Source organism: Solea senegalensis, linkage group LG17 (genome assembly GCF_019176455.1).
Source record: "Solea senegalensis isolate Sse05_10M linkage group LG17, IFAPA_SoseM_1, whole genome shotgun sequence".
Lineage (NCBI taxonomy): Eukaryota > Metazoa > Chordata > Actinopteri > Pleuronectiformes > Soleidae > Solea > Solea senegalensis.
Genome location: NC_058037.1, coordinates 11,916,819 through 12,060,997, shown reverse-complemented (window position 1 = coordinate 12,060,997; position 144,179 = coordinate 11,916,819). Strand labels below are relative to the sequence as shown.

The following is a 144,179-nucleotide window of genomic DNA, read 5'->3' as shown; positions in this document are numbered from 1 at the left end:
TAACCAGCGAGCCTGATTGTACTTGAGGTCATGATCTGGCATTCATCAGTGCTGTAGACTCCGCTGAAACGTCCTTGGTTTAAAAGCCTGTGTATTTCCACAGCAGTTTCACCGTCTTTCTCAAACAGACAGATTGAGGCTTCCTTCCATTTAGTTGCCTCACGTTGAGCTTGCGTCTTTGTTCCCCTCCTGCAGTCTCACGCTCCTCTGTGGCATCGGCTGGGTAATTACTCCACTGTTCACGCAGCTCATTCTATTCCTGTGTTTTATGCTGATTGGATAAGCATCAATTGAAGCACCTACTTCAAGTATGATTCGATTTATAGCTCTCTTTAGTAGTGACAGCTTTTGAATTTAAGCACGTATGGAACAAGACAAAAAAATCTGCTAATCATTAAACTGACGGACATGCAGAAAGAATATAAAAGACTTAAAAGTTGCTAAACTCCCAAAGATGTTCTAAAATGTGCATTGTAAATTAAATAAACGATGCCACTATTCAAATAATGAATAACCCATCGTCAAAGTTGGATGTACAGTTTTTCTTGTTCCGTTTTCTGTGAAACTACAGCACATTATCGATACCCCAAGTAACACATTACCCCCTGCAGCACGTGAGTGAGTGTGTGTGTGAGTGCTGCTGCAGTCACCGCGGTGATATTGATTGATATAATCACTCTATATGAGTCTTTTCCATCCATCCAGCTACAGCTCTTTCCCTGGAGGAGTGAGGTCAACACTTTAAAGGTTGTGAAAATCAGTACTTTATTCATTGTACACCTGTCTATGTTGCTCAAGGTTATATGACTTTAAAAACATGGTGAAAAGTATTCTTTAACAGCTCCTTTTCCTCTTTTCTCCTGCGCCTTAACATCTGAAAATATTTGGTCAGTATTGTCACATGATTATTCTGATTGAATTCAGTTTTTATGTAAAAGAGGAGACATATTTGGAGAGTTATCGAGCCAGTTATTTAGTTTCCACCTTTGCTGCCACACTATGGGCCGTATGAATACTAAATGGAGTGGAAATGAAACTCTTATTTCAGTCTACCAGCTCTTTATCCCAGTGTGCCGTGTCTCTAGTGAATTTACCTGGGGTTATAGCCACTAAAATTAGACTAGCAATTACTGTCAGGCCTGTGGGCCCCACAGTGTATTCACTCTCCTGCTCACACCCGCACTGCGCCACGCCACTCTTGCGTGGTTAAGTAAGCACCCACAGTAAAGTGAAAGTATGTAAGGAGAAGCTGTGCTCACAGTTCCTCAAACCTTTTTCCCCAGTTCATTTTTGCATTTTGCACGTTAACTTGAGTGGAGTCAGTTAAGTGTGTAATAGGAGGCCCAGTTACACTTGCCCCCGACATTTTTTGTAAATGTCTTAAATTGGAAAGCGTAGCAGATGCATGTGCTGAATCTGTCAAACGCTTCCTCACGTCACCGCAAACCTGACTTGTTATATCACAGATGGAAACTAAAAATAAAATACAGGTGTGGAGAACACACGCTGTATATAGCAAATGTTTTCCTGTGGTTGCGTCGCGAAACTGAGAGAGATTTGATACGAGAGTGTATGTCACTACTAACTGAAAAGGACATATGAAACTGAGGAACAGGAACTACGTTTGGAAGCTTACGCAACACTGTGTGTGTGAAACATGTGAAGAAAAAAACCACACTGTCATTAAAACACAGTGTGTGTAGTAAAGACGGACCATAGCAGCTTTTTGTGTTCAGATTACATTGTGCAAGTCAGAGACCACCCCTGCTATCCTTCTTTTGAGTGAACTGAAGAGGACATCTTTTGTTTCTCCCTGATCTGCACAAATATCACACAGTAATCATTTTAAATATGCTTTTCAAATGAAAATGAGAATAATGATGTGGAAAATGACCATTCCCTCTGATATCGCGAGTCGTATCTTAATCGCAATTCCTGACCTCCCAAACGAGGCCGTCGAGAAAATAATGATGCCATTCTTTTCTCGCAGCGGCCCTGGGAGAGAGAACACAGTTATCTGGTCTTGCGGTGTATGTACAAGGTTACTTTACATGAAACCAAATTGAATTAGCCTGACTAGAACCTGACTTTAACTATATTAGAATTCCTAAACTAACTCCTTAAGTAAATTGAATTCCTCAAAGTCGGACTGACACCCAGATGATGCGACTGAGAGTCAAATTACTACTGCATACCTTCAAATAGACCCTGTAAAAGGACAAGGAAAAGACAACATTGAGGAAAAACATTGATAAATCCACACCGGTGCATTTGTGGACTGACAAGAACAATATATTGGCTAGATTTTTTAAGTTAATAGGTGGTAGAAAGACACGAAATGGTACCAATATCTGCCAGCTGAGGTTGTTTTGGTCCATGATGTAATAGTTCAACTGGAAAATGCCTATTACAACAAAGTGAAAGGTTTCATATTACTGCCTGGTGTAGCGGAGTCAGACACTTCATTCTAGAAATCGATTCCCCCACCACTTCTTGTACACTGGCACAATTGTAGCTCGACTTACCTGTGAAAATATACCGTCTGTCTTGAGTCTTGATCCTCTCCTAACCATTTTTAGTGAAAATCCAAGTCGTCGTCGTCTTAGGTTGCAGTTCACAAAACTGCTGCTGTGAATTATTAAACATCTCAAATAGATGCTCTGCTGTTTTTAGTTGTTCAGTTATTTTTAATATTGAGAGTTTATATATTCACAATCTGTCATTTTACTGTATATACTGTACATCCTGTACAAGTGTTATTACCTGAAGTGACTTTCACGTGAGGTTCACTCTCCTGCTGAGCCACTGTTGGCAAAGGTGATGTGTTCAGGCTGTTCCTCGTTTTATTATCGCACTTTAAGGCTCTATTTGACTTTTAAATGTGATAATTAAAGTATCACAACTTTAACATAAGGTTGTTGTCTGTGATGTGTTGGAATCTTCAAGCATAAAACAACACCGTCCATGTGTAAGTTGGTCCCCTACAAGTCTGGCTTGACTTGACCACCAGGGCAGGGTTCTTGCAGAAATTGAAGACTGTATTGATGTCACAAAGGAGCTGCGTTATTCTGTGTCCAAAACAATGAATAGAAAATAATGCAGTAATGGTTTTCACACGGATGTACCTTCCTGATGCAGCACAACAGTAGCTCTAAGGAATGGTAACTGCGTCCTTGCATCCTCACGGGCATCATGAACGTTGTCTGTTGCCTCTTTAAAAATGCACCTCTGATTATACAATTTTAAAAAAGTACAACAGTTTCAAAAGAAAAACTAATTGTCACTTGACTTTGTGGATGAAACCATGGGAATGGCTTTGAGGAGAAGATCTAAAAGAGCCACATGAAACAAGACAAAAGTAAAAGTGTGTTTCAGACAAAGGCCTTCTTTAGATTGATAGTGACACACTGCATCTTAATTCCCCACAGATTTTCTATCAGAGAATGGATGCAAATTATTCCTGCTATTCTCTGTGTGGATTACACTCATGGCAAATAAGGAGAAACGGGTGGAACAGAAACCATTTCTTTCCTCACCATCATTTACCGGCCACATACAGAGGAGGGAATTAGAGTGAAATATAGAATGTAACACAGTCTACTGCAAACAAGCTGGAGGATAGACACTTGGTTTTGTCTCCAAGAGACCATTATTGGTTCAGATCTGTTTTGATGGATTCATCACATCCACATTTTTTTGTAAATCATTCACAAAGTGTCTGTCATTCTCTGGCGACTGCTTTATAAAACTGAATTCTCCTCCCATCGTCCAGGTCAGGAGCGATTTGGGAACATGACGCGGGTGTACTACAAGGAGGCTGTGGGGGCGTTTGTGGTGTTCGACATGACGCGAGGCTCCACATTTGAGGCCGTATCTAAGTGGAAGCATGACCTGGACAGCAAGGTGAAGCTGGCTAATGGCAGCCCCATCCCATCAGTGCTGCTCGCCAACAAGTGTGACCAGAAGAAAGATGGCTCCAACAACACAGCCCCAATGGACAATTTCTGCAAAGAGACTGGTTTTCTGGGCTGGTTTGAAACCTCAGCTAAGGTGAGAGACCAATTCATTAGACTGTGAAGCTATAAGTAGCACAAATGTATTAAAATGGACCAGCGTGACTTCTTTTTAAAACATAACAATCAGAGCATTTACATGCATGTTAAAAGTCTGATTTTAGTCAGACTAAGACGTAAACACGTTAGTCTGACTAACATCGAGCTAGTCTTAGTCGGACTAACATACCTGGATAACGGATTCATAGTCTGATTACTCCTGCATGTATACGCTTAGTCGGACTGGAGTCGGACTCTTGGCGTTCTGCACATGCACCAAAATTCCTTCCCCGGTTTCAGACCAGAAAGCAGAAGAAGGAGACGACGTTCAAATTGCAGTACTGCTGCCGGAAAACTGATGACTGAATCCCTGTTTTAAATTGTGTGACTGATAGATATGTGTAATTCATGTTTGTTTTTGTATCACCCTGCTTCCAACCCAGTGAAAATATCAGTTGGACATCTGGTGAGATATGGTATCACCTGACATTGATTGATGTTGCAGCCTTGAGCTGTGAGAGCAGTGAGGGTTAGAGGGGCAGGCCTCTATAAGATAATGCTGTGTAGTGTTTCTACTCAACTTAGTTTGGTGTGACAGTGGCTGTGTCTTTGCACTCTCACACTTCTGGGTGCGGTGTGGACGTTGATGAAGTGCGACTGTTTTGGAGGCTTCTCATTTTGACAGAGGTTTAAGTGTATTAAGCTGCGGCGTTGAAAAGAAGAAGAACCCACATTCATTTGCTATCCAGGATAACATTTGTCAGTGTATGATGGCCTCATGTTTTATTTATATGTGCATTAATATTGGAGTTGGTCATTGTGGTGCAATTGCGGTCTAGTTGCGTGGTTTATAAAATCCTGTGTACATAATAAGTAGTACTATAGCAGTTGAACAAACGCTTTGTGGAAAAGAATATTTCCCTCTGAGATCGAGACGTAGTGGAGTGGAAAGGATGCCAAGGCTGTTCAAAAACAAAATTGTACAAATCCACTTATACCTAATTTCCACAGTGGTTAGTGTAGTGCTGCCTTGTGTTTGCTTTGATGAGTGAGTGAAATACAAACTCTCTGTTCCATCATAATCAGCTGGTACCTGTGGGAGGACACAAGTTTGGCTCAAACAAAAGGCTCCTCATAGTCGGTGATAAATTACTACTCTTGAATTTTGCAGTTGATCTGGTGAGTGGTTGAAAAGTGGGGGAATCAAATATTCACCAGGCTCCAGGAAATGGTCTCTCGTGTGTTTTCCCTGTGTTTCTCCTTCCCATCATGGTTATGTCTTTTCTCTGACTGTCTAACTCCTCAGGAAACCTTTACAGACTGTCTTTAAAAAAGACACATTTCAACCATAACCACTCTAACAAGAGCTTATCCTTCCAAGCACAAGAATGTTCTTGCAGCCACAGTTAACTTCATTAACTCATTCCAAACAACCTCAGGCTCTGCAGCTGTATCACGTGCTGTCATGTGAAGTGTGTGTGTGTGTGTGCGCGAAAATATGTCTGGCAATTTCCTTCCACAACATGTGATCGGAATTCTTTCCAGGAGTTGGACACTTTCTTTTTGTTTGAAGTAACACAAATATGCAGTTTCCATAAAGTGACACAATCACGTCATTGTTTTGGTCAAGACTCATCACTGCGATGTCAACAATTCAGCCTGGCTAATGATGAGGTTGGATGGACAAATAGATGGTGAACTTGTGATTAAAATGGGGGCTTGTTACCGTTCCAAATGAACTGTGCAGTGTGGTATGGGAGTGCAGTGGTTGCCTAAAGATTAGAGAAGAGAGCTTGTGACCAGAATAGTTTAGTTAGGATTAATCTGGTTGGGGAAAAGTGGAAGAAGCAGCTTGTTTCCCTCCCTCATTAACACCACTGTGGTTCCCTTTAGAGAGGTTCCTAGCCATCACGTCAGACTGCGTTTAAAAAAAAAAAGCATCATCTCACAGTGCAGTGATTTTTTTTTGTACTCTACACGTAAATCTCAGGGAAAAGACCTTAAAGAGACATTTCAAACCCACAGGAAGGATAAAAGCAAATGGAATTTTATGTAAGCTTGACCCTGTAGTTCGAGGCATTTCATGCATCATGGGTGATCTGATCACGAGTGTGCACAGCTTTACATTTTGTCAGGTCACGCCTTTAGAGTTTAGAGTTTAGAGTTTATTTATTTAAAATAGGGACAATACATATTAATGGTCATATACATGTAAATATGCAAGATTATAGCCAACGGCTAATTTCCGTTTTTAGTCTCTTCGGCAGGTTGATGTTTACATAGGATTAATAAAACAGCATTGACAAGTAGAACAATTAGTCATAAAAGGTAAAAGTAGGAAAAGGTACCCCAACAGTTAGCTAATATAAAACAAATATACACGTTTAGGCCTGATTGTGGCAGCAGTGTTGTTCTTCCAATAGCCAAGCTTTGAGATGTTTGGTGAAAGATGTCACGTATTGTGTTTGGTAGTGAATTCCAGGTGTGAGATGCACGGACAGAAAAAGTGGCTTGACCAAAGGCACAAACCTAAAATTAGACAAATTAAACTTAATTCTGTTCACAGTTTTTTTTTATCTGTCTTTTAAAAAGAAGTTGTGAGTCAAGAGTGATTCCTAAGTATTTAAACTCTTGTACCACCTTTCATATGTGTGTTTTTTTTAGTGATAACTTACTTGCTTTATAAAGGCATGGTACACGATTGACTCGTCTGTTGTGTTAAATAAAACATAGATACAAGGTTAAAGAAAAGAAATGACCTGTGACAGATATTTAACATAACATAGCCTCTGTCTATCAGCTGTTGCTTTAACAAGCTGGTTCATATAAAGGAGTTCTGTGGACTTTAGATGTCTATAAAGGCCTGGGATGTCACCTTGTAAATGCACTGTCGATCACCTCCCAGCATAGCGAGGACAAGGACTCATGTCTGCACTGTCTGTATGTATTTCACCGCTTCTCTGACAAACTATTTTGACCGTTTTTTTTTCATAGGACAACATCAACGTGGACGAAGCGGCGCGCTTCCTGGTGGAGAACATCTTGGCGAACGACAAAGGCTTGCCGTACGAGGAGAGCAACGGAGACCGGGTCAAACTGGATCAGGAGACTGTGGCTGCTGAGAGCAAGTCAGGCTGTTGCTGACACTCAATCTATTCACATTAGCCTCCCTCTGGCAGGGTCCACTTCCTGTGCCTGTCCTCTTGCTCTCGGCCCGCGACTGCAGCGTCTCAGAGGATTTTGCACTTTCAGGTGTTCAAAGCTCTCGGAACTGTACCTCCCTGCTCCACTGCCCATTCAACCTTTGTGTCCCAATTTCCTCACTGTAGCTTTTCACTAGGCCCAAGCAGGAGCCCATTTTTATTGTATTGTCACACTTTACTGTTACTATGCTTACCCCTTCTTTGACCTACATCTCCAAACAATGGAGTTTGTGTCATCACACGTTCCCCGTGACACTGTCTGTATTACACCACCAACTATTAACTCCACCCAGTCTTCTACACCTGGACACCACAGCCTCTGAATGCCTGGATTATACTGCACCTGAGAAGAAGTGTGAAAAATATGCACTGAGAGACCTGCAGAAAACAACCTGCAGCTTTCTTAATTTCTTTCACTTTGAGTCGATTTTGTCTCCGTGCTCTTCTCGTTCAAGTGAAACAAATCTATCTCACATAACATGGATTTTAAATCATTACAGTACGCTCATGTTTGTGTGGAAAGCTGTTCTCATATATAACATGAAAATGAAGCAGCACAGTATCAAAGTACCCAGACGATGGCCACACTTGTCACTGACACAAACGGACGGTATTTAACTCTAATGATGATGGAATATATGAGACGTGTTTGTTTGTCCTCCAGTATTAAAGTGTAAAACTGTTGGGTCATGCATTATATATATATAAAAAAAAACATCAGAGGACGACACTCTGTTGTACATATGGGTGATCATCTGTTGATAATCTGTGCTGAGATGAAATATGAAGGATTTTTTTTTTAACACTGAGATGAGATTAAGTTTACATGTTAGAATACTTAAAAATGTGCACAAAAACAGAATAAACATTTTAACAGATTTGTGTTGTATACTAGTATTAAACGGACTGATCTCTGATGTGTATTTATGTATAAAGTAGCAAAACACTGCAGCATGCTCTAGATCATATAGTTTTTTTCCTAGCCGTATAACTTGCTAATAAACAATGGAATAAGTAAATCAAGCTTTACTTTTAAAGCTCAATATTTGGCTCAAAAATGGTAAAACATTTTGTTTTCCTGTTTGGATTATTTTCCCAAGCAGATGCTGTAGGTTATACAATTCATTCATTTCATTTTTATTTAATTTAGTTAGGTTAATTTAGCTGTCTTTATTTTTATATTAACACAGTTCATACTTGGGACTTCAATTTAAAAATGGCCCTAAGTTGAGTTTGCCATGTGACGGCAGAACATGAAAAGGGGGAAAACCAATTTATCCAGTTTGAAATGGCTGTAACTGTAAGCCAAAACGAGGTAAAGCAGAGGTTAATGGTCATAATGAAAGTACATTTCACACTCTAACTCTATGTTAGTTTCTGTTCCACTCGAGCAAGAGCCTTTTTTTCCCCACATATAAAATGAATCGGAAAACACGGAGCCTATGGGGATGAGTGCCACTCGAAGACATTCTGCACAATGGAGAAAGCTGTGTAAGGCAGGACTCACACTGAGGAGAGAGAAAGGGAAAGACCATCTGACTCCACTCTAAGAAACAGTGTGTGATCGTCATCAGACATTATGCTTTCAACACTGCAGCTCGTGCTCTTCCACACACCTAATTGTTATCAGAGCAAAAAAAAAAAATGCAAGCGCACTGTGCCAGTTGTTTTGTGTGTGGGCCTTTACAGCAGCTCTGGAGTCAGTGCCAACATGGGCATACATTTCACTATGCATTTCACGCTGGGTTTAAACCTTGAAAGCGCATAGATATGCTTTTTCTTGGCGCGTTTCTCAGTACAATGCTGCCTTTCTGTGAGCCCCATGTGCATCACATGGTGACAGACTTGAGGCAGTACAATGATGACATTCAGGAAGTGGCATTTTTTGGGATGATCTTATCCAATATAGTTCAAGAAAAGGTGTTGATTTCAGCTGTGCAATGCTGTAGTGGTGTTGTACTGGCTTTAAATGTGCACTCACCAGCCACAGGACCAACTAAAAAAGAGGGTGTATGTAGTGGCCTTTTGCTACTGTGTCCCATCAGATTTAAAGTTCAATATGCTGTGCATTCAGCAATGGTCTATTACCTTAAGAAAGTTAAATAACCACTTTTATTTGAAGTCTTTGTTACCTTTCCATCATTTTAAACCAGTATGGCAATTATCCTCTGACCTGTGGCACTGATGAGGCATTTTCACAAAGAACTGCTGCTCACTGGATATTTTCTCTTTTTGCACCATTCCCTGTAAAACCTAGAGGATGCTGTTAGAGAAAGTCTCACTAAATCCACATTTGCTGAAATGCTGAAATCAACCTTCCCTAGCTAGAAAAAGGCCATTGTAGCAAATAAACTAGACGCTGAGACAAAGATATGGAGAGACACCGTGCGAGGCATGAGTTAATAAATAGCATTGAAGCCATTTTTGAATGACAGATAGAAATTGTGTTCCCAACCCTCACTATAGTAACAAGTGATGCCACAGCCCCAGAGCCCAGCAAGACCTCAGAGCTCCGTTGCTTAGCAACGCGCAAACTTTGAGAGGCAGAGACCTTGACAAACAGACGCGAGGGTGTCGTGCCTGACTTGTTCGCTTCCTTTATCTACATTTGTCACACCACTTACTATGTCCAAGACACAGTCAAAGAAAAAGGAGTCCTCCTCCAGCAGAGTGTCTTTGTCCGGCAAACACGCAGCGTGAGTTTGGGTTTAATTCAACGTTGTTAATTAGCGTTAATTAAGGGCAGCTGTGGTTAGCACTAGCGTTAGCTTACCTTCAAAATAAAGTAGCTTGTCGACATGCTTGATAACCGAGTAAGAAATGATTTAGGTAACAACAACAACAACAACAACAACAACAGAAGACAGGCTACATGACAAATATAACGCTGACTTTGAGAGAGAGTAACCAAGGGGTTTGTTTGGCGAGTGTTTGCTGTATCTAGACAGAAAAGGGAAGCCAAGGACAACAGTACTGAATGTCTTTGTGTCATTATTTCAGAACAGCGTCCCTTGTTGCTACTTCCTCTGAGAGTCTGGGAGGAAGAGGAGGAGGAGGAGGAGGAGGAAGTGGTGTTTGGAGGAGCAAATTCCTCATTTGGCCTGAGTGGAATGATGCAGAAGTCAACAAGGAGAAATGGGACTCCAGTAAAGGAGCTGAAGATGCAAAGTCAAGCAAGAGTCCCAATTCTGTAAATCTTGAGTAGAAAGCATTTGAAATTCAATTAGAGCATTTGATTGCAATGGAATTCATTTTGTTCATATGTTTTCTGTGCCTTTCTTTTAAAAAACAAACAAACCCCATTCACTGTATATGGTTATTTGTGTCTTTAGCCTTTTGAAGATCCTGAGGGAAAAATTTCTCTGCCTCCATCTTTAAACGTCCACTCCTGGAAACGTCCTTCAGAGTTCATTGTCGATAAGGTAATTTTACCACTAATGTATTCTATTATTATATTATTATTATTATATATATGCAGTGCTTAACAAATGTATTGGAACTCCAAACAAGCTGCCCTAAATCAATAGTGTTGCTAATCATCAAAAATCTTTTTTTTTATGTTTTTGTATGTTTAATGCTAAAATATAATAATTATTGTTATCCAAATGTACTGTTTTGCAAAAAAAAAGGCAAAAATATTAAAGAGCGTTATAATTTCTTGAGTAAGATGTCAAATTATAGTTATTTACTTCCATTCCTGAACAGAAATCTATGTTTTAGTTGTTGAATGTTAAGCCTAGTGAGCTGACTCTAATTTGGGTATAAAAAGGTAAATTCAGTTTATTTGCCAAATGAATAGTGAAATGAAAATGAAATACCATTTACAAGTTTTTGAAAGATTTTCAAAATATTGGTGGTCTCATTAATGTGTATATGTGTTGTTTTATCTGGCAGCTCAAATACATGTGAAAGAAACAATAATAAATAGAGCAGCATACTGTACTGTATGTCTCATGCATGTAAACACTAATATTATGATTTAGTTTCAGTTCATATGAAACTGATTTATTGTACTTTTATTTTTCATTTATTTTAAAACATAGCTGCTATCTTTCAGTGTTTGTTGAATAAAAGTGGGATTCTAGTATTGTTCAAACAAAAAATAATCAGGTTTAGGAGAGTCTATGCCTCCTCTACCTGTTTGTGCTCATTTGCTTTTCAACTGTTTTGTAGACTAAGTCTTACAAGTCTGCCTTGTCTTTTAATAACTAAAAGATGAGGCAAAAACTACTAATTAGCTTAACCGACTGGTTAATTAAAAAAAATCTATCTGATTGTTGCAGCTATGATAATAAAGTGTTCTCATATAAGCCACAGTCTGAAATGTAGTTAAGTAAATCTGCTCTCCAGTTACCTCCAGGGAAATTTTAATTGCATCACTCCACTTTTCTGTTACCCCTCTCACACTGTGCACTGTTTAGCAATTACCGGAAGCTTCCTGCTCTATGAGTTAGTCCTTGCCAGGTCATGCGCTGACTTTCACTCAATATGTCAAAAGCCTTTTATTAATTTTGTACAAGATGAACACGGGCTAATCATAAAAGCAATCAGCTGTGCAAATGTAGGCAACAGCTCCTCTGTGGCACTTCCTCTGAACCGGTCTTTTCCGGTGTGCATTTCCAAACCTGGTGGAGTTTGGCTCATGCTTATTTAACGATGGAAGGAAAACACGGCCTCTTATGACCCATAGCTGATCTCTCACCATCACCTGACCCATTAATTCATATTCAAATTAATAACATGATACAGCCTATTAACTTGGTGGTGAAAATGTAATCACAGTCTGGGCAGGGTTGGACCATTTGGTGGAGTAGGACAGCATGAAATAGGTCACACGTTCATGTCTGATTTAGAATGTATTTGTATTTCAATTCTGATATGTACACATTTTATTTTGTTCTGAAGTAAATGCATCAGTCTGTGCTTTTTTTTTTTTTAGCAACCCGTCATCGTTGAAAATCAAACGACATTCAACCTTCTCTCCCCAAACCATCATCTCATTTGCAGTGAGGTTAGTTCTCTACTTCTCTAATGAATGATTACTGATTTGACTGGACAGAACAGAATAGGCCAATACGTTGACAGTGTAATTCAGATGTCAGACAGTGTGACATTTGAGTGGCAGAAATGAACTAGACTGCAGTATTGTATTGCCCTATTGATTTTGGGAATGACAGATCAGAGAATTGACGCGTGATTTACTTCCTCCCCTTCTTTTCCTCCGTCGTTGATCAAGCTGATGAGGTGGATCATCAGTGAAATCTGTATTGTGTGGACGTTGCATAGCAGTACATCGACAGAACAAGACGGTTTGAAACCTTGGGAGCACATCTACGCGCTGTGTAAGGTGGCGAAAGGTCACGTACCACTCTACAACAACTATGGGAAATACTTAGTCAAGCTCTACTGGATGGTAATTCTGACGCATGCAAACACACATTCACACACGATCACCTGAGCCTAATAAGGAAATCTTGCATCTTACGGAGGAAATGGTTGTGTCACAATACCTCTTTGTTCATCACACTTCTCTTCTAGTGGCTCACTTGAGGCAATGAATGACATATACAGTACTTGCGTTGCATTGTGCAGCAGACTTCATGGAATCCAGTAGATCAAAGTGTAATGGGGATGGACTGAGAGTTGCAGGGGTAAGGAATGAGAAAGCCTGATTCACTCGGAGCTCAAATCAATCAGTCTCACTGCTGTGCCAAAAGTGGCCTGGCTTCATCCAGTGCCTGATAAATAGATATGGCTTAGCAAGAGTGAGCCGCTTCCCAGAGAGCGGGGCTCAAGTTAGATATTGATGCCCACTAAATCCATGACAGCAGGCACAACCCTTGAAGGGCTAAGTTCATTGCAGTGACATCCATATCACTTATTAAGTTCAAGAAATGTTTGGCTCCAAATGAAGGCCCTCACTGCTTTTGGATAAAGCTTACAGTTACTGGCATACGAGTATTAGAGCGAGTATTTGCCACTCTAGGTCGTGGACACTACATCTCCCTGAAAGTGAACTTCCTTTTGCACCACAATTTGGGTCAGCTAAACAATAAAAATAGACACAGCTAAAATTGATGGTGTTCTGTCACACCATGACTCTTGCCTTGACAAACAAGCATGACACAGTTGTAGGCAGCAGTCCCCGTGCCAACCGGAGCACACTAACAGATGGTTGTTGAGATGGCGTTAAGCACCCAGCCCCCAACTTACTTTCTCGTTTCCTCTCCTGTTTCGCTCATAGACTTCTCCATTTCTCCGCATCTTGTTTGATCCTTAATTGTTCTTCATCACTTCTTTTTCTTCACTATTGCCTTCTTCTAGCCACTGTTAATATGCACACATTCTCATTTTGTGCCCCTGTTTGTGTCATCCTACAACTGACCATCTCTGCATTCTTCTTTTTTCTTGGTTTCTCCTCCAACATGCCCTTCTGCACCGTGTTTTACCACCATCTGCGAACACATCGAGCCTTTCCTCGGGCGATGGTTTGACAAGAAAGTGGAAGAGGGAGCAAGAAAGGGAGTGTGCATGCTGCTCTCCTAGAAAATGGAGACGCAGCTGTGAACAGTCAGTCAGATTATCACCTGCTTTCACTGCATCTTCCTCCGTCAGTGTGAAACTCATTTAGACGTCCAGTAACCAGTCTGTGACACCACAGCCAGCATGTAACATTCTCTGACAGTACAGCATTAAAGCATGTGAGGCTAATGCCATGGGAAACATGGACTATAATACATAATACAGCATAATCCATAGATATGAGAGTTTGTTTGTAAAATTCCTTGCTTATTCTGATGATCAGAGGCACACTTTTAGCAGACTTGAAAATGGGACATGTATATTATTTCCTATTACTGTAGCAGTTTATTTTAAATGCAGTTTGTTTCCAAAACTAATGGATCGTTTAGTCAAAGAACTGAAACTTCAGACAAGCTCCTGCTTTCTCACATGTCCTTGGACATGTGGATGAACAGTGCATGAATACATGTGAAAAAGGTGGTGTTAATGGATGTGGTACACTTTTATGAATATTGTAGCCAGCTGCAGCCAGTTGACAGCTATGTACCACATGGCCAAAAGAGTGATCAAACTTTCAGTAGGGGAGTAAATAAACATTTTTACAAAAAACGTCAGATTTGAGTCTGCATAACATTTGATAACTAGTTTGAATAGTTATTGTCTTTCTTCCAACCACCATTCCTTTGATGCATCAGTTATTCTACCCAAATTTCACTTGCTGTTCCTGTCTTTTATTCTTTCAGGGTTGTTGGAGGAAGATAATGGTCGATGACTACATGCCATTTGATGAAGAAAATAACCTCCTCCTCCCTGCCTCCACCTGTCAGACAGAGCTGTGGCCGATGTTATTGGCTAAGGCTCTCATTAAAGTGGCCAACACAAAGTAAGTTACTACACAGTACTTTCTCTAAGCAGAGTTAGGAAATCAGTAAGAGGGTTAAAGAGCCGACTTAACCCTAATCCAACTACACGCCTGTTATGCAGCATGGCTGTAGTACATTTTTGTTCAAATTCATTACACAATATAATAGTACTTTTGTCTGATTTGATATTCTTTGTTTCAGTTTGTGTCAGCACATTTGCAGGGAACAAAAGTATGTCTGTGCCTTCTGATTTTTAACATAACCTAGCTTTAGCTTTATCAAAGATGTTAATGGGGGTTATTTAAATAAATGTAAAATCACTGTGTTTCAAAAGATACAAAATATTTAATGCTGAAATGTTCTATGCGTTGCAACTTTTCCCCTATCGTCTAGTATTTTAGAATATATTTCTAATTCAAAGTAACTACACATTCAAGCTCACATACTGTACACACACGACGGTATGTATTTCGCTGACTTGGCACAACCTTCACCTGACCTTATCGACTTTAGTGACTGACAGACGGTGTGCATTTCTGTGATGGGGCAACACGGCGTGTTTAAAGGTGTCCGAAGCAAGTCAAAGCATTAATGTTTCATCCAGGACAGGAAACTCGGGAGCCTCTCTCTTCATGAATGATTCATAATCCATTGTAAAAGTTCTTTGTAGCAAACTAAGACCTAACTTTTCCAGGTGCTTGCTGGGTCTTTTTTTAGAAAGCTTCACTCTTTTTAATAAAAAGCTTAATATGAGGTGCTACGTCACTTTCTTTAGTGGTTATGCCTTGTGACATTACCAGTCAAGTTGTGTTGAGTTCACTTCCTCAGGTGTCATTACTGTGGACTGCACGGGTTAGCCACAGGTCCCCAAGAGGACCAATAAAAGCAGCTGCAGCCAACTGTTTCCACTAAAAGCCAGCTGCAAATAATAAACTCACACTTCCCTTAATTAGATAAAAAGCTTTAAAAATATTCCACAAACTGTTGCAGTTGTTGTAGTAGTTTTCTGATCTTTTTTTTCAGTGCAGTGTCAGACAGCTGTGGAGAGATGGGTGACTTCACTTTTATCCACACCCTCACCGGCTGGATCCCAGAAATCAGGCCTGTAAAGTAAGATTCTCATCAGTCCACTCTACTCTGGTCTCAGTTTACATTTAATTTCTCCGTCTTAAAGAAGAAAAAAGTGAGCTGGAGTCTATTTGTCTGCAGCAGCATGGGAAGCCACGCTTTGGGAGAAAATGACTAAGGCCTAAAATGGAAACAAGGAGATATAGTGCATGATATATAATAAAAAGGGGGGAGGGGTGGCGCCATGCAGTGGAGAATCCCAGCTTGTCAGTGATGGAACTTTAATGGGGCAACAATACCTTGCAGTGGAAATGCTGAATCTTATTCTCTGTAGCTCAGCAGGTTAGCTGCTGTCAGTGAGTCGCCTGGGGGAACCTATCAACACGTACGTACAGACAGACGTCAAGCGTGACTGTGTTTATGTTCCAGATTAATTTGTGATACATGGGCTTGTAGTTCCATGTGCACATACCCATGAACACATTCATACAGCAGGTTTTATTTACATCATCTACTACTGAAATAACAAAAAGAGCTATTTTACCAGTAGGAAAAAAATATCTACCTATAAAAAACAGTGGATGTTCAGTCTCCTGACTGACGTTTAGAATAAAAAATAAAGCAAGCATGAAGAAAAGAAATAAAGTACTATCTAGATTTTTGCGGTTTTGGAAATCAACACTTCCATTGCACAAACAATTAGAATTTTTTTTTATCACAGATTTACACATCCTCACATGACCCCTCAGGCTTAAATCATGCATGCTTCCTTTTAAATGATAAAGTGATGTCATTAACACAGTGCCATGTGACTCTACCTTTCACTTACTAATCATATGTGATGATGACGCTCACTGTGTCTGGTACACGAACCTCAGACAGCTGCACAGTGTAAGTGAATGTGTCGAGGTGGCAAAGACTGCAAAGAGACAACTGTGAGATACTCTTTGTGCTTCAGCTTCACACTTGGTTTTGAAAACATTTTGTTTGTATCACTGGAAATGTCATCTTAAGGTTGTGATAACATGAAGAGAAGCAAGAGATTGCTCGAGACAAAGCAGGCATTACGAATGCAAGGGTTTTCCATTGTCATGGTGTTGCAAGTGTTTTAAGCTTAACTGTAGGCATGAGCGCTTGACATCGCTGCTTCTCTGCATATACAACGTACCCTTGAATTTCTGCACAAGACAAGTTAATATAAATGAACAATAAAGCTAATTTAAGTTTTAAGTTAACAAACAATAACCCATAACCAATTGTGTCCGCTTTGACTGCCTCGCAGGGCTGCAGATCTAGGAAAAATCTGGGACTTCTTACAAGACACCGTTCCCATATTTACACACCTGGATACGAGTTTGCCTGAGACAATGCCGCAGACTGAAGATCCAGCCCCAGGGAGAGATTCCAGCAAGAGCCAGTATGAGCAAGAGAAAAGTAAAGAGTCCATCTTTGGCACACACAAACACACCTGCAAACATGCATGTCAATTACACACTCTGCCTCTGCATGTAACTGAGTGAGTCAGGTGAATCAATCATCTATTAGATTGTGATCTTCTGTATGCACAGTTTATGTCTATTGCTTTTTAATTTGTTGATTAATACATATACATCTGTGTATATCCTATGTGTGTATATGCATCTATAAGATACTATTTAGTTATATATGAATACAAATATACAGGGTACAATCTCTGTTTTGCTCCCTCTGCATCCATAATTCAACCGGCATGGAGAATGACAATGAATATTTCATTGTTTGACACAAACTCACATTTATCAATGATTTCATTTTTGAAAAATTACAATAACCCTAAAACCACATTTATAGTATTTATTGTAGATGCTGTTTCATTTAGAACAGGAAAGACTCCACAACATCATTTACCGTCAAGTAATGTCCTAAAATACACAATGTCTGAGCTCTGTCATCAGCGAGGCAGAGCCCAGCTGCCTCTTTCCTGTCATCTGAGGCATCACTTCCTGTTCTCCTAAGCTCATGTATTATGAAGTGCAGGAAGGGTTAATGTGTGTATGTGGACTATAAATAAACAAGCAGAAGGAGCAGGGTGAATTATTTGGTGTTCCCTGAGGCCAGAGGGGATTTTCAAGGTCATTGGAATTTTTGCAATTTAAGATGAAGGAAATGATACGGAAAGAAAATTGCTTTTTGTGTGATACTGTACTTTGTGTCAAAACACCCAGAACCACAATATGACATTTTGTTATGAAAATGCTGCAGTATAAATGAAATTTCATTCCATATTCCTCCTTCTGCCTTCTTCATCTTCACTGACAATGTGTTTTGTTGCATTGCTGCCTTCTTCTGAACTCAATCATCTTGTGCTGCTTCATCCATTACGTCAACATCATTTATTGGCATGCATGCACAAAGTGGTAGTACTCCACAAAGCATTCATCTTTTTTTAAGAAATGCATTGCACAATGCTTATGCACACACACGCATACATTCAATCACAGAAAACACTCGCTGTTCCACACTCACTATTATATGCCATTGAAATGGATTTATTGAAATGCACAGATCACTATAACGTGTGAGAACCAATGCTCTTCTTTTTATATTAGTCTGACAGTGTGTCATGCATCTTTCTTCACCAAGGTCTTTTAAATTGATTTTCCTTGTCTCCTGGCCCACGTGTCTCTTACACATTATACCGCAGGATACACGATGGGAAGCAGGGCCATCTATAGATAACCTTCTACCTTTTAAAAAACAGCAGTGCTTTTACGCCTCCATGGATTCAGTTAATGTTGATTTCAACTTCTTTTTTGTGTTTGGTAGATGTCTTTACGTTTCGATATGTGTAATCAGAGTTGGTCTTGCTATATGGTTATGGTGATTTTGCATGTACCTATTGGGTTAACATATGATTTAATAATTAGTTGACTTTATGTGTGTGTTTCTCAGGTACCATGGAGGTTGTGGTGTGTGCCAGCTACTACCCTTTTCAGCCACAGGACAGTTCCTTTGGGTTTGGCTATATGGTGTGTCTTTCCACCAGTCCTCTCGTCTTAAATGACAAAATGTGAACACTTTTTTCCTATAATGTGAAACATTTGCCTCCATGAAAAACATGCATTGCAGTTAGATCTGACAAGAATACGTCATACATCTTATCATTAACTTAAGCAGTTAAAATTGTAATTTCTGTGATGACCTGAATGAAACTGAGGAAGTAATTAACATTAATATTTTTACACATATTTACATACCGCACATTGTACATAGAGTTGAATCACTATATGTCTACTTACATACTTAAAATATCTAGTGCTTTCAGCACATCTGTTATTTAACACAACAATGTGGAAATGTACTGAAGCCATAGCAGTGGGTGGTAAAGTTGAAACACAACAATGCTTGTGATCTGGGGGCATGTTGTGTTCTATTTGGATGCTTTGCCTCAACAGGCTTCACTTTATTTATTATTTACACCAATGCTAAACCTAATTGATGGACAGTTTCCAGGATTTCTCTACTGTTGCTGGTGAGATTAAGACCTCCACACTGAGCATGGTCAACCTTGACTTTACTTACCCTTACTGTATGTGCATTTATTTCTGTGCTTCTGTCTATTTGCTGGATCATAGGCCAATTCCTCAGAGGTTCTGCGACAGTATGGTCTCTCATTGCTCTACAGCCACATTGCCTTGTTGACCAGAACCCGATCATGTCAGTTGGAGGCACCACCCCAACCTCCGCCTGTGCCCCAATGGAAACTCATTCGCCAGCGCAAGGAGACTGTGATCACTGATGAACCACGGAGTGAGTGATAGACACTGAAAGAACATGGACACATTTTTAGAGAAAAAGGCGAGGAAGGGGAAACCAGGAGGTGGATGCAGGGGAGAAAATCAAACACACAGTAGAAATTATGTGATGGCGTGTAGGCGAATGTCATAAATAAATATGACTAGGAAGGAAAGTGAGTGCTAATGCAGGGGATTTTGGAATACACAGTGCAGAAAGCAAACAGTAGCATATGCAGAAATGAAAAAAAGAGGGTGAATAGGTACAATACTGTATTGTAAATAGCTGCTGGTTCAGGCATATCTGACATCAGCTGATCTCTGAGTGCAAAACAGAAAATGCAGTAAAATGAGTGAGAGTGTGAAAAAGCTTTGCTGGCATGATGGATGAGGATTTTTTTTTTTCCTTTTCTCCTTTTGCAGAGCTTCCTTTGTCAAAACCAGAGCAGTTCATTGAGGTTGCCAGCCCTTTTCTCTCCTACTGCATCAGGAGCAGCGTTGGCTTGATCCCAGAGCTGTGTGTACACTGAGATGAAGTAAAACTGAGGAATTAAACAAACCTGCCTTTCTATTCTACTGCTCATTTTGCCATTAAGTAACCCGTACTCTGACCTGCCTGTGGAGGAAACAACCTCTCCCTTTCTGCCTTCCACAGGGCAATGACATACATGGCAGTTCAGAGCAGCGTTTTAGTTGAAATGCTGCTCTGGTGTCATTTGATGTCTGTGATGTGGCACGCATGACTCATCTGTAGGTGATATAGCATTATTGCTTAAAGGATTCTACCATGAGATGAGGTGCATGTGTGGCATGATGATGATGATGCAGTGTGATGCATGTTCTGTATGTGCGCATGGCATGAATATGTGTCTTTGTGTATCAGCGAGGCCAAGCAGAGTGCTCAGAAGCGTTCCAACGGATCCCCTCTGGTGTCCATCACTGAGAAAGAGGAGACTGATTGCCGAGAAGGCCAGGAGCCTGCTGCAGCTGAACCCCTCAACGAGACTACAAACGGGACTGATGAAATAAAGGTACATAGAATTACTCCCGGCTGAACATAAGGTTGAGTTATACATCCAGTGTGAGTGTGGTTAACATATTACAGAGCAATTTTTAACCATAATTAATTGTGGTTAACCCAAACTATTTGTTTAATAGCTTTTAAGATATGTGAATTCACTGTAACATTTGTCTAAGATGCTTTTTTTTCCCACCCTACTCCCATCACTTGTACTGCCCTGCAAGTAAGCAGTTGAAGGCTCTGTGTGTTGCTGAAAACAAGGCTGCCATCCCCCAGTCTCAAAGTCACTTCTGTTGTTTCACAGCCAGGCTGCCACTGACCAGGGGCACATCTGCACTAAAGAGAAAACCAGTGATGGAGGGGGAGATGGGGAGGGGGCTTCAGAGCAGCAGTGGAAAGACAGAGACAAGGATAGAAGCAAAGAGAGTGGACTAAAGGGAGTTTGGGGAGCAACTGTGGCAAATCAGAAAAGAGAGGCACTGAAAAAAAAGAGAAGTACGTGACAGTTGGAGAGGGAGGGATTAAAGCAGAACAAGAGATGGAGATATGGGAAAAGAGAATCTCTGGTGTGTGTTGGTGTTGAACAGGACGTTGGGTTTCGTACAGAGAGAGAGAGGTCGGTTGCTGCTCTGATGAAAAAAGAAGTGCAATTAGATGGTGAGCCATCAGTGTCTGCATCTCCAGGGGGGTTCATTATTACACTTCATCCCTGGCTTACAGTGAAAAAATAGAGTTCATATTAATCGCTCTCTTGTGTAAGTGTGACCAGTTATAGAGTGGTTAGGCTGGGGTGATATGAGCATGCTGATTTGATGTGCGCACATTGACGACTGGTTTGTATTTAAGTGTGTCACATTTTAACTGTACAGGTTTTATCACGATGCACATGGAGTTTATAATGTGTTGAGGGGACAGTTCATCAAGTGAGTGGGAGTCTTTTCTTGGTCTTTAGCCCTCCCTCTGTTTCATTCAGTGCTGGCAAACAGACTTGTCTACTTCATAGAAATGGGAAACAGGTGGTGTCACATGATCTCTCTAATACCAATCAACTTGCTCAACTACAATGTGAGTTAAAGTGTTGGATCCTTGAGCATGTGTGCAGTTTTAACTCTAATATGCTTGGAATGTGGTAATTCACTAAAGCCCCTTCACTTATGCTAGAGAACCACATTTCCCTTAAGTTCAGTTTAGGCTGTGAGATCAATGGCTTGTCTTGTGCCTTTGAATTGAGAAAGGACACAAAAACCTTGTTTTTCCTTGCATGAACGGGGATACACATAAAATATTCAGTAAGGAGAGTCATTTGAAGAGCAAAGACTTAACTCTGTTAAATAAAGCCTCTGTTATGCTTTATTTCTGGACCTGGCTGCAGAGGAACACATGAACAGAAATAGGTGCAGTAAAAATACTTATAATTAAAGAAAGCCAAATTATAGTACTGACAAAATGGCAAAAAAGAGGAAATTAGAACACAGATTTCAGCCATTGTGGTAGCCCCATAAAGTGTGGTTTTCAAAAAACTGTGCTTTTCCACCCATCATCTCAAGATGAAAAGCAGCGGCTTAAAACCTACCGTGTGTCTTCTGAGTGTAGAAAGGCATGTTGTGGATGCTGAAGAGATAACTCAAACTTTTCTGCTCTCTTGTGATCCCATACAGGGCACACACGCACACATGCACGCACACACACATCACATATACATTTCTGTTGCACGAAAGTGATGCTGTCCTGGTGGTGAGGAGGTCAAGTGTGCCTCCTCATCACAATGCCTCTTTCCGTCTGGGTCTCCGAGTACTTATTCAAATAAGTGGTGACTCACAGACACACACACACACAAACACTGACTCATTGGACAGCCTTGGCAGGGTTTGCTTTGAAGTTACACAGCACAAAACCATCATTCTTATTCAGAGCTTAGTTAACTATTTGATATTCATCATAATATTTCCTTAGGGAAGCATTGTTTAAAAAAAAGTGTAGCTTGTGATATAGGTTTACCAAGTTTCTTGTAATCAACGTCCAGCCACACTCAAACAGAAGTATATGTGATAATGACTCGTTATTAGCTATATTTCTTGATTGTGCTGGGCAGACAGGCATGGAATCAGAGCTGAGTGTTTTAAATAATGTGCCAAACAACATAACACCTCCTCATCTCTCACTGTTAGTGGAAGCAATTCAGAGCTGGTATTCCTTGGTCGTAGTTTCAGCAGAGGAGGAGCAGCCCTTGTCACATTAAACCGTACCTCGTGTCCGTTGCTGTTCAGCAAAAATGGCGTAACACCACAGCTGGTGTGGAATCACGGGGGGGAGAGGCATATCTCTGGCAGAGTAACTCAGTACCTCACTTTTCATGCCTTTCTCTTTTCCTCTCTCTCTGTCCCCCTAGGTTACTGCAGAGGACAGGAAGAAGGACGATGATGACATCTCCAGTGGTAAAAAGCTGTTCCTTTGCAATGCTGCTCGCCTCATGCTGAAATGAATGTGTGCCATATCTCCACACAAGATTACTTTTACCTGAGGTCAAATTTTTACCACAAGTGGAAGATGCTAATTAATTTTGCTTTATTGGAAATGATGAATGTAGGGAAGGTCGGTGTTATTGGTTGACTTGAGCAGCATCTGCGCAGCATAGTCCAATTAATGTGTTTAGAGGAATTTGCATGTTTCTCCTCCACTCCCTTGATGTTTTTCTCCATGACTCTATCAGTTGGCCAAGACACTTTGAAGATGGTGGGACTGAAATTATGCCTTATGACAACCGGCCAATTCCCTGCCTTCTCTGTGCTCCCATTTAGTTGCTTAGTAACACCTGCAGTTTGAGTGAGCAGACCACCATTGCTCAGCAGCAGAGACTCTGGCCCTTTCTGCCTCAGCTTTGTAATCAGAGTCTCACTTTGAGTCCAGCTCGGGGGCAGAGCAATTGTGTGTATATATGTATGTGAGCTTGTGTGTGTGTGTGTGTGTGTGTGTGTGTGTGTGTGTGTTGTTTTGGGTGGAGTGAGTGTCTATGTGCATATGTCTATGACTTTGCTCTGCATGCATCGAGCTGGTGGGAGTCGTGAGTGGGAGTTTGGATGTGCATGTGCGCTTACACTATGCCATTACGTGGGAGTGTGGCCAATTCCACTCACTGTGTTTAAGATAATAATTTGAGTCTAGGATAACATGCAGTGAGTCACAAGAGGAAAAGGCATTTTGTTACTCGAAGCATTTTAAAATGGAGGATTTCACAGGCGGATTTCTGTATCCATTTTGTAATGAAAAGAAGCATTTGAATCGGATGCTCCTACTTAATAAGGGCAGGCTTTTCCTTTTATTGACTTGATGCACATTTCTATTACCAATACTGAATGATTGTATATTTATTATTCATCTCTAGATGGGCAGAAATCTGCAACAGTGGAGCCTGTCACTGAGGAAACGTCAGTTCCTGTTGAACCTTTATTACAGAAGACCTGGGTAGAGCTGGACGACTTTGCTAAATGCTTTCAGTGAGACACACACACACGCAGACAGACGTAAACATGTTTTTATTACGCACCGCAAACACACTTTGCCACTAAAAAGAACAACAAAACAGTCAAATAGAATGGTTGAGGTGCCTAAAACATGCACATATATAAGTGGAATTTATTTCTGTTTGCATTGAAGGACTCTGGTGGTGTTCCATAAACCACAAATCTACCCACATCACAGCCATAAATCTCATTTGAAGGTACAGTTTGCATCACAAAATGACCTGCTGATGGATTTCTGACTTTTGCATCTTTTTTATCACAGCATTGTATGAATTGAGTTAATATTGCTATTAACGTAGCTGTTGTCTGCAGAGCACCATGTCCAAAACTGCAGCAAGTAGCAGCAGCACAGGATCCTCTACCCACTCTCTTAGCGTTGGATCGCTCCACGTGATATCTGCTGTCGCAAACCCTGAAGTATACACATTAACACACAAATACACGCACTCCTTGCACACAATTCTTATCTCTTCCTCTCTTTAAATAATACTAAGTTACCTTTTATCCACCACTTCTCCCTATGGCTTTCTGGTTCCTCTCTCTACATACTATATTTTTACTGTTTATTTGTATTTTTGTCCAAGTGTCCAGAGGTGAGAGGCACTTATTACCTGTGTTTGGACAGCATGCAGCCTTCCCAGATCCTCATAAGCTTCTCAGTTCTGCTTGTCTGGGGAGATGCGGCCGAAGAGAGTAAGGGTTTCTGCGCACACAGAAATCAAATTTTTAATTTTAGTATGCACAAACCATATCTTCATCTTATCTTTTGTAAATATTCATAGAACTGTTTTGATATTTGATTATCATGTGTGACCAGTAACACTTTTTTTTTTCTCCACTTCCCGTGACAACACTGCTCAGAAAAGGAAATATCAGCAGCGTGTAGGGCTGCAGTTCTCACAGCACAGCCACACTCCTGGAAGAGTGTGCATTCTCAGCTACCTGTTCTCATCATCAAGACCACGTCCTCCAAGGCAGCCATGCTTAGTTTACCTCCAGGGTAGGAGAGCATTGATTACTACTTATACCCCTCTACCCTCCAAAATCAAGTTTTCATTTTTATACGTCATTATAGTCGTAGTAATAGTGATTAAAGCTAAAAGCTTTAGTCACACTCAGTGTACACACTGAGTCAGAATGAAAAGGAATACCCATGTCATTAAAATGCATGTATTTTTACTTCCACTCTCTGCATGATTTCTTTTTTTAAGAAATACCCTTTATTCATTTCACTGTTATAAATGTATGCAGCTATACTGAGATTCACTTGAGGCCACCATCAAGTTAGCAGAAGGTATCTGTCTACCTCAGATGCTCTAAAAAGCAGTAAAAAAGCAACTGTCCTAGTCTCTATTAATGGGTGCTTCTTGGCCTAGAAGCAGAGGGCCTAGTTTTTGGGGTCAGGTGCAGGTATGCAGCAGTGCAATTACCACTGAGCCATAATCACATACGCACTCGCTGCTTATCGTGCCCATACGCCATATAGTTACACTCTCTGAGAGATAATAGCTGATAATGCTGTTAGGCTGCAATCATTTTTAAACACTCCCACTCGTTCTGTGCTCCTGTGAGCCCAACTGCATGTGGAATACTATGTTCCCACTGTGTTATTCTTTATTTAAACACTTTCTTTCCCATGTTAATATTTTAATGTTATAGAGATTTTTCTTCTCCCTTTTGGTGTAAAAATTGCAGGTTTCTTTTATTCTCTTCTTCTTTTTAACAGCTTAACACCAAGAACTACTGATTTTAGCTGTAAACACTAAATAGTGTGCCTGTTTTCATAATACTACCCCCCCCCCCACAGGCGCCACGTGTTGTCCTTCCACACAAAGGCAGTGCTGGGCTACCATGTCCACCTGTGCAGCAAGACACCTTTTGTTTTTGGGGATGAAGAAACTGTTATGTCACAGCTTACCAAGGTAACCAGGGCCTATATTTATCTGTTGACAGTAATTCATTCAGTGTTCAAGATGACATTTTAGTTTAGTTTATGAAAATAAGGCATAAACTAGGCAAAAATAGGCACTATTCTCACATATTCCAAACTGTTTCTCTGCTTTTGTACTTGTTGTCCTAGTTTCCCTGAATGTATCATTGCATGTGAGAAACTACCAGTCTAATTTGTGTGTGCTTTTACGTTATGTCCATTTACATAAATACATTTGATTTAATCTTTTAACAGGAGAGTGCTCGTTTTACTGAGCAGGCTTTATCCATTTTGCAAGCCCTAACCAGAGTGGTGACTTCCTTTAGCGATGAGCACGGTCAGCCATTGGCCAGAAGAGCCCTAAAAGAAGCTCATTGTGCCCAAAACATCAACACTGCCCTAGGGAAATGGCAACACCAAAAGGTAACTTGCTTATAGTGGTGTGTGGTCATAGTTTGGTAATTGACAGTTGCTACATAATGCAAGCAGATACATGAATGACATGTGTTTAAAGCCTGAAGTCTATGTCCAAATTGATAAATCCCAATTTAAACAAGCTTTTTAATTAATATGCAAAAAACGTTATCGCTCGCTATATATAATATTAAGTTTTATATAATATTAGTGCCATATTGTTATTACAATACCATACTATACTGTGACCATGCAGAATAAATAGTTCTGACAGGTCAGGTTTGCATTATCTTAGATGGCTCTAACAGACTGTTCTAGATGATTATTTCTGTTTGGAAATGCCTTTTTTTTTAGACCACATTTCATAATCTTTTTCAATATGCTTGTGTGTGTGTGTGTCTTTTAGGTATTTAACTCTGCAGTTTATCACATGCTGTGTGAGTCTCTGGGCAGGAAACTTACAGCAGAGGAGCGATTTGCTCTACTGGCCCTCACTGCTGACCCTTCTCTCTTGAACAGTGGCTTCAAGAAAGGTTCTCCTGCATGTAGGTGCCATCTGTCTGTTTTTAAATTTGACATTGACATAAATGTTTGTATGTTCATCGAACACATGTAATTCAACTTCAACTCATGAAAGAATGAGACACATTAGACACCTATTTAAACTTAATTGTCACCCAGTCCAACTGCGAGTGGACAGAAGCTATCTGTTATGTTATCTCATAGTTTGCATTACGCATTGTTGCATTGCTGTGACTTAGATGCAGTGCCAAAGCTTCCTGAAAACTGGAGAGACAGGCAGCCTTCAGATGTGGAGGTCAAGGCAGTCACCATCCTCCAAGCTGGATTTAGAAGGCACTTGGTGCGAGAAATCCTGACAGCTTCAAAACCAGGTAAATATATTCATACTGACATATTGACAAAAAAATGTACTGACACTCTTGTAGCTATTTCTTGTGCACTGCCTTGTTTAAAAGACAGACACATTTGTAGTAATTAGGCAGGTGTAATGAACTAAATTGGAGGGGGAAAAAACAAAAAAATAGAGCAACACAATACCTGTGTTTCATGTGGTGACTATAATTATCCCCACACACACACAGTACAATACAAATTCTGCTTCTTCCATTCACCATTTGATTTAGCCTGATGGCACATATTGAGCCTCAGAGCAGAGGTACAAATATGTATTGATGAGACTGCCATTGTTACTAATGCATCCTGACAGATGAGGGGTGGCCACAGAGGAGACAAACACACACACACATGAATCTCACACAAATAAGGACACATCATTCCCGCATCAATATCTGAATAACGGCAAGTGAAAGATGAAGAAGACAAGACGAGGCAACATATCGGACAGATTGTTGTAAAGAATGAGATTATAAATACAGTGACACATTTTAGTTTTAGTTTCTCTTTAAGATTTATTTGAAAATCTTCCTTTGGAATAATGTATTCAGTGTTTCAGTGCCAGTTACATTCACGAGCAGGTTATAGGCAACTTACACAATTTCCTCAGTTTGAGTTGAATTATTTTCAATCAACCTCTTTTTAAGAGGGGATGGTAATTATTTTTACACTAAAGGTGTTTTTGCTGGTGCCCTGAAGCCAAGTATATCCTCTCCAGACATACATGGACACATGACACACTTACCCTCTGAATAACATGCACATATGGGGGATGCACAGCCTCATTTATAGAGTGTTTGCATAAAAAACGACTGCATTATTGCTTGTGTTTTTGCCTAATTTTTATGGTCTTGAAAATACGGCTCAAGAATACCAAATATCCAGAATATCCACATAATGAGAGAGCCCATCTGCCACTGTTGTCAATTGTGTTGCAATCGGAGGAGCACACACAAACACATGGAGGCTGGATAACTTGACTTCCCTGAAACAGATCTGTTAAGTTCTCTTTGATGAATTTAAAATAAGTACCTTGGTGTTTTGCTTTTTCCTTGAGTGCCACTCTGAAAGCACAATCATATTTTAAAAACACTGCTTGCATTTTGAGAAAGAATTTATTCAAATAAAATTAAGAACCTCCAGGTTCCTCCTTTTGGTGCTTTTTTTATACACAGTATTACAGTAAAAACCCCACATTTCTGTCCATCTCTCCTACACCTCACTCTTTCACGCGTCATGTTCTCCTTCCCCCTATTTTTCTTCCTCCCTCTGCCTCTGTCTGTGCTCGTCTCTTGCCTCGTTTAGTAACCATCTTTATGTCATAAGATGACATAAGATGATGGCCTTGGCCACTCTTATGGCTGTATCAATTTAGGAAAGTGGCCATTTAAAAGGAGAGTTGCAAGAAAGGAGGGTATGGGTTGGGAAGGGATGTGAGGACACCTATGCCACATGTCAGATGTGACAACATCTATCATTCAGCTGTCTCCTGAGAGTGCTTTTCTCCCTTACATGTGCACATACATACCCATAAACACGTCGTACTATATCTATCATGAAGGCTTCATTTCTGTCTCGTTGGTTACCTGTCTGGTGAGATGAGTGTGAAAGTTCCTGCCAAGGTGTGAATAATCTCCTATGGCCTCTCACTGAATGAGGCAAAAATGCATTTTACTTGACACCTTAAGACATTTCTCAACCTGGCTTGAAAAATCTGGATGAAACCAGGTGTAAATAACTACCATGAACTGGGTCAGTGGCAATAATGTTCCCGTGTTTGGCAGCAACATGGATTGTCTTTCATCTTTAATGGTACCTTCTGTTCTGTGTGCATGTGTGATCATGTATGTAGTATGTACACACTCTTTGTGTGCTCCTGTCATCCAGGCACGAAGGAGAACCTCAGGACTTCTAAGGTCCTTTTCGACATGTGGTCAAAGGTTGAAACGGATGCTGACAAACACGCCATCTTTTTGCTAAGGTAAATAAATGATGCATTTTGTAGAAATAATGAATCTGAAGTGATTCATAATACAATAATACATCGCTCCTTATTAATCTGGGAGAATATGAGAGCTCCCCTACCAGTTCTGTACTGGTACATTGTACATTGTACATGGCATCCGTTTAGCCTCTCTGTTGCACTGCATGCCCAAAATCTGCTCTCTCTCCTGGTTGTGGCGGCCCGTGGCGGCCATGCAGGGAGCATTTTCCACATTGTGTTCCATCTTTTCCCAGTGGTACCATCTGCTGTTTATCTTCTCCTCGTTCCAATCAGCTAACAGCGTCTGCTGAATGACCTGCTGTCTGGGGAAGGACTGCATGTGTGTGCATGGGCATTCAGAGCATAGTCAGTGTGTGCATGCAGGGCAGGGGCGGGGGTTTGTTGGGTGTTGTGAGCTTGACAGAAACTGACAGAAACATCCACTTCAGCCAAAGTCCATGCTGGGTTGTAGAGTGCATTTAGTTTCCTTCAGTATATTGTCTTTTTTTTTTCCCTCACTGTATATCATTCATAAGACGTTTGTGTAATTTTTTTTTTTTTCCCCCAGGTATGTTATTGAAAACCACTTGGAGAAGGAAGCAAATCTCTATCCCTGTCAGCAGGATGAATGGACCAAGATCACCTTCGCCGATTACTCCGTCTCTCTTCAAGACACAGCCAACTCCTGGGTCTTGGTGTTTAGGTTAGAATAACACATGTTAAAGCTAATATTGGGAAATGCTGATAGTTTGTAAATGCTGATTCTGTGAATGTCAACAAATAAGTTCTCATCTGGAGTTTGATATTGTGCTCTATCTTTATGTCTGGTTTATATGAAGAGAGGTATTCCTGGTTCCCGAGGAGATGCTAGTGGTACCAAAGGTCTACTCCCCAATCCCCAATTGTCTGCTGCATGTAATAAATAATGACACAGGGGAGGAGCTGGACATGGTCTTCAACAAACTAGTACCCAATGTCTATCAACCCAACAAGGTCTGTGGAGAGGACTAATGTATTTGACAATGTATTAGATTGTTGGTACATTACAATTTATTTAGTTTATTTGTGACCCCTATGATCAATAGCACTACTTCATCTATCAGTAACTGAGTGCAAACACATTCTTAGAGAGAGCAATAAATTGAAATGTCTTCTTGTGCTTGCTTTCACTGTTTTGATCTGCCTTATATACCTCTTCAAAAAGTGTTTGGTTTTTATCATTAAATGTCTTTGTGCTTGTTATTCCAGCTTGGTTATACCTTCATAGCAGAGGCTATCATCCCTGAGTCACTGCCTGTTGGTGCCAAGTGGAGGATGCGCTTGATCAGCTCAAGAGAACCTCTTCCAAAATTGTCCCGTGACGTTCCACTCAACAAATTCTCTGTCAAGGAATTCCAGGATTATTACATTCCCAATGAGAAATACGTCATATGTCGGTAAGACAAAACAAGCGTACATAATAGTGTATTAGTACTTGCACTACAGTAAATGATGTAACGACAATCAAAGGGCAAATGTTTAGCTAAATTCAACAGTTATTCATTTGAAAAGCCACAAGACAAAATACAAAAGAACAGTTGTGCCCACAAACATGTTAAAGCATTTTTTTTATAGTTACTTTGTCCAGGTAACAACAGACGTCCAAGGAACAATTCAGTTTCAGACTTCGACGTCAGATGTACTGATAAGTCTGTCAATACTTGACCAGGAAAAGAAGGTGGTCAGCAACACTGGGAAAGGCCATGTCGTGATTCCTGTGTTCTGTTTTCTGGCCAATAAAGGTGAGCACCCAGTAGTTTCAGCAAATGAATAATTTTAAAAAATTATTAAATTATAATTAAAAATAATTAAAAGCTTTATGGCAGAAGATTCAACAGTCTGATTTCTGTATCTGTGTGTCAGCAAGTCATGATGTAAAGCATGTCATCATGCCATCACAAACACCATTTTAACCCAATGTAACTGTTGTACTATTCTCAAATTATTAGATAGATATCTATCTATATTAGATATAGGGTTAGATATCCATTTTTTGATTAGTGTTATTATTGTTAATATTATTTAAAATGTGCATTGCATTTGTTTGTGCTTTATTTGGCTTTAAGTTCATACTGTAAACAAAGCATGGGTGGAGGACGAGTGGAGTAATGGGGAGACACCTCTTGTGCACACTTTTCCATTAAACATTTCCATAGTATTGGGGTGGAGAATGAAATCTCGGAGACCTCTTGAATAGCTCTTCAAAACCTGTGTAGCCTGCTTTTCTGTTCATGCCTTTAGTTACAAAGGGACATATTGCTGACCACTCCTCTTTTTTTTTCCCAGATATGGTCTTTGTTTAATATCTCTCCTCATGTTACAGCATTTAGTTACACAGATGAGATGAGCCAGAAGCAGAATGGATACACAAACCAGAGCAATGGAGTAAAGGTGGGAGGCACTTCCCTACAAAATTCTGGGAAATCAGACTCCTTGTCTGACCAGCAGCAGCAGTCTCCTCCCACAAAGTCTATGGTATCACTGACAACTGTCTGTGTGCTATCTGTTTTTGTTCAAATGCTAAACTGATCTCACTTGTGTGTATTCACAAAAAAAATGTCTCTTTCTTTCTCAGCCACTTTATTGTCTGCCTGTTTTCATATCAATTTTTCACTACACAATGCACACAACGCCTTAATTGCAGGCATGCACACCCCCACGTGCACATTCTCACACAAACAATATTTGCAAGAGAGCAGCAGCAACCAGAGGGGTGGTTTTGTTGTTACTGTCTGACTTGTCAGGGAACAGTAATGTGTACATGATTTATGAGTCACTCTTTTTGTCTGAAGGCTGTATACCTAACCTGTTGTCATTTATTTATTTAATGCCAAAGTATGTTGCAGACGGACACCATCATCATTTACAGACACACGCACACACACACAAAAACGTGGCTTGATGGCTTTTAATAATACAAGTCATACGTGTGGAGAACAGTTTTAGCTCTCCTTCAGTAGACCTTTTGCTACAGACTAGAAGGTTTGGTTTGGCTAATGCGTGGTATGTGTATCGAATCGTAAGTGTGAAGCAACAACAAAGTAGTGGCGTCAATAGTAATAGAGACGGATCATGTTGGATCTCACTGATCAGCAGCAGGCGAGAATAAACAGAAATCAATCAGGACTAAGAACATTGATCAAGACTTGCACCACAGGGACACACAGCAGACATATTGATGCTCAGTAATGATGGATTAATGTTGAAGCCTCCTATAGTGCAACACACTATACACGATAACATACACATTTTCTGCTCTGTTGAAACTATAAATATATACGTACATTAGGTAAAGTTAAAAAATAACAATAATTTGTGATGTGTTTGGCTCGATTAGTTTGAGTATCACCTTAAGAAGTTGTCTGGATTCTGTTGTTTCTGTTCGGTGTGAGGATTGTGGGAGTTGCCGCCTCTCAAAAAATCTTGGCTAATAAGCCCTTTTGCTTTTTCTGCCTTGACAAACATGAGCTTGTGTCAAAAAGAGAAGAGCAGAGATAACACAAAACAAAGTGTGGTGCTCTTTTAAATTCTGTGTCTCATCAGCATTCACAGTTATATGCTCACAGTCTTAAGGTGTTGTACATCTTATTTTTTTACTGTGTGCACTTAATTTTGTCATAAGTTGTACGCTGACTTTGTCTGTCTGTGTTTCACAGGACCATAAGTACGTGGTGCAGGCAGAGGTGCTGTATAAGAGCTGGAAGTTGAATGGATCTCAGCTGGATTTTGTCCACACACTCCGAGACATGGAGAAAAATGAAATGAGAGGTAAAATCATAAATCTTGATATGAGCATCCAGATGAAAATCTAAACAAGCTCATATCTCCAAATAGCCCTATAATCAGTCATTAAATAATTACATTTTTCATTCAAAGGTTTTCAGCTTTGGAGCATTTGGCTCTGAATTAACTGTCCAACATTCTCCTCATGTTTGTTTTTACGTTGCTTATTTTTGTCTTCAGTGTGAAATGTGGCGGATCTTTATTCAGCAATGTCAGGGGCCAAGGCAGATGCTGTTTGTTCTTTGCTTCCGCTAGTCAGGGGTCTGTAATCACAAGCCTAATGAAAGCTAAATGAATACAGCTGCTTTCACAGATCAGAGTGTGTGATTTGTTGTGCCCACTGGTCGTTGGCTGAGGCAGTAATCCTGTCCTCTGCCACCAACTCTGCTCCTCTGCCTTCAATCGTGCTGCACAAATGAGATCAATTGGAAAATCAGCGGCTTAAAAATGTGCCAAAGCTCCTTTACAAAAAAAATATGGACAAAAATGTGGACAAAGGTGCTGCATGGGTAACAATCTGCATGACTGTCTGAGGTGAAAGGCCAGCTCACTGTCACTGAAATCTCTTCTCTCTGTTGCCACTGACGGTAGTCTGCATATTTACCAGTTTACATGGCATGAAATCTGCAGATAATGAGGATGTTGATGGGTGTGTTTGTCAGTGTGTGTGCTTATTTGTGTATGAGTGAGAGTGTGTATCTGTGTGTTTGTGGCAAGTATTTCTGAATTAAGAAGCTAGATATTGTAATATTGCATTTTGACTACATAATAAGAGACCTTCTAATGTTTGTTACAGCAAAGGTCATGCATAATGCTTAGTTATGCTGTGTGTTTGCGTGTGTTCTCACTTGCATGCGTTTCCAGTTCATAGATACAGTACATGTTGTGGTTTTGTGCAAACATATGCTCTGGTTTGTCCGTGACTGTATGTACGACCCAGTGTCCACATGTGTCTTTGGTGGTTTTCCGATGAGCTTGGGAAAGTGGGTCAATGGGAAGTCAAATGAAGTTGGCTCTTGCTCCCCAGTGCCCTGGGAAATATCTCAGCAGGAAAGTGAATTAATTTCACCCAGTTTAACTCTCTGTCTCAGTGGTGAGGCCGCCTCCTTGATCATGCTCCCTACATGCTACATGGATGCACACAATCACTACATGCAATGCTCTGAAACCAGCAGTAGCGGTGTACATGCACAGTTGTCTAAGTAGTTTTCATTCCCCATACACTTTACCCATAATAAAAACACAATGTTAGTATCCAAACGGTGTTTAATGGAATTCAGAGAGCGGTATCTTTTTTTTGCCATTGTCATTTTCCACGATGCTTATCAGCTTAAAAGTAACACAACACGCATTGATATTTAGATCCCGCTTAAAACACTGAATTTCTGTAAAGATTCAGATAAGATGTGCGTGGACCAAAGAAGGACAGGGTTTCAGCTTATTATGCATCTCTGTGTCAGGGAGGAGAGACCCAGTGTGCTTCATCTGAGCTGTTATTATTATTTCCAGCTACAAAGTGCAACAGTGCCATCTAGCACACAAGCAGTCACACAGCACACTCGTGCTCCACCTGAGTTTTACCTATGTCGAGAACAGATTACACGGCTGACTGAGGCTCACTCTGAAGGTGGATGTGCACCAATGAATGTGATGTGAATTGACTAAGGAGGTGTTTATGTCTTTCACACTATAATTAAACGTAACAACTGACAACAGACGATTTTACACAAATACAAAAAGCTATATTTTCACACTAAATGCCACTTCCAGATGTTAATGGTATCATTCTTGTAAATACAGTACAGAGTACTAAAGGTCTCCTTTTTTTAATGGAATAATGATCATAATCTTATGCTTCTCACATCTCATGTTTAGTATCATAATACCAGTAGTTATCAGATATGTATACGACGTATTTTTGTAGATGATGAAGATTTTGGTTTGCAAAAAACTAGTGCACAAGTTGGAGGATTCGAAGCCATCATCCACTGCTGGTCCACCCAAAAGCAACCGCAAAGGTGAAGGTGACAAGGACAAGGAGAAGGAGAAACCAGCTGCAGTGTCCAAATCTGGCTCCAGACAGGAAAAGGTAAAAACATCACCACAACCTTACTGTGACACACAACAAAAAGCATAATAATCGAGCGTTAGCTGTTTAATTAAACTTGCAGTGAAAATGACAAATAGTAATATTGACCTTTTCTTAGTAGAGGCTGTTGAGGCACTTCAGTGGAGCACATTGTAACTCCTCTTCACAAATTCCCTTCTAAACCCAAATAAGGACATTGACATCAGTTGTATAATTTGGTGGGTCAGCATTTACATATCCAATTTAGTCTGCTGTCGTTTGACGTGAACAGAATCCCTGACTTGATAATAAGAGACACTTATCAAACAATATAATGTGTTTTCTATGATCGTCGGGGTCATGGTGTTGGTTTAGTATCTGGAAGCGCAGGTTTTTGACACATGGCTGATCCGTGTAGTAAGTGCCCTTTTACTGTGCTAATGCACTAGACATGAAAGTGAACCCACACTGTTGAGTGCAATGAAATTTGAAGTGCAGGGTTCCAGGCACCTTCAATAAATTTCCATTTTGAATATTTTTTCATCATTTTTTCAACTACCATGGTTGAAGTTAGAGGACATGGTGATATCTGAATAAAACAAACCGACCACTTATTTTATAAGAAGGGCAACACAGCTGAACGGGACATATAATGTAATCCTGAGTGACTGAACCAGACTATCTGAACTGCACCTTGAAAGAGACAGACTCATATTATAATGTGGTGAAGTGACCTTCAGCTGGCACGTTGGTGTTTGTAAACATGTGCATTATGTATTTTGTGAGTTCTCTATTTATATGTATGTGCAGAGCCTTGACCTGACTAAGCCACACTGGACGCTGCGTGTGGTCAGTGACAAGAGTAAAGCGGAGAGCATCGAGGTGAAGAAGGACAGGGAGAGAGTGGAGGAGATTATATCCATTAAAAATGCTTGGGAAATCGCTGAGCCAGGTCGCAGTGCCAAGGTAACATCTTTTTTTAACATCTTTACCTTTATATTCTATCTCCTGTCAAAATGTGAAGTCTGATTTAGATGTGTTTTTAGCCCAGAAATCTTAAGTTTTCTTTGATATACATTAGGCCCCGTTTCTCTTCTTTTTCCTCCACATTTTTAGGCTCTACAGTCTCGTCTTCAGTTTCTTAACCAAATCCAACAACAAGGAAGTGCAGAAACCAGCGAACAAGGTACTAAGCTCACTCTGAACCCACTGAATGTCACATGCACCACGATGATGAGCATTTTAATAATTGGTCTCTTAACAGCTGCGTCCACATCTGGTCCTGACACGTCTACATCCAATCAGAAACTGACTGATCACGCCCCCATCTTTCTAAACATGGACTTCACACACTTGATCAGGTGCTTTACTTCTTTCTTAGCCTCTTTCTTATCTTCCTCTGTTCTCTTTTTCAGTCTTTACCTCGGGAATCATAATAAATACAATTCACATGCATCACAAGTTACGTGGCCTTATAATTGTACACTACTGAATTCTCACATTCAGTATGTTGCACCTCTGTGGCTGTATATGCATTCCTCTGTAACAGACACTGGCTCATCCTGTTCCAGGAGACAATTTGTTACTGTGCCGAGAGGGCATAGAAAGATAATGATACATAAACAGCTGAGATGGACTCATCATCATGTTTTTTTTCTTAGGGGCAATGTCTCCCCCCCCCTCCCCCTTATTGAAGGCCAGTGGGTTATATGCAGTGTGCGGTCCAGTTGCCTAACGTACAGTAGTTGTTGAATCACGCCGCTCTTCTAACTTTTGAGTCTGAAATAAGCCTTAGCTGAAAGACCCCAATGCACTTCACTCTGGCGTTTCTTGTGCCCCAGTACATGTGTGTACATGTTTCTATGTTGGTGGACATACCAGCACCCCCTAACCCCATCAGTAGATTGGTTCATGCACTATGTGCAATGGATAGTGCTGGAGATTTCATGCATTAGTGACATTTGCTCCCATTGGCGCTGTGAACAGCAGTATTACAAACACTTTACACTCCCTGCCCTGAATGGACAATAACTTCCAAGGATAGTGACGTACTTTATGTAATTTATAGACATAATAGTATAGCGCTGGTCAAAAGTCATAGACCATCATTAGATTTGTTGTTGTAGCAATGCTATAATGACCATACAGTGTACTTATTATCATCTTATTAGAACGTATCCGGAAAATGCAGGAAATGTGTATGCAGTGGTAGGATAACAAATTTTAAGAAAAAAACAAACAGCTTCTACAGACTTAAGTGTCAAGTATTTAGTTACACTTGAACAACAACCTGACCCCCGGCTCTCTTAAACCTGTAGTGGAATCCTAATTAATGTTACTGGTAAAAAGCTGTGTTTGACCTACTATTTAATGTCGACAATAATCTGCTGTGAAAAAGCTCAGGTTTATTAGAAGACGTGTTTGAGCGTTACATACACATGGGTCAAACTCATTAACAGTTTACTAATCTATAAAACCCACTCTCAATCCAAATGTCAATGAGACTTTTGCACTGTGCTGTATTATGTAAATTGGCGCAATGTTGTGAAAAGCATTCAAAAAATAAAGTCAAAATATGATAATATTATGACTAATTATTTTATGGGAAGCTTAAATGATGGTAATACCATTTTATCTTTATATTTAAACTATATAATAATCTTAATTTTGCATATAATCCCCAAGTAATAGCTCGGCAATGGCTATGGAAAATATGTGTGAGAAATATCTGCTTATTATCACTTCTTGCTCATGTATTCACAGGTTATAAGTCATATTTTATTATAAACTGAAACTTTCACATTTAAAATAAAACTGTTGCCATTGTTGTCTTAGGTTACTCTGTTTGGATGTTGTGCTTCATGGCCGACTGTCACAGCCAACTGCTTTGAATTATATCTGTCCCTTTGTAGAAGTGGACCCCATTTAGAAATGTCACTCAGAGCAGTAAGAGTTCGACAGACCGTCAAAAGAATATTCATCAAATTCTTGACTATGATGGAGTCAAAAGCACCCTACTGTGTGCCAGCGTTGGACTTTAGTCGCTGTGTGTTTGAAAGGGAAGAGTCTCCCAGTCCCCTCCCTCCGTCCTCTCCCTCTCCATGATAAATGAGGTGATATGTGGGTCTGTTAATTAGAGATCTATTCCGGGACCTCAATGAGCTTGTCGCTTCAATGAGATGTGCTCCTCTCCCCGTCACCTCTTCATCCTCTCCTTCTGTGCAGTTTCTCGTGTGTTTTCATGCCGCGGCGTATGCGTCCGTGTCCTGCTGCTAATGGCTGCCTGTGCTGTGACCTGCTATTCAAGCAGAGAGAGCGAGAGAGGGGCAGTGCTATTCTGAGTGTGATTAGTCTGTAAAACACCTCTGACAAAGGCACATTATAGGTTCACAGTCGTGCACAATCACACACCCGGAGTCATGCGTTTGCACACACATGGCTACACGTGGTGATAAAGTTTGAACATGACAGTGTTGATTACCCAGATGTACTCTCTTCGTCACCTCTCCTGTCCTCCCCTCTTCATTAAGGTCAGCTCACAGGAAATACAGAAATCTCTCACTTCCTTTGTGTGTGTGAGTTATTTCTGAAATGCACACGCACTGAGTGACTAAGTGCTGTTACAGTGTGTTGTTTCTGTCTCTCCCCCTATCTTTTGTGTGTCTTTGAATACAGACATGGACACAAATAAATGACATTTTAGTTGCACAATCTTAATGGGGAAATACCTGGGCACTGTGGGCATCGGCAAAACCAAATAGATTCCACAGATATCAATTTTAGATATACAACTTGGAATATGAGATAAGGCGTCGGACTGTGTGTCATTTCCTCTGCCTGTGTCTGTATTTATCTAGCACATTTCCATTTTTATTTGCTCTGCCTGTGTCAATATTGTCGGATGTCTCGGAGAATAGAGTGTAAAATCTGCAACCTGGTGGAACTTGATAAGGTGTAGAGGAGTTTGAGATAATTTCATTCTCAAAATATTCTTTCTTGTGTCGCATTTTCCCCCCAAAAAAGTAAACGGCATAAATAATGACATGCAGTATATAATCGACATTGTATCAAGTCCTTGTGTATGCTCATAGACGCCAAAAGGATGTGCCAGTGGTGATGGACTCACAGCTGGAGGAGATCCGGCAAAGGGAGCGCTTAGAAAAGATCCAGAGCTACCGTTTGGTCGGAGACATTATACTGGAACAGCAGAAACAGCAGGAGCTCAACAGGAAGGAGCTCATGAGACAGCAGCTGGAGACATGGGAGGACATACAGGTCAGTCACAGAAGGGACAGAATTTTGTGGTTACTGGCATTGTTGTAAACAGTAATTGTGAGGAGCTTTTGACTGTCGCAGCGAAATGAAGTGCTTTTTAGTCGGGTGAACATGGTTCTGCAATGTCTTTCTCTTTGTCTTCAGGCAGCCCAACGGCAGCGCTATGAGACTCTGCTCGGCGCTTATGAGGCATTTTGCAGCCGCGAGATGGAAGCCGAGAAAAAAGAACAAGAGGAGGAACAAGCTCCGGGGGAGGCCCCGCATGCGGTTTGAGAAAAATCACCCCCACCTCTGCTGCCAGCCAGCAGAACAACAAATGTGCCAAGAGAGCTGGCAAGAAGCAATGATGGTCATTGGCACCAACTTTTCTGTCTCAGTTTTCCTCTCAACAAGTCTGCTTGAACACTGAAGAATCTTCCTTTAAACACAACAACATGGCTTGTAGTGGATGCAACATTTGACCAAAAAGATTATTTATGCACTTAATACAAACTCATATAACCTCTTTCACATTTATCTACACATAATGTCACCTACATAACACCTATTATATAAAACCAATTATGTAATTCCTTGCAAAACTTTTCAAATTGAATATATTCTAAATATCTATTTGAACGTCTTTGCGCCTAGAGTGTCAAGCTATCTTTCTTGCAGTGTACATAGCTTTGGCTTTGATGTCCACTGCACCTGAATACATTGTGCAAGTCTTTTGTTTTCTTGAAGGTCACTGTATTGACTGTGTGACCAAAGGCATGCTGGATGCAGCCAGCCTCCCACAAGCTGAGTGCTTCTGATTGATTGGTTGATTGATAGGAGCCCACAAGAGTCCATTTGTTCCAGATCCAAGAAGACAAGGTGATGTTTTTGAAAAATGCAACACAAGTAGGCGGCATATTTCAAGGCTGTAATGAATGCACCTCGGAGCAAATAGTTAGGCTTCTAATAGATGAGTTTTGTCCCTGATTAATTTGGTTTGGTAAAAATGAAATCACATCTTAGTATTTGATGTGCAAGTATTTGGTCTGTGAATCAGCTGAGGAATGGGAAGCTAAATTGGAAATGAAAGGGAAGATGGTGCCATCTAGTGGCTGTGGCGGTTAATAAATCCCCATTACCAAGCCTGCACTAGGTTGTTTTCAAGGTTGACAATAATGAATAGTTCAATTTTGTGCTGCTGCATGGAGAAAATTATCATCATGCTGTGCCTGTGTGTGTTTGCACGTTGTATTGTATGGATTTATCTGTGTGTGTGTGTGTGTGTGTGTGTGTGTGTGTTTATACAAGATAGCAGGATGAAAACGATTATTTGTGCCTTCTTTTATGTATGAGCATGTGCAAAGTCATCCTGCAGTAGTTTGCTCCAGCTTTAAAGGTCCTCTCCCCCTCATGCTGACAATTCCCTTATTAAAAATTCTTCTATGTAGTAAAAGACATCGGAGTCAAATTAGGAACAATCATGATTTGAACAAGATCTTCGTTTTGTAGACACAGGTAAGTTATCACACACTGCATGTGTGCACTGCTTTGTGTTTTGTGTTATGTGAACCGCATGCAGTGAGTCTGCTCAGTATGTCAGGCTTCATCTAGCCCAGCCACTATTTCTGCCCTTGTAGCAGCAAGACAGAGGTAATCCTGAAAGCCTTGTTCCTGGCACAAAACATTCCCTCCTGTCTCTGCACTGCTCCCTCTTGCCTAATTCAATCCTTGCTCCTTAAAACAAAAGCTATTATTTGTTGTTTTCTCTACGCCTAAAACCTCCATCCTCTTCCTCCACTTCTTCTTCCCTCCACTGAGGTATAGCGGAATGTATGTGATTTCATTCTGTTGTTATAAAAAATCACCCAAAATTCTAATTGGCAGTGTCGTGTGTGCACAGTGTATTCACAGAGAGGCTGTTTAATTGGCAGCTGTTTGCTGGTGCATTTGATGCAAATGTCTTGTGAGAGAAAGAAGAACTCCAGTGTAACCTTGAAGGCAAGCGACCAGTCACTGTGTGTGTGTGTGTGTGTGTGTGTGTGTATGCTCATTAAACATCCCATAGTGATGAGGAAAATATTTGATCTTAAATGGACCCACGTGGAGGGATGATGAAACCAAATGACACTCAACACGCAGTCCCCACATGGTGTTTTTTTTAATTCACTTTTCAATGTGGAGGTTAATCATTTAAGACTCCCTCAATCGATCGTTTACTGTTTTTATTTTGTGAATGATGGAGAGGCATGATAACTTACACGACCCCTATTTCATGGTAACGTCTCAGTCTATTATATAACACCTGTTACACTGCATCACTGTCTTTTCTGATCTTGGTCACCGTCGTTGTCCTTAGTTCATATTGTCTTCTATGTTAAGTTACTGGTATTAAGTGTCATGATCGGTCGAAGTGCAGCAATTTAACAGGATTAGGGCCAAATGAGCTGTGGAATAGTAATTCATTTATTTTACTTTTAATGACAATAAAAGAGTTCAATTGTACACAGAGTCTATTTGTTCCTAATCAGAATTAGTGTTAAATTTACTCTTTCAATGTAATTTACTGTGGATCAGCACCTCCATTACATACAAGTAATCAATCTTTGTTCTCTTGTCACTTTCGTTGACATCTATTTGGTGTAGTATTCTTTTTTTCAATTTGTAATTTTCAAGGAATAGTTCTTGCCTGAAACTAAATGAGAAGATTGATAACATCTGTGCTCTTTATATAAGCGAGCAGTGAAGATGAGGTTCATTTAGTTTAACATGATGCCTGAAGAAAGACAGAGGCAGAGACTCCAGGTGGTCACTGGCTCCTCCAGGTACGAGTGATTTTTGTGTTTAATGCACATATGTGACAGCAGAACTCTCTAATATACTGTAGCTACTGGTGAGAGCATTTTGCGTCTCACTCATGGACCCGGTGGTTTTCTTTCATGGAGTTATTTATTTATATTTTATCTATATATCGATAATGTGTGCAGTGCCCTTCAAATCTTCAAAAACTTTATTGTCAGAGGATTCTTTCTTTTAGCACACACATACAGCTTTAACTTCAGGGGACATTACATTGATTAACGTGTTCTTGAAAACTTACCTAAGCATAAATTGCCCAACCTCCTATGTTTTCCTAACCTTAAATCATATTATGACCTTTTTTAATGTAGTGATTCACATTATGGAGACTTGGTGTTTACCCCAGTGAGATGGACAAATCCCCATAATATAACTGTCTTACAGATTTAGACCTCCAAAACACGGCTAATACCTCGACCTCATACACCGACATATGCTTCCAGCTGGCAGCAGGTGGATACACAGGGTCTTTTGGCTTATTGGCTCGACATGTTTCAGTGTTGTACCATTGTTGCTCTCTCCCTCAGGGATGGAGCATCTCATAGGGTTTGTCATCACAGCCAGCTTTGCTGATAAAAGACACAAGTGTAAGACTTTGAAAAGTAAAATCCATGTAATGCCTCGGCTGAGGGTCGGCTCAGGAACAGAAATTGAAGTCTTAATGTTGACGGAAGGATAGTGCTGAAGGGGGGAAAAGGTGAAAGCTTACAGATTGACATGCAGGCTTTATTGCAGTAATCCAATCCCCCTCTAATTCTCTTATGAACGTGGACAAGTTTGTGCAGCTATTGGTCTCAAGACACTGCATTGACTTCTATTCATTCGGACCACCTTACCTGAACCAGAAATGAGGTTCAGCTGGTCCTGACAAGGTCAGTGTCTATGCCAGAAAGGGTCCTGAAGAGGTAGTGAATGCGAGTACTCGCACTCACACTCTGCAGGCTGGACAGAGACAGAAATGCTGACCTTGTTGCAGCTTCATTCTTTTTTACGCAACCATTTGTCTCCCTCGCGTCTTTGGCTTTGACCTCCCTTTCTCTTTTCACTCTTTCACCCCTCTTTGGCTCACTCTCTGGCAAACAACATTATCAGTGGGGGTTGCGGGGAGGCGGAGTGGGCAGTGTCAGATTTGTAGGTGCAGTGGGAATAAAATGGTACCTGTCATCAGTTTTCAGTGACAAGAGACCCCGTGCATGATAAATCCTATGTAAGACTGTGTTCTGTTGTACAGATAAGCTTTCTAATTGTATCGTCCTCATTTTCCCAGTGGTGTTCACTTATCAATGTCCGCGTGATCCTCCCTCGACTATTAGTTTGATACTTTGCAAAGGTTTGTCTATTTCTATGTGAAGGTCAGACCAAGGCAATATTTAAGCAGAGCTGAGGAGCAGCACATAAGTGGGGGATGTGGATGACCTGTCTGTGGTCCCGCCTTGTGTACTGTATAGTCAAAGATGTGACAAGAGGGACAGACAAGTTGCTATTCAAAGCACGTCTGGGTCTGACAGCTGTCCTTCATTCGGCTTTATCTGCAGAGGAATCGCGTACGGATGTGTCCACAAACACGGATCAAAGTTTGTTTCTACATCGGGCTGCCTTCAGGGATGTTTTAGTAAGAAATCCACTGACAGTTAGACAAACAACTACTGATAAAAGGGATACTCTACTCTAAGGGCTGCTGGTGTGAGTTGAAAACTGCATGTTCTTGAGAGTTTGAAGTGAATTCATGTTGCCACATTGTATCCAGATCCAAAGTTTATATTTGAAGTTAGTGGATGCTTGTTTGGTAGTGGTTAGCGCTCTTGCCTTTGCAGCAAGAAGGCCCAGGTTGGATCAAGGGTCTTTCTACATGCTGTTTGCATGTTCTCCCTGTTTGTGTGTGGGTTTTCTCCGGGTTCTCTGGCTTCAGTATGGGGATTAGATAAATTGACCATAGGTGTGATTTTGAGAGGCTTTGGTCTGACCATCTGTCCAGGGTGTACCCCGCCAATCGCCCTATGTCAGTTGAGATTGCCCCCCAAGACCCTCATGTGGAAGATAAAGTGGTAGAAAATGGATGGATGGTCTTTCAATTGTGCTTCAGATGCGGGTCTTCATTTGAATACAAAGAGTTTAATGTATTCCAGATTTTTTTTGGTGCTCAGGCACATTTTTCTTTAAAGCTCTGCCTCAGCTGATATGAAGATGGAAGGTAATCTTACAGATGGATGACTGAGTGAGAGGATACAGACAGTTTCCTTAAATAGCACCCGCTTTTGACTTGAATCTCAATCCTGTTGCCTCGTGTTGGTGTTTGATTCCATTAATTCAGTGATGCAGACTGGGTTCACACAGCAGAGCTGGGGGTGGTGTCAAGTTGCCAATAAAACAGGAGTCTAACTTTCATCCCACTTTATTGAATTGGGCAATAGCCGCTGCCAAACACGGGGGATAATTGTGCGGCTTAATTTACGATCAGAGGCCGGCTCACCATCGCACCGGCGTAGCCCTCTGAGAAAAGGAATTTATTGTCAGTATCCGGTTTCACTTCTTATGAGCTGGATTTCACTGCTTGAGTTGTTCCTTTTTTATTTGAACACATGGGGCCTTTCCTCCTCTCAAGTGTGCATTGAGGGTGACTCTCAGTGTTTTTGTGTGTCCACACAGCAGTTCAGCGACACAGACATGGTCCTGGTGAGGTGCTGAATGGATAAGGAGCAAATTGATCAGAGCTGAACCGACAGAGGGCGGTCATTGATAAACTGTGTCTTGTGGCTCCGCATTGATTGTTGCTATCTTAGATAATGGTACAGGAAAGGTCTGTTCACACACACAAACACGTATATGTATATACATATATATATATATATATATATATATATATATATATATATATATATATATATATATATATATATATATATATATATATATATACATACATATATATCATTGTTTTGAATGTAACTACATTTTGCTTTTTTCATACATAAGTTAAATGCAAGAACTGAGTATTTAAACAATAGCAAATGAAATAGTATCTCCTTATATGAACTTGTTAATAATGACCATATAAACCTTGTTTGTTGTCTTTGTTTGTTTAAATCATCAATAGGTGGGCCAACCGATTCTGTGTCTTTCACTCTATAGTACAATTTGATCTTTTAGGAATCTTCACTTTTCCTGAATCCCTTCACACATACATGTAGAATTAGTTGTATTTGCACACACACACACCAATTAGTGATAGTGAATTTGACTCACCAGTAGTGACCACACAAACACCCTTGACCTGTCCTGGCATTTGAACCGGCGACCCTCTGGTTACAATCCCAATTCGCTTCCTCTTAACCATGGACTGCCCAGAAGTAGCCTTTCATTGAGTGTATTTGATTTCCCTTGGTTCCCTCAGAGGACCTGGACTGTCAGTCTTGATTCATCCAGTCAGTGACACTGAAATGAAGATAAAGTGTTATTCGCCTCTCTCCGTTTCCCCCGCTCTCAGGTGACTGGTTGACGTGCACTTCATGTTTGTCGCTGTAGCTTCCTTCAGAGAATCTGTTTGCCCTGAGGTCCTGTGTCACAGCCGTGGTGGTATTGGAAATGTCCTTTCATTCAACTGTCGGAGCCGTCTGTGTGTATTTGTGTTTGTGGATGCTCAGTCTATCGCCGTGGCTGATTATTGGAGATAATACAAGCTCATTTCATCCTGAGTGGAGACAGGTTATCTCTGTGTCAAATCCATCCCTGGGTTTTTGGGTTTTTTTTACGGGACGTATAACCTTGTGACCTTGAAATCTCGGCGGAGCTGCATGTTCTGTTTCAGTCTTTTAAAAAAATGATGCTGGGATTGTAAAGTCGGGCTCAAGCCTTTTGATTAGTGAGCTCTATGGACACGATGACGGTTTTATGGTGTTTTCCATTTCTCCATGCCCCCACCTCCTGATCTCTTTTATTCTCCCATTCATATTTATAGGCCTCGATGTAACCATAAGGGCTGTTGGTGGGCGGACGGACATTTTACGGATGTGTCCACGAGCCTTTTTACCTTCCCATGCGAAACATGTGTGTTTGCGTGGGGCATGTTTGACATTGAAAGCATCCTCCAATTAAACCAGACAGAGACAATCTCGTGTTCCCTTAAGGACAGCAGCTCATTAACTTGCAATCCCTCTGGTGTGTGTGTGTGTGTGTAATATTAAGCATGTAAAGATACTGTACGTCCTTCCACTTGTTAGCTACTGTTACCCTGCATATGCATTACTTGTTGTATAAGGGCATCGCAGTCGAACACTGCAGGGACTCTCTGGGTCGTAAAGCTTAAAATCAGGTGTGTTGTGATTCATTTGATTAACTGTAGCTGTCAGTGAGGGTGGAAGGTCGTTGTCCTCTAGCGTTTCTGCATGACAAGCAGACACCCTGGATCTTTGTGTCCCGGCGGTTGTCCCCTTGTCCCCCTGGGTTTTGTCCCTTTCTCTGCACACTGTTTTCTTCTATAAGGGTTGCACAGGATTGACGATTAAGGGACTTTATGTAAAGTAAGCCGCCTTTGGAGTTTAGCGCGGTCACTGCAGTCCTTGCAGAACGTGGGTGTTTCAAGCCTGTTTTATTTGCTTAATTTTCAGTGTGTGTCAGCAACGGGCAGAGATTGGAAGTGAAAGAGTGTCTGCGGGGAGCAGGACACGCATGATGAAAGGAGACAAGGCAACAACAATAGGCTGTAAATACGCTCTATTTGTCAAGTATCCGCCAACAACATGTATGAGAGACAGAGCATTAGCTAACCTTGGCTGAAGTTGTCTGTTTTGCCTCCTTGTATGGGAGAACATATCCACTGCACACCCTCATTTTGCTTCTCTTCTGGTCTACATTTTCAAGAGAAGTAGTGAAGCTTTTTTGGGTTTGGAAACATTTGGCATTTCCAACCCATAGCTGCAGCCCACTGTGTTGTTTTCCACCACAAGTATCTAAGCACTATGAGCTCTAAACGCCATGTGACTCTTTGTTTACACTGCAAACACTGAGGAATATATCAATATCATAGACATTGACAGGCTGAATACTGTATATCTGGCCATTGTAATGCTCCTGCGGTGCCTTTCACAAGTATGGAAACAGCTGAAATGCACATTATTCAAAAGTTGAAGTATTCTGACATCATCTGTCTGATAAACTTTCCCTCATCCTTCTCTAGAGACTGCTTAGACATCACAATAAAGCATGAAGAATAAACAAAATATGAAAGTTAGTTAGTGTTGGATTCTGTATCTGATTTAAAGTGATTACTGAACAAACTGAATCCATTACGTGAGGATTCTTATCGCTTCATCTTTTACACAACACCCGTTTCCATAAACTCATATGAATTCATATTATTTATTTAATGGCCTAATCTAATAAATTTTGTACAAGAGGTGAATCTGCGTGTAAATGGACATCACATGATGTGCATGTTGGTGCAGTGCTGCTTATGTAACTGTAAATTTGTTTATTCATTCACCGTGTACTGCTTTATCCTCCACATGAGGGTTTACACGCGGCTGCCAATCCCAGCTAACAAAGGGAGAACGGCAGGGTACATCCTGGACAGATCGCCAGTCCATGGCGGGGCCGACAACAATCATTCACTCACACTTTGTCTGTGTTTTCCCCTGCAGGTTTTTTGACATGTGGGAGGAAACCGAAGAACCCGGAAAAGGCCCGGACTGCTGCGAGGCAACAGCGCTAGCCACATGCTCCGCTGTGAGGACAATAATAAGGACACTCTTGCATAATCAGGGGACATCATATAATCCTGTACTGCAGTATCAGAGTAATAAGATTCACGTCGATGATGTATGCTACAGATGCATATTCATTATCTCGATGCAAACATCTGTGTAACATATGCAAATGTGCGTGCGTGTGTAGACAGGTGTGTTCACTTTCCTTTGCAGTCTGCTGTGCGGGAACACACTACTTCTCCCTCTGTTGTGTTTGTGTTTAAACTGTGCACTGATGTCGTTTGGACTCCGTGATCGGCTCAGCTTTGCCTAAAAGAGGCCTGTGCCGCTGCTGATGTATGCACGAGTCCTCTGAGTGACACGACACTAATACACTGTGTGATACAGTTAGCTGTCATGTTGTAGATGCTCCCGTCTCATCTGTCCTCACCTCTGACCCGGGATTAGCGTTGAATTAGCGCCCAGCTCATGACTGTGACAGCCTGTGGATCTGTGTGTGCTCCGTTTGTACACTTCCCGGGGGTTGTTGTGTTGTGTTGAATGACAATACAATGATAATGAAAGCTTTTACAGATGCAGGATGTTCTCTACTAATATTATTACTTCACACAGTTGAGCCCATGAATTAAGTTAGTGCTGCAGGACATATTTCAGCACATGCACACGTTTGGATGTGAAGTGACTCTCAATTTAAATGAGGTTGTGTCTCTGTAGGTTGTGCCAAAACCTGTTGCATATTCACTTTAATAATATTCAATAAAATGAGTAGGCAACCTGGCAGAATACTATGATTATACTCACTGTAAGTACAGTGAGCAGCAGGCTGTCATCTTGAAACTTCACAGTTGCAATTATTTTACTTTTCTCAAGGCTTAAAACACAGCTTGAAATCAATGTTCTGCTCTAGTTTCAGTGCTTGCATTTTTAAATACATTTAAAAAAACCAGATCATGATACAAAATATTAGGACTAGATATGGGTCAAGTGAATACACAATTCCAAAACATTAATTATTAATTAAACAAAGCGCAAAGAGTCATTGTCAGTATATTGTACAGTGCATGTATCCTAATAACATATGTCAATAAATCAAAATACACACACACATAGACAGTATATGCAAATCAAAAGTCCTATCAGATTACAAGCTGGCATATACAAGATTTTGATTATATATGGTAAAATCTTCAATTTTCCACCCCCCCAAATTCTTAATTGAGTATCAGAGCTTCCCTGAATAGTAAGTGTATGTTTCTCTAGAGTCAGACAGTGTGTTTCCCAAAGTCATCCATCTTGGACTGGCGATGGGATTGATGCCTCTGATTGACCTTCTTTGCACTTTGTCCTTTTCCCCAAAAAAAGGTGAACACGGCACTGTTTCAGTGGGAAGCCTTATCAAAGAACACAAACACAGCAGTCACACTCTAAACACAGCACACACTCACTCACACGCACACATACACACACACACAATGCGGGCGAGATGAATGGCCTTGCCCCGACACAATGGTGGTAAATTAAATCACTGATGTCAGACTGGCCAGAAGCCCCTCCCCTTCCACATCACTCTCACTCACACACACACACACATGCAAGAATCGACTAATAAGCATCTCTTTGTTTGTCGCTGTAATGTATTCTGGATCAGGCGATATCAGCGGTGGTTGGAAGGTGCATATGGTCAATTTCAGTTCATTATGCAAATCGGCGATGCATCTATTGTTCTTGAGCCTCGCTGGTATGATTACTGAATTAATAATTTGCTCCGTGGTCCCTCTTCACATCTTTTGTGCCCTTTTTTATTCAATAGCGCCGTCATTTCCTTGATGCCTTTTTTACATCAGCTGCATCTCGACCAAATAGGGACCTTACGTGGAAACAGATGTAATGCAATCAGTAGCGATGTTTAATATTTGCAGTTGTGGTGGACACAGAAATGCCCTTATTTAGACTCTTCCCTTGTGCTGTGTAGCACAGAGTTGGCATCAGGTGTTGTTAGCGAGAGTGCAAACAGCTATTATTTCCACCGCAGCAGCCCGGTCCCTGCTGCCAGCGGGCACCTGTCGAAGATGAGCATGTTAGCAAACGCCTCAGACAGGTGCCAACGTCAGTGTCACTCAAGCATGAGCGGCCTCAGCTGAGATTGTCAGAGCTGGAACTATCATCTGTGACCTTACAAGCATGCACAGCTGTACTGAGGCTCTGAATTCAACTCACTTAAGCTCTGAGGTGAAACACACAATGTTGTCTGAGTGGTGTCTGTGACAACGTGGCCATGTGAACCACAGCCTTTGTCATGCCAAGTATCTTAAGGGGGGATTGAGCTGAGGACGAACAGCCCGACTGAGAATGGTTGGCCTTACATCCAGCTCCAAGTACATTGATTAGATATTTACAGACCTGAAGTATGGCAGGAACTAGGGGTGGGAATCACAAGGTTCATCACAATACGATACGATACATGGTTCATGATACCAATAATATCACAATACAGCGATTCTGTGATTCAAGGTCATCATATACATCACAATATCTGTCTAACTGAAGAAAACCAAAGTGCAGGATTTCTCTATTTATTCACAACATAGAGAACAGAGGGCATTAAGTCTATGTACTGACCGTTGATGGAGCCTCTCTTAACATAGCTTTTCACCGTCATTATCTCACTGTGAACTCCCTCTTCCTCTACCAGGTATCTTCCCAAGTTTCCCTCATTCGTTTGAAGTAGTGACTTTATGTAAATATCGATATTTGCCCTGGCGTATCGATTATCATATTACACAAGGAAAGATGACCCAGTTCTAACGGGAACTACAGATTTGAGACATAGTGAACATACCTAATAATTAGAATAACTCCAACAAGACCAACCGACAATAATCTATGGCTGTGTCTCAGTTCAGGGTCTGCATGCTTTGTTGGCTGCAGCATCACAGTAGTTTACTTTTGGCTATGACAGGTGGCCCCTTCCTTGCCCAACATATCCCACATCCCAATTCATTGTGTTTTTTTTCAGATAAAAATGTAACCATAACAGGTTAAAACTGGACTCTGGATGGTTAGTTTGAGTTCAATAAGAAGGTCCATTGAAATAATCCATAGTTTGGCAGTTCTGCCTTTTTTTCAGTCAGGAAACATGAAGGGAAAAATTCAGCAGCAGCTGCTGCCTTTTTACCGTCTACTCATTCAAATCAAATGGTTAATGTTACTGAAACATGCGGCCATGTTGTTTGTAGTTGTTTAGCTTGCGGCACAGTGGCAGCTGGTCACACAATTTCAATAGATGCCACAAGCCAGACCATCCGATTTAACACTAACATAAATTCTAACACAGGACAGACTAACTATTTACACTTGCAATTACACCTACACTTGTTTACAGTTTGACTCCAGAGAAAACCCAAACGGTGTTTAAGATAAAGACCGTGTCTCTGACATCTGTCACCTGGTTTGCAGACACAGACACGGGAGCCTCTCTGACACACATCCCTCCTCGGTTGCTCTTCACAATGAAGTGTTACTCCTACATGAACACAGCTGTGCGGGGTTCTCCACATTAAAAGGGAAGGTATAAATTACAGGTAAACGGCGAGGCTCCTTCCAGCACAAGCAAGGAAAAAAAGCAGCATCTCCATGGATACGAACAGATGCATTTGCTTGCTCAGCTGTTGGGTTGTTTTATGGGCCGCTTCCCTGCAAAAGGAGCTGGAAGCATCGCCGTGTGCTATGATAGCTCTTTTTTTTTTCTTTTTTTTCTTTTCAAATATGGGTCAGGAGATTATGTCAAATATGAAGTCAGTTAATGGAAAGATTGATGATTTTCTTTTACCCTTTTTTACTTTAAAGGTCCAGTGTGACATCTAATGATGAGACCGCAACAAACAGCGGACTCCTCTATTTACCTGTCCCTTTCCAAAGCACATCAGGGAACTACGGTGGCATATATATGTATATACATATGGCCTTTCTGCATGGAGTTTGCATGTTCTCCCTGTGTGAGAGTTAGTGGTTGTTTGTCTCTGTATGTGTCCCTGTGATGGACTGGTGATCTGTCCAGGATGTGACCCCTGCGACCCTCCTCATGTGGAGGATAAAGCGGAAGAAGATGATTTAACCAGGTAAGGAAAGTCTCATTGAGATTAAAAGAAAATACAGAAAACCACCACCACAACACAAGCAAACAGGTCACTAATTACAATTAGAGCAGCTACATCCATCGAGAGAACGCCTGTCTCTGTCCTTTTAAAATTTAAATTCACCCAGCATGATCAGTTTTAGACATTTAGACACACAGGTCCTTTTGAAAGTGGATGACGGGGCGGCGTGTTCGTCACCTGACGAGGTTCTCCTAGATACAGGTGTTGTGGATTTGTTGTATGCATTCGGTTTGTGTGGCAAACCTCTGCTTCACAACACATCTGGTTCTGTTCTGTTCAAGATGGCAGCCTCTGTGAAGCAAGGTCCTTGCCTAACGTACTGTACATAGGACATTATAGGGTTATTCTTATGGTCTGAAAACTAACCCTAAAAAAAATAATTTATTTTTCAGGAAAGAAAGGAAAGAAAAAGCACTCTGACAACATGAAAACCGTGCAATGAGCAATCTCCACCATCCATTGCAGTGGAGGGGGATTCGATATGCTTCCATGCAAGCACACTGACAGAGGTGGGGAGGATGAGGGCGAGGGTGCAGTGGAAAGAATGAGACTGAGTCAGGTGTGTCTGCTTGCTGGTCTCTCTCTCACCCCCCTCACACACACACACACACACATACGTTGCAGCATCCCAACACCACCAGCATCACCAGGTGCAGTGGCTCTAGACCTATGTGTGCGTGAGAGAGAGAGAGGAGAGAGTGAGGGAGGGGGAGATGAAAGAAACGGGAGAGAGAGGGGGGAGAGAGAGAGAGAAGGCTGGCAAGGTAGCAGGATTTGTGTCGAAGCCTCTGCTCTGTCAGACATGCGCAGGAGCGTCAGCAGCAGCAGCAGCAGCGCCGCCACCGCTGCTCTGCGTTTCCGCCTTGGCTGAGCGGCGCGCACGGCTCACAAAGTAGGGGAGGGGAGGGCAGCCTGAGCCTGAGCCGAGAGGAAGAGAGCGGAGCCACCAAGACGCAGTGTGGCACAGCACGGACTCCGAGTGAATTACACCGACGCACCAACATCCCCAGCAGCGCGTCTCCGAAATTTCGCGTCAAGGAGCGCGGGAGCCCCCAGTGGAGCAGAGTGCACCTGAGCCTTCCATCATGGAGCCTGCGATAAAAAGCCATTACTAAAATGTGAGATTTACACAGGAATTCAGAGAGAGAGAGAGAGAGAGAGAGAGAGAGAGCGATAGACAGACAGACAGAGAGAGGGAGAGAGGGAAAGCGTGTGTATGTGTGTGTGTGTAAGAGAGAGAGAGAGAGAGAGTGAGAGAGAGAGAGAGAGAGAAAGTAGCTATCTCCTGTATCTTCTGCGGGTGATCTCCATTCTGTGCTCCGCAGTCTGAAAATGAAGAAGTTCAACATCAGGAAGGTGCTGGACGGTTTGAAAGAGGTCTCCTCCTCCGCCCCGTCGGTCCAAGTGGGACCACAGGAGAACCATCTGATCCAGGAGACCCTCCAGTCCGACCATTTCCAGCTCTGCAAGGTTGGCGACACTCGTGATTTTTGCCCTGCCATTGCATTCACCATCGACCCCCCTCCTCCTCTCTCCTCCTCCTCCTCCTCCCCTTCTCCCCCCCCCGCATGTCCTCCACATGTAGTTTCTTCATTATTCAGTTTGTGATGCGCATATCCAGCCGTCACAGGAGGACACAGCAGGTGTGTGTGCAGAGTCTTTTTTTCCTCTCTGTGTTCCTCCTCTTCTAAAACTGCTGTAACATACAATGCTGATCTGATGGGTTTTGGATCCCATCAGATCAGCATTGGTTCCTTTTCCAATGGCATGGCACTCCGTATAACCTTGTCTTTCTACTGTGGCGACAGGAGAAGACACAAGTTCCTATATGTTTTTGTTGTTGTGTTACAGTGTGTGATGAAGGAGGACCACTACCCTCTGTGGAAATGTGTGCGCCTGGCATGAACTGTCATATGGAGGGGTTGGGCCAAACTGATCCCCTCTTGCATAATAGGCTGGGTTTGGATTAGTAAAACGGTGGTTTCTGGTCGATGCCACCTCTCTCTCTCTCTCTCACCCCCCTCCCCTCCACACACACCACTTTACCCCCCACTTTATTGATCCATTAAGGACTGGTGGCGCCTGTTTGGAAGGGGGGAAAAAAATAGCTTCCCCTCCTCTTGTCTGATTTTGCCACAACCCTGCATGAGGTTGATTTAACACTCAATTTGCATGCTATGCAGCCTTAACTCACCATAGTGTTAAACGTCTCAATAGCAGCATGAAGTGATTGTTGTTTAATATCAAGGCTGTGCATGCTCATTTGGAACCAGGTGCCTGTGTCATTGATCTGACACGACAGGTTCTCTGTGAGTCTGGAGGTCACAGTCATGGAAGTTTTATCATTGTTTCTGTTGCCTTTTACTATTGTGTGAAAGTGTACGACGGATAAACTTTTTTTTTTTATCATCATAAGAGTGGTCAGAAGTAATATTTTACGAGTGCCTGGGGTAATAAGTAGAAAACTTAGGCAGCATAAAGAAGAGTCCACACACGTTAGGGCTTAGGGGATAGTTTGGTTTAGTGCCTAGAAAAACCCAGCAGAGAGATTTCAGGTTTGATTGCTACTGCAGCCTTGATGTGTCCATCAACAGCTACAGCAACAGCCGGGCATCTGATTGAAGTCTCTCTCCAAAGCACTGCTGCACCTCCACAGTCTGTCTGGACGGAGACTCACACTGTAATGTTTCTCTGTGAGGAAGACAGGTGTTTCTGCTGCACTGAGTGCTTCTTATGTAACGCGCTTTAGCCTTCTGCTGCTAAACAAACAAATCCAACAGCCCACCACTGGCTGACTGATGCCATTAAGCCACAGTCACACGCGCAAATCAGGGTGGACATAAATAAAAAAAACAAAAAAAACAAAAACAAAACAAAAACGTGGGTCAAGGAATATCTTCCGAAGTACAATGCAAGAAATTGCTCCTTATCGACATGCTTTCTGTATGTATTATTCCCAGACTTCAGTGTAATCACGACTTCACGTGGGTGGAGGGAGTGAGAGAAGTAAAACGAGATGAAACGGAGAAGTGAGAGAGATGGAGTCTCAAAATAGGCCCCGCAATTATAAAAAGATCCTAAATAGTGATGACAAATATCAGGCTCTCGCGAAAACAAAAAACAGGGTAGACACACGTTTGTTTTCTTGCTTTCCTTTTCTCTTGTCAGCAAAAATGTAGGCTTTATGTGTCTGCTTCAACACTTCTGTCTGAGCTATATGATGTTCACACAAATCAAATTGTGTGACATCCTCTGACAAAACAACGCCCCTATATTTGTATGTCTCTTCAACACATTCATTTTTTCCCTGTTTTCCTCACAGACTGTCCGTCATGGGTTCCCCTATCAGCCGTCGGCCATGGCTTTTGACCCTGTGCAGAAGATACTGGCCATCGGCACCCAGAGTGGAGCTCTCAGATTGTATCCTTTCTTAGTTTTCCCTGAGTTGTTATAGGTCGCTGTGGCCTGTGGCAGCTCCTCTGGGCAGCTGCATCCCTGGGAGGCAGCAGCAGCAGGTAAGGGAACAAATGTCTGAGCTGCCATTGAGTTTTCAGTGTATTTTGTGAAGAGTTTTTGGTAGTCCTTTTTAAGAGCTGACAGCTTGCTGGTTGTTTTTAACCCAACGCAGATGTTGTCACATGGTGAAATATCACTCAAAGCACCTTTGGCAATGCTTTGAAGTTACAGTTCTACAACGACCAACAACATACTCAGCTGAATCTCTATTGCGTTCCACATCGTAGCTGCGTAGCGTATTTGCTCGCCCAAGAACGCACTTCGAGAAAGTCCACAGATTAAACTATGTAGTAGAGGTAACTCGCATTAGCCTTCTTGCAGTATGAGGATGTTAACACAAACAGGGACAACAGCTTGGTGCAAAATGGCACCACGGGGAGTCGTATAGCTTCAGAGAACGCCCGCGAGTGCGCCTTTGTCAGGTTGCTTTTACTGGTCCTCCATGTGTTCTCCTGCCTGTCCGACAACCTTTGCCAGCTCATTATTGTGTGATGAAGAGCTGTCGGCCTGTCCGTCCCTCGTTCCCACCTGCTGGCAGCTATAGTTGTGACTCAGTCTTGCTCACCTGCGCTGGAAAGGTGAGGATATAAACGGAGACTCTCGCAGAGTCGCTGGCAGAGCAGAATGTACCAAGCTACTTTTGGCAGACTTATAAAAAGACAACGGTGGGCAGTCTTTCTGTCTTTAGTGTGGTTTTTCCTGACAGACTGAGAAAGACACGGGAGATAATCCTGAAATGTTCCTAAAGATTTACAGATTCAACAGAATACATGCATATCATCATCCCAAGCAGAGCCTATTCTGCCAGTCGCATGCATGTATTATTATAGATATAAGATGAAATCCTTCCTCTGGTGGACATACAATGTTGGGGCAGATGCTGTAACTGGTGAATAAGATTAATGGGGCTTATGTCCTGGTTGGTGCATAACTCCTTTGATAAACTCTGTAAGGAAAAGCTGTACTTGAGGCATATAGGTATCCCATAACTAAACAGCCTAGGGTAAGCTTGCATTCTCCCTGGTTCTTGTCAGGTGGCTCCTGCTAGCTCAGCTGAAGCTGGTCACTTTGAAATTGAATGAACAGTGTAATCTGTGTGTGAGTGATGTGGATCTGATAGAGTCTTATCTGAGTCAGAGGGACGGTGAGTTGGGAGTCGTCCATTTATTTGTCATGATGGTTTTTCCTCCCCTGTCATTTGCTACACAGTCAGCCCTGTTTCTTTATCTGATGGCAATGATACCAGCGTGGCACAGATCGTTATGGAGATTTTATGACTCACGGTTTTTGCGTTGCCATGCTGCAGCTCCTAGGGTTATGTATGATGCGTTTCAGAGTGCAGCCATAGTGCGCCACAGGACCTACATCTATGTCCTGGAAGTGATGCTGTTTGCAGTTGGTGGCAACCAAGAGTTGTTGATGTTAGTGCATGTCTGTGGATATTTGTGCCTGTTTGCCTCGCTGCCTTGCCAGAACATTTGGCTGCACCACTGTCCCATGGAGGATTACAGGAAGTGGCAGATCAAGGGCCTCAGTCTGGCAGCGTGGCAGAGGACGGAGAATTACAGCAGGCACAGGAGGAGTGTGTGTGTGTGTGTGTGTGTGTGTGTGTGCATACATGTCGCTGTGTGTGAGAGTGTGAGTGACTCCTCTGAGGACATGGTTGATCCATCCAGCCATGAAGCCCAGTCATTTCTGTGATCCCCCAAAACTGTCTCCTGTTTGATGCTCACCACTGACTCTGCTGCTGCTGCTGCTGCTGCTGCTGCCTCCATTATCCAGCTGGGTCGATGACATTGTCCCTTTGGTGTTGTCTAGAGGAGGGACAGAAGAGGAGTGAAGAGAGAGAGGGGTTTGGCAGGAGAACCAGTGGAGAGGACAGGCCGATAGATATGTGTGTGTGAGAGAGAGACAGGCTATCCCCCTGCTTAAGATCTAATGGCTAGGAATAGAACCATTATTGATCTGTGTATGGTAATGCACTGAGACACACACACGCACACACACACACACGCTTGTCTTGAGCATTTAGTAAACAAGTTCACTAAATTGTAGCATACATGTAAGCAAAAATGCAGTGTTGGTGACCAATTCCGGTTTGGTTTGCAGATAGATGGACGGCAGACTTAAATTCTTTGCGCTGATGTCATTTAAACATCAGTGGCAGGTTGTTGACACAGAGGTGAGCTTGTACCGTAAAGAGGGATCCATCCATCCATCCATCCATCCATCCATCCCTCCCTCCCTCATCTACCGCTTTATCCTCCACAGGAGGGTCACGGAGGCAGCTGTGCCAATCTCTGCTGACATAGGGCGATGGGCGGGATACACCGCCAGTCCACCACAGGGACACATATAAATACCAACAACATCCACTCTCACATCCACGGTCAATTTAGAGTGTCCAATTGACCTAATCCCCATATTGCATGTTTTTGGACTGTGGGAGGAAACCGGAAAAAATACATGCACGGTCTTCTTGCTGCGAAGGCAAGAGTGCTAACCACTATACCAACCATGTGGTGTAGTGGAAGAAAACAGGGATTTAAGACCAAAAAAGTAGGGCTAGTTCAACACAATGCTACTTTAAGTCCTGATAAGCTTCACCTTTTCAATGTAACATATATCCTGTATCAAAGGCCGTGGAAAAGCCATTCTTGACATTATTCTTTGAACAGTTTTAAGTGAGTTGTGTTTTCGTTGGACAAAGTTGTTGCTGCACATGTTAAACAACACTTAAGGTGTGGAAGAGTGAGTCATTATTGTTATTGGCACTGGCTTTGAAATAAACAGCAATAACCGACTGGATCCTTGTGTGTGTTCTGAGGCGTAATGTTAGAGGAAATAAACAGGTTTTTTTTTTTTGTAGAGCTCTGCGTAATGCACTTTACTGTGTTAACGGGAGAGTTTGTCACTGCTTGGGAGGAATAATGGCACTTAGCCGATTTTTGGCAGCGTGTCATTATTAATGCCACATTTGAATGTGTATGTGTCTCTGTGTCTCTCTGTGTGTGTGTGTGTGTGTGTGTGTGCGTGTGCGTGTGTGTGTGTGTGTGGTTTTTGGGCGTTCTGCGGCGGTGCTCACCTCCCAAGAGAGCCGGCTCCTCACTGGCGGGGGCCGCGACAAATGGCAGTGCTATAACTCAGACATTCCCTGTGAGCGAGCAAGACGCTGATCGATAGATCAAATTGTCACTCTATGCTCTGCCAGATTATATCATCGACAGGCGCGGGACAACATGGGCCACACATGCCAGTGGGGGCACACACACGCGGACATCTAATGATGGATGACTTAAAAATGTTAGTGGAGGACATGCCCACAAAAAGAAATACTGTGCAGTGACATGCATGCAGAAATAACTAGGATCACACACATTTACACTCGCTCACGTAGCTTCTTGCAGAACAGTCTTGCTCTCTCTCTCTGACTGACAGCAGCCTGGTGCAGATTTTCATCTTCATCATTAATCTGCCTTCGGTAATAACTGCGAACCCTTTAAAGTTTTGTCTACAGCCACAGGAAGAATCTTGAAAAATGAGTGGAGATACTTTTAAGTGAGGAAAAAGAAGGTGTTCAGAGCACCTGATTGCATATTGTGATGGGAATTTCAATATATTCACTGTTTAGAAATTCTACCACGACATACACTTCTGTGTTTAATCAATCATTTTAATTTTGTTTACAAATTCTTCAGTATCTTTAGCGACAGAGGGATAGGAAATTGTGTGAAACAGTCCTTTGCATGGAGCTCTCTTTCTAGTTCATTGCTTCAAGAGTGCAAAGCTTACAGATCTGTTTTGTCGTATCTTTGTCCTCATCTTGCGTTATTCTTGACGGGATTGTTGTAAGTTGACTCTTGTAGAAGGCAGTTTTACAGGGCAGCTCAGGCCCGAGTGTGTGTGTGTGTGTGTGTGTGTGTGTGTGTGTGTGTGTGTGTGTGTGTGTGTTGTGACTCGGTTTATGTAATAATGTGCCGGAGATTTGTGCCCCGCGAAGAAGGCGCTGATAGAGGCGGCGGCGGTCTCATCAAAGGAGTTAAGCCTCTTCTGCTGCCTGATGCCACTGTGTATATTGTGTGAGCAGTGTTTTTTTTTTTGGGGTCTGTGTTGAAATCTCCAGGAAAAGTCGTTCCTGGGTCAGTTGGTAGCGGGGTTAGCTTGCAGTAGCATATGGGGCGTGGAGGCGTCGTGCAGAATCAAGATGGATTAGTCTCTCATCCCAGACGACCTTATTTCACTTTTCACAGAACAATAAGTGTGGGCAAGAGACGGGAAAATATCTGGAAATTCAGTCAACTTGCTGCATCTGATTGAAGTTTTTTCTGTGTGTATGTGTGTGTGCATAGACTGATAACATTGATTTTCCTCCATTTCTCATCAGTGTATACATAAAAATAATAGAAAACAAGCTGTACATAATGTGTGTGTGAGAGAGAGATACAGAGCAACAATGGCTTAGAGGTCACCAACCTGTGCACTAATTATTCCCAACAGATGGCAGTCAACGCTTGAGTGGGTCATTGTAAATATACAGTGTCATGTGGTCTGGAGAGAGAATAAATTGGTTCAGGTTTCCACACTTAGAGGGCATATATGTACATATGTACGTTTATATGTATGTATATATATATCTATATATATATATAGATATATATATATCTGCTGCAGTGGTTGATGCTTGGCTCGAATCTGACGAGTGAAGCTCCTGTGTTTTGATCAAGCAAATCAGGCGCTGCTGTGTTTGCTGCTCCGGAATTGCTTGTCACAATGTTTTGAAGTGCTAATTAGGCAACATCATTCCAAAGTAAACTCAACATTACGGAAATTACTTTCCAACCTGACGTGAGGCCTGATACCGGATGCTGCTGCACCGGAGGCTTTGTTTTGCAGATGATATAGAGGCCAGTGCTTAATCTCAGTCTTTCAGGCACACCGTCTTCTAGAGTCTGGTTAAACTTTCTTGCTTACATCATGTCTGATCATCGTTTTAACAATGCTGACTTGCTAGCGCAGTGCCTTTTTTATTTTATTTTAGATTAAGTAGAAACAATAGCCCAAGCGATGGGAAAAAAGTACCTAATTTGTATAAAAAAACAACAACAGAATGATTCTTTCAGGTTTTGTTATTCCTGAGGGTGGTGATTTTACAATGGTTTAAGGTTTGAGCTCCTGCATAACCATCGTGTTGTCAGTCTTGCCGAGTCCATTCCACAATGCACGCACAATGCTGTCGGCCCCGGTGTGATTTATGATCTGCTTTGCTTCAAACGAGCGCCTTTTCAGCGTTTCTGTGGCCACTTGTGAGGACCGTGTTCCTTTTTATGTATTGATTTACACTCGTCTTGTTCCTGGTCAATATGGTCCTCCACTGTAACAGCACTCTTGTGACCAGTGTCTAGTTCCCACACCACAGAGGTCCCTCATCATAAAGAGTCAAGTTTCTAAAGCAAATGAACCAGCGTTCTTTATTGGATTCTCTGTGTCGCGCTGTCTGATGCAGTAGTTATGGGATGTGTATGCCGTGTGTGTGTGTGTGTGTGTGTGTGTGTATGTGTGTGTGGTAACACGATGCCTCCTATTGATTAGCTATTGCGGTTCATTTGTGAGTCTGAGTTTTTAATTACGACGACGCTTTCTTTAATTCCTTGAAGACTAAATGCTTCACTTCTCGGAGCATATTACCAGCGATTCCTTTACAACTGTCGAATTAAAACAAATGATGCACTTTACCATTTGTCTTTTAAATAAGTGAGTGTTCAGTTTGATGACTGAGTACAAGTTGCTGCTACTTTGGCATGTAGCGACTGTCCATGTAAATATCATATCATCATATGATGATATGTGCTGTAAATCCAGTGTCTCGGTGAATTTGCCGGCTCATACGTGACACTGACAGAGAGTTGGCCGGGTGAGATCGAATTAAAGCCATTGTTGAGGTCGGAGGAGAATGCGGTGCCTTTCAATTACCTTGAGTGTGCACAGCTTGGAGAGAGTTGAGATGAGACATCTGGTGTGTAAGCACGAGTTCGACCACAGGTCCTGGACTGTAGCTGTCTGTGAACTTCACTCCTTTCCTCCCACAGCAGGAGACGGAGTATGATGCAGTGTTTTTGTCTCAAGGTGCCCTGGTTTGACTTTAAAGGCTTCACCGCGAGTGATCGAGAATCCTGCGTTTCATCAGCTAAGAATAGACAAAAAAAAGAAGAAGAAGAAGAGAGGCCGTCCTGTTTGAAAAATATTTGTGTGAATCGCTGACACTGGGGTTTTTAACTTTGATGTTGTGAGGTGTTGAAGTGTGGCATTGTTGAGTCTAACTTGTGCTGTCACGTTGGCACCGCCCCTGTGGTGCCTGTAAAGGCGACTGGCGCCCAGGACGCCGTGAAGCACACACACATTTTTCTAATCTTGCTTTTTGCCCTGCCCTTCATGTGACCTCCAGGTCTATATAGGGTCTGTGATTGAAGTATTCCTCCCTGTTTTTTATTCTCTCTTGCACTATATGTTTACCCCTTTCCACTCTTGTGTAATTCACATTCCCAGGGATATAATTGTTTTGTTCTTTTAGGAATGCAGGATTTTTCTAATGGGATTTAGTGTTTTTGTGCTCCTGGTCCTCCTGCTGATTCTCTGCAGCTCATTATTTTTGTGCAGCTACTGTAGGTAATCTTCTCCCCACTCTCTAGGGGCTCTGCTCCCTCCATGTTTTAATGTTTAATATGTTTTCTTATCATTTCTTTTTGTAACCCCTCCGCTCCCAAGAGCCTATACTGTCGCCACATAAGCCCCTGTATCATTATGTGTATTTATTGTTTACTACTTGCTCCTAAGTTTCTCTCTCATCTCCCGTGTTATACTGCGCAGCATATAATCTTAACCTCACATGATAAGAAATTGCAGAGCTTTACTGTAAAGTCATTACTTTCGAAGCAGTGATGCGTGCAAGTATTTAATCAGATCATACATGTAGTGTTACTTGTCTGCCTGGTTTAGTGTGTTCGTAATGTCGTTGAGAATATAATGGGTTTTATAAAAGGGATTCACTTGTTCTTCATTGGTACTTTAAAGCATGAAAATCTGAGTCCACGTACATTGTAGCAGAGGATTTAAAGGCTAAAGTGACCCTCCATGTAAAGCTTTTTCCCAAAATCCTGATTACAGGTAAATCGTGGGCTAATAAACTAGCCTCCTCCCATTGGTTGGTGTCTGTTGCTATGCCATTTAATACTTGTTTTTGTACTCAAGAGTGTACTTGAATAGCGCCTTCCCTACATAAGCTTGTTTTCTGAGTCCCAACTGTCTGACTAGACACTAAAAACCTAGGTAAGACTTCATGTTTTAACCCTCAGACAACATGCCAATAATCCACTTTGTTTCCAAAGTAACATTCTCTACAGGACATGGAGCAATTAAACTATCTATTGTAAACATATAATCACTATATTACAGTACATTTACATGAGCACATCACTCTGTGAGAAGCTAAAATTAAAATGTTTATCCCTGCATAAGCAGACCATAACCCACAGATTTTAATATGCAATACTTAAAAAAAGAAAAGAAAGGAAAAGCAGCAAAACCCTCATGTTATAAAACCCTGGAAACTCAAACGACTTGAGTTGATTACTGAGTTGACTTTTCTTTCCTGTTCTAATTTTAAAGGCATGCATAAATAAATGAAGTGTCTCCATAGTCCTCCACTTAACACCGCCACCATAGAGCCGTGCTCTCCTATTTCTTTTCAGTGCATCATTTTCAGTTTGATTTGAAACTCAGACCTGATTTATATTAGCGTAGAGCTTGCGAGGCACACACTTTGTGCATACCTAAATTGTAGAACAGGTGTGTGAGGAGACAGAGACTGTCCTGGTTTAACGCCGTGCAGGCAACAAACTGTGAGCACCTAATGGCCGTGGGCTGTGTAAATGGTTGGTTATGACCTTACTAAAATCTATACACTCACTCACTCTGTCTGCAAGGTCCTCGAAACACACACATGCGCACGCACGCACGCACACACACACATGCACAGTTCAGAGGGACCGTGAGGCTTCCAAAGTACCAGACCTTGAGGAATTGCCTGTCACTGCGATTGTGTGTGCAGAGACGTGTGTGTGTCTGTCTGTGTGTGTGTGTGAGAGTGTGTGTCAAGTCTCCTGCACACAGCGATAGAGCTGTACAGTATGTGACTTCAGCTTCACACATACAGCACTTGTGTGTATCCTTTGCTATGGTTTTTATATTTATGTGCAGTTTGCCACAGCAAGGACTTAACACCCAGTAAAAGGTGCAGCCAGGTCAAACATCTGTTCTGGCAGAAGCACAAACACATTATTCTACAGTTTTATAGCAGTAAAGCTCGACGTTTCAGGCCAGTATTACACAACTGGTCTTTTTCTCTTTTTCATGTGTTTTTTTTACTAAAGGCTCATTTCTACATAGTCAACTCAATCAAATTCATCTGGGGAATATTAGTGTCTCTGTCTGCAGTAGATTACAAGGGACAGTGACGCTAATAGTGGTAGCATGTTATGGAATTTATATTATAAACATATTTTCCAAATAGCTCTGCTTTCATTCAAAAGTGTCCATAGAGGAGTATTGCACACTAAAGACCTTATGTCAAATGATGAATTTGTGAAAATGACTATATTTTTCAGTTCCAGACACCCGTGACTAAATGTTTTGTACCTTTTGTAGACCCCCTGCGATCTCTACGTTGTAATGCACATGTGATAATGGTTAACTTGGGCATCATATCGTTGAAATTGCCCTTATTATCCTCAGGAAATGTCAGGTTATTCTTAATGTTTTGTAAAAAAGATACTTCATTACATGTGAAACAAAGGGAAACATTTGGAGTTCTTGTTGCTCATAGGTTATTATGCTATTATTTTACTTATTTGTGGCCCCTGAACTAAAAATGAGTTTGACACCCCTGCTCCAAGGATTGTGGGGGAATCTGGAGCCAGTCCCAGCTGATGCTGGATAGCCTTTCAGTGTTGATGTATATTTAAAATTCTTCAAGTTCATGCACTTGCACAGGAAATAGTGATTTGTCCTTGACGTGAGGCTGTTATGTAATTACAAATCTTTGATGTATCACTTAAAAAAAAACTGCTGCTTGAAGCATCTTCAGCTTTGGTTCGCCCAGGACAAAGTGTGCGCATGTGCTGAGTTGAATCGACAAAGTCATCTGGGGTCTGCCTCTTTATCTATCATTTCTGTGTCCCTCCGACCTGACAGCCCATCATAGGTCTTCTGTGTTTTCCTGTTTCCTCGCTCTTCCTCTTGCTGACAGCAATATCACAACAACAACAACAACAACATGTTCTTCCGCTCAAGAGAGAAGACTCGAGAAATATCCGCCCAGTGACTTGAGCCTCGCACTATAGATGGCATTTTTATCACGGACTCTAAAGTAAAGCTGTTGTCCGAGACCAACTCTAACTCTCTGAAGCTGTGATTGTGCCGAGGACTTGGCACTGCCTTTGCCTGTCAATAAGAGCTACGCAAATCTTGACGTTTGGCTTCCTCCACCCTGCTGGTAGCTGCGATGATATTTACCACCCGCCGCTCCTCTCTAGGCTGCCCTTCTGTATGCCGTCATGCTGAGTCCCTGTAGGGAAGAGACACATGTGTCATATGACGTGATGCCCTGCCACATGGCTGTCATGCGCACAGACCTCCACCCCCCCCTCCTCTTCCTCCTCCGCTCTCAGCCAGTTGGTGTGTGTGATATAGGCTTATTTTTATGTGCGCATGAGGCTGGTTATGTCGAGCATGTGCGTCTCGTGTGTGTAATGTGACTGACCGAGGGGCTGTTTGTGCTTCTCTGTCTGATTGCACTAGAATGCGGATTATGTTGTGATGTGGGAACGGTGGGGGGAGGGGAGAAAAAAGGTTGAGATGTCTCCAGTCTTCAGATGTATGGAGGAAAAGATCGAGGAGTTGCACTTCTGCAGGTCCAGACACAAAGCACTACAGTTCATAGTGTCTGTGTGAATGCATCATCCAGACAGGGAGTTGGCAGACTCGACAGGAGGGGGTGTATTGCTTTCTATTTCTTTTCTTCTTTTTTTTAACAACACCAGCAATTTCTTGTGTAGCATCAACACGGTGCAGAGCTGTAAAGATCCCAACACCTAAAACAGAGCTGCAGACGTGTCCTTGGTTTGTCATTCAGTGCAGCACCACCAGGCCCGAATCCCTGCAGCTATAGGAAGATGGGAGGTAAAGCAACACAGGAGGAGTGGAGGGATGAAGCCGCCGCAGACTGACGAAGTTGCATCTAAGTTTAGAAAAGTGAAGAGGAGGAATAAGAATTAGAAAAAAAAAGGTAAAGTGTGCTGTTGGAGTGACTGCATGTGGAGCCAGCCAAGTTTCCCTGTGTTTCACAGCCATTCATCTCCGTGACTCAGAGCCCTGGTGTTGTGTGGGCGGGGTTTGCAGGGATGGGAAAGGCAGCGACTGGCTCCTGACGGTGCATTCATGCAGCCTGCTGCCCGAGCTCAATCAACCCAACTTTTCTCACAGAGCTCCACAGATCCGGCCCATCCCCTCCACGTAGTCTGCAGATCCTCCTTCCTTTATCTATTGTGCTGGATTTGATTCACAACAAGGACAGCCCGTGAAAGAACAGACTATTCTGTAGCTTATGCCTCGCTGCTTCTATTCCAGTGATGGAGCTGCTTATTTGGGTGATAAGCCAGAAGCCCTTGCTGTCTCCTAGACGTCAACGGGAGTGAATGATGTACAGGCAGCACTAGAGGTCTCGGCTAACCATGCCACTAGGCCCCCATTAAGCCTCGATTGGGCTCTATTGGCCTGATTTCTCTTCCTGTCTGGCGCTTGGCAATGTTTTTGCTTTCACATTAGACGCGGGTGTTGATGATTGCCGAGTACAATGAGGGAGGACAACGGTGGGTACATTAACCCTCACTGGCACCGTCGCAGACTTGACAATATTAGAATCCAGAGAGATAGCACATGGCGGTGACTCTTTCTCTGTTAAGTCATTAATGTCATTTACTGTGCTGTATACTTCACTGGCAGAGTTTTTTTATATATATTGTGTAATACAAAAATGACGCCGTGGGAGCGATTGCACGTCTTACAAACTGTTGCTGCAGTGCCATGCATTTTTAATGGCTAAGGCCATTGTGGCAGGCTGTGTTCTCTGTGCGTGTGGATTTACTGCATGTGTGCTTGTGCACACACGTGTAGTATGTGTGCTCTTTGTGAGCGGTCATACTTGTGGGCCAGTACGATGAGAGAATCAAGCACTTGTTTACTTCATTTGCCTTTAAAACTGGGAATATGGAGTTGCCAATATATAATACAGTGTTCCAATGATGTGCTTTCTGTTTTGAGCAAATATCTTCCTCTCACTAATTAATTTATCATCATCGTTGCAAAAAAATAAAGGTTATTTCAGAAAGACCATGCAGATATGCATTACAAGTACTACAAGTATTACAAGTTGAATCAATCTGGTTGAGTACAGTGTTAGCCAGTACATGGTGTGATCTTTAAAGCTTTATCCAACTGTGTCCTTTGATTTCACAGAACAAACAGATTACTTGAACGTCATTATATTAAATAACAGTGTGAGATTTGGAACCAAAATCACCGTTGTGCTTTCTTTGACATACTGCAGTGGGGATTAAAGACACTGTATATTCTTTTGCTGCAGTGTTGTTATCGGTCATGATTTAAGCCCAGTACTAGAGTGTCTTCCTTATCTAAACACGTATCATTAACTATGTGATCCAACTCTGCAAAGATTGAGATATGATTAAACTTAACAGGAATCTGTACATAAATTACATGCCGCCGTAATCTCCACAGAGCTGCTTCAATAACGCTGTTTGGAATGATTGTAGTTGCGGCGACTGTGTGTGGCGTGCAGTTTAATGATCTAACTGTAACATATCATTTATGAAGTGGTGTATTATTATGGATGAACCGTTCAGTGTCAAAAAGGTGTAAATCCTTGTTGAGATTAATCTTTCGCTCATTCCTTTGGTCTCCTTAGTATTGCTGTATTATCCTTAATGTTTTTAGTGCTTTGTTCCCCATAGTTAATGTGCAGCTGAGTTATTTATAATGCTAACTTTGGCCAGATCCATATATTCTAGAATTTACCATTAAAGGAATATTCACCGATTTGCATTTAACTTTGTATTACTAGACTAGAGGTAGGATTTTTGAAAAATTGTGCTTCCCAACCTCAGTTTCCCCTGAGTTGAGAAATATCTGCATTCTTTTCTTTGTTACGTGCCCACCAGTGACACTTGGTCCTGTTCATTCTGGGTCTAAAAAGTGTGGAATTAGCGTTGCAGTTTCAAGCCCCGGACTGGAATTCTGGGATTGAGAATACCTGGAAAGAGAAGACGCATTTGTAAGAATGCTGTTAATAAATCTGCTTACGCACAAGACACCGTCACACACATGAGGCGGGATGTGCTATACAGTAACCGTGAGCTGCCGTCACTTTACTGCAATGCACGCGTGTAGGCAAATGGCTCACAAGCGTCTGCAGTGTCATTACCATTTATGTTTGTGTGAGAGTGTGTGTGTGTGTGTGTGTGTGTGCACACACGTGTTTGTCGACTATTAACTGCCACGGTTGGGTTACCCAGCAGACATCCAGGAACAGCAGTGGAATAAAAAGGGAGGACGGGAATATGGAGAGAGAGAGATTGATCAAACAGGGAAGTGATAGAGATAAAAATGGCAGATATGGAATGAGCGAGAGAGGCAGAGAGGCAACAGAGGGGGATTAGCAGCCGTGCGAGGAAGACATTCTTTCCTTTTTGTGCTTTTAGTGTGTCTTCCACTCACTGCCTGTCACACAGTGATGAACCAGAATGCATCCTGGTCTGTGTGCTGTCCGACGTGGCACACCACATTTCTATGAACACACACACACACACACACACATAAACGGGGACAATCCTCTTGACTTATGTAACTGCCTTTGCTGCACTATGTACTCACTCCAGACCAGACCCCTCCCTCTGAGGGCCTGTATATAGTATGTGATGTGATTATGTGCGTCTGTCTCTTCTCCGTCGTCTCTATTTATTTACATTTACATTTACAAATGTACATTTACATTTTTCTTAACGCACAGGTGGATGCACGTCATCGAAGTAGGGTCGTGCAATGAATCTAAACTTGTGTCTCGATTACGATTACGGCCCCCAAATAATCAAAACTAAATTATTACAGAGGGGGGGCTTTTATTCTGAAAATAACGCTTTTAATGTTGTAACGGTGTCTGACTTCCGGTATGTCCCGCTGAAATGATCCTGATTTTAATTTTGACCCAAATAATCCTTAATCGAGCGGCCCTTCATCAAATTGCTGTTGTTTTAATTGTTTGATGTGTGACTTTCTTTTTTATTAATCCCGCATTTCAGACACAACGTCATGCTTTTACACAAGCCCCGAATTACTTAATCCAGTCTCATGCATCACCTACATTAATCCATAGTCACTCTCTCGCTTTATGCTGTTCAGTCAGTCAGTCTGTGTTTAACAGCTGTAATAATCCCTACATTATTTGGATTAGTGAGACACTTTATAGTTTATAAACGATTAATATTAGCAGCGTCTAACACGGATGTTCTTTGTTTAAAGCTAATTCTGAAGCATTTTTTTTTTGAGTAGAATAAAGTGGATAAATATATTTATTTATTTCCACCAATATTGCCAGATGTTGAAGACGTTGTCTGACGTGTCTCGGCTTTGCCTGCATAATAATCCACATTGTCCATGATAGCGATATAACAACAGCTCACAGTTTGTTGTTTCTTTGTGATGGGGTGAGGCGTGATGGGCACGTTGAATCTCAGAGTCATGTTTTGTTCCGTGATGAAGGCGTGTCCCATTTTTGTAGAAGCACATTTTAAACACAGTTCCATTGGCAAGGGGCAATTTTCAAAGGATCATCACAGAATCATCATGGAATAGTTTAATGTATTTATATCTTTCTACGTCCCTAGTAGATATAGGAAAGGATTGTTTGTTGTCATCATACATTGAAATGAGGAAATCCACACAGACACGGGCAAACTCCACACAGAAGGGTCCCAGGCCGGGAATCAAACCCAGCCCCGCCTCGCTGTGAGGCAACACTGCTAAAAAGCGACACCACCGTAGTTTCATCTCAGCATTTCTATATATTTGTGAATTTCATCTTGCACATGCCTGAAGTTTTATTCTCTGGAACCTGCATAGATTTTCTTGCTCAAACATCAGGTGTGGTAAGAACATGCAGATGTTTTTATTTCCCTCTCTGTGTATAAACATGTGCAATTGCACTGGCAGCCTTCAGTTCTGTAGTGGCTACACTTGGCCTTCTGTCTCGCATTAATCAAAGGACAGCAATTCGATTAATATTTTATATGCTGCATGACACTTTTGGCAAGATGCCCTTCTCCAGCATGCTGCTGGCAAAGTGACAACCATACAATGTACCAGGGGTGTGTCTAATTAGTCCTAAAGCAGACACAACAGAATTCAGCAGGGACTGCTGTACAGATAACTCAATCCATCAATCTTTATATACCCATAGATGCCCGTGTTACAGGGCTTTAATGGGTCATTGCAATGTCATCGTGATGATGTGATTTCCCTGCGATATTATAGCGCAGCTTTCATTTGACCTCTCTGTCTGTTCTGTGACTTTGTGTGTTTTACTGTTTGAGGCACAAAAATCAGGTAAATTCAGGCAGTCGCAGATATACAAAGTGTATCCCATCTGTCCCACCTGCCCCTCTTAATCCACATGAAGTGATTTAGCTGCCGCTGTCCTTGAAAACCGGAGCCGGCCTTGCACGGGTTGGTTAGATTGAAACATATTAGAGGCCAGCAGCGGCTAATCTCCTGTGGTCCTAACCTTTTTGAAAAGATTTATTTGATATCAGTTCCAGAGGGCGGAGGGAAGAAATACAACACATAGTGTATGTACACTTTCTTTGCTCGGGGATAGTGTTGGGACTATGGTGAGGTTTGCTCCAGAAACAAGTGTAACATAGCTGTGTTGGGTATATTTTCAGCTTTGTAAATGATGTACTTTTTAGCTCTTAACACCGAGCATATCACAGAAAACACATTAGCAAAAGCGCACTGCATTACCGTAATTACACAACGGTTTCGGAAAGCTGAGAAGTTATTACGGTAATTTTAATCCCGCTGTTGTAGGAAGCCGGCGAATCAGCTTCTTTGTCACCAGAGAATAGAGAGTTTGGCCTGTTTTTTACATTGAGACAAAAACTCAAAACAAATAATATTTTAAATATATGTTATACTGTTAAAATTTCAAATTTAATTTGTGGTGTTCATGTACAACTACAGCAGTGTTTTTCTTCATTTTAAATTGTTGATACACTATTTTAACATGCAGTAAATAACTGCCAGATATTGAAAGTTATTCTGGAAAAATTCACAGGACATGTTCTGGCTTTTTATGGGTTAAAATAAGTAAAAAAGTCCAGACGGACATTTTGAGGCTTAGGGGTTAATGACTTTTTTTGTTTGTTTAATGCTGCACTTATATAGCCAAATGCACCTGTTAATACCCAGTGCAGTACCTGGCACTGTATTAATTAGATTAACAGAAGTGTCTGATAAAAAAAGGTCCTATAGTTTGCATGTGTTTCTTTGGTGCTTGTGTTCCAACAAACACACACACACAATCTGACAGTGTAAATGTGTTAAAGGTTAATTTGGCATCGAGTTACATTCTAATATATATATAAAAAAAATCCTCTCTTCTACTTTGAGTGGGTAATACATAAAACCATCTAAATGCATATGCTCGCCACATCCATTATTCATAGACAGGTGGAAACCCAGTTACACACTTTTAGTCGCACAGTTGCTTGTCTCTCTTTTCTCTCTGTGTAGTGCTGAACCATGTTTTCCCTTTAGGTCATTCTCCCATAATGCCCACTCGAGTTTTGTCTTTCAAAGTTGGAAAACTTAGACGTCCTCTATGTTTTCTATCAGGTCTCATATTTCTGAATTGTGCAGAGCATTTATTTATCCCTCTTCCTTCCATCCAATGAGATGACGTTCACATGGCAGGCAGAGTTTTGCATGTGCTGCTCTCTGTGTAGACTCTCGAGCATTAGATACCCTATTGTTTGGAACGTCTGATGATCTGTGTATGGATTGAACACGCTCGATTATCATAGTGAGCCCTTTTCATATGTGCAGTCCAATAACAGCAGGGAGTTGAACACATGAGGCGAGAGAGAGCAACGAGCTCGGCGTGCAAAGGAATTACATGTGTTCCTTTGGAGACCTGGTCCTGACGGGGTTTATGTTTAATTTATCATCATTGAACGCTAAAGCATATACACTGAGGAGATACTGCATCAGATCTAAAAATAGAAATAGAGACGGCTTATATTTGACGAGAATGTCTTGAGGTGCGCATGGTTCTTGGTTGCAAATAATGATGGATTTGAAACCATAGTGGAATTGTCACTTTAAGATGTGTTTCCTAGAAAAGTTAATCCAAAAACCAAAAACCCATCATGGAGACGACACAGAATGAACGCAGATGTTGTTTGTGTGTACACTGGGTGTGCAAGAAGTGATTTCTAGGTTGATTTCTGTTATTTTAATTGACTTAACGGTCACAATGTGTCCGTGTCATGGACTGTTTGACTGTTGGCATAGCTGTTTTACACCAGTTTGCTAGAAGTCTATTTTAACCCTCTTATGATCATCAAGATAATGAGGCTGCCTGGATTTATTTTGATTTTATGGCTGTAGAACTGTCGAAAATTTGAATTTCTGCTCCTTTTTCACTTTCGATATCTGGCAGTTCTTCAACCCTTTAGAAATGACGGTACTGAGAAGTGAAGGTGCACTCCCTGGGATTAAACAGTAACAACCTGAGTCAGGAACCAGTACCAGGTCAGAACCCCAAAATAAAAGGTCTGTTGCGGTTTGTGTCCCTAACTTTTCCATGAGTGACTTATGTTTAAAATATAATCACCCACATACGTGATGTGAAAAATGCCTTCAGCAATTCAAACAAAAACACACCAGTAACTTCTTCTTTAACTTCTTAAATGGATAAAAAAACCTAATCCTTGTTTTCCTGCCAGGACGGCAACATAATACCACAGTCACCTTTTAAGCAGGAAGTGCACCTCCTCATCACTTAAAGAGACATTGACCGTGTCTCACTTTTGTGTGTCGAGCGGTTGTTGGTTGGCAATGTAATCCTTAAATTGGCTTTGCATCGCTCGCACAAGAGCGGCCTGACACTTTTGAGTAGCGGAATCACGTACGAGTACAGAAATGAAGTGCATTAATTTGTAATTCTCTTTTTCCATTCACGCGGCGTCGCTCCCTCTCTAGTGACTTCATTCACTTCCCTCGATTTCCTCTGTCACACTCGTCTTCCCCCCACCCCCCCCGGCCTCATCCAATTTCACGTCTCGCTCACATTTCTTTTTCGACAGCTCTCATTTTTTGCTCGTGTGCATGCTCTTGCAGGCAGTGTTTGGCCCACGAGCTGTTCTGCTGACTCTACATTTCATAGTTCACCCCCTTTACTCTCATCCTCACTCCTCCTCTGCTCCCAATCTCTCCCATCCCTTCAGCCAAGAATTTCCAAACCTCTTCCCCCCCCCTCCACTTTTGTTGTGTGCCTCTCTTCCCTCCCTCCGTCTCATCTGAGTATTTGCCTGCAGTAACTCAGTGCTGAGTTGTCCTGCTAAAATTATATGATGTCCTGGATTATTAACACTCTACCCCAGGGCAGAACTGGCCACGTTCCAGGAACCAACAATCCACATCATCCCTACAGCATGCGGGGATGTTATTTATTCATTTATTTTTTACTGTGCATCACCTCTGTGCCTGCATCACCTGTGCTGGCACTAACCCAGAACTAATTCAGAGACAATTTTTCTTAATAGAGTTGTGAATCTAGTAATAACTGGCCACATACTGTAGCTCTCCATGTCTCAGCGTTGTTGTTGCTTCCCTTTAGGGCTCACAGGCCACGCAGGAAAAATGTAAGCCCTCATGGGAACGGAATGGTAGTGTAATATTAGTCTGAGAAGGTGCGCCGGTTGATATTTATCTCACTTTTTTTTGGTCAAGACACTTAAACCGCCAGAGGACTCATCCATTTGTAGCATCTTTCGGGCCCTAATCGGTGCTTTGCTCGTGAAACCACGCGGACATGGCTCAGTCTTTTACAAGAGTGTGAATGACTACAAATGTTGAACCGTGTGCACCCAAGCAAATGGCCATTGTCAAGAATGTCATTAGATGAATCTTGGGGACAGGGGCGCTATAATAGACGCATGTGTGTGTCTCTCGTTGTGTGTGTGTGTGTGTGTGTGTGTGTGTGTGTGTGGTAATGCTTTCCAAGGTGATTGTGTGGGAGCTGAGGCAGCGACAAATACTCAGCGGCCCCATCACAGTCTAATTGTTTGCCTGCGTAATAAATCAAATGTGTCAAGGGAGATTATTTATACAAGCACTGTGTTGAACAAATGAATCACCAGTTTCCTCAACTCCGGGCTTTTTTCTTGGTTATGTGTCGGTGCCTGCAGGTTGCGTGTTTATTTGCTTGTGTTTCAGCACGACAGTACTCGTGTGTCTTTTTCTTTTTTTCCCATGTAGGACTCTGATATTCACGGGGGAGCGTGAATCGCACGGCTTCCCTCGTGCCCTCTCTGTCATTGATGTATGTGTTGTTGCCTGAATGCGTTAGCAGAGGAGGAGGAGACGCGGGGGGTGGGCGGGATTAACGTGAACAAGTCACAGGGACCCGTTTAGAGCTGCAATGTAAACGTTCCTAAGGCTCGCAGGGTGGCGACCTGTGCCTGACAGCACCTTGGTGGGATGCTAGTCATTGTCCGTGCTGTTGCTAAGCGACAGCTGAAAAGCAGTTTCAAGCATGTTTTCAGATTCCATTGACTGGTGTGATGCTCCAGCACAAAAAAAAACAAAACTGCCCTGCCCTTTTTGTCCAAAGCATGTTCCCATTTCTTATAAACCAGGAAAACCATGTCAGCATTGTAAGGACGAGTCCCCGGTGGACACACAGGGACAGACTTTAATACCTGCACTGTTGGGACGACAGTCCGCGTCAATGCGTGAATGCGTGCAGCGGTGTGTCCAAATCTACGTTATTTACAAAACCCCTTAGAGTCTAAGGAGGATGAATTATGTCAGATAAACATTTATTTTTTTTATTGACACATGGAAAAAGCTCCCCCACACACACACACTTCAAAACTGCTGTTGAAAAAAAAAAAAAAATAGTAGAAGCAATATGAAATGTGCCAAGTCAGGGTGGCTGACAAAATGCTTACTGAGGAAAGGGATAGAGCAAAGTGCCTGGTAATAGCTGAGTGCTGGCCACGGTGCGGAGCTGGATTGTGGCTCGGAGGGATGGAGACGCAGCTCCCACAGCAGCCTTTAAAACGCGATGTAAACAGTCACATGGGAGGGCAGCGGAGGTGGGTGACATGGGAGCACTCAGGCAGGTCGAGGTCAAAGTGTGCCGCAGCGTTATGGATGATTTGTAGGAGATCATGTCCGAGTGGATGCTGAGTAAGTGTCTGATGTGATTTGGGGGCTTTGCTGTACCTCTAGGCTCACTCTGTGTTCGATTTATTGTTCTCATGACATCCCTAAATTCTCCCGTCTTACTTTCCCTGTCCTCCTCCCTTTCCTTCTTTCATGTCTTTGACCAGCCGACTATGTCCTTGCTTCTTCTGTTCCTCCTCCTAAATTCCATCGCCGCATTCCTGATCTGTGGTTCCAGTGCAGAGCAGCCAATGCCCGAGGCCCGAGGCCCCGCCCCTCTCACTGGCACGGTGATGTACGAGTGGCTCGACTTTGACATCACTTCAGACTGAACGTCATAGCAACCCAGTGCTCTTCGGTTTGCTGTTTCTGGTGCTTTCTCTTAGTGCCTCACCCTCATTCTTCCTCTCCCCTCTTTATCTCTCTCCTCTTCACCAAAATGTATTTCTTTTCATTTCCACTTCTTTAAAAGACCATTTTTGACTTTCTTCTCTCTCCGACCTTAGGCTCCCTATCATACATCCGCCGATTTCTATTCTAATTATAAAGCTGGATCCACTTAATTTGTTCTGTTTCTTCCATTCACAGTCACACACACACACACAGACAGACAGACAGACAGAGAGAAGCAATACAGGCAGCAAACCAACCCTCCTCTCACGTGAAATACAGACTCTTCCCTATTCAATTACTGTTATCAAGATCAGCTCTGTTCCTGGACAACACGGCTTCGTAAAACCTGTGGTCTGATTGTCGCCGAGCCCCGGCCACTTCCTCCTATGACAACTTAGCTTTGCCAGATGTCCAGTGACTCACCTTTATTTATCAGGAGAGTTGCCCGGAGCTGCGACTAAAATACACACATTAAAAGAAGCTGCATAAAAGTGAATTATCACTCACCTTTGACTTCCAGAATAACGAGGGGAAATGTCATTGGACGTGACAGGACGTGAAGTGTGTGACCCACTTTCTGCTTTTCGCTCTCCGTCTTCCTGTTTGCGTCTCTCGCCCTCGCCTGCAGTCAGTCTGTCCTCTTTTAGCACGGGTACAGTGTCGTGAGAGGAGGGACGGAGACCTCGCCTTGTTAAAATAAAATGAGGATCACTTTTTTGGGCATCTGTGACACGTCTCCTGCCGAGTCTGTCACATGTGGTTTGAACAAAGCTTGGAGAGATTTTTTTTTTAGTCAGGGCTGCACTATGCTGGGGGTAAACAAAGTGCAGTATTTGTCTTGTAAGGATGGCCCAGTATGATATTCACTATCAATACTGGTCTAAATCACTGGATTGGATTTTGGGGAACAGGAGAAGTGTACTACATATCCCATAAATGATTCACTGTACCAACCAATGTCAGGGTGGCTGACGAAAAGGTATAGAGCAGTGCCTGGTAATAGCTGAGTGCTGGCCACGGTGCGGAGCTGGATCGTGTGATCGTATGAGCTGTGTTGACTTTCATTCACTCATCGTCTACCTCTTTATCCTCCACCGGAGGGTCGCGGGGGGCGCTGTGCCAATCTCAGCTGACATAGGGCGAAAGCAGTCAATTTCGAGTGTCCAATTTGCTCAATCCCCAAATCTGCATGTTTGGTGACTGTGGGAGGAAACCGGAGAACCAGGTCTCGAACTTGGGTCTTGCACCAACCGTGTGACTTTTGTTAAGACAAAAGCAAAGACACTGGTATCGATTTTGGAAAGGAAAAAGAGGTCTCAATTGATCCCATTTTTTATTCCATAAATATTGCGACATGCAAAAATACAGGGCTTTACTCTCATGCATTACATTATTTATCACTTGTCATCAATCACATTGTGACACATGTTTTCCCCCAAAGAGACAATGTGGGTGAAATCCATTTAGTTAATTACACGTGAACCCAGCACATCATCAAATTTAAGTATTATGAAAACAGTATGATCATCTTCATTAACACCACACTATATCTCCTGCTTTCTGTCAAGTCCTGTGAAATATTTAGTTGTTTTTTTTGTGGTCAAAAGCCAATCATGTGGAAACAACCTCACAGAAATTGAAATAATGCTATTCCCCAGTCTGGCGTGAAATTGAGGCAAAGACTCACCGCCAGAGGAAATATGTATTTTAATGTATGAGGAAACACATTCTGACACAACAGTGGCAAAGAGCTAACCAGTGCCAAAGGTTTACAATAACAAACATATAAAACAACAAGGCATTCATGCACTGGGTAAAGATGGAATTACCGTCAGATAGTGAGAGCAGCGAGAGGGGAATTTAAATAAATACCAAAATGACAAAGGGTTATTTTTAAGTTAAGTTGCACCTTTTACTGACAAATTAAGATTTTTTTTCAAGTGATTTAATAAACGAATCGTCACGTCAAAGGTCGATCCGTCATAAGCACTAATCAATGACAAGAAAATGTTCTTACCAATGCCATATTCTGCGATAATCAAATTGTAAATCTCTCCCATTAATAAACATGACTGTTTATTTCCAACTTAAATTTCTCCTTTTGCCCTGTTGTTTTTTGTGTTTCGAGTGAGGATGTCACTTGGACTGAATATTTTTTCCTTTAGGGGCAGCACTGAAATAATTTGTTCAACACAATATCTCCGTCACACAAAAATGTCTACTTCCTACTTCTACCTCTTTTATTTTATGCTCAGCTTGGAGCATGGCTCTCTCTCGTCTACAACAGCTCATTTCTCCTGCTGAAATTCTGTCTCTGGCCACATTGTTTGCACTTAATGCCCCAAAGCTTATTCCGCTCACATTGGAAGAACGCCTGCATTTTTATATTAATTATTATGGCAACGTTTACTTGAAACACAGGAACAAATATCTGCGTTTTCCTTCCTTTTGACGGTTTGAATTTATTTGCCTCATGGCTCTTTATGACCGTGCCTGTGTCATCGTGTATGTGCGCTTCATGATAATATGCTTGTGGGGTGGCTGCCGCTCTTCAGAGAGGAGGCAGCATGAGCAGTTTAAAAAGCACAACCTTAAATCCTTTCCTCTCTTCTTCTCGCTGAGGCCCCAGAAGATTAGGTTGCCAGGCAACATTAGGAAAGAATTTTCAATTAAGTCGCTCTGAGTTAGACGGACGGCACTGTCAATGGGCCCAAACCTTCCTTTCCAACATCACGCTGCTGCATGTATGAAGGGTGCACATAAAAATGACTTTGTGTGTGTGTGTGCTCCTTTTTAATTTACTGGTGCAACAGTAAAGGATTTGATGATATAAGAAATGTGCGCAGACATTTTGCTTTTAAAGACATTAACTAATTTAAAAAAAAGCTTTAGGTTTTCATCCTTAAGTAGCGTCATTATCATTCTGCAGATCAGTTCATCCACACTTTCTACTGACAGTCGGCTCCACTGATTACCTTCATGTCGAATCATTGTGAAGTTCACACATGTTCAAACAAACATCAGAGACTGTTTTCTCTCTAGAAACAAAAAAAGAACACAATTAAAGCTTTTACTCGCAGCATACAATGAATTATATTCTCCATTAAATGAGCTGATCTAAGCTTGTTCCCCTCACAGCTTCCACAGTCCTGAATGAGGACGGCCATACTAGGTCAAGTGGAGAGAGCATGGAGGTCTGGTGTCCTCGTCAACTCTCTGTGACAGTGACATGCTACTCACTCATGAGCGAAGCATTTCGTCCAGAGTACGATGCTGTAATGTTTGTACAATATACACTATGTGTAGGTTCAGCTCCTAAGTCAGACCTGACGATGTTGCTATACATATATATATATGTATATATATATGTATATATATATATATATATATATATATATATATATATATATATATATATATATATATATATATATATATATACATATATATATACTATATATAGTTGTATCCTCTTCTGTTGCAGCTGGATGCAGATGCATTTGGTATAAAAGGCAGACACCTCATTGTGCTGCACAGTAAAACATTTGATACACAATTGTTTGAAACAAGGGAACTGACTCCCAAAAATGTAAATTATAATGTTTCACATGGATTCCATTCAGTATTTGTTTATGATAAGGATGTTCCTCCATTGTTTCTTAGGGCTGAGATTTGAACTTCACTATTGACATTTTTATTTTTTATTGACTAGTTGTCTAACTTCCTCTGTATGACCTTTATTTATTTATTAATTTATATATAGATATATATATGTATCTATATATATACACATATTTAAAATTGATACCTAAATCTGTGGCAGTGAGCCAACAACCAAGATTTAACAGCGATGTGGAAAAGATCTAAAGTGCATGGAAGTGCAGAGAAGACGACCAGGTCACCTAGAAGAATTTGTTCAAATGTTTGATTTAATGAAGGATAATTTGCGAATTGGTATTGAAGTCCAGATATTAATATCAATACCCAGCCTTACACATGATCCGTCCATTCAGATCTCAGTAGCTGCTGATGTGGCACAGGTGAAGATTGTGATCATCGCTGACTTGGTGGTGCCCTGTCAGTGCCAGAGATTAGGCCGTCGTCTTCACCCCTCTGGCAGTTTACAGGCTGAAATCCAGTAGAGTTTGTAGCTTTCTCTTCAGTGCATCACTGACTCTGTAGAGCTCTAGTCCTTTTAATGGACCATCCAGAAGAAGGAGGGCAAAGGCTAATCCAAACGGATGAGTTGAGCGGCAGCTTTGGTGAAAGCTGACTGGATGGAAACCAGTATGTGTGCTGTGATCCCCTGATCTTTCTGGTGAAGTTACACAATGAATGAAAGGCCGCAAGTCTCTCAGGCAATTCTTGAATTTATCATCGACTACTTCAAAAGTAATTTACAAAACAAATAAGGTCGTCACCACTGTGAATTTGCAATCAAGATGAGTGAACTTGATGTGTTTGTGGTCATTGAAATGAACACAGGCCACTATTCGCTGTCCTTTTGGCTCTGATTTAGACTCCTGAGGGAAATATCTGGCTCGTTCTAAAGGCTTTACTGTGTTCACCAGCTGTTTGCCAAGTGTATGTGTGAAAAATGATGCTGATGAGACTGGTGAGAGTGAATCAAAGCAGTCAAGCTACAGATTGAAAAAAACTAAAGAACAAAATGACATGAAATATGTTAAAATGTTGCCAATTCAGGTGGTGCTTTTCTATATTGATTTTACAATTGACAATAAAAAAAAGTGCAGAACTTCTGTCATCCCCCAAGAGTAATAACCAAAACACTGCCAGAGTCTCTACATGACGAATGCCCAACTACCCTGCTGCAACATTTGCAATAAGCGTTCATCTCATCAAACTGCTGAATGTTCCCCGTTTATTTTTAGCTTTAGAATTTAGAGTTTTGAAACTGTTGTTTTGTTGCGTTTTCTGCCACAGTCCAACTGTTTATACATTTTTATATTACAAAATACAGAGAGAGTCCACGTGGAGCTGATCGATTTAATCAACGTTAAGTGAACTCATTTGGCATTGACTTGAATTGAACTGTTATGCGCCACAGCTTTAAGCACAACCGTGACCATGATTACACACAATTAATTGTTGTCACTGTTGTCAAATATATTGATGTATTAATAAAGTAGACAAACATAATAAAAGAGACAAACATTACTTGTGTATTTGCTTATAAAGACCAGAGATGGAAAGGGTACTGAAATATTTCACTCAAGTACAACTATTTTCATAACATTTTACTTAAGAACAAGTAAAATTACTTGTTTATAATTTACTCAAGTAAAAGTTACTCAGTTACTTTAATAACAAGGTCTGGTCCTGCAAAATTAAAGGCAATCCTTTACAAATTGCTGCCAAAATAAAATATGTAAACACATAATGTATCAGTCAAAATGGGTCAAAGGTCACAAATGCTTCATCTCACTCAGGGACCTTAATTAACACCAATTCACCTGTCCTCGTCGTTCACCTGTCCTCGTCATTCACCTGTCCTTGTCATTCACCTGTCCTTATCGTTCGCCTGTCCTTGTCGTCACGTCCTCGCTGTCCTGTCGCCGCCTGTCCTCGCGCTCAGCTCACCTGTCCTCATGTCCTCGCTCGCCTGTCCTTATCGTCGTCCTCGTTCACCTGTCCTCATCGCCTTTCCTCGCCGTTCACCTGTCCTCGCCGTTCACCTGTCCTCGTCGTTCACCTGTCCTCTGGTGAATTGGTGGTAATTATTGGTGCAATTTTTTAAAAGAAAATTCAGGCCGACATTTTTTTCCTCAGTAATGGATGTGATTTAAAACATAGTGGAGTACAGTACTTCCAAAAAAAGGTACAGATACAAATGTAGAGCATCAATTTCACTGTAAAGAAAAAAAAGGTGTATTATGGTGGCTGTGGCTTTGTCGATGTGGCTGCTTTATTTCACTGGGATGTTCACAGCACACCTCAGGAATGGTTACATACATTATAACTTAATAAATGACTGTGGGCTGACAAACGGCACAGTTTGAATTAAATCCGTACGGGAGCTCTGCTCGGTGCGTCGTTGCTGCTGCTTTTGGCTGCCATTGTCATTACCAGCACTTGATGGGATTTATTTCTGTATGTAAATGCACCGGTGATCATCAGGCATTTCTTGATCCATCTGTATTCAGAAGGAGCTGTGCGTCTCAAACTGTGTTTTCAGTCGGTTGGCACAGCGGGCAATTTACATTACCTGCTGACATGCTCCGATACACCATCTCCCAAGATGTACACACACACACACACACACACACACACACACACACACATTTATATACATATGCATATAAGCATACATAGATATGCAGCTACACACATACAGGCTTAAACATGTGCGCGCACACAATTTCCTACACAGCTGTCCTTTTAAGGACTCACATTGGCTTCCAATCGTTTGGACAGCCTAACCAAAGTGTTAATCCTAACCATGACCACTTCATGCCCAACCCTTATCTTAACCTAATTAGGGCAGGAAAGGTCCCGAAGAGGTAACAAATACAAATACACACACACACATGCTAACAATGAGCAATCGTGTCACCCCCGGGGTGTTAAACCTCTGTGGTTCTCCTGTAGGAATAACTGCGGCGCTCTGCCTCAGTCTTTAGAGTCATGGGAAGAAAGAATGGGTATAATCAGTGAGTTCACCTATTCACTCTTTCCGGGAAGAGGAGCTCATTATTCTCTGTCTCTCCTTTCTCCTTCCCCTGTTCCTTCCTTTCCGTCTTTTTTTTTGTTTGTCTCCAGCCTTCATTCTATATCCCCCGTCTACCTGTCTTCTCTTACATCTTTCATCAGTTATCGACGTCTGTTCACCAGTCCCTCTCTCACTCCTTCATCTAACCGGCTTCTATTTCTGTTTAACAGCAGTATTTTTAAATCGGCATGACTTGCTGTAGATCTGAATTGCACACACTGGTTTGGTATTTGGCCTCTGTGTGCCTTGATTTTAGGTGAAAACGTCCATCAAAGCATATAGAAGTTATCGTGGGTTATTTTGTGTTACAAATATTGTCGAGTAACAAAAGGGATGTGATTCACTGGCATCTAAAAGAGCTTAGTCCTGCAAAGTAGAGATCCTCCCTTGTTGTGGGTGATGAATACGTCCGTGCTCTGTTGGTAGACCATAAAATATTCCATTTTCCTTCCCAGCGTGTAACCAGCTAACAGATGTTTTGACCTTTTAAATCAGGTGTAGGAGAGGAATGAATTACCTTTAAAATATGGAGGTGCCTTTCCCTGGCACCATATTTGAGAGAAATATGTGCATTTCTACACAAACAGACACAGACCTCACACTTTCTGATCATTTCCACGGGTGAAACCGTACGTTCCTTGACAGAGAACCCTGCAGGTTTGGTCGTCCAGGTGTGGAGTGCTACTGTCAGCACGAGAGTGGAGCTGCTGTTATCCAGCTACAGTTTCTCATCAATGAGGTGAGTTAAAAAAACATTTTCAATCACCTATTTTTGAAGCCTCAAGATTCATGATTTGACCAGAAATTCACCTGCAACCAGGCATCTATTGGATGATACCAGCTGTCAATCACACCGGTGTCCACTAGTGCTGAGCGGGTGCACGACTGGACGTGACGGATATGCATCCGGTGGAATCCCGGTGTTGGGGTACCAATTATGTAGGCAGTTACGGCCGTTTTCATGCTGTGAAGACTTTGACATTTTGTAAAAATACCATGATTGATGTGATGATTTTTGGTCCTACCACCCAGCACTTGTGTCCACCGTGTTTCCACCGACTCGCCTTGGCACGGCACGGTTAAGTAGCGTTTCTACTAGCATGCTACCAGGTACCTGCTCTGGCTAGGTTCCAAGCGTGCTGAGTAGGTACTATGTGTGACGTCATCAGACTACTTAGACTGATTAGTCAGAGTGCCGCCACAGGAAGAGACGTCTGACACAAGAATCAAGGCGAACAATCCCGAACTGTAGATAAGTTGTAGTTGTTTTCTAAGATAAGTGTCGAACTGGCCAGTCAAGGCCAGTGGAGGTGAGCTGGGACCATAGTGGAAAAGAGTCATTATGTGCCATGCTTTATCTTCAGTTTTCTTTATAATGGGAACATAATCGATATCATGTTCTAAGACCATTAACTCCTGAGGTATACGTTTATGACATTATAAATAAAGGCTCAGTTTGCCATACACCGAACTCCTTAGACCGTCTCGCTTTTCAAAACTGGAAGAATATATTAATTTTATATGCAGTACACTCGCCACAAAAGCCCAGTGTGCTGTCTTACAATCTGTAGACCTGGAGGCAGATTCAAGGATGTTCATCCCTGTTAATCACATCTCACTAAAATGTGCAAAAAAATACTTCCTCCCCGTGTGCCAGTGAAGGTTGTGTAAAATTGCTCACCTGGCTTATCGGCTCATCTTTCTCCACTCGCTCCTTGTTTTAACACAGTGAGCTCTTCTTCTTCTTCTGCCATGTACGCTGCCAAGAGTAAAAAACAGCCGTTCAGCAATTTTGCCCTGCTATGAGTAGGGTTGCATATTGATTCTCATTCTCAACAACATTAAACATTGATGCAGAGAATATTATTATTTTTTAAAGTCATGAAAATATGCAAGCGCTCTTAAATAAAGAGATACCCACACTTTTATTTTCCTTCATTTCATCATATACTGCATATGAATATTGACATCCTAGCTAACAATGGTTGGTTCCCAGAACGTTCTGGGAACGTTACCTTTTGATTGCGGGAACTTTCTCTAAAGGTTCTCCTGTGTTTTCCTAATGTTAGTTTTTGGTTGCACCTTTGGTTGCCAGAACGTTCCCACAACTATACTTTGTCACAGCCCTCATACAACCTTTAGTTGTTCTCTGAAGTTCTCTAAAGGTTCCCAGAACGTTCCCCTAACATTTTATACATTAACAAGTATTATTATTTTAAACTGTACACAGTAGTAGACATAGTTGCAGTCTTAGATGAATGCAGAGACAAAGTTGATAGAAAAGTTTTATTTTCAATTAACCAAAATCTATACAAGTATATATATATATATATATATATATATAAAAATAAATGTATATATAAATCAAGTTTTATTTTCAATTAACCAAAATCTATGCAAGTTTAAATGAAATAAATATATAGTTATGTACATATATATAATCAAATCAAATAGAAAACAAACTCCAAATACAAAATAATAGTCGTAGTAGAGATAAAATTACACCCAGATAGTGGTTTGCACTGTATCTAAATTGCCTGTAAACAATTTGGTGGGGAGTTAATGGTCTCAGATGCTAGTTTCAGGTCTTCTTCAATAGCACATGATGTCAGTAATGTCAATGATGTTCCCATTTAGAAGACAATAGATGCTAAACATGGCACAAATACGTGGACACCAGTGAGACTGACAGACAGATGGTATCATATGAATATGTGACATCTGTGAACATTTAAAATACTATCATGAACATTTTGAGGCTTCACTATGGTGATATTCTGTCCACTTTTCATTTTCGGTATACTGTATGCTACTTCCACTCAGCACAGCTCATAAGAACCATGACTTTGTTCTGTATCGACAACAGTGGTGCGTTTTTAAACAGCCTACCAAGAGGACGTTGAATGGAAACAACTCTTTATAACTATTATTGTGGTTGTTTGCATCAAACCACCAGAAAATCACAGATTTGCAACTCACTGCTTCGTAAAAAACCCCAAAGAAAAACCAGCTAGGCTGAAATAAGCACTTCTGTCACATTGTGTGATTGACAAACTGCGAACATGCCCGCAATACTGACAGCACCTTCTGATTCATATTCAAAAAAGTTTGAATGACTTTCTTGACTGATTCATATTTATGAGAGAGGCAGTATTTCATGGTCAGTTTGTGTGTGTGTGTGAGTGAGTGTGACTCAGCAGCTCAAACATACCCTGAGGGAGAGGAAGATGATTTTTTAGTGCCTCCCACATGCTCACATAGACTCATATACATCTTATGAATCACCATGGCTACCTGGGAGAAAGCTGCCTGATTTAAAATCAGCCTGCGTTTCCAGGGAATGAAGTCTGACTCACGCATGTCGCGCTTAAAGGCAAAATGTGCCGTCGTCTGTCGATCTAATCCTTAACATCCCTTTAGTTAGAACTCACGTGGATGATGCCTTTTATTTGAAATCATTGAGTTTGTGAATACATGATGAAATGCCTCCTGTGTTGTGACAGGGTGCACTGGTGAGCGCTTTGGCCGATGACACCGTCCATTTGTGGAACCTGAGGCAGAAGAGACCAGCCATCCTTCACTCCCTTAAGTTCAACAGAGAGAGGTAACAGGTTCACACACACACATACACACACACATCACTGCAAATGCTGTAAAAGTCTGCAAAGTCCATCTTGCTGCCACTCTCTCTCTTTTTTTCTCTCCCTCCTCAGTGAGGCCATCACACTTGCTTTGGTGTGACGTGAATGTGGGGCAGTGTCACAGTTTGCTGTGTGTGTGTGTGTGTGTGTGTGAATGTTCTTTTTCACTGACTGTCATACTGTATGCAAACAGACAGCATTTCATTTGGCAAATGTGTCCGTGTGCCTGCAGAACTGTGCACAGGGCAAAGGAGGAGAGGAGAGGCGACGCTGATGCGTTCACACACACACACACACACACTCTCTCTCTCTCTTTCTCTCTCTCTCTCTCTCTGTTGGCCCAGAACTAAACACTCATTATTTGGATCACTTGCTCTGCCTCTGATGCTTCCCTCATCCCTGGGCCACAGGTGTAAACTCACCCAAACACCTGAAGGTTTACGCCGGCAGGTTGTTACACACAAATAAACAAAAACATTAGGAAAAAATTAAGTCACTTAGGAGAAGGATATCCATGACCGCTCATTTACTTCATCACCTAATGACGGTGACTTAAATGCAAACCTTATATTATTACCAGTCCTATTTTAAGGCATATAGTGCAGAGCGGAAGGGATTTGAACTTGTATGTGAAGGGTGGCTGCTTTGAATCCCCACCAATCCCCATTGCTAAATTGGCCTTAGCCATGGAATGGGCCACATCCAGTGTACCCCAAGTGTTAGTCCCTAGTCTGGATTAATGAGAGGGTTGCATCAGGAACAAGAACAATCTCTACCAAATCAAAATATAAAATTAATAAAAATAATAAGGCATATAGTTCATAAATACATGAAAAATGAATCCCCCCAATTTGAAATATTGACTGGGTTGAGGTCGCTTCAGGTTGCTGGGGTAATTAACTGAATTTGTTCATCAAATTTTTATTTTCGTCAACTTAAAATTCCAAGTCAGACTTTTTTGTGAGAGGACCTACTCTGACATTTCAGAATTGCAGCTGCAGTATTTCCTGATGAAAGCATCATTTTGGATTAAGAAAGAATTCATGAATAGTAAAAGGTTGCAAAAGGTCAGTCCTACACAGATGCAGATGCAAATGAGCTATTCAGCTAACTCTGGTATAGACCTGGTTCTGCACGTGGTCCCTGTCATCGTAAGGTAAAAATATCACTTTGACTCTAAGGAATTAAAGCCAAAACTGGGACTAAAAAAACATGCGAAAAGGAGCAGGGTGCATTCCTGCCTACATTCCATGACTCAAATGCAAAATCACTTCACCTAAAAGAAGTTTGTGTCACTGTCTCCTCCCATCACAAACACAGTTCTAACCCATCAGAGGTAATTATATCACTGACCATCGATCTGTCACCGTGGACGTGGTTACGACGCTAAAACGTCAGAGCTAGTGATCCACGAGGACGCTGATGTGATGGACAGGTGGCCAGCAGCGGCTTTGAGGGCGGGTTGTGTTCTTTGCGGAGGCGCTTGACCACCTCTGACATTAAAAGAACCAAAACAAACAGCGTCAGAGAGGAGGCGAGTCACTGCGGGAGACACAGGAACAGCCTCGACGTCACTCGAGACATATGGAAGTGGAGAAGGAAACAGAAGCAACTCCTAGAGGAGTCGTAGCGAGTGGAGAGAAAATACGGCTTGTGAGAGGAGGATTTGATGAGGATTGCAAAGTAGAAATAGCAAGGGAAATAACAAATAATAATAAAAAAAGGTAAAGGTGAGCAGGAGTAAAGCCACTTTTCATCCCCTGGTTAAAAATGAAGGAGAATAAATTCTGCCTTTCACGGCTCATACATATGTAAAGACTGGTCAATTAAACATGAAACTGCAAATGGACTCAAAACTACAGTTTTGTTTTACCTGACAGTTGCTCTTTTTCTGCCTATTGTACAATACTTATACTTATAAATCATATAACCTGTTAGTGACAAGTTTTCATCTTTACCATTAGATTTTCAGCTTATATAGACACAAAACAATAGGTGAGGGTTTTGAGATGAGTCCTGCAAAAATGTTCTGGCAACCTGTCAACAAAATGTCCTCTGTGTCATGGAGAGTAATAAAAATGACAGCAACTTCATGTGTGGAACACTTATAGCCTCTTAAATCCCATATAACGATTATAAAATGGAAACAACTCTATATAGGACACTATATGAATGGTACATCCCTGCTGTTTGTGTCATTTATAGCAAAGGAGATCTACAGCGCCAGTGCTGTGCAGAGAGAAGGAGGCGTTTTCACTCTGGCAAAGACAGAGCACTTGTGGTATGGACAGGCTGTCATGTCATTTTTGGCGCTCACTGTGCTGTGGGTCTGCATGGAGTGTGGCCCAGGCAGAGTTAGCAGGCCTGCAGGATTATGCTCTCATCATACAGTTTAGTCAGAGATCCACGATTGGACAAAAGGCTGCGAATAGTTCCTCGCCGTGTGATGTTTGTTTTTGTAAAAGTGTGAACACACCTCTGGAGTTGTCAAAGGAAAGACAAGGTTATCAGTTAAGATTTATTTTGTAGAAGTGTTGCAGGATGGAAACTGACTCGTCCTGTAACGGTGTTGGTCACCGGCTGTCTCTGCCATTCACTTTTTTTTTTCTATTTGCCCATGCTCCCTTGTTTTTCACCCCCGTCTGACTGTGTGTTCAAAGCTTGGCATTAACTTGTCAGGGTGAAGAGGACACGGCAGCCATTTCCTGCATCAACAAAAGCACAGTCACCCAACCAGAACTGCCTCGACAGTCTCCTAATGGGGTGCAGCAGGAACAAAAAGAAACAACATCCTGTCACAGAGCCAAATGAAACATTCATGTTCAAACTGACCCAAATATTTCTTTACCTGCATTATTAACCACAGAGATGGTTTCTGATTGGACCTCGCATCTGGGTTAGTGGGTGTGCGCTCACGTGTACCTTAAGAAACACTTACTTTTATTTTTTTGTTTGAATTTAAACTTAATTTAACCTGAGAAACAAACTTACCAAGTTTGGTAGGAGAAAGAAATGAAGTGACACATGAATTGATTCACTTTCACTGCTTTCTATTCAATTTTTGCATAGAAAATCAAAAAGCACTGCAGGTATGTCAGTTCCTTCCTTCCTTCCTCTCTTCCTCCCTCCCCAGCTCAGTATTTAAGTTGATGTAGAAGAAAGACCTGGAGCATCAGCCTCCACTCATCCTTCCTTCCATCGTTCCGTCCTTCCTCCCTCCCTCCCCAGCTCAGTATTTGAGTTGATGTGGAAGGAAGACCTGGAGCATCAGCTTCCTTCCTTCCTTCCTTCCTTTCCTTCCTTCCTCCCTCCCTTCCTCCCCTCCCCCTGCCTTCCTCCCTCCCTCCCCAGCTCAGTATTTGAGTTGATGAGGAAGGAAGACCTGGAGCATCAGCTTCCTTCCTTCCTCGTTCCTTCCTTTCTTTGTTCCATCCTTCCTTCCTCCCTCCCCAGCTCAGTATTTAAGTTGATGTGGAAGGAAGACCTGGGCATCAGCTTCCTTCCTTCCTTCCTTCCTCCTCCTCCCTTCCTGCCTTCCTCCCTCCCCAGCTCAGTATTTGAGTTGATGTGGAAGGAAGACCTGGCGCATCAGCTTCCTTCCTTCCTTCCTTCCTCCCTTCCTGCCTTCCTCCCTCCCCAGCTCAGTATTTGAGTTGATGTGGAAGAAAGAAAGACCTGGAGCGTCAGCATACACTCACATCAGATCACAGGCACTAGGACAGAGGAGAGAAGGGAGGAGAGGAGAGAAGCCGAGACAGACTGGGCCTCAGCCAGAGAGCAGTGAGTCAGTCTGTGGGTTGGAGTGTGGGGATACAGGGAGCGCAAGAGAAATCCTGTCGAGTCATTCTGGCGTAGGATGCTCTCGTCACCTCGTGGCCTCGCAGCAATGCGTTGCAGGTTTGGATGCTGTCGTCAGTGCAGGGTGATCTGATGGGAGATAATTGGTGGAGGGGGTTAGCAGGGGTCACTACATGCACACTCATTTACAAAAATGAGATCTTTTTGTGAGGACATTTCTGGAACAGGGACTCACTGTGTTCTTGATACATGTGGGTTTAGGCACTCGGAAAGATCAGTCACTTTCTATCAGTAATTAAGCAGCATAATGTGATCTCAGTGGCAGTCGCACAGTTCCTTTTACATAAGACTCTGGTTTGGTTTTCAACATCAGTGCGTCAAATAAATAAGAACATAACACTACTGAGTAGGCACGAGATGATATGAACATTTGCCATCACAATTATCCTCACCAAAATAATTCAAGACATTATTGCGATGACTGTTTTAATTTATATTATTTATATTAAAACAGGACTGTAGGTTGTTGAGTTACACAGGATTTTCAAGTCATTCAAATGAAATCATTCACCACGATTAACTTATTGTAAGAGCTTTTTATCATGCTCACTACATTTGTGCTTTTATATCTCTTTCTCCTCCTTGACCTAATACTTGTACACGTGCTCTGTATTTTTTAAAACAGTGATAGTGAGGTAATGTCTGTGTAGTTGAAAATAAGATGAAGTCGCATACTTGAATTGATTTTTGGACGTGCTCTGTGTTGGAGTGGCTAATCAGATTAGATTCCTCTTAACTGAAACCATGCTTGGCCTGTCAGATTAGAATAAACTTCTCCATCCAGTTTGGATTTTTGCCAAATAGATACTGCACGCCCACCCATATCTGTATAATTTGAATTTATTCTCCAACAGCGATGGGCAGTCACCCTTATGTCTAATGTTCTTGCTGCTAAATAATAACACTTCTCTGTGTTGTCTCATCACTACTCTCTAACTAAAGCGAAAGCAACATCTGTATTTTCAATTACTGTAAGATGGCTTTGTAACAGTAATGGCCAGATGGGATGGTGGCAGATAAACATATGTTGCTTCGATTAAACTGCAGTTTTATTCTCATACATGATCAATATTCAAACTAGGACTGTTTGAAAATAATCGTTTCTAAGACAAATCGCAGTAACAACATTGACGCAATGAGAGCACTTCACAATCCATTATGGTCAATTAATGTTGCTTGATAATTTCCAGTTGCTAGAAGCTTTGTTTCTATTTCCTTTTTTACAGATATGTTAAAATTCACATCTAAGATCATATTTATGCGACTGCTTTAACTGATTAAAAAGTAGCCTTGTGCATTCATATAGAAAAAAAGCACAGGCAGTGCATTGTGGAATCGAATTGATTTGAATCATTGACGTGACAAATCATACTCAGATAGAAAAATGAGACCAGTGAAGATTCTCAGCCCTAATGGTCTGCAGCTGTCTTTCTTCTAATGGTGCATTGAACCACTTTTCATCAGTGGGTTTAGATATATTACATTAAAATGTAAGTGTTGTATTGTATTATATTATATGTTATTTTCTAAAGCAAAGATGCACCTTTTGTACCACAACATTAGTCTGTACAGAGTATTAGAGACACTGGTAACAAAAAAATGTTGATAGAAAGAAAACAATAATAAAACATCATTTTGAGATTAAAGTCAGAGTTCGAGAAAAAAGTCAGAATTCTGAGAAACAAATCTGAGATTAAAGTCAGAATTGAGATTAAGATTAAAGTCAGAATTCTAAAGAAAAAAATCTGAGATTAAAGTCAAAATACTGAGATTAAAGTCAGAATTCAAGATGGAAGTCAATACTCTTCTGTAAATCTGCCATTAGATTTAATGTAATAAAGGTTTATGTTGTAAACGTTTACTTCCTACGACCAGATAAAGGCAATGAAGTACATCTAATAACTGATTGTCTAATGACAAACAGGCTCTGATGGGAACGTCCCATAAATTCCTGCCTTTTCTAAAATGAACCCTCTCCCTCCCTCAAATCATTTCTCAGTGAGCCATGCTCTTCTACATCCAGCCCAAAGTGTAGTTAGCCTCAGGTGTGTGTGTGTGCGCGCGTGTGCGTGTTTGTGTGTGCGCGTGTGTGTGTGTGTGGCAGCCCTCACTGTCATTTCAGAGGCAACGTGATTGGCCCTGAGCCTTCAAGCTGGCAACTGCCTTTGTGTGTCGTGACCACTTGAAGCTGGAGATTTCACCAGGAGATGTGTGCGCACACACACACACACACACACACACACACACACTTGTATTTGCATGCACACAAACACACAGTGACAAAGTGAGAGAAAATTTGTATAATTATGCTCCTAACGGTGCCTCTCAGTTGGGCCTCTCAGAACATTTAGTCATCAGTTATCTTCCATGTATGTGAGCATATACTTTATACACAGACACACACGCGCAGTCACATGAAGAGAGAGAGAAATTGTTTACGTGGTGTTTGACAGAATCTCCTCTTTTGAAAACAAGTACAGACAGAGACTCGGCACATCTGTTACTGCAGATGGAAAGGGACATTAAATCCAGTAGACGGTCTGCCTACTGGATATAAGTACATAAGGACACAAGTTGTCATGAAAAGTCATGTTGCTCTTAGTCATGCCTGCTTAAGTGCGACTGTGTACCAGTGTGTGTGTGTTTGTGTGTGTGTGTGTGTGTGTGTTTCACTGATCAACTGCCCATGTATAAGTCAGCTCATACTCCAAAACACATCTTCACTTACAAACTTGTTTATTCGTATTATTAATAGAAACAAATATATTATTTACCTCTTAGTTAAGATTTTGATGAACTGGGAATCCGGAACTGGAGGAATCCTGCAGGGAGCTTAGTGGGCAAATCAACATATTTATGCGTGAAAAGGGATTGCAATAATTAATCGAAAACATGCAAAATGTTGTTCCCAGATGGCTTTTAAATGGCGATTTCACTGCAGTTTGTTAAGTGAGTGTGGACGTGTTGTGTTTGGCTGTGTCTCATTGTGTACATTTTGGAATGTGATTGAGAATTACTCCAGCAGCCTCAGAAGAAATATGAATATATTCATGTGTTAACTTAGAGCACAGCTTTGTGCATGTACATCGGCATGCGTGTGTGTGTGTTGCTCTTAATGTGGCCTTGCAGCTACAAAGTATGAGAGGGTTTGCATTAGGGTGAACAATGAATTGAAATTGAATCAAAAGTGCAGTATGGCCTTGTGCAACTTTCAGACTGAAGGAAACATCTTCAGATCTGCACAAATATCACACATTTTAAATGTTATTCAAATGAAAATGAGAATAGTCCCAAAATAATCGCAATTAGATATTCATATAAAATCGAGTGTAATGTAGCGTACACTGCCCCACCGAATAAGTCACATGAGAACGTTGCATTCATTTTTCACCAACAACTTGTGTTAATGTGCTCCTCTCAAGCAAAGATCCTCACTGGGGTTCCAGTCTGGATGAGCTCAGTGAATCCTGGCACTGTCATCTTGGAATATGTCGATGCCATCAGGAGAGGAAGAAAAAAATTTCAGCTCATTAAGTCATTCAGCTACGGAAGAGGATTAGGGCCAGATCTGAGTTTTTTGGTGACGAAATTTAATAAAAAAAACAACCTAATCCTCTTCCGTATTCAGCATAGTCAGAGCCCACGCTCTTCAGTCGTTTGCCCTCATTTGTACGTCTTTGTGTTCTCTGAGCACCGAGTTGTACATGTGCAGCTACTGGCCGACCAGTTTCCTAAGTATCTTACGTTTCCATGGTTACCGTGTTCTTCATTGTCTCTCTCGACCAACGAGTCCGGAAAGTGTTGTGCAGTTCGGTCAGGCGAACCATCACGAAATAGGCAGATGGCAAACATTCAGATGACCTCATTTTTTTGGGTGCATAATGTTTGCCGATCTGACCTTTTTCATGTGGAAAACACACAATTGTTTTCCTTCAACTTTATTTAATCACAACCTTATTTTTTGACACGTTTGGTATGTTATGCAGTGTGAAAAAAGTTAAATAAACTATTAAATCTGACAAAGACGAGAGTGCTGTATAAAAGGAAACACTTGCAGATGTACTGTCCTTCCTCCTTAGGTGGCTTTAGCAGCTGATGAAAGTTTAAGATACAGGCCACAGGTGCAACTCAAACCGCCGCGCAGAATCAAACGGGATCGCTGGAGGAGCTGCGTGACCTTGAAATATTAGCCGGCTGAATTACTGAGGTTGTTCATTATTATTCCTTAGATGATTTGGAGGTTGAATGGGAAGACAGATGAAAGAACAAAATGATGAAAAAGGGATGAGCAGATGAATGGATAGCCACAGTTAAGGAGGAATGGGATTATAGCCTCTCATTAAGATAAAGTCTGATGGATGGATGAAAGGAGGTTGATGATGAAAACAGGAGAATTATGGGTGTCTCTGGCCTCATGTATTCTGTAGGTTTTCAGACAAGGGCCTGATTGAATGACTCAAATATCTCTTTGGTTGTGGCTCTTAGCTCTGCTGCGTTGACCTGATGGGGTGGTAAATAATCCTCTCAAAGTTTTGCATAATTTATTTCTCCTAATAGGACATGGAGTGATTTTCAAAAAGCTCCCGTCTCTCGGCTGTCTGTGTGTCTCTCTTGTTGCTCTGCTGTCCCTCCGTCCCACAGCCTTCTAACACTTCTCCTCCTTTTCTGTCCCCCTGCAGAATAACTTACTGCCACCTGCCCTTCCAGAGTAAGTGGTTGTACATTGGCACAGAACGAGGGAACATCCACATAGTCAACGTGGAGTCCTTTATGCTCTCAGGCTACGTCATCATGTGGAACAAAGCCATTGAACTGTGAGTATAACGGCCCACGTGTCCTCAAAAGTTCTTCACATGTCATCCCTTCGTCTGTAAATGCTTCATCATTTCATATCTGCACCAGAAGAAGGAGAAGAAGATGGGAGTGGGTCCAAGTAAATCACCCCTTTGGAATAGATCAATATTTGAATCTCGACGAGCTAAACTCATATTGCCCGTACTGCAACAATGATCTCGGTGTCTATTGACTCACCTTGCCGCTCTTAAGTGAGGCGAGGGACGTTGCATAATCAGCATTTTACCTTTAAAAAAGGTTATCGCGTTATAACAGTAATGAGACGAGAGAAGAATCGTTAGTTAGTCCATCGTTTCCAGGCGAAGTATCTGACTCCAGGTCGTGAGTGACCTGTCTCTTTGCTCCTTCAATGGATCCGTCAGTTTGACAGGCTCCATTTTGGTTCCCCACGCTGTAGTGACTTAAATTATTCACCGGAGCGTTTTGCTTTGCATTCCCCACACACACACACACACACACACTCCTCATCCCCCCTCTCTGTTTATATGTGTGCGTGGAGAGAGAGAGAGAGAGGAGGAGGAGGAGGAGGCGTGGAACAGGTGTGTGGCACACACACACACACACACACACACACACACGCAGACGTCTTGTCTCGTCGACTGGGCTGCAGGGAAGAAAAGGCGAGAGTGAGTGGTGGGAGAGAGGAGGAGGAGGGAGACTGTGCGACAGAGAGGAGAGGGCTGGATGAGACAGGGCTTTGGTAAAAGGATATCCAGAGAGGAGAGGGACAGAGTGGTGGTGACTGATGATAAATGCAGGTAACAGAGGGCAGAGAACAGGATGGCCAAGACGGAAGGACACGTGCAGGGTAAGTGAGGATAGAGAGGTAGATGGAAGTGGTTTCTAATTAAAGTTTGAGGGCAGCAGAGGCAGGTAAAGCAGTGATCACGAGGAGATAAATGTAGATAAGATGGACCTTTAGATGCCAAGGACGTACAATAAAGTCTGCTTTTTTTTCTCCCTGTTAATTCTCCTGCATCCAACCCTTCACTTTTTTAAAACTCTTAATTTGTCATGTTGTGTTTCTGTGCTCCAACACACCACTGCAATGTCATGAAAACACACTATGTAGGAACAGTTAATATTATTATTTTTTGTGCTAGAATTCTGGATTGAGGTTGTGAAAGATGGTGTACATGTTGTAATATGTATGTATGTCTATATATATGTATATATATATATATATATATATATATATATATATATATATATATATATACATATATATATATATATATATGTACACAGTATATAATGGATAATAATGGTTAAAAACAACTCGAATATTTACCAGCGACACATGAGCAAACCACTGTCTTCCCACTTTACTACTTCCTGTTTACTGTTAGGCAACCACGGAATGACTACTAGCACAATAATAGCTTAAAAACGTGTACTTTATTAAATAATATAAAATTATGGATAGAGGCCTGTCTCAACTCCGAAACAGGGACTCGTACTTAAACGTTTGCAGACATTTTAACCTCAGAACAGGGCTGCGCTATTCATCAAAAAACAATCAAATTTACAATATGACTAAGATGATGAGAAATTATGTTTTCTTTGTTGACAGATGTATCAATGATGAATCAAATAATTGATATTATCTTAATTCATTTTCTACTATTTTGATAATTAATGACTTGGTTTGAGCTCCATATCCATATGAGACCAAAACCAAGGCCAAAACAAGACATTTCCACATTTTCTGACATTTAAGGGACCCGACGTCTAATAGATCACTGGAGGAAATAAGCCAGAGATTAATCGGTTATGAAAATAATCATTGGCTACAACATTCCCTTCGGTCACATCTAAAACACTGGAGTCTGTGATCGGATTGGAACGTAAACCACTTTCATCACCTGGAAATAAAAGGTCACTCAGCCTGTAAGTGGAGCTTTAATCGACCTCCATCCCCAAAACATCCACAGTGTTGCTTGTCCAAGCAAAACAAAAGTCAGAATTTCCATTTTTATTTGCAATGACATGCACTTTCAAACACGAAATGATATCAGTTACATTTTTGTGGTTTCCATAGAGCTCATCGATCTGCATATAATCTCTTCTCCTCAGATACATTCCTCTTCCTGCGTTTGCTCTCGTCTCTATTTTCCTCCCGAAGACTAAGTATCATATTTATCATGACAAACCCTCCCATCATTCGTCTTAATTCCGTGCTCTGTCACCACTCACGGCTTTGTTAAGCCACCAAACTTTTTTTTTTTTTGTGACCCGATGTTGTTCCCAATCAAACTGTAGCACAGCACAATTAGTTTGAGGAAATGAGGTTTCTGTATCTTTTGGTTCTGGTCCTTAATCGCTCACACGGCAATTCTCTGGAGCATTATGTCTTGAGGATGGCAGCTGAAGTGCCAGCAATCGATTTTGGGGGTGGGTTTGTTACAGTCGCCTTCAGTTTGCATATCTGTTGGAGGCTGGGAGTGAATCACTGTGGTTTTGCCTTGATGCACATCAGGGACGTGTGAGGTGGATTTTGAGGGTTGCTCTGCAGATTAGAGTCGCAGCTAATGATTATTTTCATTAATATTTCTATTATTGCCGTGATTAATGGATGAGCTGTTTGATCGTAAAACACGAACATTGTGTTTGGTTTGTCTGAGACATAAAAAAAAAAAGAAGCTCATTAGAAATGTGTTATTTGCCCACTTTGTTTCTGTGCAGCACGACATACCGCATGCCGAACTGTAGTAATACATATCGATGTGCTGCAATTCATTTATGAGTCGGACGGTAATAGATTACTCAGACAGTTGTTGTCCATACATCTTAAGTTGCTCTCTCCTGACGACGAGCGCTTCAAACAATCAGTCGAACGGCAGACGATGAATCAACACCAGTTCAGAATCGAGCGATCCCTTTGGAGTTGCAGTGGCACTTTTGAGAGTTTAGCGTTGTTGTCAGTCCCATCTACGAGCCCTTCCCGAGGACTTTGCCTTGAATCCCTGCCTGCTGCACCTCTGCTCCGTCGTGAAATGACACTAAGATGTGCCGCGCGCCGGGGTCGTCTCCCTCGGGCCCTGCTATTTGGAGTCGAGCCGTAGTGGCAGTGCCAGTGTGCCGCGGGCCCCCGGCCATGTGCTCGGTGTGTGTGCGCATGACTCACACCTCTGTTCTAAAGCTTGTGTACTGAAAAAAGACGAACACACACAAAGGCGTACGACACACATGTGAAGCACGGGGTTGTTTGCATGTAGGCTTTGTCCTCTCGGTACAAGAATGTTAATGTTTGTAGCTGGCAGCTACAAACATTATGTGTGTGTGTGTTTGATTTGATTCAGCTTGATGGTCACTGCGCACAGGGAGCCGAGGACAGGAGTTGTGAAATGTTAACAGCTTACGATGACACATCGTTCACGTGAGTCTGCGAGTCCCGAGGCCTCTCCTGTTCTGACCTCTTTCATTTTTGTCCCGCTCCCTCGCTCCGGAGAGCCCGCGGCTACTTTAAATACTCGTTTTGAATATTTCATGCGTCTCGCGTATGTTCCTGCAGACTGTGGTTTGAGGCGTGTGTAAAGGTTCTCTGTCGCACTGCAAGCCCTTCATTCTACCCTGCAGCATCCTGCACTTGGAGCCGTTCGCCTCGGTGGTTGCAGTCGCTGGCTGCAGGTGTGGACCTGACACAGTGACCTTTTTTTTTAAGGGATATTAACTCAACAATCCATGTCGAGTCATGTCAAAAGTTTACTGAGGTAAATAATTACATGCATATAATGAGTTTCAGTAGAGCTGGACACGCACCGCCATCTAGAACATGTTTCTTTCATGCCGTAATAATCATAAAGAGCGGTCTTGTGCAATTACCTGAAATGTAATACCGGATGACAAAAAAGCTCCGGGCTCACAGTCCCGTGAGACGTGAGGTGACATACGGCACGGGTCTCCCACAAGCGGGCTTTTCAGAACGCGCTTCTGCAGGTGACGCTATCGTGGTGGCTGCGCCTGTGCTTCCTCACTTGAGGGTCTCCGAGGGTCACCTGTGGTGACGGCAGATGTTCGGGACTTAACTCTGTATGTGGAAGAGCTCTTGAATTGAGATGCTGAGTGAATAATACATGTCAAGTTATTTTGATGTCGTGAGGACGTTGTGGTTGCTTCTTACGACTGCAGTGGTCATTTTGTAAGACCTGGTTCTAGGTTTAGGGTTATATTTAGAGATGAATTGATTATTAATCGATCACTAAATTAATCGACTCTCAACTATTTTGATAATTGATTTATCGGTTCAAAGCTTTTTTCATGATTAAAACAAGAATTCCGATTGTTTAAGCTTCTTAAATGTGAGTATTTTCTTCATTTCTTTTGCTATGGATAACAACGAAATCATTAAAAGTTAATCATTTTGGTTTGTGGACAAAACAAGACAACATTTGAAAACATCATCATTTCCAGGTTTGACGAAAAACGCTCAACATATTTTGTGGACCAAACGATTAATCGATGAATCGAGAAAATAATCGACAGATTAATTATTCTGAAAATAATGATTAGTTGCAGCTTGAAGTTTTATATAAGTGAGTGTCTTATTATTATCATTATTATTATTGTTGTACAGAATGACGTGTGTGCATGTGCTCGCTCAAGTGCTTGAGTATTCTTTTTCATATTTAATGAGATGTTGTTCATCTACACATTAAGAAATAACTGCCAACATGGCATGTGTGTGTGTCTTAAAGAGATAGTTCGGATTTTTAAACATAACGTTGTATGACACAGACCCCAGGAGTAAAGTGGATGCAACATTGTTAAATCATTAACATCCCAAATTATCCCTTTAAAACACATTTGTACAGTTATGGTCCATTTTCTTTAATGTACTCAAAGTATCATTAGGTCACAGGGTATTTGACGAACTTCATGTAGTGCAGTAAACCTTTACAACAGATGAGGAAGAATTTTAAGATTTTTAAGTGATGTGTTTGACACAGCACCTTTAGTTTAAGTGTGGCTGTCAAAGACTGTGTGCACATGTCTGTGTGTGTGAGTAACACAAAAGCACCTCGACTCAAGCTGAAACTGGAAATGAGACAAGGAGAATAACAACTAAACACAGAAAACATGTAAACACATTAACCGTTTTTCACTCTGTGTGGAAAAATGCAAAGTATTCGTAGCACACAAGCACAAATGTGTGATTACAGGAATGTGTTGAAGGAGTTAAACAGGTGTGTGTGTGTGTGTGTGTGTGTGTTCATCTTCGAAGGTAGGACAGGGTCATGGGCTGAGCATCACTGAGCGTCCGCTCATAGCTGGAGGTACAAAAGTGTGTGTGTGTTTTGTGGCAATGGGTGATTTTTAGGAGCCTGTGCTCTCTGCCCATCCTGCCTCTGTTGCCATGGTGATTCCTTTATCTCCAAAACCTAAATGTCTATGTGTGGACTTACTGAACATGTTCATGTCAGCTTTATTTACTGAATAACAACGGGTTTGAACAAAAGTGATTACGGGTTTTTGCGCAGTCTCGCGGGGGAGCGCGGAGAACAATGCTCTGGGAGCCACAGGAAATAAAGCGTATGGGACACGAGAAGCCAAGCCTTTGTGCAATTGTGTTGTGCATTTTGTAATTCAGCAGGAAGGTAATTGTAATAGGTGTATGTTTTACAAATGAGCTGGGTGTTCAGATGAGTCTTCATTTTTAGCTGTCATGCAAATTTGTGTCTGTCAGTGTGTGTGTGTGTGCGTGTGTGCGGCTGTTAGCTGAGAGACAGGCAGTGAAGAGGGATTAGATGAGTCAAAAGCTCCAGCTGCAGCAGAGCTTAGGTAATAAGGCTCTAACAGGCTAAATATAGAGACCACTGACTGACTGACTGACTGACTGACTGCCCACTAACTGCTGCATTCTAACACACACACACACACACACACACAGAGACAAACACGCAAACGTATGTTTTCAATAGAGGACATTATAAAAGAAACGCGTGTGTCTTTTTCTAGTTTGATATCATCAGGCACATCCTTCTGTCATTCACTGAATTAAAAACACCCAGCACAGCTCAGACATGGCCTCGCCTCCCTTTGTATTACATAGATTTGGTCGCAGCTCTTCCTCCTCTTCTTCTTCCTCGTGTTTCGGGCTCTCGCGATCGCGCTCCTGTACGCTGTGACCTTCCCTGTCACCCCTCAGTCCACATCATATCTTCGAGGCGGGGCAGGTTAGGTAAATTGTGCTGCCACGCAGCGCGGGGAGCGGAGATCTGACATCAGGCTGTCTGGAGGGTGAAGCACAGACAGGAGGGGGGTGGGAGGGGGGGGAGAGAGAGAGAGAAAGCAGCCGAGCATGTTGGTGCTGTCGTCCAGACTAACATGCAAATGGATACTCACACATACCGACACACATGCACACGGACGTGGCCAGTGGGGATTGCTGGGCCTAACAGATCCATCCATCACAACCCTCAGTGAGCTTATGTCTTTGAACAGCCTTTTAGAGCCTTGGAGTGATTGGCAGCTCGGTCCGCCCTAGGGGAACATCCTCAGGTCCAAAGACACTTTTTTTTCCTCCCTCTCCATGACCCTCTTCTTACCGCTGTGTCGTGTGAGTGAACCATTCATCCATGGCCTTGTTGTGATGTGCATCGAGTATTTGTCTTTGTCTCTCTCTCTCAGGTCCTCTAAGGCTCACCCTGGTCCAGTTGTCCATATAAGTGACAACCCCATGGATGAGGGCAAGGTAAACTTATTTCCGCCCGTGCACTCACATGAAACTGTTCATTTTCTGTCCTTAATTAATCACAAGTATGGCCCCTTAAAAACTATTTAAGGTGGCGGCTAATTGGTACCATGTCAAGTGCCTTTGCAGCCGTCTGTCTACCAGCCGTTAACATGAAAATATGAAATAATCTAAGCTGACAGAGAATAAATTTGGTCTCCTCGTCAGTTCTGAAATACTGTCTCGCTGTTGTTTTCTCAAGGATATATATTTCATTTTAAAGTACCGAAATGCAGCTTTGTCTCTATAAATAAATCTTTAGAATCAATAAAAACTTCACACTATGTTTTTTGAGCCAGGGAGAGCAGGTGTCTCCCTGTGCGGTGTCGCCGACTCACACCTGACTTCCTTTCACGCTGTGTTTGAATGTCAAATGTATTACTTCTTCTTCTTCTTCTCCTTCTCCTCGTCATGGGGTCTATTCTGTCGTCGCCGCCACTCCTCTCACCGACGTTTGCCTGTCGCTCTTCCCCTCCAGCTCATAATTGGATTTGAGTCTGGGATTGTGGTCCTGTGGGATTTGAAATCAAAGAAGGCCGACTATCGCTACACTTACGATGAGGTAGGCAAAAAAAATCTCCCCCGTTTCCTTTCTTCTCCAACGGCTTCCTGTCGTTCTCGACCCCTCTGATCTAGCGTATAGTTTAATACAGAGGCTGGGAATTAAATCACATATGCATGAGGCGTTCTGCATGTGGCTGTGCAGCGTGAGTGCGTTTACTCCTGGGACGACACCTGGGAGTTTGAGACTTGAGAGTCCACCACAGTGTGTGTGTGCGTGTGTGTGTGTGTGTGTGCATGTGCGTGTGTGTGTGTGCGTGTGTGTGTGGGGCTCACACATACTGTATACACACACACAACCTCTGTGGGAGCGAGTCCCCTCTGTCACTTGTGTTTTAAAGCTGATGATGGTACAAAAAGAGTGCTGACTGTGAAGACACAGGACCTTGTGCCTTCCATGGGGTATGTGGGGGGGGGCTGTTTCAGAAAACGGATAAAACACACTCACTTAATCCAGCTTTGAGAAGTATTTGCAGGCTCATCAAAGGAATTCCTAAAAAAATAAATAAAAAAATCAGCTTCCTCTTTACGCATCTGGAGTTATGTCATTATTTACTTTGCAGAGACATCTGCAGAGTAAATAATAACCGACAAAAAAAGGTCTTTTTAAAGCGCTGAGTCATGCAGCTTTATTGGCTTGAAAATAAAATGCACGGCAATAAAACACAGTGTCGTGCTCAGATTCCCTCCGGACGTGGCATGTGTCACACCCTGACTGTGTCCCGGTAATTTAGCAAGACTGCGCTGTATTGATTAAATCTGTATTTCCTCTCATAACACATTATACTGCCATTACCATTTCTGTCACCACACACAAGTCTTTGTTGTACCTTTTTTTTTTTTTTTGGTCGACGTGTCCTGACCACAGAAGGGAATTTAACAATGAATTTCATTCACAAACATGTCACTGAGGATTCAACCGTTGAACGGCTGTGGATACACGTGGTCATACAGTGGCGTCTATGACACGGAGCCACATGTTTAAGATAATGAGATGGTTGTGCTTCTCACCTGACTGGTTTGTGTTGTCAGCCGATGTCTGTCTGTCTGTCTGTCTGTCTGTGCGTGTTTGCTCTACGTCTGTGATGATAAATGAATGTCCCTCCAGTCTCCATCACTGAATCTCCCGTGAAAACACACCTCCTCTCTTTAAATTCGCCTGCAGTTACACATCTCATGAGACTAGTAGATGGGGGGGTGGGAGTGGCTTGGGGTTTGGGAGGCCACTGCTCCTTCCCTCACTTAATTACGACTTACACTGACAAAGCAAAAGAGCCTGCAACACACGGCTGCTTTGTCATCTCTTCTTTGAACGATTATTCCTGATTATTCCCCCGTTTCTTGTGTCGCTGCTGCGTGGTTTTTCTGATGATACTGTTCAGTGGACAGTGGTCAACGTTAATGGAACGGACTAAATGCAGAACGGTGGGTTTGTGGGGGTAGAGGTAGAGGAATCTGTAGCAGAACAAGATTAAAAAAGATTATAAAAAATCATGCTATTTACACTTTGATTTGTTTTATTGTATGTACATTGAAGCACCCTATCTCTTTGATGTTTAAAATGAATTTCACCTGATCTACTGACTTACTATCACTATTTACATGTAGATTTATCGTCTATTGTAATGCATGGATTGGTTTGGTATAATCAGTCTCTCGCTGTGATTCACTGACATTATTAATGTGTGCAAACTCAAAGCTTCTTCAAACAATAGCCTACTGGAGGGTGAAATATCTTTTGAGTTAATACTTCCATTGCAGGCTATATTTTCCTGCTGTGTTCTCTTGTTCCTGCTGGGCACTTTGATTCGACACTATTTGCCTAGAAGCTTGCTGCTAAGTATCAAAGTTTTTCGACTGAAATGAGCAAGGAAGCTTTTCCTCTTCTTCTTTTCAGCAGCTGACATGCATTCAGGCTTTGGAATGAGACGAGCTTAAAACGCTTTTTTTTTTCACTTTTGCAGGAAATTTGTGAGAAGTTTAAACAAATGAAACGCAGCAGCCAAAAAAAACCAAAAAACGTCTCATCATGAGTAATTCTGCCACACTTCCTCACAGGCTGTCAGAGCGTGTGATGCACAAAATAACATGATCATTATAGACACTGTCAGACGAAAGAAATGTCTGCAAATCAACCTGCCTCACAGACGACAACTAAGTGTCTCGCAGATTTCAGGCATCCAGCGCAGGCGATGAAAGTCTCCCTAAAGCTGAGAGACCTCACTCTGGCTCTTTCAGTGGATGTTCTATTATTAGCTGTGGCTCAGCAGTGTGGCTTCCCAGTGAGTGCTGGCCAAAGAGCATCCGTCATCCTGACCCTGCTCCGCTCTGAGTTTGGCCCTGATGACTTGCTTATATTGCATTCAGTTTTCGGAGTTCCCACCTCCCTCCGTCACTGACTCCATAAAGTAATACATGCATGTTTTTCCTTCTATTATTATGGACCACAGAGCATATTTTCAAAATAAAGATGCACACATAGTCTCTCCCTGAAACCGACCGGCAAGTAGCGACTCAGCAGGTTTTTAAAAACAACTCCGTTTAAAAAGGAAGTCTGTGGGAAAATTAGACTCATGGTCCTGTACTTTATTGCCGCGTCGACATAGTCGATTGGACCTTGTTTCAGTCGTGGCTTCACGCACCGACAAGAAACACTCACTCGCCGCGTTACGCAGTAAAATAAATACATAAGAGTGAAATAAAAATCCGGGCCATAAAAAGAGCCGATAAAATATTATTAAAGCACCAGGTGAGGGGTACGCAGCAGTCACATTCAAAAAGTGCATGATCAGATGAAAAATAACAATAATAAATATACATAACACACATTTTACAGCCCTGTCATGGTGCTTGAAATGAGTCCAGAGTGTTGAGGAGTCTAGTTTTCACTTGATTTATATTTTCTTAAGCAATTCATGGTCTCAGCGACGAGTTTCATGTCCTCTTCAGTCACACACTGATGTTGATTTTATAATTTAACGTCCCAATTAGAGACGACAAAGCACAGCACTCATTAGTGGACACCAGACAGCTGGTTGCTCCCATCATTTCTTCCTCGCAATCTTATTCCACTTTTATATCACGTTGCTTTGTTAAGACAGAGATACAGATGTTCCCGCAGTCTTTGCCTTAGTCCTGGACCATTAACCCTTTAACACCGAGCGTGCGTATCGCAGGTGACACGTTTGCGGAAGCGCACTCTCAAAGATTTGGTTTATTATGGTAATTTCACTGGCGCTGTTGCAGGAAGCCGGTGAATCATTGTCACCAAAGAGGAGAGAGTTAGAAAAAAGGCCTGTGCAGCGTTCCCATTTTTTTTGGCCTGTTTTAGGACATTGAGACGAGGACTCAAACAAATGTTCCTTTTGGTTTGTCTTCATTTTAAATTGTTCATACACTATTTTACCATGCAGTAAATTGTAAGTAACTGCCAGAGATTGAAAGTTATTCTGGGAAAATGGACAAATGAACTTACTCACAGGACATTTTTCTGGCCCTTTTATGGTTAAACTAAGCAAATAAAACACAGCATTTATCAATAAAGTAATCAGATTCAATTCTGGATGCAGTTCAGTTCAGTCCGATTTAAAAACAAGTTGTTTTTAAAGCACTAAATATCACTTTTTAAATGTAATTCCAGGTGCAGTATTTTGCCAGACAGTTCAACTGACCTATTGAAGTCTGACTTTATTAGTTACTATTGCCCCCACACACCCTCAGACCTGCTGTGAATACAGACATAATATATCTAATGTTACTATTCATAGCTGATGTGTCTTTTGGCAAGTCTGGTACAATATCCATTAGTGAAGGGTCAGTCTCTGCGAGTCTCTGCGAGTCTCTGCGAGTGTCTGTCCTTCAGGAGAAAAGGATTCACACACTCATCTCGCATTCCGAGAACATTTCTTATTCCTTTTCAGTTAAAGCACGATTGTGGTCTGAGAACAATATTGAGACGGACAGACAGACGGAATCATCAAATGATAACATCACACACAGGTCTAATGTTAGGAGTTCACGACTTAAATGATCCTCCTTTAACTGTTCATTTAACGTGAGCAATAATAATTCCACAGTCTTAGTTTCACACATTTCTTGCTCCAGTCCTGATAATACAAACACAACACATGACATTTTCCAAAACTAAAAGAAATTACTGTTGGCATTCTTGTCCTCAAAGGCTTGTTTTTTTGTTTAAAGCTTGTCTTTTTAAGCTGCGTAACTGTGGGACAGTGTGTGTGAGTGTGACACAGTGCTGGCAGAAACTCGGTGCTAATATGTTTATGTGCATTTCTGATTTGTTTTTCCCTTCTTTCTTTTCCCTGTGTGTGTGTGTGTGTGTGTGTGTGTGTGTGTGTGTGTGTGTGATGCTAAAGTGTTGACTGAATTCTCTAATCCCCCAAAGACTAATCTGTGAAAACTGACCTAATGTAATAAATCATGAAATTAGTCTTTTTAATTGGTATTGTGCGATATGATGAGCGCCGTGTGTGTGTGTGTGTCAATTATCCTCTTCATTTTCTCATTAGGCGCTGTGCATTGTTCCCTCTCGGGACTGGCACAGTGAACCACGTACTGATAGACTGTTAAAAACTCAATCTGTCCTTGTCGAGCCGTCACTGTTTGGGTTTGAGTGTTTGTTCTTGCTCATAAACACGTGATAAGACACATGATAATAACTGTGGGTGCCGTCGGTCGTGGGCTTGGACAACGCGGCCAAGAGAAAATCAGTCGATATCGATCGCTATCGTGATAACACGTCAGATAATTAAAGAGTCAAGCTGTCGTGCCGAACTTCAAACCATTCTCAAATGAGTTTTTATTGTCTCCCGGCGCGCGCGCGTGTGTGTGTGTGTGTGTGTGTGTCTCAAAGCTGCAGCAGCGTCTCTGTCACTCACTGCAGGAGCTCACTTCATCACAACCACAAGCAGAATCAGAATCAGGTTTATTGCCAGGAAAAGTTTACACAATATACGGTGAATTTGCTCTGGTCAGTGGTGCACATACAGAGAGGGAGGGAGACGCATGAATAATATAAGGAAACTAAAATAGAAAAGAGTTAGAGAAGGAGTTATTTTCAACAGAGTGAATATGATTGGAAAGTTTATGGGGTAAATCTACATGTCTGATGCTCAGAAACCAGCAGCAAAATACTTTAACTGCCTTTGATTCACTGTTGTAAAAAGTGAAAGTTGAAAAAAAACAACAACTTTAATTGATAACTGGTTTTAATTACTACACTCTGAGGTAAAATATTTAATACCAATAAAGTGTGTTTTCACTATGCATAAACATACGTTTAAATAAACAACCTTTGCTTTATTGATATTATTGTTATTGAATTATTGTCCAGCCCTAATTCAATCTTTCATCCAGGTTCAATATGCAGTGATTGTGTGAGTAACTGCTGATTGACTTCTAATTCTTAACTACGCCGTGGCTTCTCTGCTCTCTCTATGACCGTAAAGCGCCATAATCATAAAACCTAAGTCTATTCTTTGGTTCGTGGTCAAAACTTTTGAGGACTTTGACAATATTTGGCACCCAACGACTTGGTTGCAGCCCTCTTATGTTCCAGCCAACACACACACACAGAGAATAAAAGGAACCTTTTCTAGTATCCAAACCCATTCATGTCTGGTCTATGAATGCCGTCGACAACAGACACAGATACATATATCATTTTAAGTAGACAGACTGGAATGATTGTTTGCGTGCCAACAGTGTGGGATGCTAAAAAAGAATTTGACAGAATTTGAAATTTGTTCACGCTGCATACACATGCTGTAATTTCATCCACCTGGCACTCTGCTCTGGTGGTGAATCACTCCTGGCACCCAATCCCCGACAAATTATCTCCCCAATTTGGCCACTGCATCCCACAGTCTCCACCACTCTGGCCGACGAGGACACACTTCCGCCACCGTCTCTAAATAAGACACCAAAGTCATTAGTCATCGCGCTCTTAATTATTTCCAAGAAAGAAAAAGGACAAAAAGAGGACGCTATGAAGAGGAGACTGGCAAAATCCACGAGTGAAGAACACTTGAGGGAAAAGAACGAATAATAAGGTTTTTAGAACTTTAGTCATGTTTGATTTGTGTGTCTTTAAGGGAGTGTGTGTGTGTGGGAGGGGTCATTAACTGTGTAATAATGTGTGCCATTGCTGCATGATGTCACATAACGGTGACCTGAAGGAGAATCGCAATATGAGATGTTGTGATTGATGAACAACCACGTACCTCATAAACCTCTGATTTTTGTCATTTCTTTCCTTATTTGTGTGTGTGTGCGCGTGTGTGTGTTTGTTGTCGGGTTTTTTTCTCCGCAACATGACTTTGCATGTGTAAGACATGACCGGACATCTTTGCAAAGCTTTGGCAAACTTTACCAGCAGATGGGGTTCATTAACCTCCAAAACATACAAATATAATGCAATTTATTCCGGGACTGATACGATTAGATTTGTTGTGACGAGCCAGACCCTGGTGGTGCTTCCCCCCACCCCCCCCACCCCTCCTCTATTTAGCTCTTTTCTGAAAAACACATCTGCACATTCAGTGACTCTGACACACACACACACACACACACACACACATGGCACCGATTATGATTAATGACACACTGAAGGCAAAATTGATATACACAATAAATAGCAAGTGCAATTAGAATAAATTGATTTAACCTGACCCTGTCCTCACATTGGAGGCAAGGTTATCATTCATTGCAGATGAGACGCGGGAGACCAGAAGCAGCACCTGGGAGGAAAGGGATGAGATGACGGATGGAGTGGCTAGTTAGAAATATAACAACATCTGAATTCTTTTTGTTTGTGGACAAAACAAGACGTTTGAGAACATCATTTCCAGGTTTGAGAGACACTGATCGACAATTTTTAAAGCATTTTCTGACTTTTTACAGAGTGCTGGCCAAAAGGAGAGAGTAGAAATAAGGACGCAAGAACAGCAGCTGTCTTTGAGTTAGAGTTTTATTCTGCTTGCAAGAGGAACAAACAGCACAGAGAACACACACACACACACACAACACTGTGGGCAGCGGTTGGCTGGTTAGACAGAGTCTGGGAATCTGCTGATACCAGACACAGAGAAGGCCAGTGGAACCCTGGGAGACTTTATGGACCCTGTATGGAGACTTCAGTTCATCCATAACAGTTTATATTGAGACCAAACAAGTACTCGATTCATCGCAAAAGTAATCGACAGATTTCTCAGTTATAAAAAATAGTCCCATCACTGTTTCTGAAAGAACATATTGTCTCTGAAAAGTTGTGGTGAGTCAGTGAGAGCGTCCTCCCTTGGGTGAAAATCCATGTGACAAGTCTTGTAAAAATCACTTTGGAAGAGTGTTTGGGCACACGTCATCGTATTTACTTAATGTCAAAACCTTTGCCGGCTTTAATTATGGGCTGTGAAAAAGGGCATCAATGAGCAAGGTTGCCCTTTACTGGCACACTTTGGTCATGACGGGTTTGTGTTTTTCACTGATTGCTTATCACTAGATAAATCATCACAGCGGCAAACATGAGGACTGTTAGGATGATGGGGGGAGACGAGCACACGAGAGACGAGAGAGGACGCCGTCTCTCCACCTCTCGCCCGTCTTTCCTCATTTATCTATTTTTCAGTTGATTTTGTGTTTCAGTTGAATGTTGACATTTTCCTTCCCTGAGTGGATGAGTATCTTTAAAGCCGTACTTATGAGGCTTAATAAACCTCCAGCAGTTAGGTCACGCAGAAATGTCTTCTTCTCCACAATGATGTGTTTACGCCACAGGGAAAAAGTCTGAAGTCATCAAGACATTTAAAACAACACAGAGGCACAACCAGCGAGGGTCATGCGGCGTTAATAGCGCTGTATTATATATTCTCTGCCAGCTCCACACACAAAGATTTAAACCCACATGTGAACGTCGTGCCCCATATGGCTGACGCGGTACAACAAAGAGTGTAGTGTAAAGGAGGTGGTGACACATGATGTTTCATCTCGGTGAACCGCTGACCCTTTCCTTGCTTCCTTGCTGTCGTTTCCTAGGCGATCCACTCGGTTGCTTGGCATCACGAGGGCAAGCAGTTCATTTGCAGTCACTCAGATGGAACTCTGACCATATGGAACATCAGAGGCCAGGGCAAACCCATACAGACAATCACCCCACATGGTAAGGAGACACACACACACACATTTACACACACTTGCTCCTTCCAATAGGACATATACTCCTAAGTGTTGGATGCACTGTTGGACATTCTGTTCATAGAACCCAAATGTCATCATTGAGGTGAAGTGCACGTGTAATGTAATGATTTCTTTACTGTATTTTTCTACATTAAAGCTGCAGTATCACCGCAGCAGAATCACTTCCTACGCTGTAGAGGAAGTTGTTGCCAGTGCTAGTAATAGTAGCAATAATTTCACCAAGCCACTCTCTGAACTCTCTGAACTGCTCTGTGAAACACACAAATCCTATCTACTGTCATTTATAGCAGTCTTCTATAAAATACCTCAAAGGGATACAAGAGTAAAAGTACAAGTATCTTCACCAGAAAATGACTTTGGTAGAAGTTGAAGTCACTTTTTTGATAATATTACATAAGTAAAAGTCTTATAGTATGAGTATTTACTGTATCTACTATTTATCTACTATTTACTGTAAGTATCAAAAGTAATTTTCTGATATAAAAATGTAAATGTACTTAAGTAGTGGTAGTAACGAGTAACAAAGATAGTTAGAGGAAATATGGTGGAGTGAAAGTAAAAGTGGCAAGAAATATAAATAACAAAGTCAAGTACAGATGTGTGCGTTTTGTACTTAAGTACAGTAACAAAGTATTTGTACAGTATTCAGTTTGCTAGTGGACATTGGTTTGTGTGTTGGAGCCAAAATCTCACGTATAAATACTTTTTCTGTCATGTGTGACCACTTTCAACACATGCACAATACGTTACACAATTGCCGTCAGCCTCCTCTGGAAGTCACATGACCCTCTCTGTATTCATTGTAGCCATCCCTCTAAAGTCCCCCCCCCACACACACACACACACACACATTGCTCCCTCATCATTTCCTCATTTCAGTCGGGAGGATTATTGTCAGTTCAATTATGTCCTGCCGCTGTTTGCTTTGCCGTGTGTCTGCACGCACACGCACACACACACGCACACACACACACAGACACACACGCACACACATTCGTGCCGGTGCTCTGTTTATTTCCTGCAGAAAGCAAGTCTGCTCGTTTGAAGATGTATTTTAATCCACGCTCCACTCACTGTGTGTGTGTGTGTGTGTGTGTGTGTGTGTGTGCCCGCCCCCCTGCTCCCACCCACCCCCCAGATGCACATGCACCCACACACACACACACATAACTGCTTACACCACTTTGACAGTTCACCCAGATGAAGGACCTGGAAGAGAAAGATTCAATGTGTGAGAGCGACCAAACGGACAAAGAAGAAGAAGAAGAAGAAGAAGAAGAAGAAAAGACAGTCAGAGAGAGGAACAAAGAAAACAAAAAAAACGACTTCTAACCAGCTTCTCAACTTGGTTTTGTGTGTAGGGGATTGCAGAAAGGAATTCACCACACGGGCTTTTTAATTACTTGTTTCTCCCACTGCTGCATGCATAATTACTTTGGTATTTAATGGGCAATTATGCAAATTCCTTTGACAGGTTTAAGTAAGGCTTATAAGTCCTTCTCTTTAATTGTCTTTTAGATACCTGTTATTTAGATGTAGTTATTAAAAGTTCTCTATTATTCAGGCCTGACTTGTATAACCTGCCTCAGAGTCCTATTTGACTTTTCAGGAACACTTGCAGCACAAGAATACGTGCGTCGGTACATCAGCAAATTCCCTTCTTTGATGTTTTAATAGATTTCTTTTGTGAATGACAGGATGAACGAGAGGAGGTGAAGAACTCAAGGAACTTGTGTTTGTTCTATTTTTAGGAAAACAACCCAAGGATGGGAAGAAGCCAGAGCCTTGTAAACCCATTCTTAAAGTGGAATATAAAACCACCAGAATTGGGTAGGTTCTCTCATTCATTCTTACATACTTAACTACTTACATACGTGACACAGTGTTACATACATATAATCTGTCTGGACCAACATATGTCTGCAAGAGATGTTTGTTCACTAAATGAATATGCAGAAAATAGAGATGTCCCGATACCACTTTTTTGTGTCCGATACCGATATCACAAACTTGATTATCTACCGATACCGATATTATTGCGATACAGTCATTTTAGACCATTTATAAACTACGAAGCTGTTCACAACACATTTGTGCTGAGTCATTTCAAAGACATAATTCTCATAAAGTTGTCATAAACAGCCCAAACATGACTCAGCTTTAATGCTTTTGATGATTTACAGTCTTTTACAGTCTGGATCGTACTACATTTTTATTTGTATTTTATCCAGTCCAGTGATTCTGACCAGTATCCTAATAGTAATAGGATACATGATAAAAACACCCTTTGCACAATTCATCCTAGTGGATATTGTGAATTGAGTGGAGATAATGTGGCCTTTTTGTTTTATTCTCATGTCAGTCACGCAGAAACAACAATTTCTCAGAAACAGGATTTGTGCAATCTAAGCCATTAGGTTGTTAGTTCCTATGTGAGTGGCACTTTATATAATCCTGCACTGTCTTTTAATGTGTCCTCTTAAATGAAAGTCCACTATAGATATGTATAAACCCTCACAATAATTGTGTTATGCATATGTTTTTCTGTGTGTGTGTGCGTGTGTGTGTGTGTGTGTGTTCCAGGGATCCCTTCATAATCCTGTCTGGTGGTCTGTCCTATGACACGGTGGGCCGGCGGCCTTGTCTGACGGTGATGCATGGAAAGAGTACAGCTGTGCTGGAGATGGACTACCCCATCGTAGATTTCCTCACACTGTGTGAGACACCATATCCTAATGGTAAGTAAACACATACACACACACACAACTATTTTCTCTTTAATTACATCAGATTGCTTTGCCTCGTGTGCTTCTGTGTGCCTCTGTAATAAATATGAAATTTCCCAAGGGGACGGATCCTTTTTCTCTTTCATTATACCGACATGCCTAATATTACATTTTCATCTCGTGTTCTTGTGCACTCGAACCTTCCATCTGAATTAAATGATCTCACTTTCTGTCTTGAGAAGTCAACGACTACAGCGAGTAAGAGTGCAGCACTGATCATCCGGTATGTAAACGCTACTACGGCATCAGGAAGGATTACTCAGTTTAACATAGTTTTTTCCACCATTATCACACTGTAAACTCCCTCTTCTTCGGGCCAGGTAACTTCCGGCAAAGCTTCCCCTCATCCATTTGAGCAGCGCCTCCCCAAGGAGAAATGAAGTAGTGAAACTGGCGGGGACTGATTACTTTACAGCGTCTTAATTTGTTAATTAAAATATCAATATTTGCCCCGGCGTATCGATTATCGCATTGAGCGAGGCAGGGCGGCGATATATCAACAAATCAATATTTTGACCCGCCCCTCGTGTACACCAGTCGGCTTCAGTGTGAAAATGAATGGCTTATATAGACGTCTTGTCTGTTTAAAACACTTTAACCAGAGCAAACACTCTTACTTTCATATTGTAAGCCTTAAAGCTACTACAATGTGTAGGTTTTTTTATATTAATAATGGATCAACGAACGATAATGTGTAAATATATATCTGCATTTTACCCTTTTGTTGCGTATTTAACTTAAAATGTTGCACTTTATTCGTGGCATTTTCTATTCGTATATGAAACAACATTGCAATTAAACATTTTTTGGCCTTCTCTTTATTGGGGGGGGGGAGCACTTTTACGATTTATTTTTAGATGTATAATTAGTTTGTATCCTTAGCTAAATCTGCCTTGAAATAATCCATAATTACTGTCGCTGTTCCCAGCTCCTAAATCCCCAGCAGTGGCTACGCTGTGTTCTTAGTTTGCATAACCATTCACAGCACAAAATTTGAAATTGCTTCCAGAGCGGCACCGGGGAAGTATAAAGAGCAAGACAGTGATGTGTGACAAAAGTTGTCCAAGTGTTGTACTCTGACAGGCAGAGACCTGCCACTGTAAAAATAGTACACATCTAAATGGAATCGTATGCAATGCTATTTCCCTAATATCCCTTGAAAAATGAGGAATGGTTGCCGCTGTTTATACATAATGCAGCGACATTTGCTTTATTACTGCAAACAGCGCTTGAGGGCAGTGGGTGATTTGTGGCTGGAGAAGCTGTTTTTTCTCCCTCTCTCTTTCTCTCTCTCTCTCTCTCTCTCTCTTGCTCCTTTCCCGTAGTTTTTTCAAGGTGACTCTCAGTAAGATGTTTAACCCCCAGCTGCTTTGGTTAAGTGGCTGTGAATAGAAAACACTTCTGCAACTTCCTGCTTGTAATGTGATCGTTTTAAACATGTGAAGGTGGAGAAGTGTATTGCTGGACGTACACTGCCTCCTTATTTACATTTTACATCCAAGACAACCATACTATTCATAACTACCTTGAGTCTTCCAGGCTACGTTCACATTACCAATGACTTATATCAGATATTTTTTTTGTCCATGGATGTGATTTGATCTTTTCAAGGCTGTGTGGGCACAGAAATCCAATCGTCAATTCCAATTTTAAAAACATAAACACTTCAGTGCGCGGCCCTAGATAAGATGTATATCTGATAAGCGTACATGTGGCATGAATGAGAACGGTCGTATCAAACTCCATGAGGCTTTTTGGCTTTACACGTGTGTCCTCTCGAGCTACAGCTCGGACACAGAGCCACTGTGATGGCTTCTATTTCTGAATCTTGCAGGGTCGACGGAGGTACATTTGAAACTATCTGTATGTCGCTTCAATAACGAGTGGCCACACAAATATGACGTGTTCTGTTGTTGATGAGGTTACGACCAGGCCTAGGGGAAAACCCCAGCAACAAGTAAAACAAACCATTTCAAAGGTTTATTAAAAACAAGCCTCAGGTAATGCCCATAATTGACCGTAAATAGGCAGAAAAAGCAGGTTAATATTCAGTGATCGGTACAGAGGGAAGAGGAAGTTCACACAATCCTGAATGTTTTTTACAGTCTCGTCATCACGATGACAAAAGAGACATTTAGAGTGACAGAATGTGTCAGATGCTGTAAATGCAGAAGGTCAATGTTGCTGCTCCACAGCAGCGCACACATACGTCTTAAAGTGGTGTCATTTTAAACAGTTTCTGGTGATTCATCCTTCTGCCATCGGAGTCGCAGTTTCTCCTCTCTCCCGTAAATTTGCATGGCTCAGAGCTTCCGTAAAAGGCCCCACCTTCCTTGTCAAGTTTGTTTTTTATAAATAACTATACATTATAAACTTTGTGAAACTCTGCTACAAAAACACAGTCACATTCTTTTCGTCATGAATGTAAACCATCAAATCTGAGCGTAGCCTTAATGCTGGGGGAAGATGACACTGCAAACTTCTGCAACTTGGTGAAATCTGCAACTCAGTGATGCTCTCACATTTATCACATACAGTACGTTCAAAATCTAATCTGTTATAAGGGAGATTTATCTTTGTGGGACAAATTAAATTCTAATCCTGAGCCAGGCTGACACAACACAATTTTTTAACCATATCCTCCACAATTAGAATTGCACATAGATATTGTGTTCCTGCCCCTCACATCCTCAGGGCACACTCATATGAGTTGCTATTTAAAGTCTGAAATTTTCCTCCCCTGTGGTTTGCAGATTTCAGGGAAGTTCATTCATAATGCACTTAAAGTGGGGCCTGCCTTTGTGTGTGTGTGTAGATTTTCAGGAACCTTATGCTGTGGTCGTCCTTCTGGAAAAGGATTTAGTGGTGATCGACCTTGCACAAAATGGGTGAGTGACTCCAAATGTAATAACTTGAAATATCATGAATATCAAACACGCCTTATTGGTCCGCTGTTCTCTTCATTACAGAACGACTTAACACAACGCTCATAAATCTTGTACTTTTGTGTGTGTCATGTAGTGTTGAATGAGATTAAAGCAGTGATGTTGGGCAGACAGACTAATTGGGCAGCGGCTTGTCTGCTGTGCTCTCTTGATAACAGCTATCCCATTTTCGAAAACCCGTACCCTCTGACCATCCACGAGTCTCCTGTGACCTGCTGTGAGTACTTTGCCGACTGCCCTGTGGACCTCATACCTGCACTTTACTCTGTTGGCTCGCGGCAGAAACGACAGGGCTACAGCAAAAAGGTAGCGTAAAAGAAAACCTGCTGCACCCGCCTTTCTCTTAAATGGAGAGCGATAATGTTTGCATTGCAGTTAGCCGTTAATGAAAGTGAAAATAGGTCATTTTTATTCAAACCCACCCATTTATTTGTCCATAGATTTTTCTCCATAGATGCAGAATTGTGCTCTCCTGTTGACATATTTTACACGTTTGCATTTTCAATTCAAATGAATTCAATTTGATTTGCATAGTGCCAAATCACAGCATACACTATCTCAAGGCACTGTACATACACTGAGAAGAGAAATGCCACAATTCACACAATGAGCAAAGCACTAGTCATCAGTGGAGAGGTAAGTCATGACCAGACTTAATGATGTGCAGCCATCTGCCTCGACAGGTTGGGGTGAAAGGAAAAACGGGGGCCAGAGGAGAGGTGGGGGGGACAAAAAGGACAAGAGGGAGGTGAAGTAGAGATAGAAGGAGCAGAAATACAACAATTGTATTAAGTTATTAAGTGTAGACAAGACAGTTCTGAATCAGTGACGACGTGTTTATAGAACTACACTCTCATTTATACAAGGCAGTGTCATTTATGCAAGATTTTGACGTACTGTGCAATCAGTGAATCATTTCTCGACCCGAGCTGACCCGTTAATATGAGACCTGACCTGACCCATAATTAAATACAGGCTCAGCGCTGCTGCTTGGCAGTGAAGACAAGCGCTCGAGGAGGCAAGATACAGTCGAGGCGTCCAATAGCACGAGGGAATAGATGCTAAAAATAAATGCAGTGATGGTTGGGCCAGAAACATATAAAAACCCCTCCATCATTTTTCATACATTATATCCAAACATGCTCGGAACAGACTCGGCGCTGTAAGTGCACACTCACACCTCTCTAAAAATCCTGCTCACTTTATGCTCTGCTGACACAGCAGGAAACAAGAAAAATCTTTGCTGAGGCAGAGACATATAGTTCAGAAGGATTCTGCTCAGTCTTCATTAATCATTGGTGTGTTTTGAGGGAGTTGTGCAATGGCACAGTCAGAGAGCCATCTCCCATGCCTTTTGAATTTCGGGCTTTTTTTTCTTGAGATTTCAATTTCAACAATATTATTTTCCAAGTTTACCATTTACAAAAGGCACAAAACATTAAGCCACAGGTATCTGGAACTGTAGAATATAATATTTCACATTATGATTAGATTCTAATCATAGGATTGGACCCACTGGTGGGCCAGTTCTGGCCTGCGGGCCGTACGTTTGACACCCCCTGGTTTAAGGTATTATTTGATGGAGTTTTCTTTCTCGTTGCGTTGGAAAGCAGAACAATAAAACCTCTAACCATCCTGCCACACGCACGCAACAATCACATATATCACTTCCCAAACTGTGTGCATTTGTATTTGTGGTGTAAAATGTATTTCTCAGTGTTTCCATGGAGTTAAATTATATATATATCAGTGTCCCATTATGGTCCCTGCCAACACTTCATCTCTCCTCTCATTCCTTTACCGCTGTATCATCTAAGACAGAACCCCCTGCTCTCTCAGCCATTGTGTATATGCCCATGCTCTTTCCCTGTCACCTTGTTCTAGCGTCCTGTCACAAATGTCAGCATGTGCTGACCCGGAGTGGCTGCCTCGCTGCCGCGTCGCCCTTCTTTTCTTTGCTTTTTTTCTACAGCGAAGAGCTTGCCGAGCTGCAGGAGGGCATTCTCACATAAAGATCACCATGAGTCATCCTGGTGACCTTTGTGTGTGTCATCGTGTTCAAAGCAGAAGCCCCACCACCACCACCACCACCACTTTCTCTCACACACACGCAGACAGCGACTCACACACTCATCGGTCTGCATAATCTATGATTCCTGCCCGTGTTTCCCACGCACACTCACACGTTTGCAGTTGTATCATGTCATCTCTTTCTAAAAAATCAATGTTTCTGTAGACACGCTGTTTATTGACAACGCTGTGCTCCTTCCTGTACCCTTTCATTTTCTCTAATGCAATGTGTGTGGTGTGTGTGTGTGTGTGTGCCGTCTATACAGGAATGGCCTATTAGTGGTGGAAACTGGGGTCAAGGCACACAAAGCTACCCAGAGATCATCATCACTGGGTAAGATGATACTGATTTCATTAGTATTATCATTATCACCTTTGCAGACACTCCTGAGCTGTCAGGTCAACACAGGGCGAGAGGAGCGGAGCGTCGTATTAAAACCCGTTATATATTACCACCCGCTCTGAATGGTGTGTGCATTTTGCTCCGTTTTGATGTTTATTATCCGACATTAAGCTTTTTTCACGAGCATAATAGGTGTTTTTAACGTGGCGGGCACTTAAGATGTGACATTGAGGTATGTGCTTGGCAGTGAGAGGCTCTTGCTCTTCTTTCTTCCTCTCTTCTCACTCACTCCTACATGCTGTATCACTCTTCTGTTCAGCTTTCTCTCTCTCTCTGTCTGCCACAAAAAAAAATATTTCTCTCTCCCAATCAACTCAGCTTGTTTGGCAAGAACAACTGAAGAGAGAAGAAAGGGAGAAAAAAAAAAGTGTTATTGTGCAACAGTGTTGTTTTGTGTGACACTGAGTGGAGAGGCTGTTATGCTGATCACCTGCTGATGAATGTAATGCGCATTTGGTCGGTTCATTTTGAAAGGAACAAAAGGAAACTTATAACTTGTCACATCTGTGTGATTGTCAAACATGTGCTGAAATCATTGGCACTGATTCTGCTCGTCTTTTAAGGTGATTTTAATTCATGTGTTCTGCAGAAATGTGCTCACATTCAGTTGCCGGAGCTTTAGTAAAGTTATATATCGATGTTTGCTCAGGTGTTGGACTAGTTTGAGGTCATGGGACGATGATGGGATTCTTCTACATCAAATCTGGGAAACCATTTTCTTCATATATACATATATATATTATTGTCAAGTTAAAAAGGACATTTCTTAAGTCACTGCAAAAGAGTCAAAAGAACATTATTGTCTGAACTGTGTGTCTATCATGCAGCAAAGACAAAGAGTACGCACACCATATAATTCTGGCCATATAGTTGACCTAATTATTCAAAGGTAATAATCTAAATAAAACTATCCCGACATTTTGTTTTTAGTGCAGTCGAACAACTAAGTGTTTTGTAACTAAAAAATGTCTTTAATTGATTCTCTGGAGATGTTCTTTTGCTCTGAATTTGAAAACATTGAACTTTTGTCTCTTGAAACGGTGAGGCAGACAACAGGACATTTCAAATTCATCTCATTTTTTGCTCTTTTCCCCCCTTTCTTTCTTTCTTTCTTTCTTTCTTTCTTTCTTTCTTCTTTCTCAATTCACAGGCATGCTGATGGAACTGTGAAGTTCTGGGATGCCTCTGCAAGTGAGTTCTCTCTCGGCGCCTCATGCTGGCTTTGACAAAGTTGTAGTTGTTGTCTGGAAATCTTCCGACAAAGAACAGACAATAAAGGGCATTTTCAGCCTTGAGTGAAAGTGGAAAGGGTAAATGAAGGAAAGGAAGAAACTGCTAATACTTTTTTCCTCCTCCAAACAAACCCCGCCAGTATAAACAACAACTGTTAATCATCATGTAAATCACCACAGAATCATACTGTTAAGAGTCAGATTCTCTGAGATAACCGTGGATTGCAACTGATACTGTCTCTGCCTCCTTCTGTGTCCTTCCAGTAATGCTTCAGGTGCTCTATAAGCTTAAAACCGCCAAGGTGTTTGACAGAAACCGGTCCAAGGAGGACAAGGGCAACACGGACGTGTCAGACGAGGACCCCTTTGCCATTCAGATTATGGCCTGGTGCCCTGAGAGCCGGATGCTCTGCGTGGCCGGGGTGTCAGCCAACGTTATCATCTACCGCTTCAGCAAGCTGGAAGTAACTACTGAGGTGGTGCAGGTGGGTAATGGTTCACCCTTTGTCTCTTCTTTAGAAAGTTGCATATCTATTTTCTCTATTCTATATGCAGACATTTTTTAGCTCTCCAAGAATATACAGTATATACATATTTACTTGAGGAGACCTGACTTTCCTCATCTTTTGAGATGTTGTGAGACGTGATGCACAATATACACATGCACTCAAACAACTGTCGAGTCAAGGCAGTATGGTTGCCATGCCAACAGACAGAGCAGTGAATAAGCAAAGCTAAGCCGTTATTATAATCTGCCCTGATAGTGATGTAAGCACTTGTGATGGCAGTCAGCATTGTGAAGCCACAAAGGGCAATTTCGTATACCTGCGATGTTATGTGTGAGTATAATATATATATATACACATATATACATGCTTAGTTACAGGCATTGTAGTAGAGTGGTAACCAGCAAACTGCTTAATTTATAATAATATAATAGGGTTACATATCATTTTGGCAGCGTGTTTCCCTGCTCGGCAGTCGTTGCTGTGTTTCTCTGAACTTCCGAGAGATCACTTGTCAATCAAGAGTGCGGTCCGTGGGCAGAGCTTGTGGTGATGTGTGTTTTTCTTGCAGGTCTGTTAATGAATTTGAATATTTTCTGGTGTTCAGCACTGTTTGTCCTAAATATCCGAAAAACTTTTCTCCTTCCAAAAAAACTGAACCTAGAGTCTGTGAGGTTTGTTTGGTGAATCTGTGGGCTTCAAATCAGCCTTTTATGTGGGCGACTGCCATTGCTAATGGGTATGTGAGGGAAAAACACTCCCAAGTGTTTGATTGGGGGTGTGGATCAGGAGTAGATACCCTTCCTACCTTCCTTTTGGACAAGGTCAAACACTTGACTGTGACCTTGCAGAAATGAAGGCAGAGCAGCACAGACGGAGACGGGAGGGAGAGTTTGAAGATGGCCACTGATTGCTTTTTCCTCCCACATGTCCGTTGGGCTAATGAGACCGACAGAAATGCAGAAAGCAAGTGTGCATGAGTTAAGGTGACGTGTGCCAGTGCCATGTGAAGGTGGAGATTGCAGAGAAGTCGCTTGAAGTAGGACGTTCCAGAAGTGGAGGACTTTGTTAATTCGCCGTCTGCCTACGCGCATGTGCACAAACAAGTCTCGCCTTTTAGAAACTCTCTCATGCTTTCTTGTCTGTCACTGTTTCTGTGTGCACTTGTGTGCGTTGGCTCGTACAGCTATTAGAGGTGCGAATGCAGTACGAGCTGAATGACATGGAGTCTCCAGATGGTGGGGGCGGAGGAGGAGAACAGACTGCAGCGCTTCCAACACCCGGTGCCTCGCCTCAGACGAGCGGCCCACCTTCACACCCCTCCACCAGCAGCAACAACTCTGACGGAGGCAACATGCCCTGCCTCAAGTATGAAAAACACACACACACACACACACCGGAGCGGTTACAGTATCTCTCATAAGAACCAGGAGCGCTTGCACCCACATACTCATAGACATGAGAGTCTTGCCTTTTGCCTCGAGCACTCTTGCACAGACTTAGTCAGCGCCTGAAGCATTCTCAGCCTCAGCCTTTCCATCATTCCCTTGCAGCCACTCATGCCAGACCCTTAACACCCAGCTGCTTCACAAATGCAGCTGCCTGGCTTGTCATCCTCTGTGTGAAATAGTTTTCCCTCTCTCCTTCCTCCTCACTTATCTCCCTTCTTTGTGGTTTTTTTCTTGCCGTCTCCAACCCCTTTGTCCACTCCAATCTGTTCTCTCCTCAGAGTGCGCAGTACTCCTCTGAAGCAGTCTCCAGGTTACCAGGTAGATTTGGTGGTTCAGTTGGTGTGGGTGAGCGGAGAGCCTCCTCAGCCCATCACGAGTCTGGCACTCAACTCCTCCTGTGGCTTGTAAGTACACACGCAACAGCATTCCAGTCAAAACTGTAAAAAGGTCTCAGTGTTTTATAGTATTTTACACCAAGGACAAAATTAATAAGGTTCACGCACTTAGAATTTGGTATTTGAAGCAGCAGGGAAATAAGGTTTCCTATAACTATAGGTCTTTAACTAATCCAAACACATTTTCCATGTGTCATTCTTGTTCCTCTGCCCTCTCCTGCTCCCTCCCTGTCTGTCTCTGTCACCCCACCCCAGAGTGGTGTTTGGCAACAGTAACGGTCTGGCAGTGGTGGACTACATCCAGAAGACGGTAGTTCTAAACTTGGGGACGGTCGAGCTTTACGGCTCCAATGACCCCTACCAGAGACAGCCGCGGTCGCCAAGGAAGACAAGACAGCCTTCCGGAGGTACTGAGGAAGCAGAGAGAGAAAGCAGTGAAACCTTTATGGTAGAGTACAGTAGAGTAATGAACTGCCATTGTAAACCGTTGACATTCATGATTTGATTGGCGCGGTGTCTCGGTTTTTGTAAACTCACCGTCATTTGCAGTCAGGTGTGATACAGCTGTCAGTCACGCTGGTTTCCGCTCATATCTGCCATGCTTTACTGTCTATTTTCATAACGTAGAGAATTGACATTATGTTCTACTGGAGAAGACTTGAAAGAAGTGATTCATTAAGTTTATGGACGTTATAAAACAAGTGAAAATTTCCCATAATAAGAAATATATTCAAACTGACTTCTTTTTGTTGCTCCCTGATGGCTAACTGCTTACAGGGCTTTACCTTTGAAGCTGGCAGTCTATGTCCAACTTATATAGATTTTTATATGCATATTATATATATTTCAGGTCACACCCCCCAAGAGATTCTTTATTTTTTACAATCAGGTTTAATATTAATACTTACTTTTGTCACTGTGTAGCCCCAGTGTTGCACCACGTCTGATTTTAATGAAAATATAAGCAGAAACGACGACAAATGTTGCATCTGAAACTCAATAGATCTGGATCTTCGTGAGGGTTGCGCTCGAGACATCATTTCTTTTTTCCTCGACTTCTTGTCCAAACGGCAGCCCATCCCTTTTACTCCTCTCGCCACTGCAGCCTCACACAGTGGCACCGTGGACAGATAATGGGATGCTTTTTTTTTTTAGTATGCAAACACTGCCCCCATGGGTTAGACACCGGCAGTGCAGCTATGTAGATGATACCGCAGTGTCATGGTGATGCACTGCCTGTACTTGATGGATGACTTGAGAACGCTGAGTGTGTGGATGCTGGTGGATCTCTTTTGTTTATGATATTCAACTATGCGTTCTTCCACTTACACAAACTAACACGCACACGCACAAGCAGATTTAAATCCACACAGAGCATCTGGTGTCAGTGAGTGTTGAGCAGTGGGCTGGCACCTGTCAGAGCTTAGTGAGTTAACCAGTAATCAGGCATCCAGCTGTGCTTCTCCGCCTGCAGGGATTGTTGTGTGCTTGGTTTTCTGCCTCAAAGGACAAAGTCACACAAGCACGCGCACACACACACACACACACAAACAAGCAGTTGAGAAAGAGAGGAAACAGATTTAAAAATAGGCAGCACAAGGTTTTTTGATCGCGGATAAAGACAGATTTGACATTTCCTTTGTTTCCTATAAATCTGCACGCTCTGTAGCGCGTGACACAGCATAAAATGACGAGTATTTGTTTCACCGTATTTTGCATTTACTGGAGTCGAACGGTGCGATCTCCTCCGCAGGCCTGTGCGACATCAACGAGGGCTCGGCGACGTCAGAAGACCGATGCAAGTCCCCCACTTCAGGTAATATGTCTTTCACTGTCTTGTCAAAAGGAAAACGGGAGAAACAGTCTTCACTGTACCTCGCGAACGACACGTTCAAAATTCGACGTGAATGTTTCAGAAGAGCCTCTGTTTGTGATCGTTTAAATGAAACTGTAGCTCCTGAAAGCAGGATTTTTTGTTTCTCTGGCTTCAATATCACTGCATATCTGTAGAAATGCACCGTTTGAGCTCAGAAGCACTCAATTATGGATCTGTGAGAGCGTTTTCCCCCATTTGTGTTTGCATTCTTTTACCACATTGCTGAATTCAGTGGACAGGAATACATTTGTTTTAATTCAAAACACATTTCCATTTGTCAAAGTAGTAGTTAACGAGAGATAGGCTCAAACGATGGGGTTTTAAATGCATAATCGCAGCCGTGTAACAGTTTAAGTACATCACTTGCATGTGATGTGAATAGTAGCCGAGTTAAACGTTATTCTATTACAGTTTTCAGTGCCGTAAATATGACGAGATGCAATGACAACAAATTAGGCTGCAACTGTCGGGCGGAAAAAAAGCATTTTCACTGTTAGCTGTTATGTCACTTACTACATTACATACCCAAATATTTCTCCCTTTGATGACGGCGTAGAATGGACATTGTTTTTTAGCAGCAAGATGCTCTGTTGCTCCCTCTTAATATACATCATTAGTGTTTCAGCTGAAGGTGCTTGAGGAGAAAAGCCCAGATTCATCTCATTAGGCATAACTTGGCAGTAGCACGCTGGAAATAATAAAAAGGTCAGGCAGAGAACAAATCTCAAAGTCTGGAGATATGCCACTGTTTCCAGGTATGAAGTCCCCAGTCCCCGTGTCTCGTACCGCTGCACTCTGGTCTCATGCATCTGTCCACTCTTGCATTATTCATCAGGCAGAGAGGGATAAGGCGCCTACCTGCAAACAATGTGTGCCTTAAAAATTCACTTAGTCTCTGGCTAAGTGGTAAGTAAAAGCTGATGATGGAAGAGAAAATAGTGTCATCTGCTTTACGTGCAATTTTTTCATTTCTTAGACATTCGGGACAAAACCGTATGTCACGTAATTTGAGGTGCTAATAATGCATTTTTGTAATGTTATATGCAACAACTTCAAAAAAGACATCTTTTACAGGTGTCAATGTTGAATGACTTATAGTCATATGATGGACAGAAGTCCTTTTTCTTTATCAGCTACGTCTGTGTGAGTTAATGGACCCTTTTTCTTCTCTTTTGTTTTGATTTTTTTGGGGGTTTACATATAATGTAAACTTAGTATCTTATCCTGACCAAGGTTTCAAACTCTTCGATGTCATATTCCAATAGGTTAGAGCCTCTACTTGGTTTGATGTTTTTTTTATTTGTTTAGAATAAAGCTCTTATGTCAGAGAGAGTATTCAAGTCGAAACTTGGACCGAAGCGATAGCCTGTGAGCAGTAACAAACCAAAAGGGTGTTTCTAACTGCACATTTACTGTACTTTACTTTCCCCTCCCCTTACACCCCTTAAGTGTTGACGTCAAACAGCAATCTACAGCAGTTCTACAATGGAGGAGGTAGAGGAGGTAAGACTGGCCAAAGATTTCCATGAGAGGCTGTGGAGGGCAGGACTACATGCTCCAGATATGTCCCCTCCCCCTGTTTCTTTCTTTCTCTCTTTTTTTTTTTTTACTTTTTGTCTTTGTCATAGAGAGACTGTCTCTGTCGCCCGTGTCATAGTCACCCGTATATTGGAAGAAACACACCAGCTTCTTTTAGCTTCTGTGCCAGTGTTTGAGTTCTGGTTCTCACTGACGAGCAATCATTGCTGAACTGAACTGAACGCTTCCGGAACAGAAGCTGAACTAGAAGCAGAGCGGGGGGACCACAGCTGTCTATAAACCCCCCCGATACTCCTTAACTGCCTTCTACACATACTGCATGCCATACAGTACATGTATGAAGCACGAAGTGTCAGATTGTACGTGTGCTTGCGTCTGGTATCTGTCCCGATGATTGTTCACAGCACAGAACAATACAGTCCGATGTCCGACACCTCAGAGCGGGAAGTAACTCATCTGTCCAACTGTGTCTTTGTCTCTCTCCAGTGTGTGTTGACGAAACAGATCATTATTTATCCACTCTTTCAGTTTCAAGCCACATTGACCGTGTGTCTAAATTAGATGAAACAAAAGACTGAAGCCATTTATTTTGTAATTATTTACATAAAATGTTTCCAGTTTGTAGACATTAGTGACATCCAGTGGCGAGACTTTGAACTGTAGTGAACACAGGGAACGTCTGCGGCCGTCACGTATCAGAGACCATGTGATTCTTCTTCCGTTGCATATTAAAGCTTCTGCTTCGTAACGTGAAACGCACGCACTCTAGCTGCTGTAGGAACATGGCGGCTCAAGATGGTTGTCTCCCATAAAGTAAGGCCCTCGCCTGAAGCACATTTTTTAATTTTAAGACTTACACCAACATAATCTATACTAGGATCGATTCTTTTTTTTATCCGCTGTGATGTTTTATGACATGCGGCGAAGACCCACAGACGGAGAAAAATGTGCTCATCCATACCAGTAAAACCAAGAAAATAATAGTCCACATTATTCCACACTATAAAATTCCAATTTATTTTTGTCTTGTGTGAAAAATAAGCATGTACACCGACATTTAGAAATGGGATAGTGAGAGTTATAAGTGTACATCAGTTTTCCCTCGACAAGATTCTGGATAATGATTCAATTTTGAAATCACAAGTTTAATTAGCTTACAATAATCAGCAATTATCATAATAAGCATCTTTTCCACTGTCTTCTTCCATTTCCTGTTCAAAACTTTCTGTTTCCTGTTACCTTCTTGTTCTTGGTGCATGCACCTGTGGAATGAGGTCCCCGTTTGGCTGTGCAGTTTTTTGGCGTCTTTACGAGTCCTTTCCCTCCAGGGCGTTGTGCAGCCAGAGGTCACCTCCTTTGTTTTGTCTGTCACAGCATGCCTTATGTTAAATACAGGGTTGTCCTTCTTTATGCAGTCAGTGTCCTCTGCTGTGTCAAACATTTCTGGCTCTTGTGTACTGAATGAAAGACTTCCCCCAGGCCACAGCCTTTTTTGTCGTTTTCATGTATTTAAGCCCCTGTGCACAATCCTGCCCCAGTGCCAGTATTCTAGCTTTGCATGGCATCGTGTGTCAGCCTCGACGTGTGTTTGTAAAGAGGGATGTTCTCTTTTTTCCAGCAAAGATGTCACGGAAATTAAGCTTGCCTACTGAGCTAAAGCCAGACTTGGGTAAGCCCTGACTTTGTGTCTCCAAACAATTTGTATGCAGCATAACGTCCTCACTCCAACCGGACTCTCATCACATTTCATTCAGTCCAGTTTGATCTGGTTTTTAGCCTCAAAATTGGCAAGCTCTGCAGATGTTTATCTAAGTTTGCATGCGACGAAGGTAGCACTGATCTGATCTCTTGATGCTTGGGATAAATTTGATGTGAAATTCTCTGTGTTGGACTCCCACTTTTTTGACCTTGGTGGGGGTCTTAGTCGAGGTCAGCGGTGCTAAATGCTAAATTTTGCGCACTCCATCTCACTGTAAAGCTTCCTGTAACTTTTGCAGCTTTATCTTTTTCCCGTCAATGTTCTTCATGGCTTTTCTTTCTCTGTCTATCGGTTACTTTTACAATTCCCAAGTTAAGAATTGGACTCACCACACAAACGACACACACTTCCCTTCCCGAGGGTTGTGCAACTTCTTCCTCACCATAGATGGACCATTTGATTTGTAAGGTGTCTTATTAAAAGGTGCAAGTGCCACATCATTTACCCGTATACTTCTATAATAGACTCGGATTTATACGCCTGTAATCGAAGCACTCTTTCCCCTAATTCATCTATTTGTATGGGATTATTTGTATTTGGATTATTTGGCCATCAATTTAGTTTTAGGTGATGCTTCCCTTAGAATCATCAGACCCAGCTGTTCTAAAACTATACGAACTCCACTCTTAGATCCAAACTGTCACGAATGTAAACCTATGTTTCCCCTTTTTCCTGGATCACTATTGTCAGTATCAGTCTTTGACAAATACAGCTGTTACTCAGGTAGTAGGTCTGGAGTCTGCTCTAAAACTCATGTGTCTTTTAAAGTGTTGACATTACTGTGAACTACTGTCTGTTGACTTAATGATTATGACCGTCTTTGTCCGTGGAGCACAGTGTCCATATTCGTCTCGTCTGTCTTGTGCTGCCATCTCTGTGCAGGTGCTTTACCTCTCTTGTTTTCTCCTTACTGTCCTCCTGTCTGTATGCCCGCCGCGGGGTGCCAACCCATTAGACCACCGGGACAACTCCTTTAGCCGCTCTCGCTCCTCCAGTGTCACCAGCATCGATAAGGAAGCCCGCGAGGCCATCAGCTCCTTCCACTTCTGCGAGACCTTCGCCCGTAAGGGGGACAGCACTTTGACGCAATGCCTGTATGTGGGCACCTCCCTGGGAACTGTGCTCGCTCTGGCGCTTACATTGCCACCTGCGGGCGAGCAACGGCAATTGCAGCCAGTCATCATTTCACCTACGGGTGGGTAATGGGATCATGGGAGGAAAAGATATATGTTTATGTGCAAATGAAGCTGTTTGAAGAGAATACTGTCAGGGTAAGAGTTAAAGCCACTGAGTTGAAATTCAAATGTCAGTAACTATCTTTTTTTTTTATCCACCCATTCTCCAGGCATGCTGGTACGACTGAAGGGCAGCATCATGCGAATGGCTGTCCTGGACTCCACAGGGTCCCAGCTGCCCCCCGCGTTCGAGTCTTGGTACGAGCCCAATATCTCAGCAGACGGCGAAGAAAGAGAGAAGGTGCGAAAGCGCCGGCCCGTCTCCGTGTCCCCTTCCACGTCGCAGGACCTCAACGAGAGCCAGTACGCCGTGGTGTGTTCGGAGAAACAGGCCAAAGTCATCGCCCTCCCCTCCCAGAGCTGCATCTACAAACACAGCATCACAGAGACCTCCTTCATCTTACGAGCAGATGTGGTGCAGATGAGCCAAGGCATGTGCGTGGCTTGTTTCTGTGCCAACGGCCACATCATGACCCTCAGGTGAGAAACACGTCAGTCTGCATCAAAGCTCTGGCACGAAATAGGAGGTTATTATTAAAATATATCAATCAAAGTCAGTTTGAATAAGTTCAGCGCATGTTATTGGGTTTAATTAGACGTCCAAGTGTGACCTTTAATCTGCATGCTGTGTTTAGAGTGCAGTGTTAGTTTGGAGTGTGTCTTTTAAGAACAAAAGATGCTGAAGAGATGATATTTCAATCAGAATTCTTTCTTTTAAGAGTCAAACACTGCAGGTAATCGAAGGTCAGGGACTGGGCGGAGCTACCCAACCCTCATTGCTCCCAGATGTGTTCACTGCTGCTTTGTAATAAAGATGGGTTCACTGCAAAAGTGTCAGTGTTATAACATGTATGGTATTAGGATTAGACGTGAGATTGTGTATTTAGACATGATTTTTGGCAAGAATATCAATATTTGTACAAATGTAGGCACGCACAAGGACATTGGAGAATTGAATTAGGCTGAAGAAATACTGCACTTTACACATGTATTTGAAGATGTTCTTCATTATGGAACTTCACACCACAGCCTTACACTCTCCCAGTTATGTGTCATTAATTCAAACATTTAAAATTGTCTGTATTGTAGAGGAGTGAAATGTAAGTTCTAGTTTAGTGAAAATCATTTTTTACTAAGCCAGCAAATCACACTAAACTCAACCCTCAATGCTTCATCACGATCTCAGCCTAAACGTTGTTGTTTGTCGAATAGTAGAGCCTGGAGAGTTGTGTACAAATCTGCCCCGCAACCTCATTAACCTTCACTTCTGCAAAGAAGACACACACAGAGAAAGCTCAGTCTTTCCAAATGTTTGCCAAGTCTGGTTATGTATGCTGAATGAGCGTGTTTGTCTCCACACGCTGCACGAACAATGTCATTCCTGATTCTGGGGGCTGAAAGAGTCCGAATACAATCCTTTTTTGAAATGATTGACTTATATGTATTTCTGTGTGTGTGTGTGTGTCCCCCTCTCTCTAGTTTACCAGGACTGAGACCGCTTATGGATGTAAACTACCTGCCTTTGACAGACATGCGGATAGCCAGGACATTTTGTTTCACAAACCTAGGTCAGGCCATGTACCTCTGCTCCCCAACGGAGGTCCAGAGGATCACATACAGCCAGGACACCTGTGAAAACCTACAAGTCAGTAAAACCCACAATATATATGGATTCCATGTGTACCCATCCACATGTATACTAACCCTAGAACAGGGGTCTCAAACTCAAATGACCTGGGGGCCACTGAGCATCTCGTCTGTTAGTAAGGGGCCGGGTTAAGTGTAAAAGAGTAACTGTTTTGTGGGGGTGGGAGATAAGAGCTGACTGATATGATATCACAAATTTCAAAATAAAAGTGTTTTGATTATGGAATATGTGCTTTGCAATAAAATATGCATAAATAAATGTCTGAATAAAAAAATCTATACAGAAATATCTCATAATAACTTGATATTAACCCTTAGTGCTCACGTGGCAATAAGGTGCATCCTTGGTAAATTGCCACAGGAAAAATACACAACTCTCAAAAAATATTTTTTTGAGTCAGAGTTAGGATTCATTTTATATCGCATATTTAAAAAAAAAAAAAAAAAGTGTTAAAGCAATACTTCAATAGACTGTTTTTCTTTTAATTTTGTTCATAAAAAGTGAACTTTGACATATTTCCAAATTTCACAAATTGAATTGATTCGCTGTGGTGAGCAGTCGAAAGGAAAAGAAGAAGAATCCGATTTAAAACTGTTAATATAGTTGGTGAAAATGACAAATAATAATAATTTGGTCAGATTGCCTGTAGGTTGTGTTGAAAAAAAGGGATATAAGACACTTTATATTGAATTGTTCTTATAGCCTCTGTATTCAGAGGCTATATTCAGCATGTATATATATGTATATTGTTGAAAAAAAGAGTCATGTGTTGGTGTTTTGATGTTTCAGGAGATGCTTGGAGAACTCTTTACACCAGTAGAAACACCAGAGGCACCAAACAGAGGGTTCTTCAAAGGTCTTTTTGGAGGAGGAGCACAGTCACTGGACAGAGAGGAGCTATGTATGTCAAACCCAGTCATGCCCAGACATACAGCAGATGTGCAGTCATGTGCTGCAGTAAGAAATGTATTCACACTCATCTTCTCTTGTTTTTCCCCTCCTCTCTCACCCTCGGCTCAGTTGGAGAGATCGCAGCTGGAAAGGCATCTCGAAGCCTGGCTCAGCACATCCCAGGCCCGGGTGGCATCGAGGGCATGAAGGGGGCAGCGTCTGGTGTGGTTGGAGACCTGGCACGTGCCCGAATAGCACTGGACGAGAGAGGCCAGAAGCTGGGCGAACTGGAGGAGAGGACAGCTGGAATGATGGCCAGCGCGGATTCCTTCTCCAAACACGCCCATGAGGTAACGGGAAAAAAAAATGCTGACAAGGTCGACACGAGCAGAGAGAGCAGCCTGTCTGTGTTCACATGTCACAGCAATGGCACCGGAGCTGCTCGTGCACACGCTCAGAATATACAGAAGAGGAAATAATGATGGCTCAAGGCATGTTTTTTGATTGAATGATGCTTTAGCTATGCAATAGGCTAATATTATGGGGTATTTGCGTTTCAGTAATTACAGTTTCGCTCGTGATTTTAACATGAAAAAAATTATCGTTTTGCAGTCTGTGTTTAAAACATGAAGTGGTTTTAGTCTCATTGGGCACAGAATTTGAATAATTGCGGAACGTTTTTATTAAATGTTTTATTAAAAAGTAAAGGTATAAAAGTAAATATTACTCACTTACAATATCAACCCACTAGAGGGCAGTATGAGACTGTTCAGAGATTAGATGTAGTACATGCTGACAGTGAAATACTACATAAGTAAATACAAATTGAGTGTCCAAATGAGTCAAAATGAAAGGAAAAATGTATAATTTTGAGATACTTTGATGCCTTTTAATCACTGAACTCTTTGTGCCATTCGTAATTGTCGCGCCAACATCTCCTCTGTTTTCAGATGATGCTGAAGTGCAAGGACAAAAAATGGTACCAGTTCTGATTAGTGGCAGACAGGAGCAGAGCTCCATGGACAAGGCTTTCACCTTCCATCGGCTCATTTTGGACTCACCGTGACCCTCTCTCCACCTGTTCTGTCTCTCCACACGCCCATCCTTCCAAACCTTCTTCTCTGAGACACTTGGGATTTTCTTCCCCAGCACAATGTTGATTACTGTTCTTACCTCAGTCTTGTGGTGGAACTAAGGGGGAAGACGGAGGAGAAGGACACCCTCAGAGGGGTCAGATAAATGGTGTCCTTTTTTTATGTTCTTGTCTGCCTCTCCTCTGAAGGCCGCCTGTCGGCGCACGCACCTGGAGATACTTCACTCTCATTTGCCAAAAGCATCCTTCACCATTCTCCTCCACTCGGAGCCTGTGGTGGGCGCAGTATTCAAAGCGGCAAACACGACTGAAAAAGGACAGAAAAGACCTAAAGAAAACTGTTAAAAAATTCCTAAAATGTGTAAAAAAAAAAAAGAAAAGAAAAGGAGGAAAAAGAATTGAAATACGTCATTCTATATACATAAATCTAATAAATGTGCAATGCTGTATCCACTTCCAAGTGACAAGTACAAAAGAACGGGGGACAACTCATCGAGGAGACCGGAGCGGGATGGGAGGCCGAAGGAGGCGGCAGCGGAGATCCACAGGAAGTGCTACGACAGCGACGCCTCCTCTATGCAGAGTGTTGCAGGGATAAAAGCAACTTATTCTGATGTACACTGGATTATCTCATCATCTCACTCAACCTCTAGACTCTCCTCTGTCTTACAACCGTTCATAACGTTTCCAACAGTGCGTGTGTATGTGTGTGTGTCCATTTCTATTTGTTATCTGTTGGGTTTTTTGCTCCATCTGTATTGTTGGAAAATCTTTTATTTTTCTATCGTTGTGAAAGTGGATGATATTTGATTTGTTGGAAGAAAAAAAAAACCAGTTGTTTTTGTGGCTTTTGTCTATTTCAGATTAATTTCTCCTAATGAAAAGGGCTGGAATCTAAAGGGAGGGCAAGGATATAAAAGGCATATATATCATTTTAGTTTTCACTGACATGGCAAGTAGATATAAACCAGTGACATTTATCGTTCACCTGAGGATTCGAACGACCTGATGTCAACTCACCCTCTAAAGTCATGAGCGTCCACGGTTTGGCTTGGTCTGTGTGAGTGTTGACTGTACAAATGCTGACGACAGCCGTATTGGAAACACTATAAGTCTTGCCAGATTTGTTTGTTTTCAAATTCTGGATGACAAAAAAAAATAAATACACCCGAGCAGAGATCCTATTTTTATGTATTCATATATGCAGGACAATAGAGAAACATGGATGTGTGATCCGTGTGAGACATCATTTCACTTTCAGTCGTGTGTGTGTGTGTGTGATCTCTTTGTTAATATTTATTTATTGAGGCGCGAGGGACAGTTGTGTTTGGTGTCAGAAATGTTCACCCTCATCGACATCTTATTTCCACGTGCATCCTCCATGTTTGCAGTGAAGCTCAGACGTGGTGTGACTCTCTGTGTCTGCCAGGCTTTTAACCTTTATTTGTATATAAGTAAATAGTTTGACAATCTAAGACCAACTGGAAAGTAAATGTCACGGTTGCAGGTGCAACATAAGAGGAGAGAGGCCATATTTTTTCTGACGCCAAAGAGTTGCTTTAGCTTTTCCATTGCACTTTCATTTGGCCCGCCACACTGCGAGTGCGTCGCACCAGACATACTGTGTGTAACTCCGCATGGCTTCACCGATGGAGTGCTGACCCACTGTAGGAATACTATCATTTCGTCGCCCTTCAGGATTCAAGAAACGGAGCAAGTTGCAATGGAACTCAGCCATTTATTGTAATATTGTATAACGCTATATCATAAAAAATATAAGACTTGGGACAAATGTTTAATGTTTTAAAGTGGCCTAACTGTTGGTTTGACGAGGCTGATTTTTCGACACAAGAACCCGAACCATTCCATGACAGCTCAGACACAACAATGTTTATAGTGTTCATCCGTGTGTGTGTGCATAATGTGTGCGTTTCTGTCCGTCTGTGTTAGGGTTGTGTTCATGTGAATGAAGCACATTTATTTAAAGAGATATTTTGGTTGTTAAATAATTGATGTTGGTGTCCTAGTCTCCCTCCGGTCAGCAGTCAGTTGTGTCCATTTGTGTGTCTGTTACACTGACTGAAGCCACCAATGATGATTTCAAAAAAAAAGAAGAAAAAAAAAAAGGAACAATAGTATAGTTTGTATTAGATGATGACCTCTGAATTCTGGTTTAATTTTCACTGCTTCAGCTCCCCTTTAATTTTTACCTCTCTTTTCTTCTGACGAGTCCTCCTTCAGTTTCACGGCCTTTTGTGTTTAGTAACCGTCGTCGTGTGAATGTTGGTAGATAGAGCTGTCTTTTAACACATGGAGAAAAAGAGGCAAAACAATTATTCAGGAAAATTAGCTAGGTTTATCTAGAGGTCATCCTTGAAAACCCACACAGAGTCTTTCCCTCCGACCCAACTGTTACGTGTTTCTGTTGTTTTTCTTTTCCTTTCCAGTGTTATTCTTGTTTTTCATGCGTGGGTGATTCGTTTTCTCGTCCGTACACTGCATTGCGTGGTACTCTTGCCCAATACAATACGATCCACACACTCAAAACAACAAGAGGGAGTCCTGTCAGTCTGCCATAATGCTGTCTTCTGTCCTGGATTCAACTGTTATCAGTGAGTTGCAGTATTTTTCTCATTGTAGCCAATTTTTCTTGTACAGTTTTATGCAACTTTCACATGGATGTTTATGACTTTATCTGCTGCCACAAAATTTAGAAATTCTGTAGATAGAGATTACTGTGCAATGGAAAATAAAAGTGGAAAATGTAAAGGTCCTGTCCTTACTAATCTCTACTTATCTCTACTGTTTAGTTTTCATATGAATGGAAAGCAAGTTTCTAAGGGAGGATTACAGAAGATAAATGGCGTGATGGTGTATTGCAGGCGTTTTTGTCCCAACTTAAACACTTTTCATAAAAATAATAATAATAGTAATAATAATAATGATGGGTAAACTGTCATATTTGCTGATGTCCACTAGATAGCAGCAGACAATTACAATCACATCTGTGTATTTGATTTTAGAGCAGACAAAACACAGCACGGTCAACAAAGAACAACGTAATGGTCTGTGAGTCAGCGTAGATGACCTAACACGGTGTTGTGACTATTAAAATTCACAAATTAAGCAGAAATTGCCAACCTGAGGTGTAGATTTTGTCAGTTTAAGGTAAATTATAATGTACTCTCAAATGGTCAGTGTAATGCCTTGCTTTGTGAGCTTACGGTCAGCCTGATTTTACATTTCCTAGAGCTACACAATCCTCTGTTGATCGCACTAAGTGACTTTAAACTGTGCTCTCTGGTTTCACTGAATGGACAGGTGACAAACTGTTAACTGTAGCTCTTGAGGGTCACTTTTTTCCAGAAATAAGGTTTGTCTTGTTCATGGCTGCTTTATTTTTATACTTGAATTGCAGTATATGGATCGCACATTTGGTAAGCGCCACGAGAAACACAGTGATTATCTTCCACACCATCCTGTTTTCTTCAGCATTTTACCACCCAACTGTCTCACTACCTTAAACAACAAACCCCCTTTGAATCAGGAATACAATTGACCTAATCTCAGTCAAGCTTCCTACGGAGGTGAGCAGATTCACCCTGTGCATACTTTGCAGGGATTTATGGTGATTAAATCCATCTTGGCTGACAATTTCCCGCATAAAAAAGATTTAGTGAAACCGAACATTGTCACTTAATGCTTCCTGACCTCATGTGTGACTCATGCCTGGTGACTTATCGGTGGAATTCCGTGTGAAATGATCAGTGAGAAAATTCAAAACCAGACACGGCCATAAATTTAAAGGATGAAATAGAGTTTGTTTTTTTCTTATTTCTTAACTTTATTTAAGGAATATAAGGAAATAATCAAACCCCTTTTCCAAATAATATGAGGTGCTGGATAGAAGGATAAAGCAGAGCCCTTTCTCTATCTGGTTTATGATCAATTTATCAATTTAACTAAAAGCAAATTCACTTAATCTCTAAATTGATTGCGTTGTTTTTGAACCATTTGCAAAAACATCATCTGGTCTGTGACTCTGAATAATAGACACATTTTCAGGCAGCAGTGTATTTCCTTCCCTTACAAATAAAAGAGTGTTAAATATCTCGTGCTGCGATTTGCAAATTGGATTTATCTGCAAAAGTCTTACGTACATATTCAATTTAGTACATATTTCAATTTAATTTAGTTTTATTCAATAACACAGAGAAATACATTTTGTAAAGAAAAATAATGCAGTGAACAGTGAATGATTAAGATTTCCTTCCTCCTTCCCTTAGACTTTCTTTTCTCATAAGATTAATAGAGTTTACGGCCCTGTGTCTTTCTTACATAAATAGAAGTATCAGACAAAGTGGTGTCATCGTATTATTAAGATGATATCTGTGTGTTTTTCAATATATGTATATATTGAAGAATATATATATATATATATATATATATATTCTTCTGTAAGGCTCCGGGGTGAGTTAAGGGTAGATGGGGAAGAGGAAGACAGGGGAAGGTTAGGTGAGTGGAAAAAGCATCATGTTGATTTGCTCAATTTGACTGAAGTCACGAAGACAGGGCCACGAGGGACAAATGTTTGTTGATGTGTACTGTGTGAACTACTGACCTTGTTAGCGAAAACACAGATATATATAAGGTGGATAATCCAGAGCTGAGCACATTGCACAGCAAATGACACGTCAGTGTCACCGTTGCTGTGGTGACTGGAAACACGACCTGAGCCATGGCAGCGACACGAGAAGAATGAGCTGGCCACGTCAGTTTTAGCTTGATGTAAACCATCCCTATAATCACTATATTTAAAGGTTACATTCACTGCTGCTCGGTGATGCCATCTCTGTCCAAAACAAATGCATTGTCTGCCACACCTATTATATGTGTGCATAAAAAAAACAAGTGTTGACAGTGTGGTTACAGTATTTAGGCGCTCTGAAAGACAACTCAGTGGGAAAAAGGGGTGAAAATCAGCATGTCCACCCAGGTGTCATGTCTGCACCAACACTAATTGGAGCTGGACTATCTTGTGCAGGGAAGGTCAAAGGCTTCACAGGAAGAGAGAGGCTTAGGTCACATCACACAGTGTTTGTTTTTGTTTTTTTAGCTGCTGCTGTTTAAGAAATACAGACCATAAAGCACAGTTTGTTATCACTAGTTTCTCATTGAATAAAGCTGATTTTTTCACACCAAACAAAAGCAATCCAGGTTTATGACAGCAGCCATTGTGTTGTTAGTGTTCCATTTTCCATTTACTCGTAAGATTAGATGTCTTGTTTTATTTGCTAGTAGACTCATCACGTTGAAGAGTGTATGAAAGTTTAATAGACAAAATCCAGCTAGACTAATTCTAATAATATCACTAATAATACACATATAACAAAAGTTGATATTATGAGAGCTTTTATTTGGAAGAACGCTTTGACGGCTCTTTTTCAGGAAAGTTCCGGTAAGAAAGGCGCATGCGTAATTTATGTAGTTCGCGTTCTATTAATAAGTTCAGGGCAGCGCTCTGGTTTAAATGGCTGCTATTTACAGCAGCTTCTCGATGAACCTTGGTGTTGGAACCTTGCCATGACCACCACCAACTAAATTAGATACACCTGTGCGAATTCGCACCTGTTAACTCAGCAATCACTGCTGTTGTTTTTGTTTTTGTCAGTTCACTAACTTGGAAATGTTCAACTAAGATGGAGTTTGTTATTGGACCTTCAATTTACTCTGTACTCAAAAACCTGTGGACGATGTCTTCACATTCACAACGCCAAGGTAAGCGTGAGCTAATAGCTACCTAGCTATGTTTGCGCTAGCTTAGCTGCTGTGGAAATAGTTTTCTGTACAAAATAAGGTTGTTAAACCTTGTTCTTTTTAATAGAATTACTGCGAGTCGACTTTTATAGTTTGTGTTGGCTAATTTGCATAAACATAGTGGTCAAATATAAGAAGTATGAGTTGGTTTATGCTGAACTGGGTTTTGCAGTATGTTTCCCCTGGGAGTTTTGCTGCTGTTTCGAGTTTCTGTTGTCTTGTTAGTGGAACACTATTGCATTTGTATTGACTTTATAGTCATGTAAACATGACTGCTATCTTGCACACAGTCCAGTCTTGCGTCATAATTAACCTGTAACATGGGAACACTGTAAATGAGCTTAGTCACCCTTTTTGAACCAAGTTATTTCACTCCAAGTAATATTTTCAAAGTAAAGGCTGCTGTGTGTCAACTTAATTCTCATCTTGACTCCTAGCCTCCTCTGTCAGTCTTTTATTGTGCTCCACAATGTTTTTGTGCAATTATGGACTGTGTGTTTGCCAGTTGAATTTAATGTTTCTGGTTTTTCTCCCTGCATTAGTTAGACTGAGCTTTGTAGCTAACCCTAACCCACAAGCAGACGACATTCTCATGTAATTTAAGGTGTCTATGAACACTGTCATGCATAATAATGACTAGTCTAGATGAGTCTCATTTAAAGGTCATTCAATTTCCCTGTTATATCTTGCTGTCTCAGTTTGCACACTATCTCACACACTTGCTATTTTGAGTGCATTTGTTCACACTGAAGGTATCATGCAGTGTGCTGTTAGTACTGTAAAAAATACCACTTCACCTCAAGGGTTTGCCATCTTGGCCACCTAGCATCATCAGATGGTATCATGCAGATAATGGCATAATTTTTTATCACACGACACAGGGGGTACGTGCAAGAAAATAAAAGCTGCCAGACATTTTAGTCGGGGATGATTGTGATCAAATAATGCAATCATCACTTCTGGTGAGTTCCCTTTGTACAGTGTACTGCCTGTAGTATCTGACAGGAAATGGGCTATGCCTCACATTTTTATAAGAATTAAAGCTTGGAATTGAATTATTTGCTACATAGAGGTAGCTTCTAATGGTAATACAATACTATAGGGAGGATCCAACTTGGAAATATATAGGAAGGAGCAATGGACATTCTTATCTCTAGTTCTGTCATCTAATAATTGACTCTCCTCCCTGTTTGATTTGACCCATTTATCAGTTCCTGCTGTAAAATCATGTCTGTCTTGATTCTTTATTTTTAATCAAAGCTAAGTTAAATGCATATATGTTTGTTTTTGATTTAACTGTTACTCTGTTGACGTCTGACACATAATGGTAAAATGTGTGAGGAGGATAATTTTCTTCAGTCTGTCAACTTAAGAAACATTAATTGGAATTGGCATTGAAACATTGTCTTTACTGGTTTTATCTTTCTCCATTTGTATGTTTGGCTTTTTTATTCTGGTGGGGACTGCTTGGTGAATATACTGTGACCCATGGGGATTTGTGTCGTAAATGTGACTGCTTTTTGAGAGAAGACTTGGATGTAGGATTCGAATTTTGATTAGTTTATAATAGGGCAAGGAACGCACAATGCACTATATCAATGAGTGTTGTGGACGGTCTGTAAGAGGTGTCTATAATGGTAGAGCTACCTGCTCGGCCCAGGTTGTTCATATGTTCTCTAGTCTGCCTTTTGAGGGGCAAACTATAATATTGCATGATAACTTATTTCCACACAAAAAAAGTAAAGTAAGATTAACAACTAAATACATTTGCTATCTTTCAGACGTTCTGCACAGAATGAATGGTCATGCATGCAAAATACTGTCATGGAATACTTACCAAAACAAAATGGCTGCCATCCAAACCCACAGCCTGTGCAACCAATTTCAGTAGGCTATGTTGTAATATGTGGTTCTGAAACACCACAGTACTAATAAACACAAATTAAAGTTGTGTGCGTGCACAAATGTGTGTGTAATTACAACAGGCACTGAAGAAGAGTTTAATTTCTCTGATTCTGTTTATTTTTCCATTACTCAAAATAGAGGACTTTTCCCTGTCTTCCTATGATATCGTCACCTCTGCGAATGTTGATGTCACATTATGGTCTATTACACTACATAATATATTCTTTATCTAATTACAAAACCTATATCTAATCATCCCCATAGAGACTAAACCCTCCACTGTGATTGAGAGCTGTATAGTCCAGTTAAGAACAATTTGCATAGCCGTACTGTGGCCTATAATATTTAAATGAATTCACTGTGTGTTAATTTTAGCATTAAATGAAGATGAGTGATTTTGATGCATTTGTCCCATTGGGCACAAGTGCCTCTCTAATGGCAACATGATATTTTATTTATGAAAGAAAAAGAAAGAAACAGCACTTTTAGAAACATGTGCCTGACATGCTGGCCCTTTTGAGCAAGGAATTGATTTGGCTTTAAAATTATTCAATATTTTATGTTGCTTAGCTTCTAAAGGGGGACCATTTCAGTAGGCAAAGAATGCCAAGTTTTAGCATGGAATAAATAAAAATGAAATGGCTGGTTTGAAAGGCGAGTGCATGCAGGATAATTTGACTACATCCACAAAGATGTACCATCATTAACCCGTAGTGGTATTCAAGAGACTAGCAGTTTCTTTTTAATCATGTATGTTATTAATTTTTATTGCTTCCTTTTAATTATTGTTTTAACAATATGTTATGGCTTGGTGTAGGTTAAAGTGCAGAAAAACAAATTCCCCCACTGGAATATGTGTTTTAAAATGTCTTAATTATCAAACACTCCCAACAAGATGGGACTATGTGGTAACCATTTTAATGTGTCCTGAACCTGGTTACAATCACAAATCAAGGTATCAAGTACATTTTCAAGGTTGCACTGTCTTTGATAATGTATTTTTAATCATACTAGGAGAGCTAATCTAGTTGTTGCATCTCATCAATAATTTACAAACTCAGCAAGGTATCTGTTTATATTTCCTTTGCGGCATTAAAAGACTGTCCATATTAGTGAGGATAGCATGTGGAAGAACCTTGTATGTTGCCACGCTGCAGCTCACCTGTACCACTGTGCACCATTTTGTAGTAAAAGTGGTTAAATGCGTCGACAGAGACGTGTAGAGTAACACATCGACTCCTTCTCAAATATTTGTTCAATATGCCTGGGAGACACATAAGCTAAAGGCTCTCTCAAAGGGTTCTTGTGGGAGCAATAAATACCCATGATCCTTATCTAGGCCACACAGGTCCCAGTGTCTTAGGAAGAAATGGGTTATCATTTCTCTTTAGACACGGCACTCATCTGTCCAGACTGTAAATGCCTGTAATTTCCCAGCAGGGAACAATGGGAGTTTTAAGAGCCTTCACCTTGTGTGAGCTCCCGCAGCACACATCTTTAATGATGGCCAAATCCAGGAGCATGCATAGCCATTTATACTCAGTTTTTCTTTGATAAATGACCATATAGAGAACATTTGCAACAGAGACAGATTTCTGGGAGGGATATTCAATTAACTCACATTAGATGTCCAAGTATGTTAGAAATAGGATAATTATGGCATAATGGAGAATTGTTTAAAATAGACACTAACCACTGTTCAGCCTGAGGTGCCCTTTTATCAAAATGCCATAAAACCAATCACCAATTGGGAGCAAACCCATTCATTGTCCTAATTTGTCTGCCCAAGGGCAGGTTGTTCCATATCTGGATGGTAACTTGCTGTTTGGGGGCGATCTTTGGTCTTTGAGGTCAGGAGGAGCTGTAATCAGTGCACCCTTTGCTTGTCTTTGCTACTATAGTGTAAGCAATAATTTGGAGCTGGATGATTTGTTCCCGCCTTTGTGGCGACACAAGCAGGGTGCTGTCTGTATAATTTACTTGACAAATTGTTTGACATGGATTTGTTCAAGTAAATTTGTTCAGTTCTATCCCACTTACAATTAAGGCTCAGAGACAACACGGCTATTTGAAAACATTGCTATCATTTTGCCTATACAATTCTTTCCATAAAGGATTTTCCATTGTAAAATGAGTGTTGGTGTTTCTTTTACTGCTTGTCACGTGAATTTTTTGTTTTTGACCAGTAATGGAAGTTGTCTGGGGACACTTAGCAACCCTGCCATACCCCTGCTTGATGGACTGACTAGGGCCTTCAATAAAGTTTCAGAATTTGCAGGATAAAAATTTAAGCTGGGCAGAGGCTGTGATTCAGCCTTGACCTTCTGCTTTTATAATACACGATTCAGGAGAGAAAACTAGAGACTGTTGCTGGCTTTCAGGACATATGAGTAATATGAGGCTACGGAAGGGCAAACTGTAAGTGGGAACAGCCATAGCTGGTCATTGTGTTTCCCACAGTGAACTTTGATAATGGACAATGCAAGCTGAAAGCTTGTAGAGGATCAAATCAAGTGAAAGAACTTTTCTGGCCTCACTTTATTAAACAACTTGTATAAAATGAATTTTGTTCAATCAGGACTCGACTTGAGCTGCCTACGAGAGGTTACATTTTTGTTTAGTGTTGTGGTGTCACAAAATCACTGATTGCATGATGTTCATTTTCAATCCTTTTGGTTGATTTCATGTCACTTTTCACTGAATCTGAGCACCTAATGCGTGGATGTATTTTTTTGTTTGCACTGTAGCACTTCATCTAACAATACCACACATTTTCCACTTTCTGGAAGTACTGTCTTCCACTAGTTTTAATGCTGGTTTGCAAATGGCTATTGGGTACATTACTGTCAGTTTTTTGCTTTTACTTCACCACTGGTTGTTAGTTTAATATTTGTTTCAGTTCAAAAAGTCATGAACCATCCCTACTACCAAGTGGCTCCTTATGAGAGTTTTCTTAATCCATGTATTAATTTTGTATTTACTGGACACAGATGGTTGCTCCTAAATATAGATTAATAAGTGTTTGTTGTGAGAAATTATACCCCAGTCTTATACCCCCCATCTCTGTGAATAGCACACTATAGACCCTAGGACCCCGTTAACATGTCTGGCTAGTAAATTGCCTTGTTCTCCTGTAACAGCAGTTTGGTTGCTGTAATTAATTAATAATAATAATAAAAATAATATTGATAATAAAAAATAGAATGAACAAACGGCTGCTCATTATTCCCACACAAAAATGGAAGATGGTCTGGGGTAAGAATGCACTCCATAAAACACAAACTACCCAGTACACAGTGTAACAATTCTGCTTGTATTCAATTATTCATTGCTGTGGAAGACAAATTAAGTATATGTATAGTATATGGTCATGTGTGTTAACCTACCACTTTGTGTCCACGTGTCTTGGGGAGAGGATATTCACCCACTGGAATTTTAGAGATTCAGGCGCTTCATTTTGGAATTTTTTTAATGACTGCCTGGTGGCTGCTGGTGTTTCCACGGCAACTGTGTGATTGGGAAAGGGATTTTGAAAGGTGGCTGGCAGCAAAGAAAATTGAGCACTGCCACAGGGATACATTTTACCCTGCGAGGGTTTACATTAGATGTAGGTCAATCATAAGCTTCTATTAAGTCGTCACCCCGGTAAGGCATATTAATTTGCATTTTGCTCGACTTGAATCCCATTAAGGGTAGTGGGCTGGTTTGTGTAGCTATGTAATGTGTGATGAATGTGTGACAGTATGAAGCAGGGGGTAAATAAAGAGAACTTTCAGTGCTTCTTGCAGGCTAATGGAGGCAGATGTCATCCTGTGACTTGCTTCCCTTTTGATCACTGTTTTTTCGGGTCAGGCAGCTCATTTATTGAAAGATTTGTCATGTGCATGAAAAGAGTAGTTAGTAATCAGATGTGGCAGTGGTTTTGCATTAAGTGGCAGATTTTTAACATACAAATGTTTTTACTGAATAATTGATTAATGCTGCTATTGTACCTCGTATTGTTTTAAGTGTAAGTTAAATGTAATATTACACAACTGGGTTATAAAAAGTCACAATTACATGTTTACAGTTTAATATAACAATGGAGTACAGAATCATATTTTGGTTCTGTTTATATTCCTTCTGTGGTTATTGACTTGTTGGTTGTGTGCCTGCATTGTCTGTTTATGTAATTATAAGCTGAATAGAGCCACTGATTAATTTATATATTCAAAGACCTGACATTACATCTTAAAAGACTAAATAAAATCCCCCTGAATTTAAAATATCAATCTTGACGACACTGATCTGTTGAAAATGTCATTCATGATGGCATGCCTCCGATGTTATGAATATTTTATACGTACCATATCTAATGGCATGTTCTAAACCAGTACAGCACCTAATGCTTTCCAGAGCATTACCAAGTAGGCAGAGAAACATCTG

At 41.6% G+C, this 144,179-nt stretch overlaps 3 protein-coding genes across 8 annotated transcripts in view; all 3 read left to right on the top strand.

Annotated features, from left to right (window-relative positions):
- rab32a (RAB32a, member RAS oncogene family) overlaps positions 1-8,133 on the top strand; it is a 15,371-nt gene extending 7,238 nt beyond the window's left edge. Inside the window, exons 2-3 of the mRNA XM_044049857.1 lie at positions 3,773-4,050; positions 7,047-8,133. Of these exons, the coding sequence (XP_043905792.1) occupies positions 3,773-4,050; positions 7,047-7,196 (428 nt within the window). The 3' untranslated portion in view covers positions 7,197-8,133. The remainder of the gene's footprint in view (positions 1-3,772; positions 4,051-7,046) is intronic.
- A 1,638-nt stretch (positions 8,134-9,771) lies between these two features.
- Positions 9,772-41,912, top strand: adgb (androglobin). Its single transcript, XM_044049289.1, is given in 36 exon segments — positions 9,772-9,951; positions 10,256-10,445; positions 10,588-10,677; positions 12,195-12,266; positions 12,492-12,668; positions 14,521-14,660; positions 15,664-15,750; positions 16,991-17,142; positions 18,640-18,716; positions 19,323-19,497; positions 19,905-19,998; positions 20,365-20,512; positions 22,892-22,937; positions 23,885-23,996; positions 24,157-24,220; positions 24,336-24,440; positions 24,608-24,716; positions 24,885-25,023; positions 25,831-25,945; positions 26,209-26,376; positions 26,774-26,912; positions 27,129-27,260; positions 29,170-29,263; positions 29,835-29,969; positions 30,106-30,259; positions 30,515-30,702; positions 30,881-31,047; positions 31,629-31,780; positions 32,962-33,073; positions 35,044-35,177; positions 35,967-36,122; positions 36,273-36,342; positions 36,421-36,517; positions 39,248-39,431; positions 39,576-39,699; positions 39,702-41,912. Coding segments are annotated over 36 exon segments (4,446 nt in total). The 5' UTR covers positions 9,772-9,880; the 3' UTR covers positions 39,779-41,912.
- Positions 41,913-52,540: 10,628 nt separating this feature from the next.
- stxbp5a (syntaxin binding protein 5a (tomosyn)) lies at positions 52,541-134,801 on the top strand. 6 transcript variants are annotated; one of them, XM_044048784.1, is made up of 28 exons: positions 52,541-52,634; positions 53,451-53,595; positions 55,448-55,545; positions 83,000-83,081; positions 85,846-85,946; positions 94,521-94,655; positions 101,326-101,389; positions 101,907-101,990; positions 110,042-110,165; positions 111,955-112,033; positions 112,787-112,941; positions 115,805-115,877; positions 116,093-116,240; positions 118,271-118,338; positions 119,558-119,598; positions 119,904-120,124; positions 121,332-121,513; positions 121,875-122,000; positions 122,247-122,398; positions 123,745-123,807; positions 125,317-125,370; positions 127,025-127,075; positions 128,079-128,360; positions 128,511-128,880; positions 129,880-130,045; positions 130,838-130,949; positions 131,069-131,289; positions 131,890-134,801. In XM_044048784.1, the coding sequence occupies exons 2-28, from the start codon at positions 53,458-53,460 to the stop codon at positions 131,929-131,931; spliced, it is 3,432 nt and encodes a 1,143-aa protein (XP_043904719.1). In that variant the 5' UTR covers positions 52,541-52,634; positions 53,451-53,457; the 3' UTR covers positions 131,932-134,801. The 6 variants fall into 6 exon arrangements, with proteins under 6 accessions (XP_043904719.1, XP_043904718.1, XP_043904720.1 ...); XM_044048783.1 differs by lacking the exon at positions 52,541-52,634 and adding an exon at positions 52,979-53,243; XM_044048785.1 differs by lacking the exons at positions 52,541-52,634; positions 127,025-127,075 and adding an exon at positions 52,980-53,243.
- The last annotated feature ends 9,378 nt before the right edge of the window (positions 134,802-144,179 follow it).

What these genes read in the sequence shown, in the direction of transcription:
- stxbp5a (XM_044048784.1), top strand. Translation starts at nt 53,458, where the DNA reads ATGAAGAAGTTCAACATCAGGAAGGTGCTGGACGGTTTGAAAGAGGTC. An exon ending in CTTAAGTTCAACAGAGAGAG is followed by an intron (nt 85,947 to 94,520) that starts GTAACAGGTTCA and finishes GTCCCCCTGCAG; the next exon opens with AATAACTTACTGCCACCTGC. An exon ending in ACACCTGTGAAAACCTACAA is followed by an intron (nt 130,046 to 130,837) that starts GTCAGTAAAACC and finishes TTGATGTTTCAG; the next exon opens with GAGATGCTTGGAGAACTCTT.